This window comes from Chaetodon trifascialis, chromosome 5, assembly GCF_039877785.1.
Source record: "Chaetodon trifascialis isolate fChaTrf1 chromosome 5, fChaTrf1.hap1, whole genome shotgun sequence".
Lineage (NCBI taxonomy): Eukaryota > Metazoa > Chordata > Actinopteri > Chaetodontiformes > Chaetodontidae > Chaetodon > Chaetodon trifascialis.
Window position 1 is genome coordinate 28637303 of NC_092060.1, and position 138943 is coordinate 28776245.

The 138943-nt window shown below is 44.1% G+C and overlaps 2 protein-coding genes across 2 annotated transcripts in view; both read left to right on the plus strand.

Annotated features, from left to right (window-relative positions):
- The first annotated feature begins 21265 nt into the window (after positions 1-21265).
- On the plus strand, positions 21266-116374 carry fat2 (FAT atypical cadherin 2). The gene is made up of 29 exons (XM_070962546.1): positions 21266-21508; positions 32951-36217; positions 37614-37925; positions 46594-46652; positions 47506-47817; positions 48613-48823; positions 57135-57274; positions 57954-58016; positions 58629-58841; positions 59000-59210; positions 60128-63795; positions 64367-64763; positions 66628-66827; positions 67916-68069; positions 69118-69351; positions 72266-72655; positions 79933-80144; positions 82115-82252; positions 82371-82514; positions 85118-85315; positions 87687-88287; positions 88716-88916; positions 91703-91860; positions 96318-96768; positions 99562-99715; positions 102065-102164; positions 102314-102462; positions 103181-103461; positions 111126-116374. The coding sequence occupies exons 2-29, from the start codon at positions 32965-32967 to the stop codon at positions 111620-111622; spliced, it is 13101 nt and encodes a 4366-aa protein (XP_070818647.1). The 5' UTR covers positions 21266-21508; positions 32951-32964; the 3' UTR covers positions 111623-116374.
- Positions 116375-133942: 17568 nt separating this feature from the next.
- Positions 133943-138943, plus strand: part of mtnr1al (melatonin receptor type 1A like) — an 18570-nt gene continuing 13569 nt past the window's right edge. The window contains exon 1 of the mRNA XM_070962540.1: positions 133943-134500. Coding sequence (XP_070818641.1) covers positions 134206-134500 — 295 coding nt within the window. The 5' untranslated portion in view covers positions 133943-134205. The remainder of the gene's footprint in view (positions 134501-138943) is intronic.

A 138943-nucleotide genomic window follows, 5' to 3' on the forward strand; every position in this document is an offset into this window, starting at 1 on the left:
AGCTCTCCCTTTAACATCGTCCACTGTGGCAGTGAACAGGTTTTCTTAGTGGCTTAATTGGATTCGTATTATTTTTGGATATAATGAAGTACTTTGGCCAATCCAACAGGATGAATCATGTCTCTTCCTTTTTTCCTTCAACAGATTCTCAGCTGAATTTCCAGAAAATGTATGTTATCACTATATATATATATATTGATTTTAAAATATTAAATTGCATCCACATGCTGTGATGGATTTTCTTCATATCAGCCATTCTGTGCTAAAATGTGATTAAATCATTATATTTCTACTATCAAATAAATGAAAACCGGGTAGACTAAAGGAAATGCAGCCTCCCATTGAGAGACCAATCCCAGCATGATTAAAAAACAAAGAAAAAGTGCAGAAACAAGTAAACTGAGCACAGGGAGGAGACGACACGAACACAGCAAAATGCAGAAATAACGAGACCACACTGAAAACAAGTGAAGCAATTTTAAATGCATCTTCTTTTAAAACGATCAGCGTAACTTTTGGAGTACTGGACCATGGTGAGAGGATGCATCCTGTAGGGGGCTGCTGAATGATGGAGTATGAATGTATTCTTCCTGCTACACCCCAAAAGAGGAGTGCCATCAAAGACACTCAACAAGCCAGAAGAAGGAAGTGCAGGTAGAGGGGTGAGAGACAGATTAAGCGGGTGAGTGTGTTGAATGAAAAGTAATTAAAAAGTTGAGGCTTGTCTGGTCCTGAGGCCTGTGTAGTCTGCAGCTGAAATTGTAATAATGTGGTAATCATCAAGTCAGACTTCTTGAGACTTCACAATAGCTCCATTGTAAGGAGAAACCATGAAAGTGTGCATGTTTATCTTGTGAAAATAATGCAGATTTCCTCCTCCACCTCCTTTTTGAAGGCTGAAGCCTGAAAAGACTGCTTACCTGAGACATTTCTGAAGTCTGTCTTCTTTGAAAGCTTGTGTATGAACTGAAAAAAAAAGTATAGGCCACCCTGTTTCTCGTCATATCTCTAAAGCGCTCCTCCAAAGGATAAGGCGTGATTGTTGTTCCCATTTTGTAAAAAGAAAGAGAGCCATTTTCACCAAACAAAACCCCTCTGAAAACACGGGAGGAGGGATGAAATTGGTTTTCTGTGAGGAAAATTTCTATTTTTCGCTTTCAGAGGAGAGTCGGGACCACGTGTTGTGGGAGCACGAGGAGCTGACTGACACCGCTGAAAAACACTCGACCAATCACGTGTCGTGCTGCTTGACCACAGCGACCTTCAGAGACTGTAGTTCACTGCTTTCGTCTGCTCTGGCATGACGAGTGTCAGATATTTACATTTATCATATTATGCACTTTAGGCTTTTTATCTCCCCCACCTCCTCCACAGAATCTCTCGAGTGCTCCCACTTTCTCGTCCTGTTATCTAGCTGCAGCGCTAATGGGAGCGACGTACATGCAGATTGAGAAGCAAAGCGGGTGACGGCAGTGATAACCTCCTGCACTGATGTTTGGAGTTTAAAATCAGGATCCTATTATCCTGGGTGTGACAAGGAGCGAACAAAGAAGTGCAGTACAGACAGGCTGCACCATGTCTAACATAATTACAGCAGAACAGCCTGCAGAGTTAAAGCGTTGTCGACGTGCCTTACCTTTTTGCGTATGGTTTACCTGTGGCCCGGTGCCAAATGTCACACGGCTGCAGGGGTGGGTTTCATTACGCAGCTTCTCATTTTTAGCCGTCGCTTTCTCCAGTTAACATGAGTTAAACGACAGCGGCCGCAGGTCAAATCAGCTGTCACCAATTAACTTTAATTCCATGAGTAACTTGATCATGGGCTGAAATTAAACGAAATCATCACTCTGAAATCAACTCAGAGTGATGCGTCTCCTCTAGAGGATCAGGTGGCATTGATTTCTGGAGTCACCTTCTCCAAGTTCATCTTTCATTCATATCATATCAACGATTTAAGCTTTGTAGCTTTGAACCAGGACCTTTGTAGCTAATGAAAAATAAGGTGTCAAATCTACAACCCCATTCCTAAAAAGTTGGGACGCTGTGTGAAACAAATAAAACAGAACGTGATCAGTCGTTAATGCTTTTTTGACAGTTGATGTAAGCTGCTGTTTGTTTGTTTGTTTCTTTGCAAACGACGTTTGTGTTTTTATTTTACACAGTGTCTCCGCTTCCTTGAGGTCAGGTTATAGAGGGCGATGATTTTTTTTTTAACAGTGTGTCAGATACATATTTAATCAACATGTAATTGAATATGAATATCATGTCAGACTCTGAGAGGACTCAGATCAGAGCCAGTATAAACCTGGTCAGGACATGGTTACGTGATTATTTTCCATAATTATTTTTAAGATACTGTAAATATTGTTTTCAGGGTTTTTCTATGTGGTTAGAGAATGAACGGGGAGGAAGGATAACAGCGAGTACCTGCAGCTGCATTAACATATCAAACCTTATCAGCTCAAATATCAGCAGCTGGAGCTTTAATCAAAACAGATTTTACGCATCAGTGTTGTGTTGGTCGTGCTCATCAATGTTCTAATCCCGCGCAAACAAAATAATGACTTTTTATAGTCACTTCTGCCTCTGCAGGCCCCCCAGCAATAAGCAACAAGTTATGCAGGTTTGTTCTCGCCGAGCATGTTGAGAACCAGATACCCGGCCATCATAAATGTAATTTAAGGCATTAAGGAGAACACCATCCACAGTTCTTTTACAGGAGGGACTTTCCAGATCTCCGCACCACATTTCTGGATAGTTCCAATAAAACCCACTGACAGTTGTGTTGTGGATTATCCAGAGTAACAGGGATACAGTCCCTGGAAACACATATCACCGACAGGTTTTTTACTTATACGTTTTTAATGCTGTGAGCATCAAGGCGGAACGAACGCTGCGAGAGTGAGAAAGATTATGAAGAGCTCTCCAAGGAAAACATAAAAATAAAAGATTGTGTGGATACGCACAGAAAGAAACACGAGGAAGAGTACTCAGAGAAGATGAAGGGAGCGCTGAATCGCTTTCTTTCATCGTGTCAAACAGCTCCCATAACTTAACAGGTTTGAACAAACCCGTCTCGTCTGCGAAAGCTAAGTTGCCAAAATACTTGCTGGCGATATTGTCTCTGAGCTCTGGGGATCAGAACCAACTTGTCGACATGTAAGCTTTTCTCCACAGAGCATCAACAAAGAACAATGAGGCTCATTTCACGGAGAAAAGATGGTTATTCTTCTTCGGGAAAGGCTGTAATTAGGAATTGCTTGTTGCAATCCAGAAATGTAGCTCTAAAATGAAAGTTTCAATCTTTCTGCCTGGCAGGAATGTCAACGTGAAAGTTTGGCACTTGAGTGTCAGAGGTTGGGTTCAAACTGCCGACCTTCTGGTTGCTTTTATAAGCCTCCCTCCGTAATGTAATTTACAAGACTTTAATAATATAATTGGAGCAGGGAAATTACAGTCTGCAACATCAGAGTCATTGTTGTTAGGAACTAGAAGATCTGAGCTGGTGCATGCAGCACCCTGTACTCTGTATTTATTGTGCACTTTGGTTGCCATGTGACTGTTGGCTAACCTGAAGTAAATGCAGGAGATATTTAAGTTGAAAATGCACAGGATTAAGATATAGAAAATTGTTTGTCCTTGAATGTGAAGAGTTGACTGCACACAGAGATAACATTAAAGCTTTTTAGTGACATTAAACCATTTTCTGCTGCTAAAGGTGAATCGTCAACTTGGTATGCAGGAAATGGCCCACGGCACCCTAACAACACGTCCGAAACAGGATCTGTGCAGCTCGTGCCACCAGTCAACAGACACAATGGTTAAAAATGTGCCCCATAAAACCACAACCTTATCTTGTAGTTAGAATCTGGATTAAATATTAACGGGCAGAAAGTGGACAGATGTACCTCCACTTGTTCAGTCAGTGAAGTCACAGCACACTGGCTGCTCATTTATTTCAGATAGGAACATTTACAGGCCTGCGTACCTAACTGTCCATAACTCACCTGATAGACCTTTGACCTGCTGGTGGTGCTAGAGAAGTCACACACTAAGTACACATTTTCATGGCAGTGCAGCAACGTTTAGTTTTCCGGCCTTTGAGCAGGAACAGTGTGAACATGGTGGATCGTCTGCAGTGGATCTCTTTGACAGCAGACTTGAGTATGCTGGTTATGTGTGGTGACTTACCATGTGTGCAATGGTTTAATAATCTTCCCTGCCTTCTTGAATGACAGAGAAATCACAGTGTTCTTGTGACTGGAGGATGAATGAAACCCACATGTAGGAATATAAGCGAATGGATTTTTCTCCTGTTCGTGACCTCGTGACAGGACTGAGGAAAAGACAGTGTGGATGAGGTGGGCGCAGAAGATTTCTGTGCTTCAACAAAGGACCTTATTAAAACAAGAAAAATAAGAAGACAGCTTTTGATGTGAGAGCGGAGTGGGTTGCAAAGAGTTTCTGAAAAGTGGAAGCTTCAGGCAGACCCATTGTACTGTCTACAGTTTCACACTTCACAGATTTCATTGATTGTTGATGAAGTCTAAACAGAATTTTACATTTCACTTCAATGCTGCATGCATTGTGCTGTGTGATGTTTTTTCATGTTTTCCCTGATGAAAAAAATAATAGGATCAATGAAGTACACAATGTGTGAGCTGTAGTGATGTAGTGTACTGTATATAAAAGCTTCTGATCCTTTGTTGCTGTTTACGCTTTCATAAACCTTCTCCAATCAATTACTCCTTTTTTCTTTCATTTCATGTTTTCAAGTATTGTCTTTTATTTATTTTTTATATATATATATACATATTGCTCCCACAACCAGGGAGACAGAACAATCAGTTCAGCCGGAGTTAAAACTGAAAGCTGAACCTGAACTTAATGGAAAAAAAAATCTGTCATTGCAAAAGGAAACCACAACCCTGATTCCAAAACAGCTGGGACGCTTTGTAGAACATAAAAACAGATTCTGATCATTTGCTAATCCTTTCTGACGTGTCGGGGCTCTCTGACACACAGCTCCAGTAAGTTCAAGGAGGTCTGTCTTTAAACTCTAATGGATGTTTAAACAGGTAATAATTATACCATAAAATTCTCTACTACTCATGTTTCTTACCTGTTTGCGCCTCTCTCCTGGAATGTGCTCCCACATTCCTGCTATTAATTGTGAATTCATTGTCAGTATACCAGTTGTACAGAAATGATTTCCAAAATTATTTGTTTCTGTAAGAATTCTTCTTTTAAAATGGAAAAAATATGAACAAACATCTGCGTGGTTTGGCTGCACTGCAGCTGCGCCACATCATGTCACCCCAAACTGTGCAGCGTGAGGGCGAGTCTGAATTGGATACTGTCAAATAGTGTTGTTTTTGGCAGCCTGTTTTAATTTTTGTCTTAGTCTAGTCTTACTCTTACTCATACTCTTTTTAGTCTAGTCAAGTTTCAGTCGACTGAAAATCTGAGCATGTTAGTCTTATTTTAGTCAGAATTATCTGTGACTGTTTTCGTCTAGTTTTAGTCGACAAAAACTAATGACATTTTAGTTTTAGTCAATGGAAATTGTGTTTTAGTCTGTTTTTAGTAATGCAATTCTATTTAACCCAGTCAATATAGTACAAGTACCTCGTAGTATAGATGAAACCAAAACTTTCTTTTAGCCAAACCAAAGACGAACCTCGGCTGGCTCTCTGTCAGCTGTCTGTCGTTAACGCTAACCTGCTGCAGCTGCAGCTTCTAAAGAACGCTGCGAGTGAGGATTGAGGAAGTGACGTCGCTGCGACTGCGCAGTGCGACCTGATGCAGCTCCTGAAGTGAGACACAGGAAACAGAAATACTGCAAAATAATAAGAACGATGCGACTAAATGAGACGAAATAATTTTTTAACATCTCATCCCGTCTCGTTTTAGTCAAGGAAAATGAAGAGACGTTTTAGCAGAGTTTTTATTTTGTAAACCACATTTAGTCTCGTTTTTATTTTATTCGCAGGCTGTCGTACTTCCACTTTAATGTTCCTGCTGTTTATCCTGATGTCTCCCTCCAGAAATCACCACTCCAAAGGTGAAAATAACCTGTTCCTGTTACGTTCTGTTTGTGGCCTCCAGCATCACCAATGTCTAGATGTAGATGATATTATTGTCTCTCCTTCTTCACAGCGTCCCTTTCTTCTCCTCTTCCTCTTGTCCTGTGCACGAGCGTGAGCGCCACCTGTTGCTGATTTTTTTTTAGTGCATACCCAGAACAGACTAGCTAGCAAACTGTGAGGAGTTCGCTCAGAGGATATCAGCAATCATTCTCCATACTCACCCCTTAAACACATTTAACTCCCTTTATTCCAAATATATTGAATGATTAACTTGAGCTAGGGTCTTCCAGTTGCTCGTTTGATTCAATACTGTGAGTGCAAGGATATTAAACGAAGAAAAACAGCCTCATATTTACGAAGCTGGATTCAGAAAATAATATTTTCAAATCATTTAATCAACAAAACACCTCTGCGGTGTAGTTTAGTTTTTCTCTTTGTGGTGTTTGGAAGAGAAAAAAGGGGGAAGTAATGACTTTTCACCTGCAGTGAACTGAAGAGGAGCATGTTTGTGGAGAGCAGGGAGTTCAGGAGTCTCATAAAAGGCTCATTTGCATGGAGGAACCTGTTTGCTCGCAGACGCTCTGCCAGGTATTTAAGCTTCGATGTAATGGGGAGTTCAAAATATGAGCCAGTATCCTCATTGAAATGACAGAGCTGCCAATAAAACTGTCAAAAGATATTTCTGTGTCTGCAGCACAGGTGTGCGCGTGAGAGATGTGTGTGAGAGTGTGCAGGTGGCAGTATGGGGTGTGTGTTGTGTGTAGCGTACATGTGTGGTCAGGAGGGACGGTCACGCTTCACCAATATTACGTCAACGCTAAATCCCCTGATCGTCCTCCGGCCAGCTGATGCCTGGTCAGCGTTCAGTGACATGCTGTGTGTGCGTATGTGTGAAAGGGAGAGGAATGATAATGATGAAGAGATTACAGAGATAGACGTGATTTCCCTTTGGACTGTGAAGCAAATCTGAAGCAAATATTTGAAGTGTTGCCAAAAAACCAAAGACGCGAACATGTTCTCTTCCATTAATGATGCAGGCGGCTTTTCAGCCAAGCACTTCAGAGACGCTTCATTTCTCCAGGTATCGTTTCCATCAGACGAGTGCGTCAGAGATAATGCACAGTTTCAGTGTGAAACCTAATGGTGTCAGGGTTGATGCTTCTTACTTTTAATCTTTTGTGAATGGAAAAATTTGTCTCAATCAAACTGTGTCTCTCTTTAAATGGGACAGTACCTGTCTGGGCCCTCGATTCATGGCAGCTAACACGGCTGCATGTCATTATACAGCCGTTTGCTCAACCTTGAAATGTGCTTTTCACACTCATTTTGAGCAGTTTGACAGCAGTGATGCTGCGGCTCTGTGAGGCAGCGCTAACATGCTCACAGTGATGACGCTAACGTATTGATGTCACAGTGGTGTATCGATGGCAGTCCATTTGAATATACCGTTCATATACCACTTTTCTGCAGTTGAACTAGTGGAAATTTCTGGATGTGATGATACATCTTCTACTTTCAGCCAGCAGCCAGTTGGAAGATCAGCAATACACCAAACGACCAACCAGAGCCAGAGTCATCACTGAGGCCCTGTTAAACAGCGTTCATGTGCAGGAGGAAGGATTTATGACCCGCACTGAAGTTTAAAATAGAAATCAGGTTCACCTTAAGTGAAGAATAAGGGGATTAATGTGGTTAATGATGGTCCACACAAGAACAGGCGTACAAATGTGTGCTGGGGGGTGGGGGGTGGGGGGCAGGGGGCAGGGGGCGGGGCTGGTACGCTCATATATCAAGAAGGCAGATGGTGCCGAAGCAGGAGGTACAAGACCGCCCAAAAGTCCTGTATGTATGCGCGTGTGCAAGTGTGTGCACGAGTGTATGCTTTATGTTTAAACTCTGTGTGTGTGTGTGTGTGTGTGTGTGTGTGTGTGTGTGTGTGTGTGTGTGTGTGTGTGTGTGTGTGTGTGTGTGTGTGTGTGTGTGTGTGTGTGTGTGTACCCAGCAGGTTCCAGGAAACAGGAGCATATTCCCAGCAGATCTGCTGGTTCAGACACAGTTATGCTCCATTAATATATGCAGCACACTGTCTCACTGTCCGCTCGTCCATCTGTCCCTCTCTCTGTCCTGTGTGTCTCTATCTGCTCGTCATCTACCTAACTGTGTCTTTCTTCTGTCCTATTTTTCTTAGTCTCTCTGTCTCTGATCCGCTGGTCCTTCTGGTTTTTAATCAGTTCTCATTAATTTGTTGTTGGATATTTTTGTGACTCGCTGCTGCTGCTGTCGCCCTCACAGCCTGCAAAGAATTAAATCTTATAATATCTAATGAGTGTTGGATGAAACAAACAAAATATTCATGATTTTCCATATTTTTTACAATCTGGTGCACCAGCGAGGATGAAAACATGGCTTATTGAACCCATAAGAACTTATTTTGATATCCCCACTCTGTGCTGTCTACCAAACACCAAATTGCAGACAGAGTTAGCGACTTGGTGGCAAAGACAGAGGAACGTTACGCTGCTGCAGAGCTCCATATTTTTCTCAGGAGGTGGTGGAGAGGAAAACCGAGCTAAAAGGAGAGTTAATGTTGGAGTTACATTCGTCAGATGGAGGCGGAGTTACTGCGTCTTGGGTTTAGTCCACCATAAGGCTTAAACTGTGAAAACTGGCCTTCAGCCGTTGGGATCCTGTAACTTTCCTGCTCAAAACTGACAGCAGAGTTAAAACTATTCAAACTTTTCTCTTTTGGTTTTAAGCCCAGATTTGGAGGTATTGTTCCTGAGAGACAATAATGGTGAAGTTGCTGAAAGGATCTGAAAGACACAAATTTGAGCGTATACATACAGCGGCAGCATGTGCGGACTGCGTCACACGCGAGGGGGAATAAGCAGCTTTGCTAAAGGGAGAATAATAGTGGTGTTTGTTGTGTTTGAACTGTTTAAACTGCCAGTGTGCTTAATTTTACCAGTGCAGAGTCTGCATTGTGACAGTAAAGCAAACGCAGAGAAAAGATCAGAAACGTGTACTTTGTTTTATTTTGCTCTGCTGAGTTCTTATCATTCGGGGAAATGTGGAAAGCTCTGCTATCTTGTGCCACAGTGGATGTGTTGTTCTGGATAAACAATGCTTTTGTTCATATCGCAGACAGTCAGAGTTTGGCTTTAAAGCCTTGAAGCAGTCCTGCAGAGTTTCACTCCAGCGTACTCTCTCCTCACTGTCAACAGCTTTAATGCAAACTCCAACAAGATGTGAACCCTTGCAAAGCCAAAGCCATCAGTATGATGCTTCTCTCACAGCAAGATTAAAATGTGTTTGTTTAACATAAAAGCTGCATGATGCCCGACATTAGGGCTCTGCCTCCTGCAGGGGCCAGCCTCTTGTTAAATAAATTCATTTAAGCTTCTCCATTAGTCGCAAAACTTAATATATTCACACACCGTTAGTCAGACTTTGATGAAACTTGCAGTGATTATGCATTTGGTGTCATGTTGTCGTGTTTGAAAATGGTCTCAATCCTGTTTCAGAGGCTTCTCTACCCTGAAATTTTCTGAGAACGCTGAAAACTTGTGGTCAAATGATTCTACAAGAAAATAAACTGGGTATCATGCTATGGTGCTCTGCAGTATTATCCTCCTTCAAACTTTAGCCCTTTAGAGCGAGAGGGGGGTGTTTTGCAGACTTTGCATACCAATATATCAAATGAAGGTTTTATATCTTTGTGCAAATTTAACAGTGTGTGTCCACGTGGCTGAAGTGTGGGCTGGTGATCGGTTTAAAAGAAAAAAACAGTGACTAGTAATTCTTATCTTACGTAGGAGCACAAGGCCTTGGCAAGGACATGATAACAAGGATTCAGTTTATCAAGTGGAAGAGCGTCTTAGCAGGGAGGACAGAGATGAACCTGCAGAGACACAAGACTTCTGTCTGCCGTGGCCTTGATGCTATGACACAGGCATGAAACACACACACACACACACACACACACACACACACACACACACACACACACACACACACACACACACACACGTACACACGTACACACACAATACCTGGAACTGAACATGAAACCATTCAACTGCCACAGATGTCAAATGCATGTTTCCAAAATGATCATCTGCTGTAACTCGCTGTATATTTTCTGTTCGGCTCTGCCAAGGTGCTGCTCATTTGTTTGTTTGGTTGTTAGCTGGCAGGATATCTCAATTTCTAACAGACTTCAAAAGCCGTTGCTCACGGAATAACTAATTAGCTGTTGGTCGAGATCTGAAAGCATCAGAATCAGAAAAAGCTTTATTGCCAAGTACGATTTTACACATACGAGGAATTTGCTTTGGTGAAGTTGGCGCATGACAAATCTACTAAAAAAAAACTATTAACAAGTAAAAAAATGTAACAATAACAATATAAATATATATACACAAGTCTGTTTTACCAGAAACACAGTCTGTTTTTTCAGAAACACAGTCTGTTTTTTCAGAAACACAGTCAGTTTTTTTCAGAAAGAAATCCAAGCTGAGCGTTAATGTAATGCATAGAGTTATGGCAGTGTTGGTGTGACAAGATGAGGTAGAGGTGGAGTGTGAGGAGTGTCAGGGGGGTTCCGGGCCTTGTTGATAAGGCTGACAGCCGACGGGGAAAAACAGTTCTTGTGGTGTGTTTGGTCCTGATGGACCGCAGCCTCCTGCCAGAGGGGAGTGCCTCATCATCATTTATGAAGCACTTTGTGAGGTGGGTGGTCTGCACACAGCAAAAATCCATGGATCCCCTGATCCAACACATGTGATTCATGAAGACCGTACCTGCTTTTATTTTACACTATTTCAATTCAATCAGTTATTGATTTGTTCTTTAATATGCTCTATTTTCCTGCTTGCTGTAACGACTACATTTCTCTGGTGTGGGATCAATAAATTCCTATCTTATCTTAATTATTTGTGAAATTCTTATAGACTTCCACACTTTGTGCATTTACAAACATCAAAAAAAACAGCATGACCTCCATTAAGTTTTCCTGACAGTGACCTCTAGTAGCAGAATGAATTATGACTTGTCAGGAGCAAAGGTGGCGGTAATGTGACCGTAGAGCTTTTAGGCAGAAGTTTGCAGATGTAAAAGCACAAATAATTCATTCACAGTCATGTAAAACATAATGAGGTGTCACACTGACACACACAGTTCTTTTCAAACTGATTCATTCGCAAGTTTGATTCGCATCGTGTCTGCACTGACCCATACTGCCTCCAGGAAATAGCCATGTGCTCAGCTTCCTCTCCACCTGCTCGACTTTTATACGTTACCAAACAAAGTGCCAGCGATCAAAATGTGAGTGCTGCAGCTGTAAACAGTGGCTGACTGATGCATGATGTCCTCTCTGGCTGTGTGCTGCGAATGTTAAGTGCGGTGCTCAGTGATTTTTTTTTTTTTTTTTTTTCTGTATGAAAGAACCATGAAACACAATCATGTCGCATGTCCCCGAGCAGGCAAACCTAAATCCCAGAGATGATGACGTGTAAATATTCATGACTGAGGATCTGGTTCACAGCGTTGTCATCAGACAACATCTCTTCAGTCTGCAGATTATTACGGCTGCATGTCACACTGACATGTTCCACAGCCTCCGAGACACTAAATGCTGCTTTCCTGTATAATATGAAAGAGTCAAACACCCACATGCAGAGGCTCAACACAAACAATCAGTCAGTCACTCAAATGCAGTACAAATAAACTCTTGATAAAAGGGACATGGAAACAATATGTATGCAAATACTATGAGAAAATCAGTTTTATGAGAGCATGTGGCAGCATTGGTGCATTGTCTCTGCTGTTTGTGTTCATATCTAAACGTATTTGCACAGTTTCGTCTGTCCTCAGTTGATAACCTTTCCCCCACTGAACGGTGACAGTTTTTCTGTTGGAGAAAGCAGCTCGCGACCTGTCCCAGCATGCCTCTGTCTGTTCTCCAGTCACATCTCCACCTTTCTCTTACTCCTCATTCATCAGTATTCATGTTTCAGGTGGATGAAAGAGTGGATTGATGGATGGACGTACAGGACTATAGCTGATGCTTGATAATGTTGATATGCTGTCCAGAGATGATCCCTGTTGGTGTGAACTTAGCCAATAAATGTAAGAAATTAACCAGCAGCATGGGATATGGTGACACTTCAGGACACATGTAAGTCAGTCAAACATCAGGAAGTGGTTTCTCCTGTTTCCTTTAATGAGGCTATCATCTGCTAACTGAATGCCACCTCAGCCCCGGGGACACCCTGCTCACCCACACAAACATGCATGATAGCGGGAGAAATAAATCCATGTGGAGTTATTGAAGTGAGGCATTGGCTGATGCTCTGCCAGGCTTTGAGCCCCCCTGTGGTGATGGAGGTGGTTGTTGTGAAGGTGGTGTCCAAAACAGTCTGTGATGTTGCAGGTTTGAGGACAGAGACATTCAGGGTCTTTTGAACAGTGGAAACGATACCCGGAGCAGTTGGTTGGTCTCAGTCTGGAGGGTGTAAGGGAGAAGCTGTGTTGGTCTCAGTGGACATCTGTTCTAAAGAGCCTTTGCCAAATCAATGCTGGCTTGGGCGTCCCCCCCAATGGGGAGCAGCTGAAATAATTTTAAGGATCAATGTCGGTCACAAACCTTCTCTCTGCTAAAGACATATCATGATGTTTTAGCTTCTCCTGTCAAGCTAAATCCAGACAGAGAACGGTATTTATGTGAACAAGTGAGTGAACCGCTGTTCTGCAGTGCAGAGCACAGGTAGCTATGCTAATGCTAACGCTAACGATAGGTGAGCAGGAGAGAGAGCAGTTCTATTCATACAGGCAGCGTTTGGAGAGCTTATCTGGATTTACTGAGTCAGCCTGCTGTGTTACAGCAGAGCACAGTGACATGGACACTGGCATATCCACTGACAGTTAAATGGGGAAAATATTAGCACAAGTGCTTTCTATTTGTTTTATATGAAGCCACAGTTTGTGCAGAAGTTGACTCATTCTTGGAAGTTTTCCATGACGGGCCAGAGAGCCTCCTCTTCATGTTGGGAGAGCACTTCAACCTGCTGCTGCCTGTATGATCCTTATCAACAGCCGGGGCAGGCGTTAACTGAGGTGGGGGCAAACACTGTAAATCAAAGCTACCCCAATGGGGGTTACTACTTCACGACCTGCAGGAAATCTGAGATACTGCAGAGAGATTTCATTCACTGTGTAAAGGGTTGATTTTCTAATTCTGCCGCAACTTTTTTTTTTTTTTTTTTTTTTTCCTTGCTTTTGACATTCAGGCTGCTGACGTGTTTTTGGAAGCTCTTAAATAAACATAGTTTTGTATTTAAAACGGGCTCCTCAGATGAGTCAGTCGCTTGCCCTTTTCTGTTTTCTTATACTTGCATTTTATCTTAGTTTATTTGCCCAATGAAAAATCTAGGAGGGGGATTGTAAAGGCACTCAGCTCACATACTATGACTATCATGATATGCCTTTGTTTGGAGGAATTCAGGTTACCGTCGCTCTGATGTTTATCACTCTGTATCTCATGGGAGTTTACAGTTGAATTGTCACAGGGACGATAGTACGCTGCACAGGGAGACTTCTCCTCGAGCAAGACTTGGTTGGACACGATAACAAACAGGCCAGATCAAGCGAAAAGTAAAGCAAAGCACTTTATTTCCCTGTAGGGATCCTCTCCATAATGTTGTCAGACGCTGTCAGTGGCAAAAACAAACACTTTTAGTGGACGCACATCGACGCTGCACAATTGCCCGGAAGGATTGCATTGCAGCCCATTTCGCGGCTGCAGCTCGCCCGCTCGCTCAATACTGGACCAATTTCAGAAATTGTTGGCCCCATTAGTCACTTACACACAGAAACATGGGAAAACAAGGTCCTGGTTGAAAAATAAGTTTCCCCTTTAAGTTCTGGGAGAAAGTGGAGCAATGTGGCCAAACGATCATTCTGTCAGTGTAATTAAATAATGTTTAAAGAGAAAACATCCTCCAGACTTTTAAGCTGAACTTTCATCCATTCATTGTCTTTTTTGTCAGTTCAGACTGTTTACTTATTGTCTCCCTCGGCCCTCGTCCTCGTCCTGACCCCAGTTCCCCCTAAGAGAGAGGGCAAAGAAGTGAATTTGCTGACAGACAAATTGACAGTTTTTGAAAAAAGGGCAGCTGAGGACTACTGAAGGCCCTGCAGCCTCAGTCCACGGTGACAAACTGGATTGGTCGACAGGCGACGACAGTTTTCCTTTCACTATCTGTTGATCTGGAGGCGCAGGGTGGAACATGAACAGGACGTAGCTGAACCTGGAGCTGACCCTGCACACTGAGGACAGCTCGGATGATGGGTCGCTCTGTGGACAAGGACAGGAGTTTAATTTTACGTCACTCAGGCGTTCAAAAGTTGTGTATTTTCTTTCTTTTCAGTCAGCTGTCATAATATTTCAATTTAACAAAATAGCGTGGGTTATTAAGTACTAATTGCCCAACCTTGAGTTTAAACGTGCAGGATCTCACTTCTGCCACTAGGGGTCACTCAATTAAAACAAACCCATGGTTTGACGACAATGTAAAGTAATATGGGATCATGGGAGCTGCTGTCATTGTTAAACATCCACCATTGCTAATGAAAATGTATGACGTAATGACGTGACTGAGGCAGAATTGTTCACTTTGTACATTGATGGTCACCAGAGGCTAAATCCTAAAGAAAAACGTTCTGTCGTCCTCGACTCTGTTTGAGATCAGTGTTAAAATGCCATGCTAGCTTGCTAACGGACTACCTGCACATGTTACAGTAAATATTAGCATGTTAGCATGCTAACTGTAGCCTGATAATCGGACCAAAATCCCATTTTGTGTCTCTTCATTCACTCAGCCTGACGTTGCCTTCATGTGTTTTGGTTTCTGTTTGGGAGTGCTGTTGTTTTTGTTTTGTTTATAATTAGCAAACAATGAATCCGTCATTTTTAGGCGACGCAGATGCACAAAGTCGAACAAACTGAAGATGTGGGCAGTGGTTCAGAAGTCTGGAACCAGGCCGTGCTAGCTGTATGATGTAATCCTTAAATGAACATGCTAACGTGTTACATGGTAATGTGAAAAGGCTCTCTGTGCTCGAGTATCAGACGTTTTGTCCTCTGCATTGTTGAGTGTTGTCACCATTTCCCAGCTTAGCGTCTCACACACAATACAAATGATTTCAATACAAATTGGGATATTACTGTCATTTTGGAAAATGTAGGTCCTCCCATGCTATTTTCTGATATTATTGAACAATTTAGTTAATAATTTAAGACATTACCAGGTCAGCTAAGGACGTTTTCTTTCAGTCAGATTATGTAGCCTGTCCGACAAAACAACATGAGATCTTTTTTGTTGTCTGAGCCTCATTTCAGTCACCAACAAACAAAACTTATGGATTTGTGGTTAAATATACATTTTAACAACACACAATAAACTGACTGCTGTATGTGAGCATGCTGAGAAGCAGAAGTCACTACATGTAAAAGTTATAAATACTTCAGTGCAATTCCAAACAATGTTTTTTTTACAGTACTTGCTTTTCCCGTCATCATGGCTGTGCATGGCTTCAAATGCACTTCTGACATTACAATAATAATTGTAAGTGGCAGATTTCCTCCTCTGCATCTCATTCAGACATGACCCTCATTTTCATCTCGTCACCTTTTCTCTCTCACCTTGTAAATCAAAATAAACAGATGCTGGAAGCAGAAAACACAAACGGGAACAGTACATTTTTAACGTGCACGGCTATGACTGTGCTGGAAAGGCGATACGGAGAATCTCAGTAGATCACGCACGTCAATGCGTGGTTTCAATCCCTCATCTGCTTCTAAATGAGGAGATTTTATCTGGAAGGAGGTTGAGAAATGCACCCAGTGGGCCACGCTGTTAAACAATGATTGACATGACCATTGTTCGACAGAATTACAGCACTTTCATAGGCTCGATCCTTTACATTTTAAATACAGTGAATGGATTTAAGGCTATGAATTTTTCCTTTAATTAGAGCTGTGGGATGAGCTGATATTCGAGTGTGAGAGTCAAGCCTAGACCTGAAGTGAGATTTAACCTGCAGCACTGCACCAGCAGCCTTTTGTCTTTGTGTGTACAGTAGGAGTTTTGTTTTGTGAAGTGCATTACAGTTTAGTTTGCAGAGGCCTCAGGTGTCTTCTAACCTGCCGGTTAAAATAGTGATAAAGTAACGCAACAACAACACGCCCGTCGTCCGTCACGTTGCCTTGCAGGGTTACGTGGTACATGATGAAGTGACTCTTACGACGCACACTTTACAGCACTGAGTGTCAGAAATGATAAAAATCCACACTGTCCTTTTCGAAATGTCACAGACAGAGTGTAAAAAGTGCTGCCCTCCACCTCACAACTGTACACTTACATGACAACTGTGTAACAGTGACAGAAATAAGATAAAAGCATCTTTTGGGTTGAATTAACTTCCTAAGTTTCAGTCTGTCAGAGTTTGTTTTCAAAAACAAATCTGCTGTCTGGAAAGCAAGAAATCATTCAAAATGGTGGATGTTAGCAGTGAAAGTATCCATAAATTTGTATAGAAACTTGTATTTATGTACAGTATAATGAGTTTCTTTAACCCCAGCACAGTATGAGCATTTAGCCAATGATTTATAGAATGTAGCTGGAAGCAGATGTAAGTGTTTATTCATGTATTTGCCAGCAGCTATAACTCCTTCTGTGGGCACCATGAGGCAGAGGCTGCAGCGTTAAACAGAAAATGACTGATAATGCAGTGAAACTCAGTCATAATGATGTAAAATACTATAAAACTTATATGCTAAGTTACAGATGTGGACAAATACTGCGCATGAATAAACACTTAATGTGTCGTAAACTATTAGTAGTTCGTATAAATGCTAAATCAGGGGTTAAAGTGTCATTAATGTGTTGACATTGCGGTTAAATGCACAGTCATAATGCAGACGCTGCCTTCCATCCAGACGTACTCGATAAATGGGACCAGTTACGCAGCAGTGAGACTTTCAGCCAGTTAGGAGCAAATTTCCTCTGATGTGTTTGATAACCACGAGCCGCAGTCCATTTCCTACGCCGGTGTGTGTGTGTGTATAGAAATCGGTGTGTTTGCTCTTCGCTGATGGATTCGTCCGGATGTGACTGTTGAACGTTGAAAAAAACAAAATGAGTCGGAGCTCTTTGATTCTGAGGGACAAATAGCAGGATGTGACATTTCCTGGCTCATGTTTTAAATCGCTGAGACATTTTGTTCCGCCGTGGGACAGTCAGGACGGACGCGTCGGCAGAGTGACCCCCGGTGTAAAGTAAATGTTGAGCGGTATGGATCGAGCAGCGTGAGCCGACAGCAGCGGCTTACATAAGGTGGATTTTAGCTTTCATTTCCTCCAGGCTCTCCTGCTCCACGCTCAGGTTCACCTGCTGCTGGTGGCTTCATGCCCACCTTCTGTTGGTGTTTATTTCTAGAGCAGACCTCCTCCCTCCTCCCTCCTTCCCTCCTCTCTCTCTGTTCGTCAGGCCCCCTCTCCTTTACGCCCCTTTATCACCTCCACCTCGCCGTCCGTCTCTTTGTAATGTTTTTGATTAATTTCACTGCTCCCTTTTCCATTTCGTCCATCCCCCACCTCCTCTCATCTACCCTTGCACCTCTCTGTCTTCCTGTTTTTTTCTTCACTCCCTCCATCGACCTCCTCACATTTCTCGGTCGCTCTTCCTTCATTAGCATTTGTTTCACACGTTGTTTACCTTCTTACCTTCTACCTTTTCTCGCCTCTTTTCTTTTATCGCCCTCCCACCACATGTTTCTTTTTCTCTCCACCTCTTTACCTTTCCTTTTGTTCCATTGATCTCCCTCTTTTTCTCTCCTTGCTTTTTTTTTGTCCCTCTCTCCTCCTCCACCCCTCCTCTTCTCTCCACAGGTCCATGTGTTCTCTCTCTCTCCTCTGTGTCATCAGGTCTCTCTGGCTTGGCCTGGAAATGCTGGACATGGAGCCTCGGGCAGCTTCTGCTCTCCTTCTGTCTCAGCTTTAAAGGGATAGTGTTCAATACTCGCATTTTTAAGCCGCATAGGTGATCATCGCTTATATTTCCCAGAATGCCAGAGGAGTGTAAACATGATGCTGTTACATGAAGCAGAGAGGATGTTAATTCTTTCTTATTCTGACCGAGTTGCCCCAAAGACATACCCGAGCATCCGTAGTCCCCCTCTGGGCCTCAAAGGTGACCTGGCTGGGTCCACCTGTAGACACTGAGCATGACTCGGTGCAGACGAAGGTTGAGATCTAGCGAACGAGTTCTTTTGGCACCTTGATGGTGGTGGGTGTTTCGAGGGGGTGGGTGCTGTGTTTCTGCTCAGTTGGGCACCTTTGTACCAGCACAGTTACAGAAAAATGGCTGGGGTTGTGTTGGGATGATTTGGGTGGCTTTGTTCCAGTAAATGAATCTCTACTCTCCAGCCAAATGAACAGTTATGGAACGTTATAGTCATTATATTTAAGACTTAGTTCAATGAGGAGCGTAAAGGACTGTAGAAACGTGTGGGCTGACAGTCTTTGGATGAATTTTGGACATTGTTCGTCGTCAGGGGAGGTTTAGTCAACTGTGGCTTCATCTGAAAATAAGTTGCCTGTTAAAGTTACCTGAATGTCCCCTCGTGAACTTCTTACGTGGGCGTACGGTTTAGGAAACACTGAGCCTGTTTTATGGTGTCTGAGGCCTCCAGAGGATGAAGAAATCTGTTCTTCTGTCAAAGGACATCTGGTAGAAACATAAAAGTGATATTAAAGTAGATTTTCTATGCCTCGCTGCACAAACGGCTCTAATACTCAGCATCTGCAGCAGGTTTGTTTGGCTGTTGATCAGACTCCGACACAACAATCCCCCCTTTGTGAGTCTCCCTCAGCTCAGTGATGGAAGGCAGCGCCACAAACAAATGACAAATCCTTATTGTTCCAGTCTTTATCATGATGATGAATTACCTCTTTATTGCACCTTTCAGCTCGATCCGTGCTTTAATCTCATGTATTAGTTATCAGCTGACGTTTAGAGTTTGGTACTTGCAGGCCACTGAAAACTGCTCCTTTAGCTCCTGATAAGACAGAAATTACTTAATGGCTCTTAATTCGGTCACATACTATAGATTACATACCAGCACCCCACATTATTCCCCCTCTCGTTTCTAACCACATTCATGGCCTCGGGCCAGGAGTTAGAGAGCTGTATGCAGTGAGTTCATCTGTGCTGTTTACACAACAGCAACACAAAGGCTGATAAGTTTCTGCTGCAACTACAGAAGCATAACAGCTAATTACCTCTCTCCATTAGGCTGATATGGTTTGAGACTGGCTGCTGTTAGTTACTGGTGAGCTGCATGGTTCCACCCAGGCCGTCAGTGAAGCCATAAGCAAGCTGCAAAGAGTTACTATCACTCAAGCGTGCAGTTAATTAATCAACTAATTAAGAGCCCAAATATGTTTCGTTGAATGTCTACATACTGTAAGTGTGTTGGTGATAAACAAGCAGAAACAATTCGCTGCTTTTCTTTTTTTATATGATTTTTAAATGTAATATTGGTGGTTTTTGGACCATTGGCTGGACAAAGCAAGCAAACTGAGGATGTCCCCTCGAGCTGAAGTGATGGGCTTTTTTTTAATACATCTAAAAAATAGTCATTTTCAGCCATATTGGAGAGCAGTCTGCTGACAGACGATGCTTCCTGGTGAATGGATGAATGTGGAGTATCTACAGTCGCTGGGACATTATCTGTGGCAGTGGAGCAGCTGCAGCCGGGCCTTTAAAGCTGCCTAACGGTCATAAAAAGAAGCTCAGATTTTATTTCCATTTAGCAAAGGGATGGTGTTGTCAGACAGTTTCAGCCTGGCTGTCATGAACGGAGATGACGTTTGATCAGTTTTCAGTCACTGCTCTGCAGCCTGTTGAACTCAATCACGATAACAGAAGACGAAGGAGGGACAATTTCTTAGACAATATGTAACATTTCCTCGGGGGAAGCAGCACAAATGGTGGAAATAATGTCCCTGATTATCACAAAAACTATTTTTACCCAGTCAAATAAAAAGTAGCCCAGGTGGAAAAGTGTTCTTGGAGCATAAGAGAATAATAAATGCACTCGTGCACCTTTGTCAAGGACACTTTGATGCTGCCATATTTTGTGTTTCGGTATTTATGTGTTTGTATTTTATGTAAATGAGTACTTTCTGTTTATTTTTGTGTTTTGCAGTCAGTTTGCATCACTAAGCTCCTTGAGGGACACTTCATGTGGCCAGATAGCACTCAGGGTAAGTGGGATTTTCTCCTCTGTGGTTTGGTTGGAGTGACCTGTTTGAAGTGTGTTCTGCTGCTGCAGCTCCTCACAGGAGGCATAAGCTCCTCCAAGGTTTCTTTGTTTTGGTCAGCAAATGTTGATGTGGGCTTTCGGCTGTACTGCCAAAAGAGTTTCGCTCCACACCGTGGTGATAATTCACTGTCTAATTATTTGTTTGAATGTTACGTTGCTAATTTGAGACCTTTGGTTAGCACTTAAGGGATTTTCTTTGCACACAAATATACTGTACAGACAACACAAGCGTTTCATTTGGCTTCCCGAACAGGAAGAATGAAGCCGCGAACTTACGTGCTGTAATCAACGGATGTGTGTGTGTGTGTGTGTGTGTGTGTGTGTGTAAAAGAGACACTTGTTGTTCTTAAATCCACTTGTTGCATTTATTATTTTTTTAATTATTGCTTTGAGAAAAAAGAAAGTTCTGAATGGAATCCAACTGAATCCAAACATATTGCAGAGACATTTAAAGTATCAACAGACAACACACACACACACGCACACACACACACACACATGCACACACCCTAGTCCTGGCCAAGGCCCAAAGGCTTGAGCCCACAGGCAGCAGTGGGGGGAGCACAGCCCACAATCTGGGCACATGGAAGGTGTGTGTGTGTGTGTGTGTGTGTGTGTGTGTGTGTGTGTGTGTGTGTGTGTGTGTGTGTGTGTGTGTGTGTGTGTGTGTGTGTGTGTGTGTGTGTGTGTGTGTGTGTGTGTGTGTGTGTCTCTCTCGAGGAGGAGGAGGGACAGTGTGAGAAGTGGGTGGAGATGGGACTCCTGAGGGAGTGTTGAGGTGTCTCAGCAGCACTTGGGTTCAGAGCCTTTGAAGGCGCTGAAGTTGAAGTTTGCGCAGCTGAAACACACTCTGACTCTGCATGTGTGTGTTTTGCTGCATCTCCTCTCCTTGTTTTCACGGACTTCTCCACCACACCGCTATGGGAGTACGCCGCTCGTTGCCGGCCCGTCGAAGGATTTTTAAAGTCCCTGCAGTGTGAGGGGAGGAAAGAGACCGATATTCCTGGAAGAGTCGCCTAACTGGACCTGAGGTAAGTTTTCCCTGTCGTTCGCCGTGCACGCGGCTTCACTCCACTTCACACTGCTGTTTATTGTGAAGAACAACACCACTGTTTAGTATTACACCATTCATAAACACCGCCCAGGAGTATGTATAAACAGAGAGGAAATGCCTCAGAAGAACTTTTTTGCCAATGCATAAATCACACCAGTGCTGCATATTATGCTCCTTGGGTCATCCTCTAGTTAAAACTGTGCACTAACAATGTGCACATGAGTTTCTCATGGTGCTTTATAATGTGTGTTTGAGTCCTGACTGTCACCAAAGAGAGAACTGACATTTAATCAATCAGTTTATTTACTTTATTTCAGAAAAAAAGGGAGTGAGTGTGTGAGCTGATGTTACATAAAGGAGCTGTGAGCTTTCATTTCTGACACTTTCAGCTGCGAGCTTCAGCATGTGAGCGGAGGTGAAGAGTAGTGGTGGAGGCGCATGTCAACGCATGCAGCTGAGCTTTGACGTTCGAAGCTTTGGCCAGAGTCCCTCCCTCCTCATTTTTTTCTTCTGGAGCTAATTGCTCAATCATGTTTCTTTGCAATGATGGTGCATGTATGAAAGCAATGCCGTGACAGGAAAATGACGAGGGTCTGCCTCTCTTTCAAATGCCTGACGAGTGAGGGCCTGGTTTTTCTCTGCTGCTGAAGGTGTGTCCATCCAGTCCAGTCACTTCTCAATGAGGCCGGCTTGCATGGCGCGTTCTATGAAATAGAGGATGGCATTTGTGATGGATGGCCACCAAGATAACCTTAAACGACTGACCATTTCATTTCTCTGAAGGTGACTTTCCACAGTGGAAAGCGACACACAGGTAGATGTTTTGTGAAAAGAAAGCCGCTCACTCATTTCTCTGAACCTCATCCGACCTAAAAGCTGCTCGAGGCTGTGTCGTGTTTAGATGTTACTTTCAGTTGATGCTTTCACTCTGTGGCAGGTAGACACTTAATTGGTTTTTATGTCCCTGGAAAATGCCAAAGCTCTGATAGGGAAGTTTAATTTTGTTAAAGTTGGATTAAGTGAGTTTACTTTTCCCATCAGGTAAAGTTTTGTGAAGCACAGGGTTTCGACAGAAATGCGGAAATTTTAGTCAAGCACATGCAGCCATTAAGGCTGGACTGAGACTCATCTGATGGGCAATTTGGCAAAAGCTGAGCCTCATTAATGGCAGCGTAGATAACACAGCTGTTTGGAGTAGTTGAGATAAAATCAGCTGGAAGGACGGCTGAAGCGGCCCACCATAAAGCATGGATGGATATTACCCTCAAGCAATTAGGCTGTTGGCCTCTTCAACTGTTTTATTACCTGAGCTCCTGCCTGACTCAGGGTGAGCTGCAGAAGAATCACCAAGGGCAGTGATGAAATTAGCCAAAGAGAGATTGAAAACTAAAAGAGTGTGATATGAGGGGAAAATGAGATGAAATCCACCCTAATCCAAACAACATCTGCCTGCTCCACCCGTCCCATCCCACAGAGTCGGGCGCAAACGAACCGTCAGACCGTCGGAGTGACTGACAGCCTGAGCTAACAGGGAATGCTGCCGAGACATTTCTGACCCTCCCTGTAATTATGGTATTTGCTGTGAGGCCTGAGTGACCCTTTGGGTGTAGGAGTGGGTGGGGTGTGTGTGCAGAGGGGCAGTTTAGCTTGAAAGGACACCCCCGACCCCTCCACTCAACCTTCCACCCATGACATGACCTGAACCCTGCAGGCTGCGGCTCTGAGAGGAGAGGACCAGCAAAACACAGCAGACAGGCTGCAGTACTGCACAGAATGGTCTCACAGAGAAGAGCACATACTATAAATAATACTATATCAGTGTAAGAGAGTAGTACGGTTTAGTATTTTATTGCAGTTGTTCAGACTGCAATAACATTTTTTGCTCCACTTTTATAACCTAAATATAAAGCGGTTAAACAAACTCCGTCAAGTCCAAGTGCAGTTTATGCTCCCAGAGTTTCACAGTGTTTCCACTCTTTCTTTAAGTCTCATCCCAGAACATTTCCATGACTTCACACTGAATTTTTATGACTGCCCACAGTGGAGCACCATCACAGCTTTTACAGATGCTGTGACAATAAAGTGTACTGCTATTGTCGACCAGAGCTTGAGGAATCACCCACAGTCTTTGTTTAGCAGTCTTTGCGGTATCGGGTGAGAGGCAGGAGGACGAGAAGCTCCACTCTGCAAAGGCCACTTAATATTTTTATCACTGGTGACCTTTGACATTCACAGTCTTTCACCTGGTGAATTCGGCAGCATGCACTAATCTCCTGTCAAGGATTTGTCATAAGACTTTTTAATATCTTTGCTTGCATGAGGACATTCTGACCAATGTTGTATTCAGTTTTATTGTCTGGATTCAACAAAAACAAACGCCCTCGTCTGGTTCATTTATACGCACGGAGGACATTGAATGATTTTCCAGAAAACAATCCTTAATCATAATATAAAATTACATGTGCTGTGATAGAGGTTTTCTATGGATTTTGCCTTTCCACAGATATTACCCATTTACTTATGCATGCTGCGGTTCACTGTGCAGTTTTGGGCCATATATCATACAAAACGTATAGCAGCAATGTGGAGCATCTAAAATGAGCTGACAGGAAGAAATAAGTTCACTGTCAGACCTCAAACATCACTTATTTAGAATATTTTTGCACATTTTGTCCTAAGTTCCTTCCACAATCCTTTTAATTTGTATTTATTTAAGACAGACTCTCGCCCTGTTCTCATGGTTTCATCAGACTGCATGTAGTCCTGACAGGGTTAAGCACCTCCAGACCAGAGCAGCTCAGGGCTGTTAGCTCGTCCCAATATAACCACTCCGCTCCAGTTAAAGGCCTCCGTGTCCTGGCTTCATGGCTGTGGGTGTGAGAGAGGTTAGGTTGGAGGCCGCACCCTTCCCAACCCCCGAACCCTTCCAGACGGAGGTTACTATCGTAACCCCACCCTTACAAGATCCAGGAGGTCTGATCTTAAATTCCAGTCCTGCAAAGGCGTTAGCTGTGAGAGTTTCTGCTGATCAGAGTTTTCAGTAATTTCACTGACGCTTTAATGCAATCTTCAATCTCCAGATTAGATTAGATTTAGAGGAGGTTTGAACACAGTTAGTGACTGCTGCTGAGTGCTACTGTGTGCATTGACATTGTTTATTCATTTTTTATTTAAGTCAACAAATTTACATGCACTCTCAGAAACGAGGAGATGCTGCGATCTGCTGATAAATTCGAATGTTCAGTGCAGTAAAACTTGAGTTTTTTTATCCGTTTTTTGTGCGAAGTTCAGGGTTTTGATTACCTGCAGGAAATTAGTTAGGTGATGCATTTTTTAATTTAAGATAAGTGCACTGCTGACAGAGTGCACATCTACTTAAGTAAATGGAGACAGTGCAGAGAAGAACATTAGCGAAGGTAAAGTGAGCTTTTGCAGATCACATCAAAAACCAGCTCTGTGCCATAAAAGTCAGACCTGAAATTCTGATACTAATGTTGTATGAACTGTAGGAATAATGTTCCATGAATAATGTAGGCAAACGCTAATACGTTGAGTCAAAAGACAAGAAAGGATTGCACTGCTGAGTGGAGGCTGGTGTGCAGAGGTCAGCCATCATGGAGCGCTGATAACAGTCCTGCAGGAGGAAGTCATAAAGTGTGAGGAGAGTGGAGGATTGAGGCGCATCCAGTCTTACCTCTGGACCTGAGACGGGGTCAGGGAGAGTTGTGAATGTTTCCTGTTCTTATTTGAATGTCAGCCCCCGCCCACAGTTTTAGGAATCAGTCAGTAGAAACAGCTGTTTAGAGCAGGCTGGAAAAAGTGATTGACAGCTCCCTTCATGTGTACATCAACACATCCCGCAGCGTTTTACGGTGAAGGCCTGGCCTGAGTGAAGCCGCTGACAGGAATCACTGTGAAGCTTCTGCAAGCCCGTCGTTTGCTGATTGGTCGACATGAATCCATAAGGCTCAGTGAATTCTCGGGGAATGTGGGTCTCTGTGTTGTCTGGTATCATATAACATAAAATTGACTTTAATCCCACAAGGGATGCGTATGGGAAAACACGGGCAGGCCGGGATGACACAAGATGTTTTACAGGCCGCAAGCAAATCAAATAACTGCTGACAATTTACAGAAACCTTCAGGTCCAGAGGCATTAGCAGGGACTGTAAGCTATTGTTGTTACGGATGAGGTCAGTTTTTACTCCATTTGATGGATTCATAGAAACCTCGAGGCCTGTTCTTACAAACTGTATGTCCCATCAAACTTACTGAAGCTGTGGATCTTTAACTGAAGCCTGAAGATCAGTCCTTGACTGTAAAGAGAGTTGTGATGATTTATGTTTATATTTAGATAAATACAAGGTGACATTATACCTCCATAATCTTATTTATCTTCCACTTTACCAGTTTTCTACGACATGCTGTGGATCTTTGATTGTTGTTGCTCATCACTTCTACAAAACACTTTCTCAGACCCCAGAGAACTTTATCAGGCTTGAAATGCTAAAGACCTGCACGTCTCGCAGGGCGCCTTTGGAAACAACCTTTTATCTGAATGGAACCAGCTGCTGTAGCACCTTGTTGTAGCACCTGATTGTCAAATTTGACATTTTCGGGTTGCCTCACTCTGCGAATCTTGAAGGAGGAGCGAAACATTGCCCGTGCTTTGTAGTCAGCAAATTTGGAGCGTTTTTTCCACCAGGATACAAGAGTGAGCACTTAATAGACTGACATTGGGTAAAGCCTCCCCATCCATCACGGCTTAATGTGCAGCACAGACTCATTACTGTGTTAGATTGTGCCAAAGTACAGACTATGGATGTTGTTTTTTATAGATGGGGAGGAAATTGAACTCTGCAATTATGTAAATGAAGGATGTCTGGAAGTAAGTTTAGTTTCATGTGGAGGAAAACGTGTCGGCCCAGCCATGATGATACAAGGATGTTAAAGGGCCAGACTTTATTCTGAAGCCCTCTATTTAGGATTCACATGCATGATTAAACTTGATTCATTGCATGTAATGTGCTACAAGCTGCTGTTGGGACGTTTTTCAGCGTGTTGTGGAAGATTATTGTAGAAAACTTAAACGACTAACTGAAACGGCCACTTCCAAAACACAACCTTAGATGCCTTCTGACCCATAAGGTAAGGAAAGAAGGTTCACAGGAACGTTCTCTCCTTTCTTTCGGAGTGAGGGATGTAATCACTTCACAAAACCCAGGAAACGGGTTGAAGGGATGAATACAGTCGGAGGCGGAGCAGGAGGAAGAATAATGCTGTATAGTTTTCAGAGGAGAAAGAGAAAACCCTGAAATCTTTTAAGTCCCTTACAAGACCACTTTCCACCATTACCATTCACCACAATTTACTGGTGAAAAACCATTGTACACACATATGGAGATAATTACCTGTGTGCCAGTGGGCCTGACGGGGCCTGCTGTTGGCTCTGTGCGCTGCTGGCTCCCTCGGATCAAACCACATTCCCCGCTCTCCCATTGTAAAACACCCCGGAGCATTGACAAAGCCAGATTGGCAGCTATATGGATCCATGATTCAACTTGTCTGTGTCGCAATAGTCATCACACAGGAAATGAGTGACTACTTGTACACTGAGTCAAGTGCAGCTTGTGTAATTTGTACGTTGGACTGATGAGTAAGTGGACAGTGACTGTAAACTAAGAGCCAACAGCAGATAGACAAAGAGCTGCAAGTAAATGTGATTCTACCAGAAATGCTATCACTAATACATCTGTTCAATCAGCTTTAAATATTCACCCCAGATTCTGTGTTTTGAGAAGAAAACCTGGCGTAGTTTTAAAAAGTAGTGGAGCATTTCACCAATACTGGACTTGTTGGGCCAATACTGATATTAATATATTAGATCTATTTTTACAGACTTTAAAATTGGTTATTAAAGTTCAGTTCCAAAGATGCAGCATGTTCTGTATAGACACATAGCTGTGATTAATCAGCCAGAGCTGCTTGTGTTTCCTCCTGCACGTTTCTGGTGAAGCCAGCTGAAAACAGCCTTTGAAGTCTTCTCATGAACACACAGTCAGCCTCCAGCACTGTGGAAGGATAACGACAGCATACAACGCTATTCAGTACTGGGATGAGGCAAAATAGAAGTGACCCGAATGTAACTCGGGTTCTCTGAGTGTGTGCATAGCCCACCGTTACCCTGTATCGCAAAGTGAATGACAGGATGTAATCAGGGGATGATTGACAGTCGTGATTGTGCTGTCAATGGGTAAAATCCATCACTGAAGTATAAGTAAAACCTACTGTGGCAGGACTGCTATTATCAGTTGTAAATCCATCTTAACAGTAAAGATACAATGAACAGTTAATTTTTATGAATAATGAATAAAGATAAAGGCAAAGATCCAAAATATTTTGAATGTTGGAAGTGATTTTCTGCATAGGAAGCACTATAACACACACTCAAAATGCTGATTTTTTGCGTCTTTTACGGTTGCTCAGATGGATCAAACCGACAAACCAAAAATGCAGGAAGCAATGTAAGCAGGAAAAAATGGCTTGTTAACCGTCTGTGGATTATGGTAAAAACGGTGTAACATTAGCTGTATATTAAACAACCGATAAGAGAAGCACGTTTGGAAGATGTAAAAAAGCAACATACAGTGATAAACCTGTGATTAACCTTTATTTGGTCGATAAAATCAGCAGATGTGCTTGTATGTGGATACACTCTACTAGAAACACCTCTCGGAGAAGTGACGAGCAGCAACGATCACGTGGCCTGCAGCAGAGAGCCGACAAACATGAAACAGTAAATTTTCCCAGAATTGTGTTTAAAACTGTGGATCTGCAGTCGATTTGCACATTGTTGAGCTTCCAGCAGTGAATGACAGGCAGAGGCAGTGCAGACGAGGAATGAAAAACGCTGCTGATACTCTCCTCTGTCGGTGCTGGGAGCCATACGGGCGTTGAAATGTGATCCGGGAAGCTGGAGCTGAACATGTGGCTGCAGGTCGCTACCTGGAACACACACCGGGAGGGAGCGGAGAGTGTGTTTGATGATGCGAGTGGAAGTGGGATGGTGTGTATCTGCATGTGTGAGCTGACCTGAGTGGCCTCGGTGACGGCCGGGGTTTCTGCCCTGCAGCGCTGGGTGTTTGGATGAAGAAATGAATGTTACCTCTCAGCCTGTTTCAGGTTCAGTCGAGTTTATGGAGAAGCTGAATTTTACGAAGCTGAAGCTGCAGGAATGACTGACTCGGTAGAAACTTTCCAGTCGACCCTGAACAGATTACTTTAGGTAGTTTTACTGTTCACTTTCCGTATGGAGCAAATAAAGCCCAGCATGCGACACGGAGGAGCACTTCGAATAAATAACCACCTCTGCATGCAGTGTATGATCGGAGTGTGACTGTAAGCGTGCGTTGATGAGGCAGGTAATGCTGATTTGTGGGATTCATTACGTTTGCTGCCACGTTCATTAGATTCAAATGAATTTCATTATATTTCTGTGTTTACAATCAAAGCGTAATCCATCCTCATCTCCCTCTTAAACCACCCTCCTCTGCCTGCTCACTGAAGGCTCTAGCTGCTGATTTGCCTTTATTTCAGAAACACTACATGAGCAAATATTTGTGGAAGTATTTTCTCTTATGAGTTATGTTGTTGCCAAAACAGCGTTCGCTGTTTTCTTCCCTAAACCGGAGCAAATTACACAGAACAACTGGCTCATCTGTAATTTCTTTCAATAAGACAAATGTTTTCAGGTTTTCTTTCTCCATTTTCTGATGGCTGATCCATTTTGATACATGAGTTAATACTTTTATTACCATCAGTGTTTTCTCATGGTTTATGGAAGACTGGGTGAAAGTCCTTTGTTTTTTTTAATAGAAATATACAATATTGCATCATTTTGGACCATTATTAATATCATATAGCATCTGCGTGTAAAAATTAGGGTATTTAAGAACAGCCAAAATGCTTCAAGACAGAACCCTCTAAACTATAGCCATTAGATCTGGTAAAGTTGTTTAGTTCATTTTGATGCTCTACACAGTGATTTTTCATTGATTCGGCTGAAGTGATGCTGCCTAAAACAGCTTGGATGTAGATATTTGGATGGAAAATCCTATCAAAGTCAAATCATACTGGGGACACACAAACCCGCTGGCCAAATTAGAGGTCTGCTGTTCAACAGTGTCCAAGAGCAACTTCAGCCGATCAATGTGCATTTCCTTCATCGTATTTATCGGAAACCAAATGATCTGTTGTCAGGCGCAGTTTATGATGTGAGGCTGGCAGCTCGCTTATTAGCTCTGTCGACATCCTCCACCTTTGCTGTAAGTCTTATCCATTTTCTGCGAAGATGAGTTTAGGTGACTGACTGTTGGAGCTCCTCGAGGCTCGGATGGACTGAGCGAATCGATGAAACAGATAAACATCTGTGTGAGGAAATATGTGATTCTCTGGTGGAAAAGTCAAAAATACAAACCTGCGTGCGTGAAGAGCAAAAGTGAAGAAGCCGTCTATGACTTCCACTGCGTTCCAGTAAGAAACATCTGATCACAGAGCTTAAAATTCATTTACACGCTCCGCTAATGACAAGCCGAAGCTTAAGATTTCACTTTTTAGAAAACCGATCAAACATTCGGCAGTTTAATGGTTCACTCGCTGACTCAGTGTTTTCGTGCTATCGTGAGGTCTCCTTTCACCCAAACCACAAACACAGATTTTCCCACTTGCACTGAGTGATGGCCTCATTATGCAGACAGCCCCGTTCTGTTTACTGATGTGCGAATCAAAGTATGTGTTTTTGCGATTTGGATGAACTGACTCTTTAAGAAGAACCTGGATTGTTTGCTAAATCCCTGCTTGAGACATTTGAATTTAGACAGATTTGTTCTGTCCACAGGGATTAGCATATTAAAGTGTTTTCAAAGACGGAGTCCGTCTTAGACCTGTAATTATTACACTGAGGATTACTTTCTACCTCATTATGCCAATCCTGTAGATCCATATCTTTGAGGCTGAGATCAATGTGAAATTTGATGTATGTGCACGTCTTCTAATCTAGGTACCAGACACACTGTCACACAAAATAAACAGTGCAATTCTGCATGCATTCATGCAGTGAGACCTGCGATCTATGAAGGATCTCTATTGATATTTTAGACTGGAGAGAAAAACCCTCAGGTGCCACATGTGAAGCGTCCCTGGCTTGAAATAGGACCCAGCCCCTAGACTAAATTATGCTGAAACTACTTAAATCCAGCCTCACAGATGAATAAAGTACCAACCCTGACCCTCGTAATCTGATTATTTGTCACCAAGTGCCCTGACTGGAGGTAAAACCCCACATACCTGTCACCCTCCACTGAAACCCCCAGCGCCAGTCTACCTGGAGGCACAGACCTGAACCTTCAGTACATCATATACCCGGGGAGAGCTGTTTTCATAAACCCATATGACTTCTGAGATAATGTACGACACTGGCATTCATAACTTTGTGGCGCAATATGAAGGCATCTTTTTTCTCTCCCTGTTGCATGTCCACATTTATTCAGACACCAGAGCTTCTGTGGCTTAACAAAAGGGTCAAATGATTTAGATTTTTTTTGACCTGAACAAGCTTATTTTTGCAGAGGAGTGAAAGAGGAAAAAGCGTGACGGAGATCTTTTCATCTCTGATCTCAGGGAACGACATCTCTGCCCTCCAGATTGTTCTGTGCAGATTGCTTGTAGCTCTGGATGGGCTGTCAGAGTGGCAGTGAAGGGCAAAGTGTTCTGCCCTCCAGTTCTTCTGCTGTCAGTTCTGGGTGTTGTGAAAGTGGAGCTGGCATGGCGTGGCTGAGCATCAGCTCGGCTCACGTTACTTTGTGTATTTCCATGTTTCTTGTGCACATTTGGGCTTTTGGTCTTCATTAAAAAACATGGAATCCACATGCAAAGGGTGCTCCCTCAAGCATGTGTCTAAGCTGAATTAAGGCCTTTTAACAGTTCATACTGTAAATGCAGTCGTATCCGTTCAAATGGGCTTGACTCATTGCTTGTTAATGGTTTTTAATGGAGACAGTGATGATACAGACTCACCTGTACTGTGTGAATGGTGTTAAGAGTGGTGCCAAAACTTGTCAACACGGATCAATAAATCAGCTACACAGTTATCTTAGCCAGGGAATGCTAAATCCTGATTTAAAACTTAAGTAATGATTCCAAGGATTTGATAGCATCAGCTATGTCTTCAGCGCCGCAACACTGAAGTATGAATAACGCTGATTAAGATATACAGTAGATGAGGTTAAAAGGAGGCTTGTTGGAATATGACGACAGTTTTCTCATCATTGAATCTGCTCTGAGGGAAACTGAAGCAGAAAATTAATTTTAGTGTCGCTTGGCAGACATTTGCTGTGAACAGATAAATAGATTTTAATCTAATGTGCGAGTCTATAGCATGTATTAATTCATCCATCCATTCAAAACTTATTTCGTGCAGCCTTATTTAACACGTGCTTGAGATAAACTATTAGAAACACTCTAAACTAATTAGGTATTTAAATGCTGCATGTAATGTGTTTTATGGACAAATGTAAAGGTTTTTAAATTATCAAGGCTGTGTTTGTCATCTTTAGTGCACACTCAGTGAAATCTGTCTCACTACATCTATATTTAATATTTCATGCTGCCATCTCGGCCTCCTTTGTAAAACAGATATTGTAATGTAACAGTGTGGGATCCTGATCCTTCGTTGATTATGAAAGCAGCAATTTGGCGGCTCATGCCTCCAGGGACGTCTAATGCACATACAGCAATCACCAGCACAGACCTACAGTACACATGCAGCCGTTTGCACTCGGATCAGGACTGAACCACCCACTGTCATCTGCATGATACCGAGTCATCACACAGCAAATCCCCCTCATAGCTCTGTGATGACAAAGGCTTAGAAGTAATGATTTCAATGAGTACTTTTTGCTAGTATTTGGCCACTATAGTAATAATTACGGGGAAGGTTTTTTTGCTGCCACCTTTCTGAAAAGGCTTGGGGGCAAATTTCTTATCCCGAAACAAAGCGTTGTTTTACTTTTTTTACTTTTTTTTCTTTTTTTTCATCAAGGCAAGTTGGAACAGGAGACAGATACCTCATCACAGGCCTCCCCGCTGCTGTTGTGTCATTGTGTATTCTGTGTCCATTTTGTATTCTTTGTGGAGCTTAGGGAAATGATTGGTCTATTTACAAAATAGCGGAGGTACAACAGTTATCTGTATTATGTGTTTTTCCGCAGATAAAAAAGGCGATGCAGACGAGACTATTATTCAAAGAAACTAGGCTTTTTTTTTTTTTTTTTTTTTTTTTTACATAAAGGCTCTCTTATCCCTGACTTACATCATATGTGCTACCTGAGATTTATTTGTCTTTTTTTCTTTTCCTTTTCAGGTCTGAGGACCTTCATGGCGGTGCTAAAGATGGCAGCTTTCAGAAAAACTCTCCTTACTTTAGTAGCAGTCCTTCAGCATGTGCAGAGGTGTCAAGGAGGTATGGGAAAAGGAAAAGACAGCTCGCCTCTGAGGTTCACGCACCATCTCTACAACGCCACCATCAACGAGAACTCTGCCCCACGGACATACATTGAGACGCCAGTGAAGATGGGCATTGAAGTGACCGATATGGTCTTGGACATCAAATATAACATTGTGTCAGGTGATGACGACGACCTTTTCCAAGCAGAAGCCATTGAAGTTGGGGACTTCTGCTTCTTGAGGATCAAAACACGCAGCAGTAACTCAGCACTCCTCAACAGGGAGGTCAGAGACACTTATACTCTAACTGTGGAGGCAACTGAAAGCACTTTTCACTTCCAGGCAAAGACAAAGGTGTTCATCCAGGTGCTTGACATGAACGACCTAAAGCCCCTTTTCTATCCTGCCTCGTACAACGTGGCCATCAGGGAGGACACTCAACTTAAGTCAAGTGTGGTCAGGGTTAGTGCTACAGACGCCGACATTGGGAGCAACGCTGAGTTTTACTACTCTTTCACCAGCAGAGCTCATCCTTTCATCGTCGACCCTTTTACAGGCACAGTCAGCCTCGTCAAGAAGCTCAATCACACCCGCACAGAGAGATACGACCTAACTGTTTTAGCTGAGGACAGGACAAAGAAGATGTCTGGCATTCAAAAATTTGGTAATGTTGCCAGAGTTACAGTAAACGTACAAAAGACGTCCATGGGGTCTCCAGTCATCGCACCTACCCCCACACCCACTTTCTCGACAGACGGTAAAATCACTATCAATGTCCACGTGGAGGCAGGAGTTAAGCCCGTGGAATCCCTTAATATTGTTGGAGGGGATCCTCACAAGTGTTTTGAGATAATCCCCTTCGGGGCACAGGGCAGTGACTTCCAAGTGATCTCTACAAAGAGGATTATCTGGTCTCGAACTCCTTTTGGACTGAATCTCTCCCTCCAGGCTAAAGACAGGAGCATCCCAAGTTTATTCTCTCCAATTACACAAATCCATGTTCCGGCGTATCATTACACCCCTCTGGCCTTTTTTGAAGACACCTACATTGTCACAGTGAGTGAGTTTTCACCACCTAAAACTCATGTAGTGAAGGTTTCTGTCACCTCCGTACCTTATAATGTTACCTTTAGCATCAAAAACAATGAGGACAGCACTAAATTCAAGATAAATCCAAAGACGGGAATAATCGTAACAACAGAGAAATTTGACTATGAGATAAAGAATCGTTACGAGTTTGATGTAGTGGCCAATCATGGTGAAGTTGAGACTCACATTGTGGTTGAGGTAACGGATGAAAACGACAACAGCCCACAGTTCACTCGCACCACCTATCAGGCCACACTGGATGAAAACACTCCTGTTGGCAGCAGTGTCTTGAAAGTGGACGCCACAGACAAAGATAAAGGCAAAAACGGCTTTGTGACTTACGCTATTGCCAACCCAGGCCCCCTACCTTTCACAATAGACCCGTTTACAGGTGTCATCTCCACCTCCGAACACTTGGACTACGAGCTGATGAAACGGCGTTATCACCTGAGAGTTTGGGCCTCAGACAGCGGCAGCCCCTTCAGTCAGGTCAGCGAATGCCCCGTGACTATAACCCTGAACAATGTCAATGATAATACCCCTCTGTTTGAGAGGGTGGGCTGCAACACCACTGTGCCTCTAGATTTACCTGTGGGACACACAATCGCGGAGCTGTCAGCAATTGATTTAGATGAGCTGCAGCAGCTGAGGTATGTCATCGAGTCAGGAAATGAGCTCCAAGTATTTGGTATTGATCCTGTGTCAGGAGCCATCACCCTTAAGCAACCGATTCCCCTGCGAGAAGGTTCGTTCACTTTGAGAGTTGTAGCCACTGACGGCAGACATCACTCTGAAGCTTCAGTTGTCAGGGTAACCGTTACAAACAGAGGTGATGAAGCAACGGTCCACTGCCACGAAACGGGCATTTTCAAGCAGCTGACTGATAAACTGATAGAGTCCATTAAACCCATTTTAACCAACCAAGAAGAAGACACATTCTCTGATATTCACATCACTAACAGACATTCTCCCAAGTTTGACACGAGCCTCCCGAGTTCAGTTGACCTCACTGAGGACCATCCACTGAATTCCACCATCATTCAGTTTAAGGCAACAGATGCTGACACCGGGTTTAACAGTAAGCTGGTGTACACTATAACAACTGGGAATGAGGATGGCTGTTTCTCCATCGATACCTTCTCTGGTGACCTTCAGTTAGTTTGCCCATTAGACAGAGAAAGTAAAGAGTTCTACATTTTGAACATCACTGTTTATGATTTGGGAACTCCGCAAACATCTGCGTGGAAATTTGTTGCAGTGAATGTCTTAGACGTCAACGACAATCCTCCTGTTTTTGATCAGCCCAGATACGTGATACATGTGCCTGAAAACGCAGAGGTGGACTCCATTATTTTTACAGCTCATGCAGTAGACCTTGACACAGATGCGAGTGGTAATGTCCAATACTCCCTGCTGACGTCCACTGACCTGTTCAGAATTGATGAAGTGAGTGGTGAGGTGACGGTGACGGGCCGTTTGGATCGAGAAACCTCACCCAGGCATGACCTCTGGATTGAAGCGAGAGACCAAGCCAGACTTGGCCCTCAGTTGTTCTCCACGATTGACCTTGTGGTGGTTTTACAAGACATAAATGACAACCCACCCAAGTTTGTACCCAAAGTCTACAAAATTAAAGTTCCAGAGGATGTACCCGTGGGTACCCTGCTCGTCTGGGTTGAAAGTGTTGACTTGGATCTGGGCAGCGGAGGCCTCGTCACCTACAACCTCAAGAATACAGAGGGCGGGATCTTCCATCTGGACGCCTCCACGGGTGGCTTGACCCTCGAGAGGGAGCTTGACTTTGAGAGGCGACCAATTTACAACCTCACGGTCCGGGCCGTCGATCACGGCCTCCCTCGCTCCCTCTCCTCCTCCTGTTTTGTGGAGATTCAGGTTCTGGATGTCAATGAGAACCTCCACAGGCCAGTGTTCTCAGAGTTTGTGTATGAAGCCGGGGTGATGGAGGATGCACCAGTGGGGACATCAGTGGTCACGCTTACAGCGTCAGACAAGGACCTGGGAAGAGATGGAGTTGTCAGGTACCACATCCACGAAGGCTCTGGTCTGGGAGTGTTCACCATTGATGAGGAAACAGGTAAAAACACGGAGGTTTTGCTTGTTGTAGTTTGGTGGTTGTATTATTGGTAATAAGGGGTAAAAGGGTTTTTTTTCTTGTGCTACTCGAGGGCTCTTCAGTAACAAAAAAAATCTAGCATGAACACAGTGATCCTAACTGTATTATAGCATTGATTAAATCTGGTTCAGCTGTGGTGCCCCCTTTGGCCCGGCAGCATTGACTAATAGAGATAATAGAAGTAGAAATAGAGACTCAGATGTGTTGCTCTGCTGCTGTGTTGACGTTGAACTTTTAAAAACAGCCTTCACTTTCTTCATAATTCATTGCCCAGCGACCAGTGGAGAGTTCAGGAAGGTACTTGTGTGAACCAAGAAATAATGCTGTTTGTAAGCTGTTTCCCTGTTTCCAGTCTCTGTGCTAAACTGAGTTAGCTGGCTGCTGGCTGGAACTTCACATTTTGCATACAGACGTTTGTGCTATCAAACCTTTCATCTAACTCAAATAAGGGAATATGCATATTTCTCAAAATGTCCAACTTTTCCTTCAGAGAGAGCAGCAGTAGCTTATTTTGCTCACGATCAACACATCCGTGTGATCTTTTAGCATGCAGCTAAAAGGCAGTGTCTTTTGTGCTTATTGACTGAATTTAAGCAACTCATTAGTGATCATATCTTTTATTGGCAAAACACTTTCACCATACGTGTGTTAATGGCTGTTCTGGAGCTGTTGCTCGTATAACACAGTCTTCCTCTGCAGTTGTTCAGATTTCAGTAATGCAGTTCCTCATGTAGTTTCCTCTAGCTTACGAAAAGATGAGGCTTGCATGGTTGTACGTGACGCTTACTCTGGGCTAGTTAGGCCTTTTTCCGTCAGCATATCCTTTACAGAGAACACTCTGCGACCTCTCAGCATATCGTAGTACATCCCATTAGCCTGCTGTTGCTCTCAGATAAAATCAGGCCAAATAGAGTTTGCTGTCCTAACGGAGTCGTGCTGGAATGCATCTCTCTCTCTGCGTTGATGGTTCTTTAGCTCTCCCTCAGGGTATTCAAATTTAAATTGCTTGTGGAGGCAACTATGTGCACAAACGTTGTTTTTTAGGAACCTGGCATTCCATAACCATCCTGTGGTATCCATCTTTGACGCCATAAGAATTTGAGACATTTTTGAGAACACATTTTTGAGAAATGTGTCACCAGTGCTGCTGAGCCTCTGGGTATCAATCTAGATTCATCTTGAGCTATATGAACAACATAGTGATTGATGTTTCCTCCAGGGTAGTTATAGTGATGAAATGCAAAGTTGATTGCACTAATAAGTGTATAATTCACACAGCAGGTTTGAAACATGTACATACTGGAGAAAACCATGTGGTATCTGAACAGTTATTTCCCCACCCTTTCATGTGCCTCAGGTGTGATTCGTACAACAGAGACGTTGGACCGCGAGATGAGGCCTCACTACTGGCTTTCTGTCTACGTCACTGATCTGGGCACAGAGCCTCTGATCTCCTGGACTCATGTCTTCCTGGACGTCCTGGACGTGAACGATAACGCTCCAGAACTTTCTCAGCCAGTGTATTTCGCTTCCGTCCAGGAGAACATGGACAAGGTCAAGTCCGTCGTCCAGGTGTCAGCCACAGACATGGACACTTCCTCTGTGGGGAAGCTGTCCTACCAGATGCTGGAGTCTCATCGCACATACTTCGATGTGGATCCCACAACAGGTAATTAAGAGTGAATGAACATGAGCATCTTTGTTCGCTATAAAGCAGTGCATTTCCATTGAACAGGCAAAACAATTACCAGTAATAATTAAACTTTTTCCATTAGTGTTGGAGCTCACCTCATTTAAACGGTCTTTGTAATTTATGAAAAAATATTCTGCTGACAATCAGCATTATTTGGCATGTTGTTGTTACAGCAATTAGTTTTTAGTCATTTAAATCAGCCTGTTGTCCCATGAAGAACCCAAACGGCTTCGTGTCTCTAAAGGGGAAAACTCTCTCTGTTATGATCAGAAGATTGAGGAACGGGCCTCATCGTGTCTTTGGTGTTGGACATCATGAAGGCAGGTGGGGTCTAACAGGTTTAAATGACCTAAAAATCTTATGTTCATAAGTCATTTCATATTTCCCTCACTTTATTCTCAAGATGGTCAGAGATAGTACATGAGAAAAATGGTACATAATGCGAGCATTCCTCCAGTTTTCTACCTTTGACATAAAACAGCATCATTTAGATCACGTGTTGAAAATAAATCCTCTGAACAGCTTCAGCTTCCAGCTGTGTGACAGCAAGTACAGACATTTGAATATTCAACAGGGCCCTGAAACATGAACTGAAGCTTTCAGTCATCTGACATATGGGCAGGTGCTTATAGAGTAAGTCTGGATGGGATGTTGGATGTAAATGGATCAGCTTGTGTCAGATATACAGGCTACTCGCGTCTTGTGATTGATCTGCTTTTTGATTCAGACCTCCCTTGTGAATATAAGACATCTGGAGGGCCACTTTTCTTTTTCTCTTACAAATTGTTTCGATTTATCTGGATATGTTGCCATGTCCCCACAGCAGCTCTGCATTTCCATTCTGGCCATTACTGCAGCTGTAAAACCTAACAGCGAGTCATTTCCCACAAGGGTGGGTTGAAAAATTGTTGATATCTGCTAATGCACTGTTGCAAGTCTGAGCAGAGCAAGTCATGCAGAACCTGGGTGTGTCACGCAGAGGGTAGAGCTGAAAATTAAACTTCATAATGAGAGAGTCCGTCACAGGTCACTCACAAACTCATACACGCGTGTCCTAAAAGGTTGTGCAGTGGTGGAGAAAAAAACTCAAATATTAGGGGGAGAAGGCCTGTAAACCCACTCAAGTGTGTGAGTGTTCATGTTTGACAGTTGCACCTGAGTCACCTGGTGCAGGCTTTGATGTTCAGGCAAATTAGCGTAGCATTAGCTCCTGCGCTGCAAGCTGCTACAGGCCCAGTCCTCTTCACATAATCTCCAGGTAGCTCTGGTGTTTGTCCACACCCGAAGGCCGGTATACCAAAGGATTACAGACAGGGAGGGTGAGTTGTGTTAGCAGAGAGATGCCACACAAAGGCAGGGAGCACAGGAGGTGTTGAAACAGCCGAAACAGTGTCACAGTGAAACAAGGAGCAGGTGTATTTGATATTCATTTATCACGCATATGTATCACGAGCACGGGGTTGAATATGTTTTGGTTGAAAAGGGTTATTGATGTCTTTGTGGACTTTTTACACTGAGGATTAAGACTGAGGTGTTCTGAATGTAGATGTCCTAATTCATGTAGAGTCTACTGAACTTTATTCTTTATTGTCACATTGGATCTCCATAAGAATTAAAACGTCTTCCAAGAGTCCACGTATAATAATAATAATAACGCAGAATCAGTGTTAAGAGACATCAGAAACGTCAGAAAATAGGCCAACAGATTCTGCAAATTAAAATATTAAGTATTGATTGAGTTTATACAATAAAGAAATATCTCGTAAAATGATTACGAGGCTCCTTTAACCTAAGTATGTGGACAACCCTGTACGCATTCCTGCATCCTTTTCTTCTCAGGCTTGTCTCTAAATGGGATGTGGCCATTTAGAAACGGTGAAGTCAAGTCTTAATGTTTCTGCAAACGATGATATCTTCAACAGAAGCGTTCTTCCATCTTTGTGTCAGTAGTTTGTGTCTTTCCTGTGTCAACATGACGGCGTCCCCATGCACAAAGCCAGCTCCATAAAAGTGCTTTTCTCAGGTTGATGTTGAGTGATGAGGTCTGTCCCAAAAGTGTTGGGTGCAGTTCAGTTCACGGCTCTGTGCAGACTGCTCAGGTACTTCCACGCCGTGTTGGGCATCACTGGTGCTTTTGTGGCTGAATGGGAGCAAATCACTGCAGCCAGGTAGAGTGGAGGCTGTTGTAGCAGCAGATCAATGAAGTGAGATGTAATCAAATGAGTGTAATGTCAAGTGTCCGATTACTTTAGGCCACGCAGCTTAAATCAAAGAGGAATTTGCATCTGAGGTGCACACTTTATTGAGAGGACATGTTGACATTCACGCAGATAATCTGACCTTTTACATGAAGGTGGCGACGTTCCTTCTCAAGTAAATGTCGTGAAAAATCGTCGACTACGAGAAAAAGCTGATATTGCCATTCACTGATCGGGCAAATCCATGAAAACGAGGGGGACTGTGTTATGTTTGGTAACATAAACATGCTGCTGAAAGCTGATCTTTAGAACATGATCCACCTTGTTTTATTTTCACAAATGAACCCACTGTTACTAATGCACAGGCTGGCTGGTGGAGAAACCTCTCGTGCCCGGGCAGGATGGAAATGACTCATGGCTCTACGCAGGTTTCACACTGAGCTTTTATTCTCCTGAAGCGTGTAAATACTTCAAACTGCAGCAGCCTGTCTGATTCAACCTTGAAGAATTAGTTGATAAAGTTTCAGCAGAGAAAGATCTAGTCCCATCGAGCCTTTTGTCGAGCCGTTGAAGTCCCTCTAGGGAACGAGAGAGTGCCAGATACACCAAACTGACCGAAAATCAGCATCAGTGTAGGTTTAATTATGTGTTTCACAAAAGAAGTTGTTTGTTTGTGAGGCAGGGCATGTCAGGAATCTGCTCGGTTCATCAGCATTTCTAACAGCAAACTCCTCAAATTATTGCCGAGCCTCTAAGATCCTTTAACTGATGTGAAGGATTCTGTTGTCTCATGCTCGTAAGCCACAAAATGAGATGTGGTTATCTTTAAATCATAAGTCTGGAGGTATTCTATATTCTTCTCATTTCCAGCAAATCCTCTCAAAATACCCAAACAGCAATAAATTGATCTGCTGGTGCTGTGAGCTTATCCCCGTCTGATTCATCAGAATCCAAACAGAAACTGTTAAACAGTGAGCCTCTCTCTGCTCTGGCTGACATGCTCTATAACCCCAGCCTTAACCTTCACTCCTCTTCCTCCAGGCTGCTTCGCGTCCGTCTCTGTTAAGTCAAAGGGTTTGGGATGACGGAAGACGTTTCACTTCTTTTGAAACATTTTCAGCTCAAACTCACGTCTTCCCCTTAATTTGCTCCACAAAGAGCGAATCTGTTTCACAATAACTTTCACGTTTTGCATCTGAGCTCGCCCTGAGAGAGTTTGTCCACACGTAACGGTTGCAGTGATCGGATATCATTGTTGGTAAGTCGGCAAATGAGGCAGAGTTTTCCATCTCAGACCAGACACTGATCCGATAATGGGCAGCGCTTTAAGGCCCAGGGGTGCCAGCTTGGTGGATTTGCTCTCGCAGTTTGGGAGGAAATGGGCTGTTTGCTGCTCTTTCCAGGGTTTGTTTATGCAAACAACTTAATTTGCATACATTTGTTATTGAAGAGGTAAGTTCTTAAAAGAAATCCCTGTCTAAACCAGCCCGGGTGAATCTGGACTGCTGCCTTTCAATCTCGATATGTTTGACTGACTCTCTCACTTTCATGTGAGCCTGAGACTCTTCCTCCCTCTCACTCATTGATATTGCTGAAGTGTTGCTCAGAAGCTCCACTTATTATGAGACGCCTCCCTTGAAAATATGATTTTTGACAGGGCTCAGCGAGTGAAATAAAGGCTACGTTAAAGAACAAAAAGCAGGTGGAGGAGCAGCGAATCTAGAGCGAAGGAGGTGGAAAGAAACAGACCCGACAACACTGTTTATCTTCACGTGGCTTTGACAGCACGGCTGAGTGAAAACAGGCGACGAAGAGGGACGAGGCTTTACGCCTGATTCCCACGTCTGCACTAATGACGAAAACACACTTTCTAACGTGCCCCACCTGTCCTAATGATGTCCTCCCAGCAGGGCTCGTTTGCACTGTCGTAACAGGACTGAACGACCCTCATCAGGCTCTTTTCCTTCACTCGGGTCCCCCGGCTCCCACACCTCCCCCTGTCTGCCTCTCACACTCAGCCCTCACAGATAAACACTGGCAGATTTTCTACCTAAACAACACAAACATGCGTTGACTCCAGCGGGGAACATAGATGAACGTCAGTGGTTTACCCCTCGCCTGCTGATCCGTCCAGCAGTGGGAGCGCTGTCTAACTTTTCCTTCATGCTTTGAATGATGCTCGGTTTACCGCTGATACCGATGCTGCTGCTCACACCACTAGTGTTAAAACAAACAAGCTAAAGCAATGTGAAACTGTAATCATGCTTTCCATTTCTGCATATCCACCAGGGTCCATGTTATATAAACACTGATGTAATATGAATAAGGCCGCTCGCATTTGCATCAGTTTTAGAGAAAATCAGGCCCTAAATCTGCTGCTGGTTTCCTGCTCCTCACTGCAGGTGAGCATGGCAGCGCTGATGTTAAAACCACAAAGCAATGCAAAGGTGAAGTGGAGGAAGAGGTTCTTAATCCCATAATTAAGTACAATTAGTGATTGAACAGCAGAGGGATACTCTGTGACAAGTGAATGTCCAGAGTACAGAAGTACTGTCAGCAGAAATCAAAGTAAAAGTACTCACTATGCAGAGAGGCCCCAGACAGTGTTTTATTATAAATTTTATCACATAATTGGCAGAATTTTTATATTGTCGATGGTTTAACTTATACTAAATACTTCATGTATCTGTTACCTTTTGAAGGTCTAATGTTTTTATTTAACATTTTCTTTTTGTTTACCATCAAATAATTGAGCAACTTTCGTCTTTAATTCAATATTCCTTTATTCGTCCCTCGAGGGGAAATTCCGATTTTACAAGCTGATTGTATGTTAATATATTTCAGAAACAAAATATTAAACTGCAAAGTAACAAGTGACAATAACTATGAATACTGTTTCCCTCTGAGATAGAAGCACACTGGAAGGAGCCTTGCCCGGTGTGCTGAATGGCGTCTGTGCGAGTTAAAATGAAAGCGTGCAGTGGAGGCTGTCGGCTCGTATCTGCCCTCGCTGTTAGTCACACTTTCATCCAAACCTTTGTCCTTTTGTGTCTTTGAAGCTCAGCGCCTCCTTCGCTGCCGACACAGAGCAGATCTGTGTACTGAAGCAGCGAGAATGAACAGTGGAGCAAAGAATCTGCATCGTACTTTGAGTTTTCCACACCTGTGCACACCTGGCCTTCAGCCTGCTGAAACAATGACACATGTGCCACTGTTACAGTGAAACACGGGTCAGCTGAACGCCTCTGAGCAGGCTGCTGTTTGTCAGCGGCTGACATTTTGATGCTCCTCTTGACAGATTTATTACCTTTGCAATTGAATTTTCTTAAGTTCTTCCCAGATCTCTCACAATAAACCCATCTCGCCCAGATGTTCTCACACAGCCCCTTCTCAATACACCCCCACCTCCACAGTCACAGCTTCTGGAAACCTGCAATCCTTCAGACTAAGTGTCGGGTTATGCTGGAACAGAAGTAGTTCTGATAGCTCCAATATGGGACTAACAGCAAACCTTCATTCATCGTGTTGCACTCAGCCGTTTATATCAAAGTGGCGGAAATATTTGTGTTGAGAGAGAAGTTCAGAGAATTCCCAGAAGCAGCCCACACTGTGATCAGAAAGGTGTCGGGGGAGGTGCTTTCTGAAGCTGATCGGCCATCTGACAAGCTCTTCTATCAGCAAACCCCTCCCCCACACCTTTCCACTGCTGTTGAATTGTCTCTACCTCTCCCAAACCGAGAAATAGACGGTCACACCCATTTTACACAGTGATTGGCCGGATTTTCTGTCCAGCTGCTCCTGTCAGTTTCCAGGTGCAACAGCACGAATGCCTTTGAGGAGAGACTGTGTGAAAACATGCGGCTTCTCTCCGACGGCGAGCTTTTCACACCGTGTTCAAGAGCGGCTTTTCAGAGCAGCTATTAGCACTTTTGTCTCCAGACGTGGTCAGACGGCACTTCGTACAGGTGATTGTTTTTCAAGCTCTTATCAGCCTTAAGTCAGTCTGAGCCTCCAAAATAATTCATCCACTGACCTTGGCTGTCTGAGTGGATTGATGCACTGCAACACAATCAAATGGTTTCACAAGGCGATAATTGAACAGTACCAGTACAAGCATTAAAGCAGCAGTTTTTACGCCGATGATCTGATCTTATACAATTTTTAATCACCCCTTTAAAAATGTACTTTATTTTATCTCCTTATGAGAAGTAAAACAGCTTCGTTTTAATCATCTTCATGAGCGATTGATGCAGATTTGAGTTGTGATCCTGCTTTTACTCTAAAACCTGACGTTCATCTGCAGCCGCAGAGCTGAGGAGCATCACATTCAGCATCCATTACAATAAACGAGGGCTTTTCCTTGGTCTTCACTTTGGTGTGAAAGGGAATGAGCGCGCGCGCGCACACACACACACACACACACACACACACACACACACACACACACACACACACACACACACACACACACACACACGCACACACACGCATCTCCACCTGACCCCTGTTATTATGCTGCCAGCAGCATTAGCAGCCCTCCCCTGCCAGTGTGCCTCTGATGTCCCTATTAGAGCTAATAGCTGTCCTAAAACACTTAATTTATTTGGATTAGATGAGGCGAGGTCAAAAGCCCAACTGGGAAACTGACTCTCAGTTGTAGAAAACAGCGATAGGACGGAGCAAAGTTAAACAAAATACATAAAAAACTCTCGTCTTAATTAGAGAAAATGATGAATGAGGATAAAAATAACACAAATTCGTAGTAGATGTCCTTGATGGAAACACTTCTTTGACTAATGAATGAGAAACATGAGATTGTTTCTGTAGTTTTATTTCTTCAGTAGATTTGGTGCAAAACTTATTTGTGAGTATTATGATGCCAGACGTGACTTTTGCAGTAAACACCAGATGATGATATATAATACACCAACAGCTCAACCTCCATTAAAAGAGCTCATTGAGTGCATACATATGTAAGGTCCTTTGAATTTGATTGGTGCTGATTGTCCCCAGCAGGTCTTGATGTGAAAAAGTTGAGATTTCACAACAGCTTCAGACAAACAGACTCCCGGCAAACAGCTGTGCAGCAGCCAAATGTCTGAACAACCTGTTTAGCCACATAGAAACAAACACAGTTAGATTCAGACAGAAAGGCTGATTCACCGAAATGTCTGACGATGGCTGCCTGCCTGCGATTGGCTGCTCAGCCTGATGAATAATTTAACCCAGTTTTTTTCCTCAGACTTGTCCCCTCCAGCTCACAACAGTTTCCCACATCCAAGCTACCACTCTGGTTATTTAATTAGCTTCAGACGAGGTTTAACGTTCACAGTTTTCTCGACTGTTGCTGTCAAATGCTCAACTCTGCTCCGGCCTGTGGAGCAGTAGATGCTAGTAGCCACATTAGCTGCACAACGTGCTAATGCCAAAGTCAACAGGCTAACTATAAAAATGGCAAAACATAACAGGTTCTAAGTTTGATGATGGTATTGATCCATTGTTGAGCTTCAGTTTTGAGGTGAATGCTGCTTCCCATTGGCCCTCAAAGCTGAATGAGTTAATCCACTTCCTCAGATGGAAGGAGTTTGCGTTGGTTCTTGCAGCCAACAGCAGAGAAACTGGTGTGTGTTTCTCCTAATGTCACCTTCACATCTTCATTTTATGGGAATCAGCATTATAGTATTGAAAATAGTAGTTACTGTATGTAACTCCAGTTCTATGAGTACGGCCCAGCACTCCACCTGCATCTTATCAAAGTCACCGTAAAGCGCATTATTTTTAATAAGCTAAAACTTTTATCACAGTAATGAAGGTCTTCCAAAGTCCATGTTGTTGACACCGGTGATGGTGATGAAACCTGACTAATTTACAAACAAACTGTATTTCCCAACAAAGGTTTTACGAAGCGTTCCCGAGCCCGTTCAGCGCCTCTGTGAAGCAAAACTTGACGATGACAGTTTGAGATAAAATACCCTGAAAAGATAAATGTGGATGAAATTAATCGCAAAGTTTTAGTGTTTGGCAGCAGAAAACTGGTGTACTTCTCTTAACAACGTGGACATACACACTCATACTGCGACCACAGGAGGTTATACTTTAGCAAACACACACAGACACACTGCAGCAACAACAACAACAGCCAAAACAACATCCATAAACCAGAATGTGTTTGCTTAGGTGCAATCAGCACTGTTACTGCTCTGAGTGCGAGACACACACACACACACACACACACACACACACACACACACACACACACACACACACACACACAGCTACAATAACAGAAGTGGTAGCACTCCTAACAATTTGTGTTTGTTTGTTTAGGTGTAATTAGCTTTCTCACTTCCCGAGACTGAGACACACTAACGGCATTGATTGTTTCTGTGTGTGTGTGTGTGTGTGTGTGTGTGTGTGTGTGTGTGTGTGTGTGTGTGTGCATGCAGGTGTTATCAGCACTCTCTCAGCCTTGGATCGGGAGGATAAACCGGAGCACAGTGTCGAGGTGAGACTCTTAAAAACAACATTTTGGCTTCCCTTCGGGCTGATACAGAAACAGGGAGAAACAAATCTGTTTTGTTGTGCATCTGAGGTTCAGAGTATCAATAAATCCATAACAATATATGTTCTACAGGCTGCTCGTGGTATACACACTGTTTTTTATAGCACAGGTAATTCAACAACATCAGCGGCAGAGTTAAAACCGATCTCTTACAGGCACTTAAAGGGAGCACACACTGATGTCTTCAGTTTATCCAACCAGCAGCTTTTCTAATTCACTGTCACATATGACAAAGAAAACCAAGTCACCGCACTTCAGAGGCTGAAAACAGAGAATACTTCTTTTTTTTTTTTTTTACACGAACTCTTTCACTTGTAGTTTTCCAATCGCGGAGTATTTTTCCTCCACAGGCACAATTTCTGTGTAAGTCACAAAAGTTCATGTCTGTCGATGAAATGTTTTACGGCCGACAGAGCAGAGCAAAGAGAGAAGAGCCAGTGGATTTAAAGAGTTATACCTTCCCTTCTAATATTTTTATGAGGTGGTTAACATGTCATAATTCAGCCTTGACGATAAGCAGTCATTCAAATGCAAAATACGCTTTTCACTCCATCGTTCAGGGAGTTTCACCAGACTTTAGTGCAGCCTTCTGCAGGTTGAACTCCACACAGAGTCTGATTTGTCGATGCATCCTGCCACAAACTTTTTCAGGCACAAGTTAATGAGGCAGGTTTGGGAAGTCTGAAAGAGTCTCTGATGAGAGTTGATTACAGTTGGCAGCAGAAGATCAGAAGTGTTTTTTGCTGCATGCACTGTTTCATGGCTGGATATTAAGCCTCTTTCTTCTTACTCTCAGGTAATCGTCTCAGATAACGGATCTCCCGCTTTGCGTTCCACCGCCACCGTCGTGATCCGAGTTCTAGATGCCAACGACAACCGACCGAAGTTCACCGATAAACTTTTCCACGTCAAGCTGCCTGAACAGCGCCACCAGGCAGGTAAACAGGAAGTCTGCCGGATGGTCGCCCGTGATGACGATGAAGGGCCAAACGCCGTGGTGACCTACAAGCTCCAAGACAACCAGGATGAGCGTTTTGAGATCGACTCGGTGACGGGCGTGGTGACATCGCTCGGCGATTTCTGGCCTGGAAACTACAGCATTCTCACGGTAGGTGTCCAGACGTCACCATTGTCGGTATGAAACGCTCACATGGAGTCTGAAACAAAAACGTGCCTCCTGTCTTTCAGCGAAGGCGATAATGAGTTTGTGTTTCAACAAGCTCAAGGTAAACACTGTTTCTACCAAGTTATGCTTCATTTGCGTCTCTCTGTAGAAGGTGTGGAGACTTTAAAGTCTCGGCCGAACCAGCTCTGCTGAGGAGGCTAAATTACCCGTGCTTAATACTCTGAAAGGCACTCGACTCACACCTGCTCTGAAGCCAATGAGCGTTTTCAGTCCTTGTCATCACTCTGCACTGTGGAAGCCGGAGAGGTTAATCAGCGGCAGAAAAGCTCTGCAGGATTCCAAAAGCATCAAAAAGCTTTTACTGTGGCCATAAAGAGTTTGTTTCTGTTGACATTAAGCAGCTTTACAGATAATTAAATGATGAATCGGGTGCTATTCTGATTCAATCTATACTGGATGGACATATATATTTATAGAAACATTGTAAAAAAAAAAATACCTTAAAGCTGCATTTAAAGCCACTTTGTGTCAGAACATCTACCACAACCTCCGCGCACAAAAATCTGGGTAGAAAATGAATTTTGCAGATATTTGCACCCACAATCTGCTTTTATTTGCTTTTTTTAATCACTGTTTTGTGGCCCCAAACAACAAACATTTATTCGACTGAGGTAGACAGAGTGTGATCACTCCCTTAAGATCTCCGGCGTTGTCTCGCTGTTCTATTAGTAAAACCTCATTATAAAATGTTAATTTCATTTCTATGTTAATTTCCAGATTAAAGCTACAGACCAGGGCAGCCCGTCACGCTCGTCCACGGCGAGACTAGACATCGAGTGGATCGCCCGCCCGCCGCCCTCCGCCGAGCCAATCACGTTTGACGAGCCCCACTTCACCTTTGCCGTCATGGAAACGGAGCCCGTCACTCACATGGTGGGCATCATCATGACGGAGACGCATCTGAGGCTGAGGTGGTTCGATATCACAGGTGAGGGGAAATGACCACACGCGCCGCCCAGACACACACACACACACACACACACACACACACACACACACACACACACACACACACACACACACACACACACACACGCTCTGACGTCCACAGTCTGGTATTGAGCGGAGTATTGATCGCAGGCTGTTTGCCGGGCAGGTGAGGTCAGGAAAACAGAACGAACTTCCAGCTCTGATGAAAAACAAGCATCACACAAATGAGGGTAACGACCTCCAAAGAAAAGACTAAACGATAGATATTAACTATTAATATTTATTTCCACAATATGCCGGATTTTAACAAGAAAGGATCAGACCTCAGTGACCTCTGCGCAGCGGCTGCTCATAGATCGGAGAGTCTTTGCCTCCGTCTGACGTTAAGCTCCCGCGGCCGAGGGAAAAGAACAACATATTAGGAAATGATATCTGACATTCGCCATATTGCCACTTAAACCAAAGTGCTGACTTGTAGAGCGCCGGCTCGCACGGAGAAAACAAACAGGTTACGACCATCATCCATCCATATGAGCCTCCATATAAACAGGAGACAGTTATTTTCTAAAGGTCAGCAAAGTCCTGCAGAGGCGAATGATACCGGAGCGTCGCTCGGTGGGGACAAACAAAATGAGTGTGAAATAAAGGAAGGAAATGAACACTCTGCGCCGTGAGTTTCACCTGTTTCAGGACTTTGAGATGAAGTGCTGTGATTTATATCTTTGATCAAGGCCACTTTTTCTAAATCAGTCTCTAAAACTTCAGTCAGAGCTGCTTCGACTTTCAGCTGCCGGGCTGTGAGGGGGCTGCTATGTGGAGGTGCAGAGAGTGAGGACGTCTGCAGAGCAGCAGTCCTTTTCGCTCCTGTGGGTGCACGTAGAAGGTCTCCATGCACGTCTCCCACTGGACCGCCCCCTGAAAGCTCTCACTCACATGTTTGGCATTGATTGAACATGGTGGTGTAACTGGATGTGACACAAGTGAAAGTCATTTCAAAGAGCCGCTTCAGTGTTTTGGTCCAAGTCGAATGAGCTTTTCAACATGACAGGCATTCAGCTAACGTGACGGGCGGCATGTTGATGTTTCTGTTTGTAATCCTGCCTTTTCTGCTTAAATCTGCTGTTCCCTGAAAACAGCAAGCCCACTCCTCAAGGCTATGTGCTGTGTCAGCTGCCTTGCAATTTAATCATTTTCCCTTTGAAACAACAGGAAAGACTTGGTGTCTAAAACAGAGTCAGAGCATCGCGGTGGTCCCGCGGTTAAAACACGTTTCTCTCGCTCAGCGTCGGGTTCGGTCTGGGCACCTCTCATATCCTGTTGCTGAAGCTGAAAACAAACAAACAAAAAAAGGCATTAAAGAACAAGCAAGCAGTGGCAGGAAATAAAAGCGCTGTGGAAAGTCCTGAAGGTGGACAAAAGGCTTTGAAGTGATGGTGGAGCTGCATGTTTTCTGTGAGGTGAGGTGACGGAGGTGACGGAGGCGGTCGTTCACTCCATAGAAAAGACACTTTGTGCTGATTGGAAAAAAAATCACAGGCATGTGAGTTTTGACTTCCCTCTGAATGAGGATGTAGGACTCGACTGACCTCGTTCACCTTGGATGTACAAGTGTTCCTTCACCTTCAGCTGATGCACTTCACACACACACACACACACACACACACACACACACACACAGACAAAGCTATAAGCAGTCATATAACCAGCTTCCTGAAGATTATTCATCCAATCTGTACAATTTACTTAAGATTTTGATAAAACAGGATTAACAAATGATCACAGTGTGTTTGGAATCAGGGTTTCTGTGGATCATATTTAACAACCAGCTCATTCATCGACATTTGCTAGTAGTAATTCTGCAATATTAGCAGGAATTTTACATTTTAGAGATGAAATAAGCAGGCAGAAGATAAATAAGTGCAAACAAAAGATAAATAATACAACCTTGCCACCACAGAAGTGTTGAGTGATGGATGAATGGAGAGAGAAAGGGGACGAGGAGAGGAAGAAAAGGTCTTGGTGTCAGCGGTATCCACAGGACGTTTTCTCTCTGTGAGGATAAATCAGCAGCGTTCCTCCTCTCATCAGCTGCCAGATCCCCACAGGAGGGACGGCTGGCCGTGCCTGCTCTTCCTGCTCTCCGCTTCTCATCCTCCTTTCTCCTTTTCCCTCACATTATGCGACAGACCATCAGAGAGCTGCTTAATGGAAAATAAAAAGCATCGCGGCATTTTCAGTCGAAGGGGGAATCAGCCCTTTGAGTCCGGAGGTGACGGTGTCTCGCTCCCTTTGAGAGCCTCCCAGGAAAACACATCGGGGTTTGCCAGGCCGTTTCCTGCCAGGCGGGGCGGCGTGTGCCGAGAAAGGCCGAGGTTCCTCCTGTTCAGTTCGCTGTGCCAAGTTTGGTCCGTGCCAGCGCTCGACAGAACACAGCAGACACTCAGCGTCCCCAAGGAGACGTTCAGTTGTCTCATAGCTGCTGATGCCGAGTGTTTCGTCTTCTGCGAGCGTTGTGTTTTGTCACGAAGCAGAGGAGTCCTGACCGTCCCGGAGTCTGGCTGCATGCTTTCACGTAAAGGCACAGTCACTGCACGCCACTCACGTAAAAACTAGATACTTATCACATCGTGCATCTGTTTCTTTAATTTATCCACGTTTAACTTCTCCAAACGCAGATGACTTCTCATGCTTTTACTCAGTATCAGTATAATTTTGTTTCTCCAGACAGGACTAACAATTGGACATATGTTTCTCACCTTAACCCAACACTGAAAACAGGTATTAATTTAATAAGAGAGGAGAAACTGCTCCAGGGCGTAAATATTTTCACCTCATTCTCTCATAAATTTGCAGCTTTTGAATGTGTTCAACACAGAGCGTGTACGTGACATAGTCAGCTCTGATTGGCCAAGTACCAAAGTGATCTATCCCCCAGTTTCATTGGTACCTTGTAATATTGCAGTATATTTGCTTTGCAGTGCAGTATGTGTTGTAAAACGTTATGATACAAGTGTATACTGCTGGACGTCTTTAAAGTTTCTGGGTCTCTGCTGCCGGATGCAAGAATCCATAAATGTGTGCTTAGATCACCTGCAGTGGATGAAAGTATGCATAGCTTTAATTGTTTTGTATAATTAGATATTTATCTAAAGATAATGCCTCAATGGAATTTGCATTCAAAAAGTATTTCCTACAAAACTCAAAGTAAAAGCAGTCAGTAAAAGTTAATGACAGCCCCCCCACAGATCAGTGGTTACTACTTTAATTATCCATAAATCAAAATGAGCTGTACGACAAATTAGCTGGAGGAAAGTGCATGTAAGTGTAATATTTCCCGCTGAGTGTAAGTGAGCGTAAAATTCAAAGTAAAAATTGTGCACTGGTGTGCGGCACTTGAGTGAATGTATTAGGTGTGCCGTGGCTTCGACAGCTCTGTGTTTCATCAAGCAGAGTGAAGTGTTTTTGTTGTGTTCAGTAATTGTGCAGCGTTTTTCTCCTCGTGTGGTCTGTGAGCCTCTCACTAACTATCGCAGATCAGCCGTCGACTGTCACGTCAATCTTCTTCTCCTCTAATCGTATTTTTAATTCTGTGAGACGCGAGGCTTCACCCCCGCGTTGATTCTCATTCTGCTTTGATGACTGCATGACTGGAGGCTGTATTTCAATTCTCCACCGTTCCTCCCCCGTCTGCCCCGCCGCCGTGTATCGCTGACCCTCATCTCCGTGTTGGCAGAGGACGGAATGTTGTTGTGTCACAGGAATCCTCTCTCATGCAGATATGATCAGGTATTTATCGCCCCGCTTTACCTTCCACCTCTCCAGCAGCAGAACCCAGATGCCTATCGAGCCTCGTGGGCCGTGAGATAACTCAGAGAGACAAATGAAGACTTCCACGGCTGTCAAAATAACTCAAATGGCTCCTGTGAATCTACACCAAAACAACACACCGCGTTTAGAGCGAAGAGGAAACACAAAGTCAGGGACAGGATATGAAAGGGCAGGCGAGGGCTGCGTCTCCGCTGCTTTCAGAGGGATGGACGCAGCGTCCCTCTGGCTTCACTGGACTGTGATCAGGACCGGGTCCCAGCTGGATGTGATGTGGTCGGGATGAGGGTCAGCACCTGCAGGTCGGAGGCCCGGCTCTCTGCTCGTGGACGAGGTTCATCTCCTGCAGGGGAGGGCTGAGGTCAGGCTTCTCTGGGTCTGAATCCAGCCGTGTTTCCTGATTCTGATTGGATCACGACGACAACGAAAAACTCAACGCATCACTTCTCTTCATTAAAGGATTGGATTGCAGTTTAATGGAAAGGTCAATTTTGGGAAATTTGCATATTTGCTTTCTTGTGGAGGATCAGATGATGATGGTAAACAACCAGCTATGGCCAGCAGATGCTTGGTGAAAAGAATGGAAGCAGGGACAGACAGTTGGCCTGGTTTTATCCAAAGGTGTCAGAGACGTTTACGTCTTCTTACATTGATCATGCAGCTGTGTTGATGTGAGACTGTCAAGCGGAAGTTTGGCCTAACTTTCTGAGTTTGTGTGCATTGATGCACTTTGGTAGAAATTCTTGTGACTGCAGCACAGCAGCGGTGATGAGAGAGCGTCAGAGGAAAGAACCAATCGATCTTAATTTCTGACCCTGAGCTGTTGTCACAACCTCTGAGCAGTGACTCAAAGATTACAGCCGCAGATCAAATCAGAGGAAATGATGCTCTCTGCAGGAATGTTGACCCAGTGCTCCTGCTCAGGCTGGGACGACATGCTGTCCTGTCCTGAGCGGAGCTGTCGAGGCAGGCGAGGTACCTGGAGGAGACCTCGAGGCAGGACGTGATGAGAAATGAAACCACCCTGTGTTAAACCTCGGAGCAGTTAGTGGAGGAGGTTACGGTAGAAAAGAACATCTGTTTGGTGGTCATTTCAACTTCACCTCCTCAACTCGCCCTGAAGGGAATGTCTGCAAAGTTTGACTCTTTGTGGATCAAGACTCAGCAGTGGTAATCAGCTGAGGAGAATATCTCATTCAGAATACGCTGTGTTCCAATCATTTCATGATCTTCTGTGGCGGGAAAAGGACTGAGGATGTTTGATACATGTCAAGTTTATTTGTATCATCCAGTATAATATAGGATGCCTCAGTGGGCCACCCAGCCTGAGCTCTCTGAGGAAACGGCAAAATTCCTCAACAAAAAGCAATAAAGCAATACTTGCATCCCCAGAGGCTGTCGTGCTTATTATAGCCTGCAATAGAAAGGTGACAGATAAAACAAATAACTCACTCTTTGTTCTTCCAGGAGCCCCAAAATATTAAACCTGTCCTGAGGGCAGCGTGTGGCATATCATTATTCAAACCTACCGAAAGAAAATAAACTGATAATTTGATGACCTGTAGTTTTTTTGTAGGCAGGTGTGTTTTATAATCAGCACACCTTGTCCTCCTGATGAATTAACGTTTCATATTCACACTCCTTTTAGCTCTGGTTTGGTCTCCACCCTCTAGATGTTTCATTTTCTTGCTGGAGTTTAACTGTCAGCACCGAGCAGGTCGCATACAGCAGGTCTGTCACAGCTGCCTGCTGCTGCTGCTGGAAACAAAAGACAGAATGAGTGCTGTTTGTTAAAGAGCTGAATTCTTTTAGTCCACCTTAACATGGCTTCCTCCTGCTCTGCATGTGATGTGCACTTATCTGATGTGTTAAGTTACATGTAAGTGAAGAATGGCCTCTGAAATGACTGATGGGGCTCCAGCTCGCTCAGCTTGCCTCGTTGCCACCATGACCCTGACCCACATAAACATCCAGGAGATGGATGGAAGGAAGGAGGGACGGATGGATCCTTTTCCCAGCGTAACGCTTCTTTTCCTCCAAGTGCCATGAGTGAAAGGTCCTTTGCATGGCTGGCCCCAGAGGGAATGGAACCTCCAGCCTTGGCGGGGGCATCATATCTTCCTGGAGATGATCAGTAAAGTGAAAAATTGCTTTTGCGGTGCGTCCTCTTCACTCTGTGCTGAGACGACAGCCGGCAATGTGCTGCATCTGTTTCAGCTGGTGCTCGTGTGCGGCGCTGGAAGTCAGTCCAGGAATTTGGGAGTCTGAATGAGTTAAACAGACCTGTCAATGTGACTGGTTAGCCTGCAGCGTGTCAGTTCAGTCATTAGGGCGCAACTGACAGAAGCAGACCTTTGGATGACCCAATTATCTATCGATCAAGGACAAACAGAGTGATCGGGCTGAGTGAGACTGTGTGTGTTCGTGTAGCAGAGGAAGAAAGAATGAGAGGTAGAAAATGTGTCAGTGCTTTTTTCCACTTCTCTTTCCACATAAACGCAAGAGTGGCTGAAATTATTTAGATGAAAATGAAGTGGCAGCAGAGCACAACCTCAACCATCACTTACAGTAACAGAAACATATGTGGAGGTGCGTGTGTTTGTGTGTGTGTGTTTGTGTGTGTGTGTGTGTGTGTGTGTGTGTGTGTGTGTGTGTGTGTGTGTGTTTAGCCCTTTGCAAGGTGGATATCTTAATAATAAACACCATCTGGCTGAGCAGGCATGAGGTTTACCTTTCTCACATACATGCACACAACCTGCTGAGAAAGAGCGAGAGAGAGAAGAAAGCCACGAGGCAAGAAATATCAAGGGGGTGCAGCAAAAAGAGGGACGAGCGGAGAGAAAGAGGGAAGGAAAGACAGATAAGGAAGAGAGGACAGAGAGAAACAGATGGACGGAGTGCGTCAGTGTTACTGCAGGTTTGAAACACAGGATGTCCTTTGGTCATGAAGGAAAGAAGACAAACAGTCAGTAAATAATAAGGAAAAGCAGGATAAATAACCCAATGTGCAGTTTTAATTTAAGCTTTTTGCTCAGACATCAGTTTCCAATTCGACATTTTCATTGTGAGCAAACCAATTTGTTGCCGGATGTATAAAGACAACATTAGCATGTAAATCAGAGTCGGCCGATAGCAAACAGGAAAGTGTAGTGGAGGTGGATTAAAAACCGTGTGTCTGTTCCGTAGTTTGTCCACTAGAGAGCACTGATGAGGTTATTGTTCAGCTTAAAGTTCCTACTCTCTTCATCGAAAATACTTATTTACGTTATGTGTATATGCTGAGGAAAAAGAAGAAATATCGGCTGATACATTGTCATCAGATTAATGAACTCTCAAATACAAACGTCAGCATCGGCCTCAAACGTCTTGCATCGGTCGCCGCCGTTTTGAATTCAGGGTTTTTTCATGCTTTAAAAGTGCAGCGTTTATTCTGACAATATGAAGACCAGCTCATCAAAATATCGCACCGCAGGTGTTCCTTTAACTCCACCAGTCCCCGGAAAGTCTGGATGACTCACACTGTGCGTGATGTGTCAGACCAATCAGCTGAGAGCCCTGAGATGACAGTTTAAGTCAGTTTAAGATCAGACAGCCTGCAGTCCTGACGTCAGTCCCATCTAAATACCCATTGAGCCTCGCCACAGCGTGTCATATTCATATTTACATTTATTCATAAACTCATTTATTTATTCCTACAGCAGCGACTGTCATGGCAGCAGGACAAGAAGGGGAACCAGTCAAGGTTAAACAGAAATTCAGAATGTGCTTTTAAATTCAGGTAGTGAGACAGACAGGTGTGCAGACAGGTGATCAGGCACACAGGACTGCTGCTGTTGGTGTGGGTGTCTCAGTTGGTTTCTCAGCTCTGTCTCTAAATAAGAGGCCATCAAAATGTCCTGCTGTGATGGATGGATTCATATGAGGGAAAGAAAAATCTATTTTTCTCTCTGCTTTTTCTTTTTTTTTTTGCCCGATTTTAATTCAGTAATTTCAGGATGAGTTTATCAGAAACACCCAACAAACTTTCCCATAAAAGTCACGTTGTCAAAAGTCAGTTTGGACGTTAAAGCCAGGATGCGTTGTTTGGTCCTGCACACTGGTTCATAATGTGTGACAGCACAATTAACTGAGTCTAAAATAGTTACATTTCGAGCTAATATCATGTTAATAGTTCCTCAGACTTTCTTCTGGCGCCAAAGGAGCTTGTGCCTTTCAAAGTTATAAAGTGGTTAATTTATTGCAGCGCCCCCCACAGGGAAATCACTGCAGTTCTTCAGGGGCTGGAGGTCGATGCCAAGATGCATCATTCCTGCAAGCAGTCAAAACCAGACCTGCAGAGTCTGACACATCATCTACGATATTACACCTGACAGCTGGACACGGCCTGATTCATAACCCCACGTAGTGTTGCATCAACACCCGATGGAATAAACTTTCTCCTCGTTCGTCTGTCTGTGTCTGTCCCTCATCTGTCTCTCTCTCAGGCGGTGATGAGGAAAAGGACTTTGACATCCAGAGAAATACAGGAACCATCTCCATCGCCCGCCGGCTCGATGCGGCTCGACGCTCCAACTACAACATGACGGTGCGGGTCACCGATGGCCACCACAGCGCCACCACTCAGGTTAGAAACGTCAACCAAAGCATGGACAAAAACATGCCTCAGGTCTGGAAGAAGGAAAACTGGTTTATCTGGTCCAGGAATTGAAGGAAGGACAGGCTGAAAATCCTTCATATGAAAATATGCACGATGTACCAAATGAGAATTTTGGAGTTGGCTGATTTGAGTAGGATCTCGATCCTTCCAGGGATCAGCAAATCCTAACCTCTGACTTACTGCATAACCAAACGCAGCATGAATTCAGACTCCACCCTGTTTACTACAACTTATTGTCCAATTTTCACTATATTTAGATTTAGAATGATCCAACAATCACCAGCTCTCAACTACTGGGCATTAAACGAGTTATGTTACTTTGAAATCCGTCAGCCAAAGCTGTGTTTTAATTAACCAGAGTTAGTTCAAAAATGCTATAAAATAAACTTTTCCACCACAGTTCCATGAAGTCATCATGCAGATCAACCCACTGACCTGCACAAGCCTCTTTAAACCAACACTTCCAGCCACCCTACGCTTGTCCTCATTTGAGTTTCTCTGGTTTAGAGTCTAATCTTAAATCCTGCAGGCAGCAGCGGCTCAGGTGCTGCACGTGAAGCAGCTTTGACTTCTGACTTCTGTGTTTGATGTCGTTTGTGCTGAGCATCCGTTTTCTTAAACCCTGTGTCCCATCTCCGAACTGCAGGCCTACATCCGTGTGCTGGACATGAATGAGCATCGTCCGGTCTTCCTGAAGCAGCTGTACAAGGTGAGAGTGAAGGAAGATGCAGAGGGTTGTCTTTGGAGTGCAGGAGCTCACAGATGTGTTCTTTGCAGATGATTATGGGTTTGTCAGATGTACGACCAGGTGTGAAAAGCAGCCCTCTTGTCGGGTTTCTATAGTCACAATAATGGGTTTTATAAGACAGAACTGTCTAAGTTAAGAACAAAGACTATGCCACTCATTGTACTGATTTCTGTTCTGGGTTTTGTGAGTGTTTGTGGTAATCAGGATGCTAGTTAGAGATGTGTTCCACATACTGTTAACATTTAAATTTCAGCATGTGTTGAGATTTATTCTAAACCTCTGCAGGCGTCCTCTTACTGTGATTATCAGGACAGCCAGGAGACAGTAGAGCTGCTGCATCACTTATGTTTTCTGAATCACAGTAATCAACGCCTCTCTGGCCACTCACAGAACATTTTCTTGTCCTCAAAACGTCTTCTGTCCTGAGCCTGACCACCTTTATGAATAGAAATTGTGTTTAAATTGAAACGTCAAAATCCAGGAATTCAGTTTTCAATCCGTTTTTTTCAATCCTGTTGTTTCCTGTGTTTTGTCTTTCCCTCCCATGTCGTCCTCTGGTGCTGTGGGACTCAGGTGAGGGTTCCTGAGGATACCTCCCCTTGGAAGGACATCCTGCAGATCAGCGCGCAGGACATCGACACCAACAGTAAACTGGTGTACTCCATCCACAGCAGCCTGCATCCAGACAGCACCAAGTTCTTCCATCTGGACCCAAAGAGTGGAGTCCTGGTGATGACGGAGGAGCTCGACTACGAGATGATCTCTGTCCATACGCTCATTGTTATGGTAATGACACACTTATCTCGGAAGAACACAGTAGAGTAGAATCTTATGATGGTGTCTGTAAAGTATATTGATCACACACGAGACAGGATTTGAAAGAATAGACCCAAAAAGACTTCAGGTGTCAATAAACACTTCAACACTTCTGTGCTGCTCCTCAGGTGCGTGACCAGGAGATCCCAGTGAAGAGGAACTTTGCGAAGGTGGTGGTTCAAGTGGAGGACTGTAACGACCACTCGCCGGCTTTCCTCAGCCCCCGCTACGAGGCCAGCATCTCCAACCAGGCCCCCACAGGCTCCGAGGTCATCCAGGTCAAGGCCCTGGACAAGGACATGGGCAGCAATGCTGATATCAGCTACTCTCTTCACTCAGGTGAGCAGCAGGAGGCCGTCTGTTATCTTTTATTTATGCTTGACCCCTTTTAGCTTCACTCTGATTTACATTCATTCAGTTACAAATATTCACACACGGGAGCTGCCACCCCAGCCGGAAGTCGACCTCTTTGCTCCACTGAGGCAGGGTTCAAGGACACAACGATGATACCTGAGGGCTGAATGTGTTGTTGTCTCCATGTTTGCTTCTCACCTCACACTGAAACACCTTCATCCTCTGAAAGATTTGTCTAACAGCTGAGCCCTACAACGTCTTATTATCCAGGGGGTGTTGCTGATCGTGTATGATCAAAGCAGCAGAATCTCCTCTGTGTATGTTCTATAATTGAAGAAGATCAATCCTTCCAGCTAACACTGTCTCTGATTCAGCCTTTAAGACTGTTCTTTTTTAAACTGGAGAAAAACAGTCGTCCAGTTGAGTGAGATAAATGAAACTGACTTCAGACCAGTTTCTCTCAATTGTGATAAATACTTTCAAACCAGAAAGATGCAACTTTAAAGCTCACTGTTAACACCTTATATGCTGTTTGTTGAATCCTTACCAGCACTGAAGTGTAAAAAGGACAAATTGCAGTTTTTTTCAGGTGTTTCTAGGCCAGGAGTGGTGACTTGAAACTCTCAGCAACAAGTATTCCTCAGGTTTATTCCTTTTAAGAAAATATATTTTTCAACTGAATAATACATAAATTACCAGTAAAATGTTAAAAAACAATAACAAGTATATTGTTATTAAAAATTGTATGTAATCCAATGCGGACCTGGACCACAGGTTCGTAGGAGATGAAATCAGTAAAGTGGTGGATTCAGAAATGCATTAAAGAAGCAGCAACACTTCAGCTACAGACCTTTAAAAATTAGTTCCAGGACCTGTGTAACACATTATTTCCTGTCTTGCAGGGAATATCGACAACATCTTTTCCATTGATCCAGAGCTGGGCTCCATCAGTGTGACAAAACCTTTGGACCTTCAGCCTCAGGACCAGTTCCACCTAACAGTAAAGGCCACTGACCAGGGCTTTCCTCAGCGCACTGACCTCTGCTCCGTCCACATCCACATCCGCATCTCCGAAAAAACCCCACCCGCCTTCGCCTTGGATGAATACCTAACAGAGATCAGTGAATTGAGCGCCCTTGGAACAGCAGTGGTCACCATCTCAGCCTCCAGCCCCGCTGCAGTGCTTTATGGGATAGAAAGTGGCAATCCAGATGGGATATTTCATATCAACCCCTACAGTGGGTTGATTTCAGTCCAAAAGCACCTTGATTTTGAGAACTGTGCCTCCTACAAGCTCAAAGTTACAGCTTCCACCACGGCCGGAGCTTCGTCCAAGACTCTCGTTTACATCTACGTGATTGACGAGAATGACAACGCTCCTGTTTTTCAGCAGAGGGAGTACGTGGGACAAATAAGTGAGTCAGCTCACATCAACAGTATGATCATGGGAGAAAGAAACACCCCTTTGGTCGTTCAGGCTTCAGATGCTGACCGAGATGCAAATTCTCTGCTGGTGTATCAGATCCTCGAACCAGAGGCCCTGAACATCTTCAAGATAGACTCAAGTATGGGCACCATCTCTTTAGTTTCACCAGTTGACTTTGAAGCCAAGGCAGAATATCACTTCAGTGTGCAGGTAAAGGACTCGGGGGAGCCATCACTGTATGCAGCAGAGCCTGCCAAGGTCACTGTTCGCGTCCTGGACCTGAATGACTGCCCGCCACAATTCACCTCCCCAGTGTATGAGCCATCCATCATCTTCCCAGCTGTCAGAGATACAGAGGTTGTGCGCATCACGGCCCATGACGCCGACTCTGCGGTCTCATACAGCATCACTGAGGGGAATCTTCACAATGTCTTTTCCATTCACCCCAATACTGGAGTCATCACCACGAGCAATGTGTCTGAATTTAGGCCCTTTTACCAACTGGTTGTCAAAGCTTCTGACGGCCTCTACAAAGACTTGGCCACCGTCAAGGTAAGCTTAACAAACCTGACAGCCAGTGATCTGGAATTTGAGCAGAAAGTGTATTCAGCTAGCGTAACAGAAAACCTAAAGACGGTCAAAACTCTGGCAGCACTCAAAGCCACAGGCTGTTTTTTAAATGAGCCTGTTTCATATTCTGTGGTAAACCCAATGGGAAGGTTTGCAATTTCCCAGACATCAGGTGTACTTGAGACAACAGGTATCCCTTTTGACAGAGAGGAACAAGATGTTTATGATGTGGTGGTGAAGGTAGAAGACATGAGAACGCCGCCAAGGACAGCCACAACCCAGGTCAAGGTTTTTATAGATGATGTCAATGATAACTCTCCGCAGTTTCTAAACTTGCCTTTTTCAATGATGATATCCGAAAACTCTGAACCAGGAGATGTTTTGTATCAAGCAACCGCCATCGACAGAGATCTGGGAGAGAATGGGTCCATAATGTACTCGCTGGAGGACCACTTTGACCTCTTCAGGATAGATCCTGACGTAGGCGATGTATCCCTTCAAAGGCCGCTTGACTTTGAAGCTCTCAATAAGTATGTGTTGACAGTGTTGGCTATCGATGAGGGTGAGCCCAGTCGCAGCACATTGGCACAGCTCAGTATCCAAGTGAGGAATCAAACCAACCCAGTTTTCCAGACTCTTCTGTATCCACTGAAAGTACCTGAAAATGTGCCCCCATTCACCACCATCTTACACGTCCAGGCCAGAAATCCAGAGGGCTATCGGCTTATCTACAACCTTGAGGAGGAAAATGCCTCAAAACACTTCCACATCGATTTCAAAACTGGCGTACTGACGGTCACCAACCCCCTCGACTACGAGAGCCAAACCATGCACGTGTTGACAGTCAGAGCTTCTGACTCTGTGACTGGAGCTTTCTCAGAGGCTTCCATTGAAATAGAAGTGGAAGATGTGAACGATAATGCGCCGGTTTTCTCACAGCTGACGTACTCTGCGGTCATTGATGAGGGGCTCCCTATTGGCACCTCTGTGATACAACTTTCTGCGTCCGATAAAGACTCAGGCAGAAATAAAGATCTGACCTTCCAGATGGTGAAAACGGAGGGGAACGACACTGATTTCTTCGAGGTAGACCCTCATAGCGGGTTGATTGTCACAAAACAGGTGCTGGACCATGAAAAAATGAAGCACTTTAATTTGAAAATCAGAGCCACTGACAATGGAACTGCTCCTTTTAGTAGTGAAGCCTATGTCTTCATAAATGTCACTGACGTCAATGACAATCCACCAGACTTTGTCACCTCCCAGTATGAAGCTAAACTGGATGAAATGGCAAAGTGCGGCCACGTAGTTATCAAAATCCAAGCTTCAGACCCCGACTCCAGGGACCTGAATAACCTCAGGTACAAAATCCTCTCAGGGAACGAAGGCCGGTACTTCAACATCAACGAATCCTCAGGAATCATCTCCTTTTCTAATGTCTGTAAGAGGAATCTGGATCCGTACTATAACCTGACAGTGGCGGTTTCTGACGGAGTGTTTCAGAAAACAGCACCAGTTAATATTGACATGATGAACAGCAACAGGCACAGTCCGTACTTCAAGCAGAGCATCTACGAAGCAGAGCTGGCAGAAAACGCGGAGGCGGGAACTCGTGTGATCCGATTAGCGGCTATTGATCCTGATGATGGGCCATACGGCAGCGTGGACTACACGATCATAAATAAACTTGCTGATGATAAATTTGCCATCGACGATGACGGGCAGATTATTACGACACAGCCACTGGACAGAGAGAACCCCGCCCAGAGAGTCATAGCTATCAAAGTGATGGCAAAAGACGGCGGTGGAAAAGTGGCCTTCTGCACCGTCAAGATTATTCTCACAGATGAGAATGACAATATTCCTCAGTTCAAAGCATCAGAATACCAGGTTTCAATTCAGTCCACTGTAAATAAAGGCTCCCCTGTCATTCAGATTATGGCTTATGATGCAGACGATGGCAAAAACGCGGACGTCACCTACACGGTAGATGAAGCCGAAGAGGTGACCGAAGACATCATTGAGATCAACCCTTTCACTGGAATTGTGAGCGTCAAAGAGAGCCTCGTTGGCATGGAGAACAAGATCTTCAACTTCAAAGTCAAAGCTCGTGACGGCAGCCTTCCTTTCTATAATTCCTCAGTCCCCGTTCAGATCAAAGTGGTCCCTCCTGAGGTCCCTCTTCCAAAGTTCTCCGAGCCTCTCTACACCTTCTCAGCCGCAGAGGACATCCCCATCGGGACGGAGATAGGCTCTGTGAAGGCGGACTCTGACATGCCCCTCATTTATAGCCTGGTGGACGGGAACACTGTGGAAAGCAACAAAGACAAAGTGTTCACTTTGGACAAAGAAAGTGGAACCTTGCTGTTGCAGAAAACCATCGATCATGAAAAGACAAAATGGTATCAGATAGATGTGATCGCTCAGGGGAGCCACAACGGGACTGACGTCGCATCCCTGGTGTCAGTCAGCATCCAGGTCCAAGATGTGAACGATAACCAGCCCATGTTTGATGCAAACCCATACAGGGCCGTCCTGGCGGAGAACATGCCCGTTGGAACCACCGTTATTCAGGTAAGATCAAGAAAATCTGGATTCTTTCTTGGGAATGAGCTCATACTCAGTGTGGACAGAAGGAGTGTGATGTCTGCTCTTTCTGGTTCTTGTTAAAGGCATTTGAAATTTGCTCTCTTGTTCACTAACTTTGAACTGCTTTTACCCGGCGTGTACTGGAAAAGGTCAAGATAATCAATTCAAAGTTTTCTTACGGTAAATGTTAGCAAAAAAACTGCAGAGAGTTGATAAACCAGAGGCAGATTGGCTGCAAATCCACCATTGCTGGAACTTATTTAACTTGTTTAATTTCACTTGTTAACAGCTGTTACTGCAGATATGTAGCGCAATGAAAGTTAGCTGTTTATAGGATAACAATAGGGTTATACGTTTTGGAATAATGCGTGAAAAGAAGTGGCAGAATGGCACATTTTGCTGATGTTGTATGAAATCTAACTTAGACAAGAAGCTTAAAACAGACCAATATTTCTCTTGAAAGCACAGAGGTGAAAGTGATATAAATCTACTCTGACTCCCAGCAAGAACAGCAGCAAATAAGTTATTTCCACCACATGCTCATCATGACCCACAGGTGACGGCCAACGACCCGGACACGGACACCAACGGTCTCGTGACCTACAGCTTGGAGCCTCTACCTGAAGACACCATGGCGGACATCACTGAGGTTTTCTCCATTGATGGAGAGAGTGGCTGGATCACCACCGTGCGTCAGACGGACTGCGAGGCAACCAGGATCTACAGGTTCAACGTGGTCGCCACAGACCACGGCGGGGACATGAAGCTGTCGTCCAGCGTGCTGGTTGAGGTGACGGTGATGGACGAGAACGACAACCCGCCTAAGTTCTCCGAGGAGGTTTACCGCGCCTCGGTGGTGGAGAACAGCAGTCCCGGTGAAGTCATTGTCTCCATGACGACCACAGACACTGACGTGTCACTGGAGAACCGCCTCGTGACGTGTTACATCACAGGTCTGTATTTACAAGTGTGTGCTCATGGATTTGAGTCTCTGAAGTGACTTTGTGTTGCTTCCTGTCCATATTTTTAAGTTCCCTTGTGTGTGTGTGCACAAAAGTCATTTTGTGTGGCTCATATACTCACTCGTGATGAAGTATTTGTATCTTTCTTCGTGTGAGTGTGTGGTTATCAGCCAAATCACTGTCCCAGTGAAGATTTGCAGCATTGTGGGCTTTATCAAGACATTAATGAGGTAAAATGAAATTTCTGTTATTGCCCTCAGCTGAGTCACGATATTACGTTATCCAACCACAGATTAATCACAAAAAAAAGCAGTTTGACAAGCCGACAGAGCAGGAATACCAACGAGATGCCCTGCAGCTAGCAACAAAAACAAAACCTCATATTAATGCAAATCTTCCATTTTCCTGCAGACAGTTAGAGCCGGACCGTTGGAGGAGCTCGCTGTCACAACGTGGTTGTTGTTGGAAAGTGCGACAGAGGAATATTTGCATTGGGATTATTTATAAATGGTCGGGTTTGGCTGAATGTTGTCATTATCTTATCAAAAGTAAACAAAAACAGAAGCAAACACTGGACATGAAAGTTGCCCACCATCAGTATGATTGATGTGAGGATTTCACTTATTCAGGAGTCGAATTCAGTACTGTGATGTTCAGCAGCTCTTCATCAGGGCCGTTGAGGTGTGGAGAAACCCTTCAGAGATGTGTTTCCCAAGTCCTGTTAGTGTTTTGTGATTATCTTTTTTTTTTTCTTTTTTTTTTTTGAGCAAATAACATGCCTTATATAAAAAAACAGCAGACTCCAATAAGGCAGCATACTGCAGCGTGCAGATGCTGTTTTCATTTTAATTATCTAAATGTGGTTTCAGAGGCTTTTTTTTGAAAATCATATCAACATAAATATCAAGTATGAACAGGCCTCAGGCAAATCCTACTGTACATGCCATCCTCCTGCACTGTGGTAGCCTTTAAAAACATTTGCCTGTGTGTATTTCAGTCATATCACAAAATCCCTCATAGCGCTGCGGGCTGTTTGTGTACAGTAGCACTCAATTAGCACTTAAATCACTTCCAAAGCCAACCACACAAGACCTGTATGGCAACTTTTGACAGCTGGGAAGGATTGAAACGGTTCCCTTGTTGGGGCTGAAGTGTTCAGTGAGCAGGCCAGACTACCTCAACAGCTCCACCAGCGTGTGACACCTGTCAAACAGGTGGTTGACTGACTGCGAGGCTGTAACATACAGACTAATGGCCACACTCAGCAGCCAGCGTCAGAGGAAAAACTGTTTTCATCTCAAAGATAAAAGTGTGTGAGAGACATATGAAAACAGTAAAATGCAAAGTACCCAGGTGAGTCAGCCTAATGTTAAAACATTTCCCTATATTATAAAAAATGAGGAAAAACAAGGTGGCAAGCAGAAATGATTGAATTATTCATTAGGAACAACATGCCATCAGAACTCAGTATCAAAGACGCTGCTGTTTAGAAGAAGAAAACTATGAATTTAAAAAATGTCATGCTACTCAGAAGGTAATAGAAAGTTAGAAAGACACTATAATGAAAGAAAAGCAGACAACAAACAAACAATAAGAAACTCAGACACGACCTTGTTCTCTCTGATGTGAACGACAGACATTACAGCATAGAGAAAACATCATTTACATAAACTGAAACAACTCAGGTGATACTTGATATTTTATAGACCATTAATCAATTTATGCAGATTAACCAATAATGGAAAGATCATTTGTTGCCTCTAAAACTGTTTCATGGCCCCGCCGTCTCCCACTCAAAGCCATTTCTCACATCTAAACGGTGTCTCTAGTGACTCAGTCTTCATCACGCCTGCAGATGGGGACCCTCTGGGCCAGTTTGCCATCATCCAGGAGGACGAGGGCGAGTGGGGTTTGATCGTGAAGGAACGTCTGGACAGAGAGACCAAAGACAGATACACACTCAGAGTCACGGCCACTGATGGGAAGTTTGAGGCTCCGGTGGTGGTGGACGTCCACGTGCTGGACATCAATGACAACAGTCCACTGTGTGAACAGGTGAGGAGGGACGTGACGAAGCGTCACATCGTCCTTATTTATCCATCAGCAGCTAACAGCAGCTTGTCAGACACAGTCCCATCTGGGAGATGCTTCATATGAGACAATAGTCCTCTCACCTGCTGGGAGCCGTTAACGCAAATTACGTTTTATTTTCGTTGCACATTTTCTTCATACCAGTGATTGTGCCAACAGTGTTTCGCAGTAAATTAAGTCTTCATTTACACGTAATAAAACACGCCGCCTGCCTCGTAGTGCCTCCTGAAACCTCCACCAATAACCAGTCTCATTAGTCTGTCTTTCACTGGTGAAGAACAAATGAAAGACACTGAATATTTGTGGTTTTTGGTTTAAATTTAAGACTGTTTAAAGTGAGGGTCAGCCTCACCAACATGAAAACTTCACTGTCTTCATGAGATAATTTGCTGTCAGGAGAGAATTCCTTCCAGACTGTAAACCCCCTCACACATCGAGCATCGCAGCTGCAGCAACAGAGCTGAACACGGTCCATCCAAGCCGTTCACATTTTATTCTTAACGTCAGTGTCAGCTCTGAGGGGAAAGTCTCTGCAGTCCAAATAAGAAATGGAGCAAGTAGAAAGAGAATGTTTGGAGCTCTGAGCTGTGGTTGGAGGAAGATACCTGATTATTGTTACCTCATTGGTCTCTGATTTCTTGCATACGCTGCAACCTAAAGGAAATGTTCAAGTAATTTTCACCCAAAATGCTGTCCATCATTTTAAGACTTGGTCGAGTCATTATTTGGTTTGAGAATTGATCAGAATTTAATTTGATTGGTGAAGTGACCACAACAAGCACAGTAAACATTTTACTTTCTGGTTAAAGTGACTGGGAGATATTCGGGGGTCACTGTCCTGGTCAGGGACACTTTGTCCCACTCTGCTTGCTGTGCTCCTCCTGATAAACTGGAATAATGAATTCTGAACGGTGCTAAAATGTTTAAATCAGCCTTCTTCTTGTCGTTGCTGGAGCCCAGTCACTGTGTCAGTTTGTTTATCCGGCTCTCAGTGGCTCGACTGAGGAAAGAGCTATGCAAATGCAGGCCTGATTATTGTTATTATCCTCCAGCTGGTGTACACGGAGGCGGTGATGGAGAACTCGCCCTCCAGCATGTTTGTGCTGAAGGTTTCAGCTTCAGATCCAGACGTGGGAGCTAATGGCCAGATCTCGTACACCCTCCACGGCCCTGACGCAGACAAGTTCCATCTCGACCACAGGACAGGTATGACGGCGTCTGTTTGGGGTCAAAACACGAGAGCTCCCTCTAAGTGAGCTGTGCTGAGTGTTTGAGTTGGCGATAGCATCAACACTGCAGCTGCTCAGAGAGGCTCTGCGCTGAAAAGAGCCAAAACCAATTCTGACTTCTTTTTTTTTTCCCATTTTCAGCGAGTGCCCCACTGACATCCATCACACTTCATTTCTGTCATAACATTTCTCTCATGTCTTCAGTGCCACCTGATTTCCTGTAAGATATCACACAGCTTTTAGCCGTGATAGCAGAGAGATTCAGCAGCACAGGTCAACTGGTGCAATTTAAAAATACGTTGACAGCCATACTTACAAAATGCTAAATTTAGCTTTTAGCCTACTTTGAAGGTAATGCTAAGATAGCAAGGGAGCATGCTAAATATAATGAGTGATGGCAGTTTACGGTTGATTAAGTGTGTTTACACAGTTTACACAGTTGGCAAACTGCTGTCGCTAATGAGCTAACCGCTAACACGTGAGCCAGCTGGGGCTATGCTAGCACTAGTCAGTCAGGATAGCTGTGGTGCAGGTGTGCTAAGCAGACAATTAACTACCACAGAGTTTATTTAAGATGTTTTTGTACCTTCTGCTCTTGTCTGCACTCGTCTCTGCAAACAATGCCTTTTTTTGGAGTTATTCTCTGGGAGAGCTGGTTACATATTTGTCAGACTAATCGCCGGCTTTACAAACTGTAGTGCAAAGGACTTGTCCTTTTCTTTCATCTGTAGAATCATATTTAAAGTTATTTAGAGGGTTTACCTCATTCCTAACATGGAAAACATGGGACACATGTTGACTTGTAACATGCTAACAAGCTAATATATGAAACATTTCATGGTAAAGATAAGATGCCATGCAAACATCATCATTTTAAGATCCAGTAGTTAACATGTCAAAATCTGCACGTAAGGATGCTAGCACGTTAGCATTAGCATATTAGAGGGAAAGAAAAGTCTCTTGTGGACACTTTGACATAAAAAACATGAAATCTGGCTTCACTGATCGTTTCCATCTTTCCTCAGGGGAGCTCTTTACTCTGGCTGTGCTGGACCGGGAGCGGGAGGTTGAGTACAACCTGGTGGCGAAGGCGACGGACGGTGGGGGGCGCTCATGCCAGGCCGACATCCTGCTGATGATCCAGGACATGAACGACAACCCGCCTCGCTTCTCCTCCAGCCACTACGAGGTCACCGTGTTCGACAACACAACGGTCCGAACTCCCATCGCAGTCATATACGCCAAGGACCCCGACACGGGTAGGCTGAGTTTTTACGGCGTGATACAATGTGATTTGACAGGAAGTACTTTGTTAGTGCCACCATACACACAGGGCAGACAACAGGAAGAGGAATACACGTCTCAAGGTACTTCAAAATAAGAACACCATAATAAATGGTGTAAAAATTAGAGTGACTACTAGCATGACCGCAGTCCTCAGTGCAGCCACCATCCTCGTCATCAACATCAGATCACCATCGTCATCGTCAGCATGTTCCCAATGTCATAATGGCTGCTGCGAACGTGCAACTTAGAGTTTCAACACAATAAGACCACAGAGAGCTTCGCATTGTTTCTCTCAGGTCAGGACGTGTCGTGACAACCCCGCAGTCCTGATGTCAGCGATGCTTAATGCTGTTAAAGCCCGATGCACCGGCTGGCCTTTGTGTGCGTGCAGTACGTGTGTGTATAAATGTGGTACGACTAATTCTAGACATAATAAAGGACTAAGCCATTCCCAACAGAGTTCTGCTTTCTGAAACGCCCACCTGATACTTCTCCACTGTCATTCCCGCTGAGCTGGTAATAATCTGCTGCTCAGGGATTTTAACCCTTAACCCCGGCAGCATCAGCACTTTGTTCCACTCATTAGGTCACAGTAATTTCACGTTTCAGCTAGCTGACGGTCGCTGTGTACAGAAGGAGTGTTCCTAAGATGGTCAGCCAGTCTGTCCGCCACTTCGATCCAGACTGAAATATCTCAACAACTGCTGGATGAACTGTCACGAGAGTCAGCTCAGACGATCCTCTGTTCATCTAGAGCTGTCATCAGCTCACGAGTCTCACGAGTCACAAGTTTCCCAATAACTGGTTCATGACCAAATACCTGCAAGACTAATTGCAGTCTCAGCTTTTTCTATCTAGAGCTAATTAATTAGCATGCTAACATGGTGAGCTAGGATGGTGAACATGGTATTATATTGTGTCATTTTATCTGTGGGCATGTCGCTGTCGTCATTGTTAGCATGCTGAAGTGCAGCTTCACGGAGCTGCTGTGGCTGTAAACTCTGAGTCTGGTTTCAAACTTGCAAGTAAAGTGCAAAATTAGTTTTAATCATGGTCCAAGACGAGAGGCTGTGTGGTTGATAAATCAACAGCGTTCATCCACGATCACCTTCATCTCCGTGTTTTATCGCTGCCACGAGCGATACGTTTATATTACCGCCCTCTGCTGGCTGTGTGAATGTGTCACATCATGTTCATGTGTGAGGCCAGAGCGCCATTACGGTCTGAAAAAAAGTCTGTAAATGTGAGCATTTAGTGACTGTTGACTGTCATTGAATGTAGAGATTATTGCTGTTAATTAAGCACTCATGTTTGTGAGATCCTGGGACGCTAAATCCAGACTGTTGGTGCCAAGATGACAAAGTTTAAGCAGAAAACACTCAGTCATTAATGAAAATGATCATTGTCAGTCTGGAAGTCTCTCAGCAAGAGTTAATGGAAATTTAGGGTTAAGTTTCAAGAGACTTTAAGTGCAGAGAAATGCAGAGTGATTCTGAGCCGATGTCCTCTGGTTTGATGCAGTTCGATACAAGTTTCCGCTGCGCTGGTCCAACGTTTCAGTCATTTGTTTCCTTTGATGGTTGGCTGGTTTTTAGGTGTTGGACCAGTGAAGTCAGATAACAGTTAAACAGACTATTTCCTCATCTGAAACCAGCTGTAGAGCTCAGTCAGTGTGGTGTTTCATGTTTCTTTCTCACACACACACACACACACACACACACACACACACACACACACACACACACAGAAATATCCTCATTTACACACAAACACACAAATTCACACTTGAATAGTCACAGTTCACACGAGGATCGATAAAAATGCACAAAGACACCCACAAATACAGATTTTCTGCCTGTACAAAGACTTCTGTACAAACACACACACATGCTTTTGTATACACAGATGGACACACACACACACACACACACACACACACACACACACACGCACGCACAGAGCTGGGTGGGGAAGCAGGAGCCACTCCTTCAGATGTGCAGCAGCTTGTTCTCTTTCTCCACACTCTCCAGCTTTCTCACAGACAGCAGTGACTAATGGATGCTGTTTTTATTGGATGTTTCATCTGCCAGAGAAATGTCAAAGAAAAGCATCCAAAACATTTCAAAGACACATTAAGACAAAAGACAGAAGACAAACTGTGGGTGCCACCGAGGGCAAAGGCAGAAATGAAGACGCCGTTGGTTCAGTGGATCGGTTTAGAAATGGATCAGTAGACACAGATATAGAACATTTTGTGCATTTCACAGAGAGCATCAGGAAACACGAGGACAGAGAAAACAGTCAAACCGCTCGTCTCTGTAATGCAGGCTTTGAAATCATTGTTATTAACTGCAGCTCCATCTGTAGTCGGCTGAAACCTTCGTCTTCTCCCGTCCAGGACTCGTCAAACCACCTGTTTGCTGAAGCTTTGCTTAAGTTAAACGTGTTGACCTTTAATCATGGCGCTCCCATGATATTCTGTGTAATTATCCCAGAGAGCCGTTGTCAAGCCTTTTAGCTCGTGACCTCTTCAAACAAAACTTTCTGCTTACGATTCAGCCTCACAGGTTTCGTGTTTAAAGTAGCTGCAGGATCATTTTTAATGAGGCAGAAGACTGAGTGACCTGAGCAGTGTGCGTCGGTATCACGTCCCTCCTCGCTGATCATTCAGGAGGCAGGCAGAGTCTGTCCTACCTCAGCAGTCATTTTCCTTCTGGTAAAACTGTCCAGCTTTCAGGTTTCTTCTCAGGCAGGTGATTCTCATGAACAGCTGTGAGCCCTAAAAGCTGGGACGAGTCATGAAGCAGCGCGTCTGAAACTAAAGAAATGCTGTATTAGAGGTGTTTCAGTGTTTGATACACTGCTGTCCCTGTGCGTCTCCTCCAGGCATAAACTCCGAGGTGAAGTACTCCCTCCTGGCAGGCGACAGCGGCTACTTCTCTCTGGACGAGTTTTCGGGGATCCTGCGGCTGGAGCGACCCCTGACCTCCGACACCCCGCCCACCTTTGAGCTGAAGGTGAAGGCCACAGATCGCGGCCTGCCTCGCCACCTGTACTCCGTTGCCACCATGACTGTGGACGTGGTCTCCCTGGACGACTACCAGCCCGTCTTCCTGAGCTCAGAGTACACCGCTCAGCTCCCAGAATCCCTGGCGGTGGGGTCGGAGGTGGTGAGCGTCTCGGCCCTGACCAGAGACGGCGGAGGACCTGATCCCGTCTCTTACCGCATCGTGTCTGGCAACGAGGACGGACGCTTCCTGCTGGACTCACAGACAGGTTAGAAAAGTTTTTGTCCATCTCGCTCACACACTGTTTCCACGGCCATGTTTCAGGTGGAGACTTTATTAGTTTCCAAAGATTCATCACTGTATGTCTCTAAAGGGGCCCTGCTGTGACTGTACACACACAGCAAAGGTCAGTTTATTCATCATGAGCAATGCTCCGTCCTCTTCCTCTGAAAACTGTCCACATAATGTCTTCTGAACTCCACCAGGAGTCAGAAACTAGAGTCCGAGCTCCATGTTTTAATTAGGTTGAAGTGGTGGAAAATCGATGCCTTCTAAGGGCTCAAACGAGAGGACTGCAGTGGATTAGCTGCCCCCTACTCTGCCAAGAGGTCAACGATTGGCCAGTCGCTAACTGTGTCTGTATGCTGCCTGGTGCTGAACGAATAGCCAACAGTCAGTTTACTGCTGCCGTGTCTGTGCTTTTCAGCTGTGAAACTCTGAAAACGTGTCAGTCATTCTTTACTGACTTTGCTTTGTGCCATAAAGCAACAAAAATCCAATTTGATTTCTTGTCAAATGAGAGGACAGTTCTTCTTCTCTTCAACAGTAAACTCAACCGCAGCTTTGATGCTGTCATTTACTTTCCGTCCAAGCTGACAGGAGGCTGGCGGTCCACCAGCGTTTGTGTCTCAGCTGTACAGTAATTAAAACTGTCTTTGACACCTTTAACAGATGAAGGCCAGTTACACCCTCCTGTCTGTTTCCCTCTTTAGAGATGATCATAATTCAGGATTAGGATTTGTGTCTTGTCCTGAGCGAATCATCCATCCCTCCTTTTGTTTTGAAAAATAAAAGTTTAATCACAGTTGCTAAAAGTTAGAGAGCTGGAAGTGAAGTGAAGTACCTGAGTTTTCAGGAGCTCCATCCCCGGCTGGATTGAAAAACTTGCAGAGTTTGGGAGTTAACTGCGGTCTGCCCTTTGGATTACGAGGGACCGTCTCACAGCTCGCTGCCAATAAATCGTTAAAGGGCAGCTGGTCAGAAGAAGCGCACTCATTGATCACTGTCCACTGCATTAGGTTTCATTATTTGTGGAGAGCAGGGATTTTAAAAGTTTAAAAAGCCGAGACGTGGCGATGAATCTGCGACTGCGTCGTGCAGTTAAAGAAAACTACGTTGAGCCAATAAACAGGCGTTGACAGGAACAGATCAGACCTGGCGAGGCCGTTGAGATTATTCGAACATGGAAAATTCATATTTATTCATGTGTTGTTGAACTCGAAGGATAAAGTGATATCTGAAGGTGCTGTCTGACGGCATGAAGAGCCAGACCTCAGGCAGAGACCAACCAAAGCAGAAGTAATCACAGCAGGCTCAGTCTGCTGTTAACGGGGTTTCGGGGTTGAATCAGGAGGACGTATTAAAAGTGAAAGAGACTTCGTTTGCTTTGGAAAGCTGCACCGAACCCTTTAAACATGTAGTCAAGTGATCGTAAGCTGAGGAGGACGGCGACTTGACAATGTCCTCCTCCTGTGTGGTCTCGCTCAGTGTGGATCAATCAATCCCCCAGTCAGCCCTGCACACATCACACACTGTTTGAATGGGACATGAACTGCATTGCACTTCACCCATTCTCACACACGCACACACACACACACACACACACACACACACACACACACACACACACACACACACACACACACACACACACACACACAGCTGCTTCAGTACGTCACCCAAGAACACTTTGACTGCAGGAGCCGGGATTCGACCTCTGGAGACACAGTGACAGAGTTCACTCTCTCAGTACGTAGTTATACAACAACCTCGACCACCGACCGACGTGTGCAGGGCTTCAAATGCATTCCACTAGCTTAGCATAAAGACAGGACACAGAGGCAAACAGCTAGCCTGCCGCTAATCTGGACTCCTGCAAATAGCTGCAAAGCAAATAAGCAAATTTCCCAAAATGTTGAACTTTTGCTTTATGTGAGTTGTTCAGAGATGGTTTTGACTTGAATTTACAAAGTTTTCTGTCAAGTTATGAGAAGAAAGTTGGGACATTTTTAGGAATTCTTCAGAAATTATGAATTTTAAACTCTCACAAACTGCTGAACAATGTTAACGACCTGTTTTTATTTCTGTCCACTGCATGAGATTGACTCTGGCTTGTTGATAATTTATGAGTTTGGTTTTACGATTTCCACAGAATTATTCAAAATCACATAAATAAATGACGGACACTCTGAGTCAAGGATGGCGTGAAGGACACAGTTGTAAACAGTAAATCCCACACTGGCCCTGGATCAGAAGGTGTTTTGTTCAAACACTTGGCGTGCCGCAGTTTGTCATATCGTACTGCAGGAGCCAGATGGACGGCGGTTTACCCAACGTGACGGCGTAATGTGTCGGTGAATCACAGGAAGTGTTTGCCGGTCCTCATATTTCTGTGGTTTAAAATTTAGAGTCAGCTACGAAAATACACATCTGACACGCAGAATGACTTTTGCTTCAGCTGGCGAAGAGCTGCAGCCAAATGCAGCCACACGCAGGTTCCTCGTATGTTATTCTGTGAAGAATGAAATCTTCAGTTTGACTTTGTGTTTGTTTTGTGTGTGTGTGTACACAATGAGACATGTGGGATGCAGAGTCATTGAGGCTGACAATGACAAATGACCTTCACCCAGTTTCTCCTTTCTGAGAAGTTGCATCACGCTGTGTAGAACAAGTGCGATCGGCTTTGAGCAAAACACAAAACACAGATCCGAACCCTTATTGACAGAAAGCTGGCAGCCGCCGTGCAGGAGCTGCTGCACATAAACCATGTCGTCATTTATATTTAAGACACCATAAATCTCAGACATTAGCATAATAACCTGACTGTTTCAAAGAGGAATGTCTGCCTCCGGTGCTTTCTGCACCAAATCTGATGGATTGTGGGAATTATTTACACTTAATAGTCAGATTTTGTGTTTTATAGAACAAAAGGAGCTTTCTGAGGTGGCAGGTGGTGGAAGGAGTTAAAGCTTGATGGAAAGACTTCATTCAGGGAGGAAAACGAGGAGCAGCTCATTCCTGCCCGAAGTTAACCTCATGCTCGAGCTCAGCAGCTTCAGTGGGCGTTCTGCACTTCTGTGAGGTTCACAGCTGAGGTTAAACAGGAAGGACCTTTATTTAAACTCAGCGTTAATGACATGATCATAAGTCAAAGTACAATGAAGCTAAGAGTTTTAAAAAGGCAGCTGGACTGAGAGGCGAAACGTTATCTAGAACCTCAAACATGAGGCTTCTTCAGTTCTGACTGAGGGGTGAGTTCCAGGCGTTGATCCTGCTGCAGGATCGTTGACCCGCCGGCCGTCACCAGAGTCATGGCGTCTGGATATCGCTCCACTCGTTCCTGGTGCCTCCGCCGCTGCGTTTGGGCGCAGTTAGCAGGTGAATCCTCAGATTTGTTGTGGTCCTACAATAACGACAACTCAGAACGCTTCCACTGCTTCAGTGCCGCAGTCATCCAATCAGCACGCTCCATTAGTTTACTTATAGGGCTGAGTTTGCTGGAGTGGTCTGGACTCAGAATATTATTTCACCCCTCTGAACAAAAGTTTGAATGTGGACTGAAAAGCCGCAGCCGTCGTGTAAATGCTGCTCGTCTGTCCAAGACACGCACAGAAGCTCCAGTCCTCGTGTGACCGAGACGTTGGTGAGCAGTCTGTCCCCTGTGATGATGCCAGCTCAAGTCACGCTGTAATTATCTGCTGCTCTTCCTGCATTGTTAAAGCGACAGAGAGGAGGCAGCTCTGCTGGTTTCAACACAGACGACCTCACAGAGGGAACGCTGAGGTGTGTAATCCAGGCGAGCTGAGACGGACTGCAATCAGATGACACATGACATAAAACCTGGAAATGGGGCCGTTGATAGATGATAAATCACAAATATGACTCAGATTGGATCAATTGGAAAAAAACGGCTGTTCTCTTCCTCTCAGCCACCGACTGAAATCCCCTGAGCAAGGCGCTTGATCCCTGGTTAGAGCCTGAATGAGCCGCAGAGCTTCGAGCAGCAGAGAAACGACTGGATGCATGAAGGAGATGTGCAGCATTGATGGAAAGAGAAAAGCTGGAGCTCAGCCAGCTCTCTCCCTGTAGAAAAACAGTTAAATAAATTCTGACTGAGGCCGCCTGTGCGAATCTCCTTGATCTTCAAGAAATCAATAAAGTGAGATCTGTGTGAGAGGTACAAATAATTTACCTGCTGAAACCTGGAGGTGTTTAGTTCGAGGGGAGCGCTGCATGTTTATTTTTGATGGCTCCCGTTTTGTTCTTTCTTAATAAAGTGTGGTTCAGCAGACTGGCTGCCAGCCCAACACAATATGTTGTGTGTGTGTGTGTGTGTGCGCGCGAGCCACACACTCTGCTGGATAAGACACGCTGCTGTCCACAGATGCTTTGTGTAGCATAATAAGCTGTCCCGTCTCCTCAGACCTGCTCAGCGTAACAAACAGAAAGTTGGAACAATTTGGAGTCTCTTGTCTCCAAACAAGCATGTCTGTTAAAACTGGCAGCAGCTGATCAGAACACAGATTACATGTTTAGATTTGGTTTGTTGGCAACTGAGAGAAATGTGATTTGGACGGAGCTGACGCACAAATCGGGACTTTACCAGGAAACTAACAGAAGAAGACGAGCAGAGTACAGTATGAGCAGACTTTCTCTTAAAGAGGAAGAACGAGCGGCAGATCCAGCGGTGGTCCAGCTTAAAGGACCACCGGTAAAGAGTCAGTGGCCATCTAGTGGTGAACTTGCAGACTGCAACCAACTGAATACCAGATTCAGAAAACCTTTACTGAAACCTGCAGGGAAAGTTTCTCAACACACAGTTAGAAAGAAGGAAGAAATACGACCAACTACTGTCAAGATGACAGAAACCTGAGTCACTAATTGACTCATAGTTTCTAAAAGAAACAAACCGTATCTTAAATTTTGGCAGAACAGTTTGTAGCCATGCTAAAACTAACTGTTTTTAATCAGTTTGGTCAGAAAATAGTTAAAATATCCTTAAAGCTGAAGGTGACCTCTTCAAATTCCTTGTTTCGTCTGAACTTCAAACATTTTCAATGAACAGTCACCAGAAACAAAGAAAAGCACCAAAGCGTTGGTGCTTTGAAGCGTTGCTGTAACTAATTTTCTAACATTTGTGCTTCAAACTTTAATGAAACAATTCAAAATATTAAACAGTGAACGGTTTACTGTGTAATTTCCTCAGTCAATTGGTTGAGTAACTCATCTTTTCAGATTGGTCCACTGCTGCCGATCTTTTCTTCTCAGATGTCTTCGTCAGTCCTCCAGCTCGGCAGCAAATCATTTACTTCCACTTAAAAACCACACGCCAACATTCAATAACAGCGTTCTGCTGATAGAGTGACCAGAGGATGAGAGAGCGGGAGGTGAAAAGGTCCATCAGTTAGCCGAGCAGGTCGTGGCAGGTCAGATAGATGAGGACATCAAGCCAAACGGAAAGGAGCGGCTCAATAACAGACAGGGAAGTGGACAGGACGCGTACGTCCCCTGAAGGAATGTGACGCCTCGTTTATCGCCGCCATAAATTGAGGTTAAACTTCACATGTGCATGATAGCTAACACATGAAGACAGCAGCCAGCTGTGGAGAGATTTATAGTTCCTGAAAGGTTAAACTCACAGCTTCACTGAGCTGACAAGAGCGAGAGTTGACGAGATATGTCACATGACACACACACACACACACACACACACACACACACACACACACACACACACAGCCACAGCGTCTGACTTACGGTGGGTATTATCATCCAGAGCGCTCTGCTCGTACCACGCAAACATCCATTTTAAATGTATATTATGTCTGTCAGTCCACATAATAAACGCTCTGCATTTCAATACGAGGCGCAGTCGAGCAGAGCGGCGTCCCGGTAGTTTACACAGAGACAGGACGAGGACAGTTGAGACGTGCAGCAGAGGATGCGAGGACGGACGTGCATGAATAAGATCTGAGTCACTGTCCTGGACCTGGTTTTCTTAAAACCTGGTCCTGCACAGACTTTAAAGAGGCTTTTCATGAGGATCAGTGTGTCCTTCTTTTCGTCTGTCATTGATTTTTCCTGCAGCTCAACAAACCGGACGCAGTTGTCACTTATCAACACCTCAGCTGATAGAAACAATGAACGTCTTTCAGTCTGGAGCGTGATGCTAATGCAGCATTTGCACATCATCCATTTTAATACTGTGCCCTCATAACGCTCCAGCAGTCACTCCGTATTCCACTATATTATTACACCACGGTGCTAAACACTAGCATGTTAACACACCGTACACACATAAAAGGCTAATACTAGCATGTTCACAGCTCAGGGACTCACGCTAAATGTTCATATGCTAACTAGTGCTGAAATTAACGGACAGCTCCTGAGATGCTTTTTTAAATGAGGAAGCAGTTTGAAACCAACTTTACCAACGAGTCAAAAATAATAATTAGCAGGTCGGTCAATAACGAGCAGGCGCTGCACATTAACACATCACCGTGTTAACGTGCTTCTAATTAGCATGAGCCACAAACCGCAGCGTAGACTGTAACAGCGCAGCGCCTCCTTCAGGCCAAACGTAACATCGTTTGCTGCGCTGATTGATCTCAGGCTGGTGAGGAGATGGTGTTGTTAATCATTTGTCATCCGTCCAGCTCTTTGTTCCTCTGGTGCATAACGAACATCACAGTCAAACCCAGGAGGCCACGTTTTCTTCGGCTCCACCGTGACTCTGGATGTGCTTTGAATCTGTTTACTGCAGCCATATTTCCCCACGCTTCAGGATGATGTATGTGGTCGTCTTGAAAAACACGGAAGTCTTGACTTGAATTTAAAACCAAGTTCTTTGACTTTGAAGAGTGTTCAGCAGTGCCACATGTATTTGTAATGACGGAGCCACCGGTGAGTCGAACAGAAGCTGCTCTGAACAAAGCCAAGACAGGTGTTTTGCCCATCAGGTGAGCTGGGCAGCTCTGTCCAGTTAGTGCACTTTGTACTTGTGTATCAGAGGAAACTCGTCACCCCCAACAATCCTGTAACACTACATCAGAGCGCTGCACGCGGCGGTGTTCAGCAGCCTGCTCTGATGTTTCACACTAGTAAACCAAAGAGAGGTGGGAAAGATCTGAAGTTCAGTCCGGCGAGTCTGGTTCTTTATTCTCGTGCAGGATCGATGGTTTTTGGTTTGTGTTTTTGAGTCAAATCTATACTGCATCGTCTCACTGATCAAGAGGAATAATTCAGGCCTCGCTCTGTGCTTTGCAGGCCTTCTGACCCTGACCGCACCGCTGGACTTTGAAGTTTCCCGGGAGTACTACCTCTCTGTGGAGGGAAGCCGCGGCAAGTCGTCCCTCAGCGACATCACCACGGTGATCGTCAACGTGACGGACGTGAACGACAACGCGCCAGTGTTCGGACGAGGCGACTACACCGCAGAGATATCGGAGGACCTGACGCCTGGACGGCCGGTCATGACGGTAAGCTGTGTTCTGAAGTGAAGGTTTTATTACATACGGTACGTTATGATGAATTCTTCATGCATAGAACACAGGACGCGGCCATACATCATAGACACAAAAACATCACCAATCTTTAATTGAATCACTGAATTCAGTTGGACTTTAAATTATTTCAGACATTCAATTTAACTCAAGGACGTTTCTCTGATATCTGTAACTCCAGAACAATTACCTGTGCTGTGCTGCTCACACACACACACACACACGCACACACGTGTAATATGACATCACCTGACAGCTGGCTGATGGTACAGGTAATGAAAAAACTACATCACATACAAACACAGAGATTTCAGCTCATGGGTCATCACACATATTTAATATCGTTGTGAACAGTGATTCCAGGTTTGAGGCCCTCTGTGCTCAGCAGAGCGACGGCTCAGAATTACAGCAGCGAGCAGCGGCAAGAAGCTTTCGGGCCTCACAGAGGTGAACCAAGTCACCTCAGATATTTTAAGTCAGTTGAAACGGGGAGCAAGACCAATCACACGCTGGTTTCATCATCACAGAGCCTGCAGCATTTCAGTTATGGCCATTTTCCTGCTAAGCCCCGCCCCTTGTAAAACTCTTTTGGTTGATGGCGGCCATGTTTTTCCATCCATCTCGCTCATTTTTAACGTGTATGCGCATCTCAGTCCCCCAGTCTTGTCTGTCAGTTTTGGTGTTGATCTATTCAGCGTTTCCAAAAAATTAAACACAGCAGAAAATCCATCATGGAGGACTTTAATGGACCATTGAGCTGGATACGTGTGTCCTCTCTCAAGTCAATTGGACGTATTGTGTGAGGAGTGCGGCCGCCGTCTGGTTGACTGGGTTTATATTTCGATGGAAACCATTTCCAGTTATTAGACAGAGTTTCATGTTTCAAGCTCATTCAAACCTTGATAATAATCCCATACACACAGTAACAACATGGCAGCATGAGATTATCTGGCAGCTCGTCGATGATGTACATGTGCGCGCACACACACACACACACACACACACACACACACACACACACACACACACACACAGTTATATGACATGTCAACCGTCATCTGTCAGGCCAGCAGCAGAGATAACGCAGCAATAACACAGCTCAGCGCTTCGCTGATGGTTGGATGATGAGTCTGTAATCATACGGTTTCATATTTGACATTTTTCTTCTCTCGCCCTGTTCCCATCTCTCAGTTTTCAACATTTCGCTGCATCGTGCTGCTGTTTTAAAATGTTTTAACTGTTATCACTTATCACATAATTGGGGGAGAGTGTCCTCCGTCAGCAGAGAAAATAATAGGATCCATTGTTAGGATGAGCTAAAGCGGCGGCAATAAAGAGGAAGACAAATACGGGTGAGCTCATGGTTTTATTGCGAGACATCTACATCTTAATGAGTCGTCTTCGTCTATTATTGAGCCCAAAAGTCACTTCTTAAAACAGATTGAACAATGTGCCATTAAAGATTATTGTGGTACATTCTGTCTCAGTTGTCTCATTAATTTTTACTGCTTTTTTTCATCTATAATAATATGAAAGTTAATTCTACCGACTTCTTAAAACAATGTGAATCTCACCACAAATTTTATCACTTTAACACAACTGAAAACCAAAGCAGAGTAACGTCAACATCAAGGCTGAAACAAGCTAATGCATGATGCTAATTTACTTGTTTCCGTGTTAAACTAAGCTCACAGTCCAGATAAAAGCTAAGCTAGATCATGCTAATTTTGTTGTAAAGTTAAAACCAAACTGAGGCTAAAAGAAAATAATATTGCAGTCAGGTTGAGAAAATCCTTCAACCCAACAATCGACATTCATTCATTCAGTCGACAGTCAAGACATTCCTCTGATTTCTGCCTGAACGTTAACATCCCTCGTAAGAGAACGTCTTAACATGGACTGAAGCATTACTCCTCTCCTCACCCTCCCTCCATCTTTACCTCCAGGTAACGGCCACAGACCTGGACGGTCCAATCAACAACCTGCTGCGTTACTCCATAGTGAGCGGAGACCCTCTGCAGCAGTTCTCCATTGACTCTCGCAGTGGAGAAATCACAGTTCGCACTGCGCTGGACAGAGAAGAGGTCAGTGTGTTTCTGTGTGTTCAGTCCTGAAAAATGATGAGCAAAAATTTCATGTTCGCACAGAAAGAGTCAAACAAAAAGACATGAAACCGAATACTGACTCTCATCTCGTCTCCAGGTCCCTCATTACTCTCTGACGGTGCAGGCGGCAGACGAAGGCGACCCTCCGCTGTCCTCGGCCGTTCTCATCACCATCACGGTCACCGACGTCAACGACAACCCGCCCGTCTTCTCGCAGGTCAACCACAATCTGCTGCTGCAGGTACGACCACCACAACATCCCACACGGCATGTTTGTCCACAGTGGGACAGCTCATACCTGCACGGTCACATGGTGTTGAGGAAGTGATGCAGGCAGGTGAATTGTGTCTGCTGGTGCTCCAGTGATTAGAAAATCTGAACATGCATCCTTTCTCTCATCTTTTCCCTCATTTACAAAAACAAATGGGCCCTCCAATAATGAGGAGTGCTCTTTTTAACTTTAACCCTGTATTTTTAATTGATCTGACCCCCGGGGGACACCGTACCCAGTCTAAGAGCTTCTTCGTTCCACTTTGGAAACACAGCTTTGGTTTTGTGTTCACAAACCAAACACGTCTGCAGCCCGAAGCAGCTGAAGACATGTTGGCACGGCGCCGCCTGCAGAAGACTACGCATCGACAGAAAGTCAACAAGCAGGACATAAAACGCACCCGGAAAGCTCCGGAAAGACCCATCTGCTCATCAGCCTCCGCAAATAACCTCTGGTGTCCTGTGGGGGGGCTGCAGTCGCATTCATGCGTGAAATTTGATAACTCAATGAAAAAATATGAACGGGGGACTCGCGTTCATGTAAATATGAGCAGAACATGCAGCTCCTCGTCTGTTATCTGTTCATGATGCATCAGGAAAGTGAAAACGCTTGTTAGTTTTTGAAGATCTTCCCAAAAAACCAGCCATTAGTGGAGCCAAATGTTCCTGAGGCAACGCTGCAAACCAGCTCTGCTCCTGACCGCCGAACACGCTCATAATGAAGACAGATGAACTAATGACTGACGGTAATTAAAGAGAAATCACTAAAGGTCCTTCATCCTCTATCAGTCAGCCCTTCTGTATCATTAGAACTCTCTTTCTCAAACGCTCTCCAGTGAAAATGTGCTGCTCCATCATAACTGCGGCACCCAGAGCTCATTAAAACTGTGTGCTGAGAGTTCAAGAGTGAAACTCTTCAGAGAGCCCAAAGCAGAGCGAGGTTTCTCAACTCTGAGGGATCAAAGAGGCGGGAACATCAGCTGTCATGATCTGTCAGAGCTGGTGCGCGAGCAGGACATCAGCGCCGCCCTTTCACCTACAACCTCTAATTACAGGACGAAGTGTGCCGCTTTGGAGAAACTTTGAACAGCCACTTTTACCGTATCGCCGCGTGCCTCAGTGCTGCCAGCGTACCTGTGGATACAGACGTCTGCAGGTGTGTGTTCATGGCTCTAGCAGTGCTGTCACACACTGTTTCAGCCACGCTGGCTGCTGCTCACTGACGCTCTCAGCTCTCTCTGCCAGCTCTCTATCACTCTACCTGCTGCAGCTCTGCCAGCTCGGAAGCTCCCATCCAATCACAGAATAGCTGCTTCACGAGCCAAAACGTCCGCACTGATGAATCCAAACTCTGCGATATCATCCCATCTGCTGACGTCTCCACGGCCAGCTCATGAAGAAAGCCCTGATTGCATTAAGCAGATGGATGCTGAAAGAGGAGAAAGGAGTTGTCATTGTTTTCAGGCCGGTGCGGCGGCGGCATCCTCTCTGCTGTTTCGCTGTTTCCACGTTTACGAGCGGCACAGGTGTCGTCGTCAGGTGTGTTAGGCTGCAGATGAACAGGCAGCTCTGTGTCTTTGTGGAACACCTCAAAGGATGCTGAGCGCTACAACACGTTGCATCTGTGTTGGTTTACTGGAAAGTTCATCATGGTAGCAGACAGGTGAACGCCACGACCAGGATCTGTGACACGTTTCTGTGGAGGAAAGAGACTCACAAAGCAGAGGTTTAGCGCTGATCAGGTGACGTCTGTCAGGGGCTTTAGATGCTGTTGAACCAGCGACCCTTTATGAAGCAACATACAAAGAAAAAATGCTTTACAGGCTTCATTCACACGTCCATCACTGGTGTCAGTGTCGAGCCTGGTCTCAGTTTCCGCCGGTGCCCCTTTATGTTTCTGTTGTTCCTGTTTTGCTGTTGATAGACTTTCACATCACTCGCTGCAGCAGCCTCCGTGTTGTTCTGTGCTCGTGTGAAGTCGACTTCCTGGACATTCCCTCACACTCACTGTGATGAAGCCAAAACAGGATGGTGATTTGTGCTCTAATTGAAATTTGAAAGATCACACTGGAGCTGTTGCATGTTTTAGCCCATTAACTCCAAATTGTTTTTATTTCACCGCTGCCCTCCTCCTAAAGTATGCCTTTAGATTGATAACCCACCTCCCAGGGAACCACTGGCTTCTATTAATTTCACTACGCTACGAAAACCAGCAGACAGTCTCTCAAGATGCTGTGAAGAGGTGATCAGTAACGGTGAACAATTTAAGGATTTTAATATTTTGTAGTCACTGTCCTGTGCTGCTTAAGTTTTCCTGGTTGCTCAGTACTTACTAAAGTATTGGACATGCATATTTTATCAACAGCTTCCTGGAAGTTGATCTAAGAAGTTGCTATAAATGCGAAAGTAATATGGCTAAATTACTACTAAAGGCCAAACTAAAGGTTCCAAAATGACCATAAAGTTCAATGAACACCTCCTGAAAACCCTCATTTCCTAAAAGTAGGATTTATTGACGAGTTGTTGTATTAAACTGGAAGTAAAGGCTGAATTAATAAACCTCGTCTCCCGCAGGAGGGCGAGTCCGTCGGCAGCAGCGTCCTCCAGCTCGTCGTGACGGACAAAGACACGCCCAGGAACGGACCGCCTTTCTCCTTCCACATCGTCAGCGGCAACGAGGCTCGTCGCTTCCACGTCGACCAGGGCGGCCTGCTGTCGCTCTCCGCTCCGCTCAGAAAGAAGGTCAAACCCCATCACCAGCTCAAGATTCAGGTAAAAGAACAGGCTGTGCTTGGAGGCAGTTGGTGGTTTGTTCATTTTTAAACTGGTCCAGTGGGAGTGGAGTACACACAGTAGGCTAGCATGTAGTACAGAAGCATTCATAGTACGTAGTTTAGAGAATATTCCAGATCCAGGGGGACAGACAGAAAAAAGCGCAATTACAAATCCGCCTGCTGCTTCAGCACCACGGACAGCAGCATGGATTTATCAATACGCTGCTCAGACTGCTGATGTTTCAGTCACAGCCGGGGACGCAGACTGGAACCTGCACAAACCTCAGTCAGATGAAGGATCGATGAGTCAGGCCAACGAGGCTAACAGACCCTCTGCTGCCAGGAGATGGAGGCGGTTGATGGCGGGTTAGCGGGGGGGACGTGTCCTCCGTCATCCCCCATCACATCGCCTCCCGATCACCTCAGAGGTCGATTCACATACGAGCTCCAGGCTCCTGAGTCCCTGCTCGCTCACCTGCCCTCCACTCATTTTAACTCTCATTTAAAGCTTTTCTTTTCATTCTTCCTCTGCTGGTTTCGTCCAGTGGGAGGATAAAAATCTATTGTCATGTCCGTCACATCTCACGTTCCGACATCTTCAACTTTGTGCAGCAATCGCAGGACCATAAAATGAAAATCTGACAAATTGTCACACGAGGAAAGACGCTCCGAAGTGTTTCACGTCGTCCTGGTTCGGGGCTGAAATGCTGATGCGCCGCAGCGTCCCTCGCGGCCTCGGCCGCTGCGTTGCTGACTGCGCTGTCAGGAGAGGTGGAAGTGGTAACTGAATAACTGTCACCATCTGCTGAGCTTCAGGAGTGACCTCACGCTGAGAGCTCGTGATGCTTTAGGGAGCTAAAAAGTGCCGATTTGACTTGAAATGAGGCCAGACATTAACAAACAGTACCTCTGGAATCCATGAGTTTAGTCTGAACAAAGTTTACCCTGTTATGTCTTTCCAAGAGAAATAAAAGGTCACTGCTCACAGCTTTCAAAGCAGCTCAGGATTACGAGCTGAAAGCATTCAGCTGAATATGCATATCAGCAGATCACAGTGCATGGCTTTTTGTTGGCTGGCACAAATGTTTTTTGTGTGTTTGGAACTGCTGATAGATGATATTTTCATCCAATAACTGCATTTTTTTCACTAAAGATGTTTTTACCCAGTTTCTGTGGTCGTTGTAAAAATCCACACACAGCATTCAGAGTGTCGTGGGACAGAAATGTTCATCAAGGACAGAAATATTAATAATTCAGCAAGAACAGTAGAACGAGCGCATTCATTCGTTATGTCGTTGTCAACATGTCGGGAGCATGTCTGCAAGCTCAGAGCTGATTTTTCTGTTTCTGATGTCCGATTTTAATCATTTTCAGGAGGTAAAAACTACACAGCATAGCACAACAGAAGCAAAGACGGCTGTGATGTTTGAAAAGTAGACAGAATTTTCACGTGAATAAATACTCGATGCCGAGCTTCGCTTCAACGGCACCGGAAACGGCTGATGTGTCCGAAGGTTAAAGACTGAAAATCAGAAGGATCATGTTCACATGAACAGATCAATGATGTTCTAGGACGTCGTTCTGAGCTGAAGCATATCAAGTTCCAGAGAGTCTCATCGTGACATTGGGATGGTTTTTATTCGCTACAGAACGAACCAGAATCAGGAGCAAAAGAGCTGAGCACGTCTTCCTGAGCGATACATGAAATACACATTCTGATACATCGACTTGTAAGCGAACCCGCACAATTCACTCTTCTTCTTCTTCTTCTTCTTCTTCTTCTTTGAACACTCAACCTGCAGGTGAGCCGTGGAGGGTTAGGTGGAGGTAGAGACGGGGACTATTTATATATTCATATATGTGTGCAGATTAAATTAAGAAAAAGGTGTAGAGTTACATTTAAGCCACGGAGGGATTGTTTTTCACTTCAAAATTCTTCTAAATATATGATGTTGATAAACGGAGATTTCAGGGTTTAATCTGTGTCAGCAGAAGAAGTTCGACCCAACCAGCACCTCTAAAGCTCAGTAACTAACAAGTCATATCTCATTTGTTTGATTCCGCACAAAGACTGAAAAAAACTCTTTGCGCTTTTATGGAGATTGTGTGCAGGACTTTTTCTTAGCAGACCAGTGAGTTCAGGTGTTTCCCTGTTTGCAGTCTTCATGCTAAGCTAAGCTAAGATAAGCTGCTGCAGCATTGTCTTCTCGTCTTATTCTCAATACAAAAGCAAACAAGCATCAAATCTTTCCTGTAAATCGGTTTTATGAGTCCTGCGGTTGTACAGGTACAAAATTCATTGTGTTTCTCAAAAAAGAAAAAGTATATATCAGTCTGTTCATGTCATGTGCTATCGATGTACCAATCAGGTGACGGACAGCGGACACCCTCCCCTCTCCTCCATCTGTGTGGTCAACATCAATGTCACCGAGCAGAGCAAGCATCCTCCCTCTGTAGTGCCTCTGGAAGTCTTCATCACGACCTCCGGCGGGCTCTTTGCCAACCGGGTCATCGGCAGGCTGCACGCCTCAGACCAGGACCTGCAGGACGTCCTGTCCTACAGGCTGGTGTCAGAGAAGCCAGACAGCGGGAGGTTCTCCGTCGACCTGACTGATGGCAAAATCTGGGCGGATGAAAACCTGGAGGAGGGCTCCTACGCCCTCAACGTGAGCGTGACCGACGGGAAGTTCAGCGTCTGGACTGGGGTCAGAATTCACGTGTGGGCGGCCGACCAGAGGGCGCTGGACTCCGGACTCACGCTGCAGCTGGTGGGGTTGTCCCCGGAGGAGTTTCTGGGCGACCACTGGAGAGGCCTCCAGCGCAGCTTAGGACAGGCTCTGGGTTTACCCAGACAAGAGCTTCACCTGGCCAGCCTCCAGCAGCTACCTGACAACAAGGTCCTGGAGGCCCTGCTGGTCTGGAGGCCTCAGAATGGACTCGTCCAGCCTCTGCCAACCAGCAGACTTGCAGGTGATCAGTCAAGATTCACATTGAGCCATTTAATGTAGCTGTCACAGTGAGGGCGTCCAGTCTGTTCCATAAGATAAAAGACTTCATTGATTCAGGGATTAATGTTTTAGCACCATGTGATATGCAGGATCTGTGATATATGAGGCAGTTTGAAGAAAAAAAAACACCCCAAAAGGTACAAATCCAGATTAATTTCTTCATATTCATGTTCTGAAGTTCAGGATTTAAAACGATGACTCTGCAGTTTAAAGCATAAATTAGCTTTTAATGGAAAATAATTGAAGAAATGAATATCAGACAACATTTCTTCAATAGCTCTTGAACTCTTTTTAAAAAATGTTGGCAGCCACTGATTCAGACACAGAGTCCGTCAGGTGACGTGAGATGAAGAGTCTGTTCCAATGTGAACGCTCAGCTCTTTCGTGTAGGTATCATTTCCGACATCGAGGACTCTCTGGGCCTCAGCATCCTCAGGATGAGCCACAACGGGTGTCTCGGTGCCAACTGTCCGCCGCGAGGCTGCAGGAACGCCGTCCAGCTGACAGGAGAAAGAATGAGCCATTTCACCACCGCCAGAGCCGGTTACATCACCCCACAGCACACCTGGGAGAGCGTCTGCCCCTGTAACGGTACGTCTGTCCGTCTGTCCGTCCGTCCGTCTGCATGTACCTGCACTGTGCAGAGCTGCTAATGAGTGAGCGTGTATGCGGGTATTGATGCATGTGTGAACCAGGGGGAGGCGGCTGCCTTTTATCAGCGGGAACAACGATTTGGAGTTAGAGAGTCGACAGCCCACCACTCAGCTCATCGTCCTCGTCTCCTCTAATGAGTGGGATGCGTCTGCAGCGGCGGCGTCCTGCTGCTTTGACAATTGATCCGACACAAAACCACAGCGGCGAATGAGAAAAGGCGCTGGAGGTGGAGGTGCGCTCCAGCAGTCATTTCAGTCAACATCCACAGAGCGGAGAGCGGACGGCTGACATGTCGTCCAGATGTGAACGCAGCTGTGCGGCGCAGACACGTTTACCTCCACCGACATTTCTTCTTTCTTCTGTCGTAATGGAAAAACAGACATTTTCATCTTTTAGGTTTTTTATTTAGTCTTTATTTCCACATAAAAGTACAAGAATTATAAAAGACATTCGGCAAATGAAAAGAAAAAGCTCACGCAGGAGCAGCGGAGGCCCGCTGAAAGGCTCAAAGCAAGATAAACTAATTATTTAAATTATTTAAAAAAAAAGGACAGAAAAGCAATTAGGGTGCAAAATATTAATAGAAATGGAGAAAAAGACGACTGTTTCCTGTCATGCTGTAAAGTAACTGCACTGCACAGCGACACACAAAGCACGGACGCTGCTTCAGTAACACGGATGATCACGTCAATCAGCTGAACCCAAAAACCTTCAAATCAAGTCCTCTTGCTTTCAGAGACTTTGCGTAACCTTTCATGGCGCCGCGCTGAGATTTCAGCTGCGGGTTCGAGGACAAGTCTCACATTGATGAAGACAGAGATGAACCTGTCTCTGGTCTGTGGTTTCCCCTCAGTTCTGCTGGACTTTCCCAGCACACAGATCCACCTCAGCTGTTCAGGTTCGTTTTTTAGGAGAGGACAGAGACTCGATGAAGGTTCTTCGCCTCACTTGTTAAACCCACATAATTTCCTATAAATCAGTCAGAGCATGAATGTGGGCCCTCACTTAGCTTCTGTTACAGCTGACAGAACGTCTGTATCATGGAGCAGCGGCGCCTCCTCGTCCCGTCGTCCTCGGTGAATTGTGTCGGCATTCCTGTGAGGATTAGTGGTGTGAGGACAGAATAAAAGTCAGCTAGGTGCTTTGCAGGATATGTCCTCATTATCAGCTTGTTTAGAGTCTTCTTCCTTCGGGAACATCTTTGAATATGTTATCGCCACCGTATTTTGACTATATCGGATACCTCTGTGCTCTTAAGAGACTCTGGGGCTCGGTGATAAGGAGGAGTCGTGTGAGGACGGAGAACAGGCAGGAAAACAGAAGAGTCTTAAAAGCAGGTGGACTCATGGCGTTAAAATAAAGTTTGTTCTCTCGTGCTTGAGATCAGAGAAACATCATGCATGAAAAGGCGACAGAAGTTCGGCTTCGACACAGCTCACACAACACACATCAGTCCATTGACAGATTTTATCACCCTCAGTTTTCTGATTTTGCAGATTTTCTGGTTGTAGCTTCTCAAACATGAGCACTTGCTGTCTTTCTCTGTTAATGTCACTGCAGTCTGAAGGTTGTTGGATCCGTCGAGACGTCTGAAGGCGCCGCTTCAGCTCTGGAATACCAATTGACATTTTACGAACTAAAACTATTAATTTTAAAAACAATAAACTAGAAAACTCACAATGATGAGTCGCTGTGAAGAAATAATAATACACAGAAACACACACTGAAAAGGTTTTATTGGTCAGAGATGAACAACTGGCCAAAATCACTGTACAGGTGTGTTTTACCTTGTTAATGAGTTTGACTAAACTTTCATTTTCTGTGTCATTAAACTGTTTATTGGCTGTTTTTAAGGTCTTTTTTGAACTTTCGTCCTCTGAGAGTTTAACCTGTTTTTTAAACTTCAAGCAGCAGCTGATGAAGGATTTCCCTCCATGCGAGGCCGCTTTGGGTTTCAAACCGGTGACACAAACAAACAGTTTTAGATTTCCTTCAAGGTCAAAATCTGAAGAAAAGTTTCTGGCTTCAAATCCCACCTCAGGAAAAGTTTTTTTGGGGGGAACGTGTTGTTTCTGAACTTGCCCAGAGGCGTCATTAAAGTTTCATCTGAGAACGAGTAAAAAGCTGAAGTTTTGTCTGCAGACCGATGCGCTCCTCACAGATCCTGCATCCGTTCATGAATCCGCTCCTCCCTCATTCGCTCCGGCCTCCTCCTTTTGGCTTTGGGCCGTTTTGGTTTTTCGGCTTTTGGCGATTTTGCAGAAGAGATCAAACAAATGTTGGAAGAACATGCTTTCTTCTCTCTTTCTTTGCGGTCTCGTCTGTCAGATCTGAGATCACACATTACATTCAGTTTACACCACGCTTCAGACTCGCTGCCACACTGAGAGCAGAGTGAAGGCAGAAGAACAGCGCTGCCCGAGGACTGATGAAGATCAGCTGAAGGCGCTTTTTGCTGTTTTCTCTGTTTGACTTGAGTTGGGATGTGAAAAGGGATCATTTAGTTATACAAATAAACGCCTGCACACGCTTTGTTAACGAGAAGATGCTAAAGAGTGTGAAGAGTTAAGACTTAAATGGAAAATACTAAGAAATAAGTTTTCTTAGTAAAATAAGTTTTTCCCAGAAGACAGTAATCCAGAGCTTTCCAAACATGGAAAAACATCAAACTTGTAACATTCTGCTCCAAATTGAACTCGCTGTCGGCTGTTTTTGTGTTTCAGAGTCGGCGGTGAGGTTCGACGGTAACTCCTACCTGAAGTACCTTCACCTGATGGACGAAGACAACCAGGACTTCAAAGTGTCACTGAGGTTCAAGACCTCCCAGCAGCAGGGCCTGCTCATGTCCACCAACGGCACCCAGGACTGGGGAACCTTACAGGTATTTGCCTTCAAAGTGTTTCACATTGGTTATATTTTTGATGGTGTCGAATTCAGATCAGTCAGTGATGCTGGAGGAAGTCAAACTCCAGATCAGACCGAATTTATATGTTTAAACTCTCAAGTTTGGCTCTTTCTGTTGGTGTGTTTGCATTAGTTTGTGCTGGCGGCGGCGGTCCAAGGACGAACCAGGAATGACTGGTGTGTCAGCGTTTGTTCTCCTCGTTCTTTTGGTTGGAAACGTCAGAACAGCTCAGGATGATAAAAAACACACGAGGCAATTCAATTAGAAGAAAGCCATCGTGTTCATTCATTTGAAGGGAGAGTAAATCGTGGATTCTCCCCTAAGCTGGCAGGTCATTTATTTTGTATTGCTGCGGTGGAGAGATTAAATCTCTTCCTAATTTTCAGGTGCTGTTAGTATGATGTTGTTTGACACTAATTTGCTATGAGAATGATGAAATCTGAGAGGCTGATTTCATCTCGCTGGAGAACGTTGAAGTGTTGAGACGCTGCCGGACGCTCTGCTCCGACTGATCTTAAATGTCAATGTTTTCTGTGCTGCTTTGTGCCAGCAGTCATGTTATCGGCTCACGTGTCACAGAATGTTTGATAACTGGTGAGCGTTTTGTGTCTAATCTGTTTGTCCTTTTCCGTGTTAACCGCGAACGCAGAGCTCTGCCGTATGTGGGTCAGCGGCGTCAGCGTCACTCAGACCTGCTGACCCCCTCAAACTCGCCAATTTAAACTTGTTCTATTGTGGCAACGCTGACATTTCAGACAGCATGCCCTTCTTCGCCGTGAAATACCAGCTGGGCCTTTTCTCGTCCTCGTCCTGGTCATCAAGTTACTGTCCAAACCCTGCTGGTTCTATCTCTCCAAACCCTGCAGCTGATCACATTGCTGGAGCGCTTAATCTCCGTGTGGCGTGTTTCATGTGTTTGTGTGCGCTGAGGCGGCGGCGGTGGACTCCCACCCAGCCCACATTTACAGTTCCACGTCAGATCACGGAGCCGGGGACATGCGTCTGCCGTCATTAGTCCCTGTTTTTCCGGTGTAATCAGCTCATCTGTGCCCTTTTAACTCGAGTTGTGACGAATGCTGCACGTGAGACATTCGTTGCCCTTTTCCCTCAAAATGCTTCTGCAGGCGTCCTGATGAAACGCCGCCGTCAGGATGTATCGGACCTGTCGAGGGAGAGGAAGCTTCATCTCTACAATACAAGGTCTACTGTACCGTATTAAAGGGCCGCGTTGAAAGAGAATAATGAATTGTTGTATTCTTTGAAAGACATGAATAATTCTCTAAACAGATAACCAAAAAAAAAGGTCTTTCTATGGGCTTGAAATGCAGCGTGATGCTTCCCCTCGTGGGCTCTTCTCATTTGTGTGACATCCGTGTGCACCCAGGCGGAATATTCAATCATTTTGATTCTGTGAAAACTTCAAAAGCAGCATTCAGTCTTTCCCAAGGTTCCACCTCCTGGGTTTTGGTTCTCGCCTCGCACATGAAGAATGGGTCCCCGCCTGATTCACTGTGAGCACAAATGGCTTCAAAAGGAATTTGTGAACATGGTCATCTGAGAAGCCCCTCGCCTGGTTTTTGTGATGACTTCAGAGAAACTTCCTGGAGACACAAGGCGCTATTTGTGCGCTTGGTTCCCCCTCGGGACGCGAGCTGCTGCAGCGTCTTATGAAACACAGAATCTCATCAGCACGCCGCCCGTCGAGAGAGAAAAAACAAATTAAAGTTCAGACTTATTTGCTGCTGCTAATTCTCTTTTATGCTCACACACATCCTCCTCTCAGTCGTCACCTTTGAAATGGAAATGGCAGCGGCTTGAACGAAACGCCGCTGTGGGAAGCTGAAGACGTAAAGGTGACTCGGAGCTGACAGCAGAGCAGTTTACAGACTCCATGCTGAACCAAGATTTGCATGCACACTGATGCGGGATCAGCGGACCGGCACTCCCTCATGCAGTCACACAAACCGACTGTCTTTGGTGCCACTTCAGTCCTCTTATCTTCCATCATCTTTCTTCAGAGTCTTTCTCAAGGACACAGTAATAAAACATGTGACCTTTCACTTCCTGGATGAAACTGTTCCCACGTTACCAAATTATCATGCACCACGACAAACAAGTGAGCTTTTCAGAGAAGCCTTTATCGCCGCTGTGCTTCCTACTGCATGCTCTCAGTGTAATACGTGTGTCTGCGTGTACAAATACATGACATGCAAGCAGAGTACATGAGTGCAGCAGCCTTGTTCTGCCCTGCAGGAAGCTTGCAGCGTTGGCGCTCAGGGTCGTTGATTTATGGAGTCACAATGCACCGAGCGCACTCGAGCGTCGATCCCTGTGGAGGCAGACTTGACGCTGCGCCCGCGCTACGTTGACTGTGCTGATACTGTAAAATCCTGAGTGCGTCAAACTGAGCTATCTCTCCTCAGATATCCACCATAAACCTCACCAGAAGTCACACCGAGTCATGTAAAATAGATTAAAAGATAAGCGACAGGCGCCTCAGATGTCTCCAGGTTTTTACTTGCTCCTCTGCCAGCGCTTCAGCATCTGTCCATGATAAGCCAAAGCAAGACCCCCCCGCCCCCACCCCTTCGTGTGTGCTGTCATTGATCCATGTGAGGATTTCCACAGGTCCATCCCTCCAAAATTAATTATTTCTGTTCATATTTTTCATCATTCCAGCCACAGGGAATTACACAAAAAGCAGCCCAGCGTCACCTCGCAGAGCCCCAGTGCTGAGCAATGCAGCCGAGCTGTGCTGAGATTTATAGAAAGCAGAGAAATAAAAGCACCGAGACAGAAAACAGATCTGCAAAGTAGAGAGAAAAGCGCATCCTGCTGCAGCAGTTAAACAAGTAGGCGCAAAGCAGATCGGTATCAATAATGCATCGCGGCTTTCAGCCTCCAGTGGGGTGATGCTTGGCAATTTGCAAAATACACACTTCATCTGTATATTTAATAGGGAAGATATGAGGAGCTTCCGTGACATAAAGAAAACATGAATAAAAAAAGCTGCTGGCTTGTTGGTTTGTGGGAACGCTGAGCGTGCAGAAGCGTTACGAGGCTCCCGCTGATATTGATGAAATGCTGAATAAATGTGTGACCGTGCCCTGCGAGGTGTTGTACAGGGAGAACACGAGAGGCTCATTTTATTTGTACCACAGAAGACTTGTCAACAAACACACAGCCGTGTTTATCTTCTTCTTCCAGTCTCCACTGGCCCAGTGTGAAAAAAGTACATCCTGTGTGCTTGTGCTGCTTCTTGCTTCAAGCTTAAACCAAGACCTTCGATCAGCTCTGCTGGTGGTCACAGCCCTCTTTTAATTAATGAGGAAGGAGTCGAGCTGGTGATAACACACAAGTACTTTGGTATTCATAGTAGTGTGTTTCTGAATTAGTCAGCGACCACCATTTGTGCGAAGGCCCAGGGTTCGTGTGTGTGCTGTAGTTTGATAGTACAGGTGTGACGCTACGTCAGCTGTGTCTCAGGAAAGCCCAAGAAAATGTCTAATCTGCTCTGAAGCTTGTGTCGTGTTTACAGCGCATGCAAGATTTTGTTGTCTCTATATTAATGAGCAGTCTTCTGACAGTGATTGTTAATGTTTGCACCAGTCCAAACACAAAGCCAGAAGCACGGAATCGGTAGTTTACGGGTTTAAAACATGGCTCCATCTAAACGTTGGCAGCATTTAAAGAAGAAAGAAAGAAGGTCCTGACTAAATGCTGGATTTCAGCCATTCAACAATGATTATATGGAACCTAAAGATCTGAGTGTCCTCCACCGTCAGTCCAGTTTTTACCAAGACGTCTAGACATCTTCTGACCTTCAAAGCACCAAATCGATGCTTCCGGGGGACTAATAACACCAACAGAAATTGCCTTAATTGAACAAGGAAATCAATGTAACAATAAAACAACAAAGTCTAAAATGCACGTTAAATGCCAACTGAATATAAATAGATGATGACACGTAAGAGTATGTTCAGCACACCCAGACGTACGCTGGTTTTAGCATTTGTACAGTTTCCCACTCGAAGGCGTCGCCTCTGTTTAACTCAATGAATTGAGGAGAAAAGTTCGTTAACTACCCTGAAGGTAGAATACAGGTTAGATATTAGGTAAAACTCCTCTGAGTGTATTAAGAATGCTGAATATAAAGTGTAATAAAGCCACATTATGGTTTTCTAATAAGAAAAATAATCTAAAATTGAAACTCAACAGTTCTTTGTCCTTATCTTCCCCCCAACTCTCCTCCTCCTCCTCCTCCTCCTCCTCCTCCTCCTCCTCCTCCTATCCTCCACTCTGCAGACGAAGCTGTTACATAATGTGTGTTTTATCTAGATTTAGATTAAGTCCTGACTTGGATGAGTGTGTGTTTCTTTGAGTAAATGAAAGGTCTTTGGTTTCATCTTGTTTCTTGTTTTCTCATTCCTCAGCTGACGGATGGCGAGCTGCGGTTCAGCTACAGCTGTGGAAACGCCTCCCCCGGCTCCTTGCTGATCACATCTGATCGGGTGTCAGACGGCCAGTGGCACAGTGTCCTGCTGGAGGTCAACTCCACTGCCCTGAGACTGACCCTGGACCAGCAGCATCCCGCCTTCACCACCCTCAGCGAGCCGTGCCGGATGATGCGCTCCCATGGTGCTTTGCTCTTTGCTTCTTTCGCTCAAGTCGCTGCTCCGGAGGTCCATCGGCATCCTCACCATTTCATTGGCTGCCTAGAGGGCCTGGAGCTCAACGGGGAGCCAATCAGAGCTGGCGACACGGCGGAGTGGGCCGGGCCCGGGAGCAGGAGGGTGTTTGGGGTGTACCAGTGCTGCAGCAGGGCAGGAGCCTGCGACAGTAACCCCTGTCAGAACGGGGGGGTCTGCGAGGACGCTGGTGGAGGTGAGGAGGTCACCTGACTCAAGTTTAAAGCCTGAAAACTTTGTTCACGTGAGAGCTCACTGATCATAGAAAGAAGCTGATGGTGTCTTTAGACTGGAAATACACAAGTTTTTATCGCTATGGAGTAAATGTTTACTGCCCAGTGTAATGGCTATAGAATAACGACACCATCAGCGTTTAGATGGTCCCTATAAGCTTCCCTCTCACCCTGCAGTTCTGCTAATGGCTACGATCTCTCAGGAAAACAAAGGTTTGATTTACTTGACTGGACCCACTTGTTCACACGAGAATCAACAGAAATGTGTTTTCACCGTCTCTGTTGTGCTGTTTTTGCCGTTTTGTAGAAACATAAAATAACATGATACCGAGCCAGTTTGCTTCTCTCAGCACATACAGAAGAATTATCCTCTGCTTTCATGCCTCCATTAACGACTTCTGCTCCTCCTCCACCAGCCCCTGCTGTAGTCCAACTCTTATTACTCCATTCATTCCTTACCTCTTCAGTGAGCGTGCTTCCTTCTTCTCTCGTTGCTTTTCTGAAACAAATGCAGTTTGTCTGTTGGTTTCTGAGCTCTGAGGAAAACAGAACGTTACATTGAGGTGTGAACCTGCCAGAAAACAGCGTAAATAAACAGAAGAAACCTTGCAGAAATGAAGAAGGATGATAACATTTACTGTAGTTTTTAAAAAAAAACATCCGCTGCACACTACAGAGACTAAAACCAACAAAACAGACTGAAAATCGATGTATTTTAATTACAGCACAGCCAAGCTGAGCAGTTTGATGTAGAATATAACTATCAGATTTTCCACCATGATTTTCCCTTCACCAACGTTTAGTGTGAAGCAGCACAAACGTCTCCAGTGGGATCGCTGTGAACACCAGCAGTGGATTCATCCACTGAAGAGCCTGTGTCAGTAACATCAGCTGAAACTACAGCGGTTTAAGGAAATGTCAGAGCCTTTTTTAAAGAATCACATCTTCATTAGCAACCAGTGAAACCGACAGACAGACGAGGAGTCGGACAGGTAAAACTAACATTTTGATAAGATAAATGTAGAATATCAGCAGCCTGATCCTTCAAACCTGCACGTTCAGGTTCTTTTTATTGTACAAAGAAGACGCAGAGCCGCAGTTTCCAACCGTGAAATGTAAGAAAAGTTCTTAAGGTTGCAGCCCCCCCCCCCAGTCAGGGACGAGCCGTGATCCTTATCAGACTCTTTATGTGGCTGCTGTGTTATTACCGCTTTAGGTTATCACAAATTGGCTGAATGCTTCAGTTCTTAGCATGCAATGTCTGTTTTTCTGAGAGGACATGTGACTGCTTTCCTCCTTCTTTACTGAGAATAGCAGCTGAAAAAAACCCTGCGATATTACAGATAAAAGCCAGGAGCTTTAAAATAATATTCCTCTGGTGAGTCTGCAGCTCAGAGTTCAGGCGACATGTTCTTTTTCAGGGAGGAAGGATATGAAACCAACATAAAGCTGTGAGGATGATACAAATCTGTGTGCCGGGGCTGCAAACAAATAAACCTTAAAGCTCTTATCAAAAACCTGCCACCTGCTGGTTTTTTTGTACCTGTTCGGTCACCCAGCTGCATAATTCTGTGCTATAATAAAATGTCCACTGTGGCCCCTGTGGACACCGGACAGCAGGTTACAGCCAGGTATTACTTTTCTCAGGACGTTATTCATCATCGCGTCAAATCACATTTCAGTTATGCTTCAGGCAAAAGCCCTGGAGGGCGATGCTGGACGAGTTCCAGCTCAGGAAAATGTCTCGAGACAGGCAGGAAAAACAATGAAGGCTGTGGATGTTTGTTTCTTTTTCCTCAGAATATGAAGTCGTTCCCCTGCTGTTTAACCGACGCTTCACTTCGGTTTACTTCCTGCCTCAGAAAGGGTCACGATGTACAAAACAGGCAGAAAGAAAGAAACAAAAGAAACTTTAAAAGATTAAACCAAACCTCGTCACAGCATTGACCTGGAAGAGGTCAAAGGTCAGCGGAGAGGAGAAAAGATCAAGCAGGACATCCTCATCCCAACACCAGAGCTTGTTTGAGGTCACATGATCACAACCGAGCCGATCCATTGGCCGAAAGCGTATGCAAATGACAAGAGAGCAAAGGACCCCACAGGCAGGCGCAGCACCAGTGATGAAACTGTTAATAACTGGTTTCTTTCCGAAGCTCATCCAAAGTGTCTCCTTCTGGGGACGTTTCTGCTGCATTTACGTACATGGACAATTATTTTACAGGCAGAGCCAAAACTACAGAGCGTCTTTGTAAAAGAGCCTCAAACCTGCAATAAAACAATGGTGTTCTTCTTAATTTGACAGATGCTGTCGGCTCGAGGACGTGTCATTTCAAAAACTCTCTGTGGTTCACTTGAACTTTTAAACTGTAATAAAAATCGCAGCTCGGTCACTCGACAGGCAGCAAGTTTTTAAGTGTGAGCGGGTTTCTCCTCGTCTGATTGGTCAGAAGCTCTGACTCAGACATTACTGTTGATGTTCAGACCAGTGAAAGTTTCTGTGGACGGACTCTGTCGCTGCTGGACGTGATGTCACGTCGTCTGTTTTTGACCAGCTATCCATAGCAAGAAGACAAACAGCAACAACAGTACTAAAGTTTTTTAGCTGACTTTTTTTTTTCCTTTAAATGTCAAACACACACACACATGCTCTCTGGTTGACCTTTGCTTTGATTATTTGCTGCCTGTGGGGGAAACTGGCCGCAGCTTTGATCAGCAGCTCTTGTCTCAGACGTCAGTGTGTTTTATTTACTCTGCAGAGCCGCGCTGCAGGTGTGCAGGACTCTTCCACGGCGCCCGCTGCGAGCTGCCCGACAACCCGTGCGCCTCCCAGCCATGTGCCCACGGCAGGGTGTGCATACCCAAGGCTCAAGGCTACATGTGCAACTGCTCGCTGGACAACGCCGAAGCACGGTAAAAACACACACACACTTTATTTCTTAAAATTACTTATTTATTAAGGTACGACGTTTAAGATGTGGGCAGAAATTTAGTTTCAAATGTTGGAAAAAATGAACGAACATCATCAACAAATGTGAAGAAGTTACAGTTTTGTATACTGCGTTGCAGAGATATCTACTGAAGTTAGCACGCTAACCAGCTAGCTATAGCCCATCCTGTCACGTAATACAGGACAATGAATTCATGTTTCTCTCTTTGACTGAACTTAATTGTCAAATTTTCATAAAACAAACTTTATTCTAACTCGACAGGAGGAAAATAAAACTCATTAAAACCGTCTCGTCACACTCGTGCTATGGTTGCATGGATGTCGAAGCTTATTCAGGTTAATCTTGATCACTGTTAGTCCATTTATAGACTGTCCTCATAAAGTGTAATTGCTGGTTTTGGCTGCGATGCTCCAATAAATTATTATTTATCAAAGGCCAAAGTGGTCATGTCTAAAAATGACTTCATCCACGCCTGTGCGCCTCCAGAGGACAAATTTATCATATCTGAGAACTGATGCTGGAGCCACAAAAAAGAAATTCAGGTTGTAATTAACTGGATTCTCCTTTAATATTTGAACACTAAATGATTTATTAAATAATCCAAAACAAAAGATTAAAAAGTAAGGGAGATAAATGACTTGCAGCTGCAACTCTCCCAAATGCATTGTGGTCAAACAGATCACATGTACCCACAGAATCAGAATCAGATGCACAGAGGTGTTATAATGACTCCTGCAAGGCTGACCAGCCCAGCCCTCGTTAATATGCAACATCGTTTACGCTGCAGTACGTTTGCATTTCAGAATCCGTGCACGGCCTCCAATTTGCATGTACATGTGATTAGACACGTACTCTTAACTGTAACACACGCACACGAGCACACTGTCAGATCATCACACACTTTGTTCATCAAGCCAGCAGCTAGCTGTATTCCACTCACACCACCAACGGCTCACAAAGTCACGTTCAAATGAAATCACTGCAGTATTTGCATATTCCTCCTTTCATTAAGGCCGCCGGTGGAATTGCTTCTCTCCTTGCGGGTATTAACAGCGGCCCGTAAGGTCCAGGTAGGGTTTTGATTAATTCAGTGAATGAAAAATGACCACGGCTGGATCGCAGTTGCAGGAAGTGGGAGTTTGCTGTGTGACATGTAAAACGCAGATGTGTGTTTTATCATGCTGTGAGGTTTACCGATGTGGTCTGATAATTATCTGACATGGGCATCACTTGGTGTTCGCTCTGCGCAGTGAACACAAGATCCGTTCAAAGAGTCCAATGCTCGGCGAGTCAGTTCATCAAAAAACTTTTCCCGAATGCTTTGTTCTGTAACTGTTGGAGTACACTTTCAGTGCCATACAGTAAGGGGATTCAACACCAGGGAGAGTGACTGGCTAAAGCTGAACAACAGGCAGTTTTATGTGAAACAAGATGATAGGTTTTGTCAGTGTGGCAGCAGCAGCTCTCAGCAATCAGAGCTCTGCCAGCAGGTCCTCAGGGTTGTGTTTTGTGCCTGGGCCTGGAAGATGGAGGGCCACAGCGAGCCCTCAGTATCATCAGCCAAATTTAACCTTCACTCCGGCGCCAAGGTGGCAGCCTTTGTGCTCTTCACTGTAGCACTCTTGTCCACACTCCATATTCACAATCCACAGCAGTTTGGTCATGAATGCTAACTGTTTGGACAGATTTCTGGCTGCATTTCCACAAGCTGCAAAGTCCAAGTGATGGAAAAACTCACACTCACGTTGCCTCTGTCACGGAAAAAGCTTGAAAGTTTGCGCAGATAACAAGTTTTACATGCTAACTGTATTTGAACTCTAAATGTCATTATGCAAACTGTAGACAGGTTACCATGCTAACAGGCTAACATGTTGACTGTTAGCATGTTAACATGCTAAAGCTTTCATGCCAACATGACAACTGTTACTTTCTAAATGTGAGCATTTTAAGGTAGGTAACATGCACATTAACAAGTGTAGGCATGAGCATGTTAGCGTTAGCACATTAGCATGCTAACATTATCCTTCATCTCAAAGCCAAATCTGACAATTTAGAGCTGAGCCTGACGAGCTGAGTGCGAAGTGCCTCATTCCTAAAACCATTGCAGCGCAGAGGAGGAACCCTTTTGTCTGAGATGACGACACTTCCTTTGATGTCACACTCGGGTTGGATGTTTTTCATAACTGCTGGCTACAGACTTTCAGTCTCTGAGCATCTAGAGCAGAGCGTTCTGCATCCGCCAAAAAACTGTCCACAATATGAAAAATCAATCCTGTCATCAGCAAATGTCCTGAATGCTTTGCTCTTTCAGGTGCCACAATCAGGTAGAAGTGTGTTCGCCCAATCCGTGTCCAGGAGGCTTTGACTGTAAAGTGACTGACGGCTCCATCCACTGCGACCCGCTGCCTCAGGTGAGTCAAGAAGGGCTGAAAAGCAGCAGCAAATGAATTCATGCTGATCTGAAAGTATCACAAACATTAAAGTCTGAGGGGAATGATGTTTAAAATCTAGAGGTACTTAAATGTTCCTTAGTCTGTTATTTGTCTTCTCTGTCCGTCAGGTATCTCCACTGATTGGTTACGTGGAAATCATGGAGATCAGCGCCAGTGTGCTGGGATTACTCTTCCTGGTTGGCATCTTTGTTTGCGTCAGGAAACGTTACGTTCAGCAGAAGAAGAAAAAGCCCGTCTGTGTCCAGGACTCCAACGGGTAACAGCTCTTTTTCTATCTAAAATGAAGTTCAGGTCTCCCCAACATATTCCACGAGTCCAGTTTGTGTGTTTGAAGAGAAAAACCTAAACACCTCAGTGCTCGCGTTCTGTTTCATAGTTAAAGTTTTGAGTTTTTAAACTTATCAGGAGATTTTGAACTACAACTCTTATCCAAAGCACAAATAGCAGAACTTGCAGCCCTCTTGACTTTCTGCTCTGTGTATTGTTCTAAGTCTTTGTGTATTCGGTGGACGTCCGAGGGGGAGGTCATTGGCTCAGAAGTGGAAGAAACTTGAGCAGAATTTCTTCAGTTAACAACTGGGAAGCTGTGCAGGGACATCAGAAGAAACTCTCGGAAACATGTTTTACTTGCAGCGCAGCATGCAAAGAATTGATCTGCTCCTCTATGTTTAAAACAGTGTTTCTCTTTTCCCCTCCAACGTCCCAAACACCGAGAGCTGGGCTAATCAACTGTTAATGACTAGAGGGCAAAGGATGTACCAACCTGGCAGACAGGCACACACTGACAAACCGGATTAGTGTTAACAAACAACTGTCGTCCGACCGTCACTGAGCAGCATGATCCTTCGTTTGGACTCTTCTTTCTGTCCAGCTCCTATGAAGGCGGCAGGGATGTGGGCATCTGTAATTAGTCCACCGAGATTCGGATTTAACTGAATCAAACACTCAGCTTTCATGTTCTTTCACACCCACAGCTACTTCCAGCCCAGTCTGGCCAAGAGCCTCAAAGCCGACAACCAGGAAGTCAACCCCATCGAGATGAGCTCATTGGTCGGTCCCATCAACGACCTCGACAACACGCCATTCAGGTCGCTTCGCCCGCGAAGCCAGATCAGCTCATCAGGAGGCGGGGTTTCCTCTCAGAAGACACAGGGGCCGGTTGTGTGCAGCGTGGCCCCCAACCTCCCTGCCAGGCCTCCGTCCAGCTCTGACAATGACTCCATCAGGAAGAACCACTGGGACATGGACTACGAAGGTGAGTCTTTGTGTGCGTTCGTATCATTTTAAGATGATGAACGTGAGGACGCTACAACTTCAACATCTGGTTTCTTTATCTACTTTTCCATAAATACAATCCTGATTCCAGAACAGCTGGGACACCACGCAAAACACAAATAAAACAGAATGTGATAGCTTGCCAATCCTTTTCTACCCACCTGAAAACAGCACAAAAACCAACAACATGTCCAAAAACACCTGTTTGGAACGTTCCACAGGTGAACAGGCTCATTGGTAACAGGTGAGAGCGTCATGATTGGGTCTGAAAGGGGCATCCTGGAAAGGCTCAGTCACTCACGAGCGAGGATGGAGTGAGGGTCACCACTTTGTGAACACATGATTGGATAAAGGAGATTAACACATGAGCTCAGAGACACTTCAGAAAACTGCTGTCGATGAAAACTGTTTGTTTTAAACAGCTGATTCTGTTTTTATTTATGTTTTAAACAGCGTCACAACTTTTTGGGAATCAGGGTTGTAAATATCTGCCACAGCGTTTCAGCACGAGTCAGCTTACGGTTGATATTTCACTGTTATTCAAGTACAAACAGGAAAATACTTGATTTAACTGATCATTACGACAGCAATCAAACTGAGACGCTGGTTTCAAATTCAAATTTGACAAAATGTTTGAAAATGTAGTAAAATATTGTCACAGTCTCTCCTTTCACTGACAACCAGGCCACTGTACTGTCACGTGACACGAGCATGGCTTCATTCAGGGCATCTTTGTTAGCAGGTAATGTGTTAATGTCAAGTAAAAAATAATTGAATTGCCACACACTTTATAAAATCACTTGTGGAAACGTCAACTGTGCTGAAGGAAAAAAAAACTGTTCACGACCTTCAAACGGACTCACCGACATCGTGTCGTTCTGCAAAGCCACACGGCAACACAAAGGTCACCACACGCTGAATTACTCAGTCATTCAAGGTCATCGTGGACGAGCATTTCATTTTCATGCGGAGTGGCACATCGAGAAACATCGGACCGCCTGCGAGTCGTCTGTCAACACGCGATGCTGATTAAACTCTGGAAGATGAAACATTCGCAGACGAGGCCGATTGGACGTGATAACATCAGGAAATAACAAAGTGATTTCCGTTTCACCTCTCAGCATCTCTTTATTTTCCACTTTGTCTTTCTGCAATTGATTCTCTCTCGTTCCATCTCTCTTCTCCCTGTGTGACATCGTCCATATTTGACTTCTCTCATCCTGTATTCTCTAATCCCCTCCCTCATCCGCTGTCACTCTTTGCTCTCTCCTCCTTTATCTCCCTTCTCTGTTTCTACTTTCTCTTTTGTAGTTCTTGCTCTGAGTCCATCTTTTGTTTTGCAGTCCTTCCTCTCACCCCTTTCCTAAATCTCTCTCAATGGGCCTGAAGTCTCATACGAACAGATCTTTTAAGTGAGATCTACTTGAATTGAAATTTATGCGTCCAGTGTAATCCATTAATATTATTTGCCGTTAACTGACGTTCTCTCAATCACTTTGAAACAATAATGTTTTGATTTCATCAGACATTCAGTGTTCCATCATAATTTGATCTCCCGCATGTTTGTTTGGGGCGCACTCGTTCATAAACACCAGTGTATTAATGGGAAACTTCTCCCTTCTTTTTCACCACAGTGACACAGATAGCTTTGAATATCAATTTGTAGGCACCAATTTTGCTAATGACCCAATCTCTTGAACGTACACCTGTGAAAAGGTGGCATTCATCACACTTTGCTCATCGCGTTTAATTCAGAGGCTTTGCTGAATCTGCCGTGAACCACTCGATGAGCAAACCTCAAAGGGAGAAGACATCCAGTTGTCCTCCCACCCCGTCTCATTCCTGCAGATCTCATATCTGCCATCATTGCTCTGTCCCTTCTTCTCTACCCTTCTCTTCTTATTCAGTCCTCCCTCCATCTCCCTCTGGTCTATTTGTCTTCTTCTCCTTCCTTCTGACATGCTCACTCCATGTCTGTCTCCTCTTTTGTCCGTCTGTCATGCTCTTGTCCGTCCTCCTTGCCTTTCTCACATTCCTCCTCTCTCCTTTTGTGTGCTTTTTTTTCTCATGTAAGAGATCAATACGGACTCGTGCATCCGCTGCTGTGTTGTGGAGACAGATGAAGAGAGGCAGATCAGGCGTTCGTCATGCCATCGCTCCCCAGGCAACGCCCGCCTGGCAGGTCATTCATCTGCTTGACCTTATCACAGAGAATAAAGGACGCGTTCCCGTCGTTCTTCACTTGTTATCCGGGCTTGTTGTTTCGTGGGGACAGCGGATGAATCCTCTCCACTTTGCTTCTGGTTCGCCCTGTGACCCTGGTGCTAGATCAAAATATTTTATGGCTGTTGACTGCAGATCATGTGCTTCCCCTCGGACGCACAAAACGGGTACAAAAAATTTGTCTATTAAAGAGTTGCAGGCTGACAAACATAAATTGGACCTTCGTCTTCTATCACCATCACTATTATTGAATTGGTGTTGAAGCATCCAAGCACAAAGCCCCATCAAACTGTCTGCCATCACGAAATGATTTATGGCGACCAAATGCCAAGAAGGTAAAATTATATGGTGCCGGAGAGAGAAAGAGAAAAGCAACAAGAGAACGCACGAGTGCAAAATAAGATTCGCTTTTGTTCCACAGGAGAATATATTTTTAGAAAGTATTACTTTTTATATCAAGACTGTCAACAATAAAATAGGAACAGCTTCATTGTCACTACATGCAGCATGGCTAAATGTTGGCTCTGTGCTTTGTTCAAAACGGAAGCAAAAGCATGTTACTCTGACGAGAAGAGTGACGGAGGAATGAGGAATAAGATCTGCCAGAAACACATCATGAACATAGCTTCCTGTTTTTAAATACTAAAAATGTCTTAATTTGATATGCAAATAAAACTTGTTCCTCACTTTAAGCATTATGGATTGGACGGTGGACCTGGCCTGTGACCCCAGATATGTCTTCATTTCCTAAATTCACTTTTGATACAGACTAAAAGCTGGAAGCCGCACTCATCTGTAGTTAATACAGAAAATTACAGCAGCCTCAACATCAAATGCATCTTCTTCTCTGCTCTCAAATCAGATTTCAGCCCTTTGTAAGCCCCTCTTGAACTTTTCAGCTTTTGCACACCCCAGCAGCAAGCCTTCATGTTTCATGAAAAAGGAAGTTTCATCAAGAAATCCTGACTTTTAACGTCCTTTTCGCGGCTGTTAAAATACCAGATGTTTGGAAAGGACTACAGGTGTACGTTGTTCTGGGTGAATTTAAATGCACATTAGCTAAATCGTATGTCCCAGTTCTCAAATCTTTAAATCTCTGCAGCCATCAAAACTGAGGTGAACCCCCTGCTGCCGGCATAAATACCTACTGTGGTGAAGTTTGACACTAATTATGATTTTGATTTTCCTTTTTACGCACCGCTTCACTGATTAATTGAAGGGAGAGGCCCAGAGGCTGCAAACATTAATCACTGCACAGGTGCAATGCAAAGACCTTAACAAATACAAATAATACATTTGCATAGTTGACTGTTTTATTCACATTTCTGAGGCCTTGGATTCCTTTTCAGGGCTTTATATTCCCACCTGGAAGCTTCAGGTAAAAAGTTAGCTCTAAGTAAAGCTCAGTTTGGTGTGAAAAGCCTTCAAGTGAACAAAGTAATTCTGCCATTTATCATCAGTCATGCAGCCTGCGGCGCTGATCCCAGACTTAGTCCTGTGTTCTGTGCAGCTTTAGAAAAAGAGCAGCTCTTCTTCTTAACTGTTTACTGAAGTGTGAAAAAAGTCTGAGCTGAATGCCCCCTTTGATGTCTGCAGCTAAGTTTACAGAGGGATGTAGATCTTTGAAGGCTAGGTCTGGATTTTAGTACGAGACCGCTCACTGTAATGATTCCTTCTGTCCACGTTGGCCCTGACACAATAGGGGCACAATGAGGCTCCAGAGCAAGTGTTGCGGAGAAAGCTAATACCATTTAATACATAAAACACAAAGACAGACTATTACCCCTGTCTCCTTATAATTACATTTATGCCGTGCTGGTTTTTCCAATCCAAGAAGTCTGAGGTTGTTATAGCGCACAGCAGTTGCAGGGAGGTGGTCGGGTAGGACTCCAACACTGGAGATTTAAGAGTTAGGGAAAGATTTCTGTCTTTTTTTAGGGTGAAATATGGAAAAAGTTAGCAAATTCTGATTTATGTCACTGAGCAGCAGTAACACACCGAACATGAGGCCACGTGACTCGAAAAGTCTGATCCTGTCCTTTTAGGTTAACAAAGTACTATTTATCAAACCCTGTTTGACATCTGAGACTTCGTCCTCTGTTCTTTCCAGCATGAGAAGAAAAAAAAAACAGCTTTTGTTCGTAACTATTTATTGGAATTGTGCAACATGTGGAAATAACGAGCAGAGGTTTGGAGTCGGGGCTGAATCCCTGATGTCAATGAAGACACAGAGGGAGATTTGAAGATGGTGTCAGTTTTCTATCTCTTCAGCCTGGAAACATCTTCATCACCGTGCGAATACTTTCACTCGGTCTCCGTCTTTTTCATCTTTTTGTCCCTCCTGTTTTCCACCTGTGTCTCCCTCTGACCACTCTCTCACTACACAAGCAGCTGGGAGTCTGTTTAGTATTCTCAGTCACTCGAGTGACAGCGGGACACTGTTTTAATGTCGTTTTGTTTGAACAAACTGTATAATGTGTCTGCCTTGTTGGTTTCAGATTTGGGGGATAAAGGGCAGGAATTTGAAGAGGTAATCCTCGAGAATCCTCAATTTGTGTTCAGAATTTGCCTCCTGTCTTGTCTGCTCAGCGCTGTGGGGGGGCTCCCTGTCAGTCAAACAGTCAGAGCTGAGCCTCCTTTGGATTCTTTTTTGTCGTTGAGAATTATTGATTTGTTACTCATTCATGTTTCCATCAGTAAATGAGTTTCTGTAGCAACACTAAAGGATGCTTTGTTTAATACAAGAACTTAACCTGATTAAAATGAGTTTCAAAATGTGGCTGAGGGTTTAAGTAAATAGTGAAGTAAAGAGATGCTATGGGCACACACCAAAATGTGTTTAGCATTGGACACCGTCGTGACTGAAATACACTGAATCACATCAGTTCAGTTATTGATAAATGCGGATTATTTCTCAAGACTCTAGTTAGTGTTAAATACTGAGGTTTAAGTGATAAACTCTAAAATTAGTCATTGTTGCAGAAATAACAGTATCAACCACAATTCAGCTACAATATTTGATTATCATAAAAACAGAATAAACAAGTGTTATCTGTAAATCTGTGGCATTTATTCACTTCTACTGTGCAAGTGGGTCTAAATAGTTCATTTACGCAGATTTGACTGAATGTCTTTAGTGTAAGCTGTGTGTGTCCTGGGACAGATGTCCTCAAGCTTCTTCAGAGCAGGGACTCCTTCCAGCTGAGACATTAGGCGTGATTACACATAAGCTTACTGCCAATTAGGATTTTTGATGCCACTGGAACTCCTGAGTAATCAGTTCATTGTTTGGTTTGCAAAATGGTGAAAAGTATAATTTTCGGCTGCCAAAGGTTACATCATCAAATTGTTTGACGGCTGACAGTCCAAAACCTTAAAGGTGCAGTTAATGAACTTTATCAACAGAATGTGAAGAATCAACAGTTCTGACATTATGTCAAAACATCTATGTATAGTTGCAAATGCTAACCAGCTAGCTAGTATAGGCGCCACTAGTTCCAGCTGGAACATGTACGTGAGTGCCAAGTTTGCTACATTTCACGTTTAACTTTTTTAGTCTAATAAATAAACAGATTCACAAAATGTTAAGAAACAGTTTCCTTACTGCACAGAAAAATACAAGTTTGTCTCTTACTCAACTGAATTGCCAAGTTAACTCATCAGAAAGCAAACTCACCATAGCTGCCTCGTCTTTCCACCGTTACAACAATCACCAACTTGAGTCAGACTTGAAGATATTTTCGCTCTTGATGCTGCTGCTGATGATCGACCTTCCTGTCGCTGTTCTCCTGCTTCAGGCCTCTCCTGTCCTGTCCTGTCCTGCTGTGTCTTTGTCGTCCCTGGAGTCAAAGTTGTGGTTAGAGCTGCTATAAATCACCTCGACACTGTTTTCCCTGTCGTCAAACTGGCCTCCTTCAGCCTCGGAGGCTGATGCTCTGTCCTGATCTGGTTGTGTTCACAGGGAGGCTGCTGAGCCCGGTTCTGTTGCCCGCAGTGCAAACACAAACAATCCCTGAGTGCTCTGAGTGCTGCTCAGACTCAAATCAGCCAGGGCCACTAGCTGCATGGCTAACTAAGCTAATTAGCTAATGGCAGCTAATAGCTACAGCCAGGAGTACAGAGAGCAGCAGTTACTCTGGTGGTTCGATGCCCCTAATTGTTTGGAGCAACCTTCAGCAGGTGGCCAGTTCTTCCACATTACACCTTTAAAATCATCAGTTTGTAGCTCACCTGGTAAAACATCAGGTCCAGTCCTGAGCAGTGGCTCGGATTCGATGCATGTTGTCTTCTGCCCCCTCCTCTCCTTCGGCTGCACTCTCTTATAATAATAATGACAAAAGATGAAGAAAAGCTTAAGAAAACAGTGTGAAATGTGGACAACAGTGAATAATGATAAAATAACAATTTATCAAGTCAGTGTCTTCAGATTGTTTGTTTTGTACAACCAAAAGCTCAAACCTCGAACAGATTTCATTTACAATGATAAGAAACAAATCCTCACACAGAAGCCGCAATAATTGAGCGTCTGGCATTTTTGCTTGAACATTGGCCACTCTTACTATTAATCAATTATTAAAAAAGCTTCAAATGAGGTTTCTGCCTGTCGGTGTGGTTCAACAAGTTCAAGTGTTTGCTGCTTTTCTCACTGTGTATCGAACATATTGATGTTATTATGTACGAATGAACAGATCACAGGGAAAATAACTGAAGCATGAGTCACTGCGAGGTGACTGAAAAGGCCGATTGGGTGTAAGTTCTTATTCAGGATTAGCACACTTATCGTGAAATAACTGTTTCAAGGTTGGGGAAAATATATAAGTGATTAAGTGTTAAGAGCACACACAGGGATGTACAAAAAGCTAGAGCAGCTTCACGCTGTCCTTGAATCTCCACTGTCAGCTGATTCTGTTGATCCAAGAAGAGATTATTCTGCCTTTGCAGTCAACAGAAGTCTGGATCAGTCATTTGTCTGAAACCAGGACTTTGAGTTTTCTCCAGACATCTCCCCTCCTCCTGTTTCAGTAATCACACCCACACCACTTCAAATCCACAGTGAAGGATTTAATATGCTAATAGTCAAATCTTCCTTAAACCCCCCGACCTGCTCAAATCCATCCCGCACAGCAACAACTGTCCCAGTGTTTATTAGTTTTAATCTATCAGTGACAGTAAGCATTGGAGTTGTTGTGCTTCTAACTCAGATGGGAAGGGGCGCAACACAACATTGTGGACCCTGCACACACAGCAGCTGTTAGTTTTTTGCAGATATCAGAACTGAAAAAAGTTGAGTACAGATGTTAGTTTGAGATAATTTAATGTTGCATCGATTGCCCTCCAGAGAGTCACAGCATTTAATGACAACAGACAGACGAGTAGATCTAAATGACGGATCTCTCTTTCTTATCTGTCCTCTCTCTTCAGTCTACCCGGCAGACCCTGACTACTATGGCCGCCCAGCAGTCCAGGAGTTCCCCCAGTTTGATATCGTGGAGGACACCTACTCCACCTCCACCATGGATTCCCGGCGGAACTCTCGATTTGGTGGCTTTCCATTCCCGCTGGATCGCTGCGACCGCCGCGCTCCCCTACCGCCCTGCTACAGCAACCAGAACCTGGACGACTTCCTGGGTCCCGACGGGCTCCCTCTTCCCAGCTCCCAGTGCCCCAACGAGTACACCGCCATCAGCTACTACCCCACCCAGCACACCCGCAGCCTCGACAACGTCTCGGGAGGTTACAAGAGACTCAGCATGCGTCTGAGCGTCGCTATGCCATCATATGCGGAGCAGGCAAGCCCGCCGCCAGCGCCAAACCCCGCCCAGCCTCAAACGAGACCGACGGGGCAGAACCCACACAGCTACGACGGGTCGAGCATGGTGGAGAGCGATTACGGGAGCTGCGAGGAGGTGATGTTTTAAGACCAAGCTCTGGTTCAAAGCCTACATCCTTTTGTGGTCATTTGCATCCTTTCCAGTGATAATTCACTTCCAGTTTCACAACCCAAACAGTGTGAGTACTGTCCACTACGTCCTACTACTTCATTCCAAGGCAGCTCTGTGTATAAGTACACTTCTCAGAGGAGACTCTTTGAAACTAATGGACAGCAGCTCAGCAGTGTCTCACTGTGAGAACGAGTCTTTTCCCGCTCTGATGGAGATGAAAGCACCATGTGAAACAGCAATTCAAATGTCTTTCATTTGTTTGACTTTTTAAAGTGGTGTAGTCTCGCTGTGCCAGACTAGACGGGGGTAACCGAGGACTCCCCAGTTACCTCTGCGGAAGAAGTTCAGCAGAAGTTCATCCCAGAGCGTTTGTTAGCTTGTTAGGGTTGTGAATCATGAACAGTATTACCGACTTGACTGCTTCAAAATCAAAATGAGGCAAAACTCAAGACTTTCTTTCCAACGGACTCTGCTTTCCAAACATGCCCAGAAAACTGTGGAGCTCGTCTAACAAGCCAAACACTCTAGAAACATCAGTTTCAGCTCTGCCTCACGACGGCTTGTTTACTGTGCACCGTATGATGTGACTGAACATGTGACAGCAGACATGAGGAAGGCACGGTTGCCATGACAGTGGACAGTGTGACATTCAGACAACACCACTCATTCAGAAATGCCTTTCTGATGACGCCCTGATAAACAGCTTTGAGGAGGACTGTTGCATTGTATGAAAGGTAAATCACAGACTGGGTTTATCATGTCCACATTCTGCTGCGTGTTTGTGCTCATGTGGGATTTATTCTGTCCTAAAAGAACTGCAGGAATGTCAGAAAACACAGGTTTAACGTGTCCAACACTGGCCCACTATTTCAAATCTGAAACGTATTTAAAATGACACATTTCATGCAGGATGAACATTTCATTGAACTCTTTAATCTTCTTAATGTCTCTGTTGTTTATGGTTACTGTCTGTTACAAAGAAGGGGGCTGGATCCTCATTAAAAAAAAAATCCATAAACAAGAGGGGCAAAGTGAGGTTAGTAGTGACATAAATGTGTTTTAACTTTCAGTGTTTCAGTGTAAATTCTGTAGATTTTGAATCTGAATGCTTCTCCTTGTGGATTAGAGTAAGCGTGAACTAGATTTCACTGTTTTCTTTGGAGACGCTCGTGTTTGCGATCGAGTGCAGCTCTGCAGTGCTGCTGCCCTCGATGATAAAGGGAACACTTGATGTGGAGTAGTTTTTGCAGCACTGAAGAAATGTCTATGCAGCCATTTTAAATGGTGTAAATATGCAAACCTTAGATAAAAGAAATGCTTGTTTTAGTCAAGAACTTGTACAGAATACAGAATATTAGGAAGTGAATGTGTTATACTGAGTAGAGTCAATGAACAGCGTTTTCTAAAACCAACTGTTTGACAGTGAGGAGCCTTGATATTCAGGCAAATAGTGACAAATACATATATCGCTTCATCAGAAGTTCTTTTATAAAGAATTTAGAGCAGCAGCTAATGATTGTCATTAATCTGCCAATTAGGATGGAACCAGCAATTATTTTGGCTTCAAAAGTGGGATCTTAAGCAATAGTTGTCAAATTTCTTTCTGTTCAACTATTCATTTCAGCTGCCATCCCTGATTAAATTCCAGCCTATAAAAGTGAAAAATGATGAAAAATGGCAACAACAACAATGCGCTCCCAAATTTCTCATTGTCAGATTGAAATGCATGTATGATGTAAATGGAAAAAACAAGCAAATGGTCAAATTTCAGGAGCCATGATCAGCATGTTGGGTAATTTTGGACATTGGACTGTTACATGACTTCAATTTTACTGTTGATCCACAGTTAATTCAATCTACAATCAGCTATTAATATTTCAAGCGTAAAAGCCTTCAGGGAGTGTTTTCTGATTGACTAAACTCAGGGAAGCAGTGAACTGTCCCTTTTAATAAACTGAGCAAACATACAGTATGACCGTCTACACCTTTTGTTTAGCTACAGCACATGTTAGCATACCAGCCAATGTCAGCATGTGATTATACAGGCCAAACAACACAAAGCCTAAATCAGGTGGATTGTGAATTCCAGTGCAGATAGACGGCCTCAAAGATCAGATCTAAAAGACAAATCGGATTTTCCGGCTGTTTGGACAGTTTGTGTTTTGGCAAACGATGGAGTGCAGGCTGAATGTGTGCACAGTGTTTACTGCTGCTGCCTCCGTGGAAACGTGTCGAGGATGCAGATGATGCTTGTGGTATCAAAGCTTGCATCAACTGAGTTTTACCCAGCTCCTGAGGCCGGGGAGATAAACAAGTCATGAGGGCATTGCTTGTACTAGAAAAGGGCATTTTGTTGTAGCGTGGTGTGTTAACGGACATCAGTGTAATTCAGACGGGGGTGGAAAGGTTGTCGCAGAAAAACAAGGTTTCAATGTTAGTCTGTGGTTTGGTTCATTCGTAATGTCCTAAGTGCCAAATCTCTCCCATCTGGCACCATAATGGACTAAATCAAAGCACACATGCTGCAAATATTAACACATAATTAGTCACTGGTGTTTTTACTGCAATCTTGCTGAGCTGCTGCTCAGTTTTGGCACCATTTCCAAAAAAAAAAACGACGGCTGAAAGAAATTGGGGTTCGGACGCAAAAGTCCAGATGGGTTATGAAAGACGTGCATGGCCTCCACTGCACGTGCAGTACCACGAACTTTAACGGAATTCAGTTGTTCATTTAATGCACGCAGGCCAAATCCTTCTCGTCTGAAATGGGAAACTGTCCTGTAGCAAAGCATAAAGTATATTTTACAATCACAACAAACAAGACTTAATCATGTAAGATACAATAAATGCATAATCACCCGACGGGAGTATCCTGAAATGTCTTTAAAGGAATACTAATTATGCAGCAGGAGTTGGAGGAGAAGATCAATATAATTTTCATCTCTTCAAGCTCAATGAAGAAGAACTGCAGCTTTCTGTTCATTAAATTGTGAGTATCCATCAGGATAAAAGAAAATGCCTCCCGGCAACATGTTTATATGGTCTGTGTTAGAGCAAGAAAGCTTTTCACAGATCTATTGAGCTTCTCGCTGAGGACAGAACTTCTGATGTGCTGCTACAGCCTCTGGATCCATCTGTTCTGGGTCAGCTCCAATTCATGAGCGAATTACTTTTTCAACTACAACATCTCACTTTCTATTTCCACACATGCAGCTCGCAACATGCAGAAGGGCCGGGATGATACGCTCAGCTCCCTGTTAGGTATTACCACAGTATGTGGGCGGCGAATCGATATGTATTGCGGTTCTGGAAGTGATTTCTGTTATTGGAACAAAGTTGAATCACATACTCCCCGACACTCAAAATGAACACAGCCTATGAAAACTGCACAAGTGTGAGACTTTAAATTAACATCCCTCATATCTGAAATTGAACTATTCACTTGACTGCATGGTAAATACAATGTACAATAGAATGATTGTATGAATGCTATTTACCATAGAGTGTTCTCACTTTATGTTAGCATCGAGCTAACAGACTATGTGTATTTGACAGAGCTAGCCTAGCCGTTCCCCTCGCTTCCATCCTTTGTGTTAAACTAATCAGGCAACAGAGCTACTTCTGTTTTGACCTGAAGAGACAGATTCGATCCTGATCTTCTCATCCGTCTCTTGCTAAGTGCAAATCAGCAAATTCCCCCAAAATGTCACGAGCATTCCTTTAAATAACCTTCTCTTAAAGTTCACTGCAAATATGAGGAACGTTTTCTTGCTATTGAAGCCCCTGGGGGAAACCAATGCAAGCATGAGGTGAACATACAAACTCCACACAGAGCTCCACTGAGCCACCACGCTGCCCCAAAGCTTGAATAATGGGGAAAAAGCCCAAATCCACAAACTTTAGAAACTCTGAATCACTCTCACAGTGTTAAGCTCACGACACACAGATGGCAACTAATTGTCAAGAAATGCTAATAAGAAAAACTTGCCTTTTAAAGTCAATATCCCAGATGAACAATACCGGCCTTAATGAAAGCCCAATCAAACTTCTGTGCAGTTCCATCATAAATTTAATTTAGTGCATTTCTGCTGCCTTTGTTGTTCCAGTCAAAGAACTGGAAGGCAGTTTTGTTTTGAGGATCATGGAAAGTGAGTTGTATCATAATCAAACGCAGACAGTTTTAATTGCCTACATATACTCGCCAAGCGTTTTCATTTGAGTAACTCCTGCTGTTCTCAAACCAGTCTTTTTTGGTAGCTCAGTGTCACGTCCACTTCAGGTTTTGAACGTATTTTATGAAATCAGAGAATGTGTAACTGAACTGAACTGTAACTGCCATTGTTGTCGTACGCTGTGGGCTAACGCTCAACGTCCGTCGATCACAGATGGTTTCATTGTGACTGCTGTGTTGGAAAGAATATGTTTTCAGTCGTTGGTAGAGACTTTATAATCCACACGTGTTGTGTTGTACATACAGTGTGTATCTGTGTGTTGCTGTTGTAGGCTGTTGTTTGTGCAGAATATGACTTCACTTGAATGTAAGTTACATTTGTTTTCTTTTATTTCATTCATAAAGTTTATTTTTGTATCAATGTGGGCCTCCCCATGTTTTGCTCTGTTGTTTCTCTGTGAGAGATTTTATTAAGATGCCGTCTTTCTGTTTTGTTTTTCGATATTGTAAAGAGAATATGAATAAAGATATTATCTTCTATGAACACCGATTGAAGATATCAGACTTGTTGCTGCTTTGTGTTCTCAGGATCCGTTGAAATGGATGAGGTTTAAAAAACACACATCTGTGAGTTTCGTCACTGTCTGGAAAGACGGAAAGAAACTTAAAGCCTTCTCCAGACAGGATTAGTGTTATCAGAGGAAATCACAGGTAATTTGAATTTGCCCATGCACATCGGTGACGCAAGTCACCCAGACAGTAAAATCATTTTCTGGGTTGGTCTCAAACACATCAACTGACAAATTTACTGGGACAAGCAGCTGGAAGCCTAATCAATCGTAATTGTAAACAGCAAGCAGCAAAAAGACAAAAGCGGTGTGTTTAGATTTGCTCCTATTACTCAAAAAGAAGCAAACTACAAACATTTTAAAGCTTTTTCAGACTACCACCTGATTCTGACAAATGTCACTTTACTTAAGGCATTGGCTATTTAAATTAGGGAGGATTAAGCAACTATGTGAACCAAGCAAGACTGAAAAACCTCACGCCATCAGAATAAAGTGGAAGATGATGATGAAAGATTTCACGCTCATTATGCAGCTCATTTACTGAAAGGATAATTATAGTTAAAGTGACAAGTAAGTATGGTAAGATACACATTTAGCTAACTGGTCGGGGTTTATTATATGTTCTTGGAATGATGACTAACATAACCTCAGGACTCATTTTGTTCAGCTGAAGCGTTAATTCCCAGTTAACTTTAGTGCAGTTTCCAGTTCTAGTGACTCCGTTAGAGAGGTTTCTCTCTGGTTGTTGGTGGGGCTCAGTTTGAAAATATACTACTATCTACTTTGGGTTTAGCAACATTTAAATTCAATGTGACGACACTGTCATCAGTGTCAATCCAATCTAATCAAACATCACCCAACAGTCCTGATATTGCATTTGGTTGATTAATAAAATCATGCCTAAGGGTGTTTTAATCAAAAATGTAAATCACTCTGATTATCTTGTGTCATTGCTGTAGCAGTGACAGTGAAAGCATCACGACAAGGGTAAGATGTTACATGTGCACCAGGACATAAACAGACTGTGTCTTCTCAATGTTATTATATTTACAATAACATTGGCAGGAAGCATAACCACAGGGCCAATTAATTCCCCTCTGGTAACAGGTATCATTTGTTGGTAGTTATAAGAAGTCATTGACTCAAACAGCACACACCAATAACAGGAGAAGAAGAAGATGGATGAAGAAGGGAGGGGTGGTGGACTCGGCAAAATGGCTAAAAAAGTGTCTCACCAAATGGGAGGAGGCTTAACTGTACTTAATGAAAAGCAGCGTCAGTCAAAGTCTGCTTTTTGTAAAATGTGCCACGTGGATTTTAGTGCATCACACTGGTCTAAATGTAAGGAGCACGCGGACAGCAGTAAGGGTGGGGCAATGAAAAATGTCTATAATTTCAAATTCCCCTCGACATGTATGTGCAGGAGTTTCTTTCTGATTATCTAATTTTCAATTTTCTTTCGCCAAGTATCCCATAATGCCCTAAAATGATTACAGTGATGTAAAACAGCGAGCGGATGCAGAAATGAGCAGAAGCTGCAATAATCATCTCATTCCTCCAACACATTTATGAAATAACGAGCGCAGCTAAGGCCACATATTAACAGATGTGTGTGTGTTTGTGTGTGTGTGTGTGTGTGTGTGTGTGTGTGTGTGTGTGTGTGTGTGTGTGTGTGTGTGTGTGTGTGTGTTTGTGTGTGTGAGAGAACAGGATAAAGGGAGGATGACACAGCGAATGGCGCTGTCTGGCTGTCTGAGATTTTGTGAATACTTAAGCGTGACAGGATGAAAGAATGTGTGTTTGTGTGAAACAGAGAGCGATGGAGGCCGGCGATAACGGTGAGACGGTTAGTTGTCTGCGTGTTTCAGACTCTCATTACAACAGAAGCAGCTCTTATCTGACCCAGTCAGCAACTTTTTGCCAGATCCTGACGCTACCTGATAAGCTGTATGAGTGTGTGTTTGCAGGAAGCTATAGCACACTGCATATCAAAGACTACACAAACTTTCCACTGCTCTAATTTCTGCTGCTTAGAGGTCTGAAATACATCATCAGACTGCAATGATATATTTTTCTTCATTTTTATGGGTGAACCTACTTCCCCCAATACTGTTTCTTCCTCGTCCAAACTTCTGTTTTGTGTTTCTCATGTTTTTCCAAAGTCCTTTGAACGACCCAACGCTTCCTGCCCTCAAACTCCTCGATAGCTGCTGCTACACGTCGTCTACCGCGGTATCACAGGTATCATCAGAAGCACTTTTTTGGGTCGCAAGTGTCTGTTTCACATATTTCAGAGGATCAGCGCAATCAGAGCCCCCCTGCTAAGGCGCAAGAAAAACATCAAATCTCCGCACACATAAGTCCATGCAGGTATTTACTCAAAGGCTACTTTCAGTCTAAGATCTTAAACTGATGTCAGCTAACATATGATGTGATTCATCAGTTCATCACCTGCTGAGGTGACATTTCATGCTGTTATCAGTGCAGTCAATTGACGGCTTAAACACCTCTTCACTCATTAAATGCCTGGTCTTTGCGTCGTGATGTAGCTTCACAGCTTCTTTAGCATAAATATGTTATGTTTCATATAAAAATATGATGCTCTCCTGCTGATGTTAGCTGGGAGCTATTTATTTCTGCTGAGGCGGGGTGCCTTCAACATACATAAAGCAGCATGAAACCGTGTCATCTGATGTGCCAACAAATGTTCACGATCAATTAATCGGGGTGTAACGGTACACACAGGTCACAGTTGGGTTCGTACCATGGTTTAATGGTCACGGTTCAGTGGTCAGTACAGCGGGGGGGCGGGCAAACGCATGAGGATACATTTCTTTTGCATTGCAGCATTTCAATCGATCTCCCTTGCCTATATTTAATTATTGGAAGCACCCAGACAATTATTTATGCTGGAACGTCAACACACCGTCCTTGTCTTATCCATCACTCTCTCTGTTGCTGCTGCGGCCGAAGGGGAACAGAACTGTTCCTAAACAGGTGATTCAACGGACGCAGGTGTCCAGCCTCAGTGTGACTGACTCACACGGTTATCGGCTTGTTGTGCTGCCGGACTCTGACCCCCTCTACTGTGATGCTGCAGCATGAATACACAAATCTCTACAGCCACAGCACAATCGTTTTCACCTGTTCCAGGTGCTGGACAAGGCCCTGGAAAGCGGCGTGGGGCACGTATTAGGTGTCCCACCTAGCGGGTCCTGCTGATTCTGGTGGGCACCGATGGTGTTTACAAGGTTTGCTCTGTTCAGTGCACTGGTGTGGTAGAAGGTGCAGAGCCCACCAATGAGGTCATCTACTTTCTGGAACATCATGTTGGACTGCGTGGCATCAGAAAAGGTCAGTTCAAGGTGGTGTACCAATCAGTGGATGCTGATGTTGGCCCTGTCCCCCTGCAGCCAGCTGACCACGCTATTCTTGGCTCCGGTCATCACAGCAGCTCCATCTGTTCCTACAGCCACCACCTTCCTCCCCACCGATCATACACTTGGCCCGGCTTCTCATTTCTACATGTTGAGGTTTTCAGTACTGTATAACGTCTATCAGGCCCGGTGCCCCTCAGTCACTTCATCCTTGTGCCTTACTGTAAAAGGTGGTCATTGTTCATGAAATTCCATATTTATCATTAAATTATGGCTACATGAGAGGAAAATTAAAACGCCATTGTGGGAATGCATTTTCAAATGAATGCTTCCTAACAGGTTACATATGATGACAATGACACTGACTTCAGAAGCAAGATTTTCACTTCACCTTCTCACCAATGGCAGGTACAGTCCTAAACAGTACCTTCATCTTCATGCTGGTCTGCTCTGACATTAACGCCGTCACAGAGGTTGTCGAGAGGAGTCTCTGATTGAGACACGCAGACGATGTGACGCTTGGTGTGTTCGAGGTCAGGAATGTTTTCAGATTCACCATTTCACTGACCAGGGCAGGGCTCAGTGACCACTGCTCTCTATCCTCTACAACTGTTATCAAAGAAATCTAAAAAGTTTTAATGAACGGGCTTTTCTCAGCGACCTTGCTGACGGCGATATACATCACCTCTGAAATATCAGATGTGGAACTGGCTTCGGAATATGTTACAAATTCATCACTTGCGATCATTGCTAGATATGCAGCTTTTAAAAAGCTCAGGGATAAAGAAAGATCAAGCCAGAGACAAAGCCTGGACTCTGACGAGGCGTCCTGGTGAAGAAGCCTACTGGCTGAAGAAAAGCAAAGGCCAATTATCCGAATTATCCAAATTAATCTCTATTAGAAACCTGTCAAAATATGAAGTAATAATGAATCATCTACAGCTTCTTATCTTACGGTTAATGGCTGCTTCACAGTCCATATTTGCCATGTGTTCAACACACATTTTGCTGCTTCTGGAAATCAGTTTGATATGGTGCACTCAGGATCCGCCCTCCTTAAACCAGACCTCTCAGTCTGTGACACCCACAGTTTTTAAAGCTCTGTGTCCAAATCATCGCTGAACACACTACAAACCTATTTAATCTCTATAGATTTCTGCTGGAGCTATGCCTCAGGCCTGGAAATCTGCACATGTAGTCCCACGGCATAAGGGCGGTGACAAAAATGATTTTAACTATGTCTTGCTAAAGGCCATGAGTCATCAGTTAATAATAGGATCAAATCATTCCTCTCAATAAATCTGCAGTAAGTCCAGTGGCTGCAGAGCTAAGCAGAGCGCTGTTACTGTGTTTACTCTGGTTACAAATACTGTTTCTGCTGCTGACAAAGGGAAATACTGCGCCACAAACAAAGGCATTTAATACTGCTGATCTTCTGTTTCTTCCTGCACACATTCGGAACATTTTACATTAAAACTTAACATGGCTGCACCTATAGCTCAGTTTTAAATCACGATTACAAACTGTGCTCTGTTTCGTCGTTCATTATTTCCTGCGTCTTTATTCTGTTTTCACTGGAAACGACGGCATGCGCTCAATGTTTTTTTTTAGAGATTTTAAATTAAAGTCAAACGAATGAATGAATGAGTCCTTTTGTTTCTGATGACAGATGAGTTGTTTCTGTTGTTGTCTTTGGCATACTGGTGACACACAGAACAATTCTTCACCACAGCCTCAGCATCACAGTGCTGCCAGCCTCCCACAACTAATTCATCTCCAAACCTCCATTCCTCACTGGACTTTCTTTGTGCTTCATCTCCTCTTTGTCTGTGGGTTTTCCTTTTAAAGGTTGGATGACTAACAGCAGCTAGCAGCAGACCAGTGGCCAGAGAGTTCAAGACCCTGATAACAGCTCTATCAACTGATCCCTTGATTATTTCTACAGTTACTCATTCACTCTTTTCTTAAATACAGTGTCAGAAAACAGTGAGTGATGTGTGCAAACATATTCAGTTTAAAGTGAGTGATACAAAACAGAGAAAACTGTAAACTCTTCGCATTCAAGAAGCTGGAGCCAGCTACTCTGAGGGCATTTGGATGGATTATCAAAATAGTAACAGATTCATTTTCTGTTGATCAACTAATCACTTAATGGACTAAGTGTTGCAGCTGTGGTTTGATATGATGGAAACGGTAAAGAGCGTAACTTTCAAAGTGCACAGAGCACAAGATTTTCCCCACTTTGTCCTGTCACAGATAAGCATGATATATCGCTCGTTCACACCATGTTTTCCCCCTTTAACACACACACACGCACCAAGTGTGTAATGCCAGTTCCTGTCTTTAGACCCCAGCTGTGGAACTGCCTGTCCTCTACAACCAGCTGTCATTCACTCTTTCCATCCCTGTCATTCATACAGACTCACACACACACACACACACACACACACACACACACACACACACACACACACACACACACACACACACACACACACACACACACACACACACACACACACACACACACACACACACACTGAAAACACAGGAAATCAGTGGTGTCTGACAGCAAGGGTGTTAGGTGATAAGACCACAGAGGAGGATGGAGAGCAGAACCAAGGCTCAAGGCTGCACCCATGACATCCTGGATACCAAACTGCAAATAGTGTGGTTTGTACTACAGTCTGGCAATTATATGTACACACACACACATTTAACCAGCTTGAGTATTGTTATGTCTATCAATTCAAAAGAGCACAACAGCCCATAGCGCACTGGAGGTACGCTTACAAATGCGACCTAGCACAGCATAAAAATGAGGCCGTAAAGAGATTTATACTGTTGGTATTGTTACATGTGCTCTTCATCCCTCTGAATAAATCAGGGCACATTCAGAAGTGCCATTTTTTAATCCCCAAAAAATGGATTAGTCTTGACAGGTTGAAATAAGGATTAGGAAAAAAGAAATATGTGTCACATTTGTCATAACACCAAGGCGCCTCCAACTGTTTTGCTAAAATATTTTCACCAATCTTGAGGATTTTCAGCTATCTTTTCCACACGTTTTTCACAAGCATTGTAACTTTTCTAGGGACCTCGATCCCATTAAATTCAGAAAGATATTTACAAAAAACAATGTGTGTCATGTTTAACATTAATATCTTGTCTGTGCTGCATTCAATTGGATATAGGACGAGAAGGACTTGAAAATCATTGCATTATGTTTTTATTTACCTTTTAAACATTGTCCTGACTTTTCTGAAAACAGGGATGTTACTCTGGAAACAGCTGGAAACACCCTGCCTAAATCCTTAAACACAGAAGAAATCCTACCATAAGCTCCTGAAGTGACCATCATCTGCCCAAAATTTACGTTCAACAGCTTATTCAGCTTATTGATGCTACTGAACCGCCAGACCTGTAGGGCTGAAAAATGACGTTCAATTATTCCTTTTTTAAAAAACACATTGGTTTGAACCATCAAAATATCGATATTTGAGGCAAGAAGCATACTAGATCTAGTATGCTTAGCTTAATCTCCATACTTACACATTACAAAATAAACAAAATAATGTTCTATACCATGTTGATGAATTATTGCCATGTTTCAGTCACATATTATCTGATTACAGAGCCTGTTTTCACATGTTTTCATTTCCATGTCACTTGTAGACAAAATTGTTAAAGCCAGCAGACGTGAAACAAGCTGCAATATAATCCCTCCAGGGGTTAGCGCATCGTCAGAGTACGTCAATTAAAAGTGTTTGTTTTTCCCACTGACAGCCTCAAATTGTTAAGTGTCTGGCAACATCATGGACCGGAAAGCAAATGTTCTCTAGAGTAATATCCTTTTTGTTTAACCAGAAAAAGCCACTATATCGCTCTCACCGAAGCCACCACTTCATCTACAGAGACATGATTTTATTACCACAAAACGGGCTCCATTCAGAAACAAACAACAAGTGGACAGAAACACAAAAACCTCACCAAAACCTTCTTGGTTCATCTTTCCAGTGTTCTTACAATCACCACCAGCTCTGGTTTGGTCAAAATAAACCCTTAATTCACCAAATGGGACAAGGAGCGAGAGAGTGAGGGCGAACATCAGAGAAGCAGCAAAAACAGCAAGAACATTTTCACAGCTAACTCAGGAATCAGTATTATTATTAACTGAATGTAGAAAGCATACGAATGTCCAACAAAAAACACAAACCATCAACAAGGTTTCGCTGGTACATTTTTTCCAAAAAGCAACCATTTGAGCAACAGTTTGTTGGTATCCATAATAGAAGTTCAGCAGCTTTAAAAGACATCTGGACTTCAGAGCCTTCTTACACTCATGTCCAACATATTCCTAAATATGAGGATTCATTTAAAGGGAGAGGGATTAATGTCCTCTTACAGATAAAAATGTCAACTAGTTGTGTGCTCATGCTTCAACGTCCCTGTCTCTTCTTGCACTCTCCACATGTTTACCATAATCAGAACAACAAGAAACTGAAAATGTGCTCCTCTCGTAATGAAGAAGGCAAAGCAGCGCTTCTTCTCACGCCTGACATCCTTTACTGCGAGAGTTAAAGAAAAATCTGTTGTGTACACTAGACCAATCTATGCTGCTGGCATAGTAATTTACTGTATTTTATTTATTTAGCGTTATATTCACATGGCCACAGTAGAGTCTGAGGATGAAATAAGAGTCTCTTGGGAAACATACTGTTGTTTTGGGAAGACTCGATTGGCTCTCACCTCATTGTGTAAGGAAGTGATAAGAGGATGGCCGGCGGCTGATGCCCTGAAGGCGGAGGCGAACACCTGCGCCATGATACCCTCATGAAGATTATGATGTCTTTAGGCGCTATGTTCTCACCAGCTTTAGGAAAAGAAATAGAAAAAACGATTAATGTTTGGGTATCTAAGATATGACTGAATATGTTTCAGAAGTCAAATCTGATTCAGCAGGTTTGACTAAATATTTGAATATTTAGGAATATTTAGGGTAAGACAAAACATCCTAACTATTTAATTTAATTTAATGTGCCATCTGTTCTTGCTGTTCATCATCTATGTTTACACATCTGGACAAAACATTCAGTAATTATTTTTCTGTGAAATAAATCACATAAATCTATATTTAATGATTTAGATTTTGTAACACACAGCTCACTTGGACTTTTAATGCATACACGAGGCTAAGGCCTTGTCGACACGTAGAAAGGTATTTCTTAAAACAGGTTTTTCCACCTTTGTTCTGAAAAAAGTTAAAGATAAAAAAATCCAGTGTTTAAAAAAAAATCTGTCCATCTGAAAATGCAACGACACAACTGAAGTGCTGTCAAGAGCACGCGGCAACATAACCTTTAACCTAAAGCCATGTTGGCCAATCAGAAGCCTGAATAAAATCCATTTCACGTGAGTCACCTGCATCTAGAGGTCTGACCCCTCTCTGCTTGTCTGAATGCAGCTTACCACCCTTCCATTGACCTTGTGGATACATCCAAATACACGTAGTATTGATATCAACACAAAAATGGTCATCATCAACTTTATGGTCATTTTGGAGCGTATGGCAAAAGCTAATTCATAGGAAAACTGAACATTATAACCTACACTAAGATTGACTGAAGCGCGGTTGTGCTAGAGTCTATTGTTTAAGCTAACGTTAGGTGGAATAATCCTTCCTGCACGGCAAAATAAGATCTGTGTTGAAGAAACGTAACTACGCTCCTGACAGCCTGTCATTTCATTCATAAAGTTGTTCCCCATCTTATGAGGATGAATGTAGCGGTTAACTTGTGATCTCTTACCTTGCGGAAGACAGACGTCGTGGTTCACCTGTTAGCTTGCTCAACGGTTGGCTAACATTTCCTTCGCTGTCGTTAGCTCGGCTAGGCTACGAGCTAACGGGCGGCTTGACGGCGACGGAAACGAAGTTTCTAGACTTTTAGCTTAGTTCAAGTAAACTATTGTCTGTAAAACAAAGCAACTTTCGCTTCTTATCTGTACATTAAATCCACATCTCAACTTTTCTTGCTTTTCTTGGCTCCATCTTCCACCGACTCGAACTGTTTATGTCCCGGAAGTGGTCGACAGAGGGCGCATGCTCAAACTAGGAAAAGACAGCTGATTGGCTGACCTCTGAACTTAAAAAGAAAAAAAACAGCAAGATTAAACGTTTTGAAACCATTAAAGAAGAGTAAAAAAAATAAAATTTACATGTACTGGTGATATATTTCCCTCTGTTACACTCAAATAAATAAAATGAAAGAAAGATAAATGATATTTTATTTCAAAACACAAATTTAAACAATACACATTTATTGTAAACCAAGAATGAAGATTTTTAGTAGTTAAATATAATCTATTCAACATCATTTGTCAATTTGTTATTTTGCAGCATTTGTTTGGTGAGAATAATTAAATCCCATTTTGTGGACTCTAATTACTCCAGAGCAACCTCAAAAGTTGTGTATAACCAAGAACCACTGAAAGCTGCCATCATGAATTAGCTGGGAAAAAAGTGTCTAAATTTAGACAAGGTGGATGAAAAGAATGAACAGGGTGGTGTTGGAAATTGTTCTTGACTTCTGACCATCTGACAATACACATCTTCCACTCAGAAAGTCCTTCAGTAGTGAATCGTGAATCAATGTGTTTTTTCTAATATCAAGTAAAGAATGGCTGTTATTTCAAACATCTTCAAACAACCTATGTTTAAATGACAAAGCACGAAGTAGTGTGATAAGTTAATGGTGCAGTGAAAAGTTACAGGGATGAGGAGGAGGAAGACAGGATGTCTGCACATACAAAGCATTTGATGTACGTGTTAATGCATCGCCTACATACTGAGTGGAGACACAAACATTCATACAGGTGAGTCATTTCTTTTGTTCGTCACTGTTCCTCCCACTGTGCTTTGTGCATGTACCCTGTTAACTTCAAGTACCCATCAAATATAGGGTACACAGCAAATGGCAGCTTCTTTACATCAAGCATGCAGCCTCAAAAACATCCAGTACCATCAGCTGTACTTTGCATTTAGTGCTTATTAGAAAGCACTATCATGCTAACATGCTAAATTAAGATGGTGATCGTGATGAGCGTTACATCTGCCTAACACCAGCATGTAAGCACTGTCACTGTGAGCCTGACAGCATGCTGTTGTTCAGCTTGTGCTCAAAGCACCGCTGCACCTCGAGCCGCCAGCATGACTGTAGACTCTTTGTCTTATTTTTCACACTTTCGCTTCATAACTTCTGGCGGAAAGGTGGAAACTAAATATTTAAAATGGAGAACCACACTAATTACATATTTATTTTTCCAAAGCAATGATACCACCTAAATGCCCGTCTATTGGGCTTTCTGGAGCAGCATGAGGAACCAGACAGCATGTTTAAGGTGTGTGTGAGTCTACATTTGCAGTCCTGCTGGTATGTGTGTATTTTACTGTTCGTCATACTAATGAAGAGAGGTTAACGTGTGTGTGTGTGTGTGTGTGTGTGTGTGTGTGTGTGTGTGTGTGTGTGTAAGAGAGCAAGAGAGAGGGAATGTGTGTCAAAGGTGTGTGCATGTGTGGGAATACTATTTGACGAGACATCAAACAGCTTCAATTATTTCGTCACCCCGGGTGTTGTCCTCATTATCCACTTAGAACAAGCAGTGTGTGTGTGTGTGTGTGTGTGTGTGTGTGTGTGTGTGTGTGTGTGTGTGAGTGTGTGTGTGTGTGTGTTTTGTGAGAGGCAAGTTCACACAATCCCACTGCTGTTACACAACCAGCACTGACAGTCCATTTCTGAATTGATATCAGTGATCAATCAAGTATTGACTTGAGCACAAAGCTACATTGAAGATTTACCTAAGAACAAGATTCCTTCTGTCACATGCAATCATGCTTAGTACACACATACATCCATGTTCTCCGTGTTCTAAGCCGTCCCTGAGGAGCAGTGGGCAGCCAGCGTGCAGCGCCCAGGGACCGACTCCAGCTCTAAGCCAGTGCCTCCGTCAAGGCCACTGAGAGGAGAACTGACATGTTTTGATGGAGGGAGAAAATGGAGCCCCCATAAAGATGCAACATGCAAACAGAGAGGCTCGACCCCAGCCGGGATTTGAACCCACAACCTGATGCTGTGAGGCAGCAGTGCTAAACGATAAACCACTGTTTATAATCATTTTTGTATTTTACAGCTGGATGTTCATGCGCAGCGTTCCCAAGATGTTACATTTGTAATTGTTACATTTCCAGAACATTCTGCGAAGGTTGGCTGAACGGTCCAGGAAGGATACTTTAATGTTTCCCATTGGCAGTCAGAAATGTAACACTAAATATAAAACATAATGAGGTTTTCTCTGATGAAGAAACTGACGCCACTCTTCTGAAACGTGTTCCCTCAGCTGATGTTTCTGATGATGTGGCGCAGAGCGCTCTCAAATACGTCGTTCCACACCCTCCCACAGCTGCAGATCCGGTGACCGTGAAGCCATTACATATTACAGACATATGATTCCCGTCATTTTTATACCCATTAAACCTTTCAGGGACCTCTGTAGAAGCATCTACATTTATCATATTTCGTAAGTCATTCATTCAGGGCTTTGCATTAATTTGTCACTGATAATTACATCCATGTGTCTGGTGTGCAGATGTGAGATTTAAAAAACTGCCCACAACTTATTAGGTGGATTCACATACATTATATATGGGTCATAGGCTAAGGAATGTCCATAAATATGCAGAGTTGGACATGTGCATTAATATCTGCTTAAATTAATCAAAAGGTGTGAGTGTGTGTGCCTTTTTGTGTGCATAGCATATATGCTTCGGCATTAGGAACCTCCTTTTCTGACTCTCGCACACACCTGCATTGCACCGACTCCTCGAAATCAATAATCAAACCATTGTGATGTGACTGTACTGTACTGTGTTTGTATGTGTGTTTCCATGTGTCGCTCGTCACGTGAGCCTGAGCGCCGCTGTGGTCCTTTTATAGATGTGTTTTGTGGAAATAGCAGAGCAATTCACACAGAATTCTGCAGTGAGTATGGGCAGTAATGAGCCCAGAGGACAGAAGAAGGGATCAAAGGTCAGAAAAACCCATTTCACAGCCCCACACCAGGCTGCAGATATCTATAAAAAATTGCACATAATTGTTCTGCACCTATGGAACTGCATGGGATGGAAACAACAGGTGATTTACTGCAGCGAAATGGTACTGAATTACACAAATAAATGGAATCAATAAGAGAAGTGGCTCAGTGCCACAGTATTTTAAATATTTATTCATGAGAAACTGAATTGTTTACTTCTTCTATGTAAAAAAAAATTGTCGGTTTTCTGTAGATAAAAGAGCTTGATTTGTACCAGCTCTATATGGAAAGTGTCCTGAGACAACTTCTGTTGTAATTTGGCGCTATACAAATAAAATTGAAAATTGAAATTGAAATTGAAAATAAAAGCTATATATTTATATGTATTCATTCATTTATTGCTTATTATTTTGCTTTATCTACATCAAGCATCTAATCCATAAATTGTACTTCATAAAGAAATATGTTATCACAATATTATTTACTATTATACTGTGTCTGTTACCTGCCAATAAGTTTTTTACCAGTTGCAGAATTGGCCAGTTCCTCATGGTGGTAGTGATTTAGGTGACAAAAATCAATCACAAGGGTGGGAAAATACAGGAAGTAAAGCAAAAGATGACGCATGAGGAAAACTTTCAACATAAAACAGGAAATAACAAAATCAAGCAAACCAATTCCTTAATAATTCAGTTAAAATTTGCTGAACATTTGGATGGAAACTCTGCTATTGTCTATGCAATAGATACAGAGCAAAAGAGAGCGACTAACACCTCTAAACTTCACTTCAGACTTTCTGTTTTTTAATAAAAAGAAAATGACCACAGGGAGTCATTGAGGACTGCACCTCTGCAGGACACCTGATGAGCATATTTAAAAAAAATGTCAAACCATTCTTTCAACCAACCTGTTTTGTTTTTTAACCTAATCCATAAACTTTTATTAACCCTCACCACTTTCCGTAGCCAAACATTAACCAAACCTTAATTACAGAGGTGTCAGATCAGAAAACGCTCATATGAATCACTTCTGTAACAGTCCTTTGACAGTTTCAGAAAGCGCTGCAAGGTCATCCTGCTGACGGATCAGAAAATGCTCATATGTGTCATTTTCAGTAGGCAGTGACAAACAGCTTGTTTTTTGTTTAGTCTGGAGGACTTTTGGGAAACCGCGAAGCTGAGAGCGAGGCGGCTGCTACATTAAAAAAAGAAAAACATGACTGAAATTTGAATCTGTCCTGACTTCCTGTGCTTGATTTGGTTTGGCTTGGATCATCAGACATCCATTCACCATTTTCAGGTGTGTTTTTTTTTCTCGGGGAGTAAATGCCTCCAGGTCTAAATGAACCTCACAGAACACCGTGAGTGTGAACGTGCCCTGAAATTACTGATCGGGTTATTTATGCATGATGCACCGGAGGTGGAATGTGTTAATGAAAAAACAGCCAGTGTATGTTTTTATCTGTTTGTGTGTGTTTTTCTTTACACATGAGGTTTTCTCTGCACATGAGTGTGTTTGCACGTGTCTCGATTTGAGTGTTTGCATATTCACACCGCATCAGCGCTCATAAAGCATGCTTCTCTGCGTTTAGTCAAACATCCCAATGAAGCTTCGGTGTGTTTGTACATGCTGTGTGTGTGTCAAGTGTGTGTGCGTGCTTACATGCAACCAACACACACTGAGTCGCATTATTCACAGAGGACACTCAGATGTCTTAAGCACCAACAAAGTGCATGTCAGATGAAGGAGAGGAGTATTTGCCCTGTTTGGATGAAAATCCAAAGACTTGGCGACGCTGCGTTTGATGTGGAAATGAATGATTCAAAGTCTCTGGGCGCCATCTTGTCTTTTTATACCCCAGCTCCCATGCTTTCCCTCCACTTCTTCTCTTGTTTTGGACGAGCTCCAGTGGTCTAGATCCATCTCTTAGTTCACTCCCTCCATCATGTACCATGTGTTGAATGGTCTTAATCTGAGCTGCTGTGAGGTTATCTATAGGTCTGCCATATTCCTGTGCTGCTTTGTTTTTTTTGCTAAGCTAACATTCGCTTCCTGCTGCACTGATGTCACAGTGTGCAGAGGATCACTGTCTGGTGTGGTTACAGGTGCAAAGGTCGTGAAGACTTTGACGAGAAATGAGCTGTGACGGCTAACATGGCCCCTTCAGACACTTAAACCCAGGGCCGGCCTGTCTTATACGCTGAGTACGCAAACCTCTTTGTGTTAGTCTGTTGTGAAAAAAGAAAGTTGCTGGGAGGCATAAAGCCAATCATTGATTGCCCCCTCCTCAATGTGCTGATCATTCAGTGGATCAGTGGATGGATTTGATGGCACAGATGCACCAACAACGGTCCAATCAATCCTTATGCTGCGTAAGTACAACATGATGGAGCCTCCAAATGCAAGAATTCCTCCACTGCTGCCAAAAGAAAAACAAAGAAAATGAAGGCAGAGAGCAGAAGTTGGGATTCAGAAGTTTGCCGAATTTACAAAAGAGGACAGATGATTAAGAATTTGTCATAGACAGCATCTAATAAACAGGATAAATATTCCCCGAACTCAAAAACTCATAAAACGGCACAATTTTTCAAGGGAATCTGGGGACTATTATGTCTTTCAGAAAAGGGTATAAATGGTGAAAGCAGTGGAAACCTATTTGCTGTTGATCTTGGCAGGAAATGTTAGAACATACTTACGACACAAAGGAGGCGAGGCGCTAAACTAATGCCTCTGCTGATTTCACAACAGGGAACAATCACGAAGAATTTGATGCAGCTTGTTAGCACTGAACAAAGTTTATAACTCACAAAACTACTCATGTGACAAAGGAGCTTCCTCTTTAGTGTGATTAATAACTGTGGACAATGCTCGTCTGTGTGTGTGTGTGTGTGTCTCACACATGTTCATGTTTATGTGTGTTCATTATGAATTGCTTATGAGCCAATGTGTGATTATTGTGCGTCTGCCTGGAGGATGCTGCCGAGACCTCTGATTTAAGGTCTGAGGGCATCATTTTTTAATGAGCATCGACTGAATGAAGGCACGTTTACTACAAATGTGTGTTTAGTATATTAATGACATGCAAACATTATGTCCACTTCATGAATTGCAGGAATGTTTAAGGTTGTTATGATGTCCTCATGAAACACATTATAGTTTTATTAGTTAAACTATATATAATTTAGAGCTCCAGGCAAAGTCAGGAGGGCCCCTAAAGACGTCACACTCTCACCCACACTGATTGAGTGACGGGGGAAATTTTAGGAAGTGATGATGATGTTTCATTAGCAAATGTGGTGGCAGAATCTAATTAAACAATAATTTGAGATGATTTAAAAAGTTAGCTTTTCAGGTGTCTGAGCACAGAGTGTTGAGAACGGAGCTTCCTCGCCCTTTGACTGCTCGTAAAGTAAAATTAAAAAGGTAGTAACTGTGAAGGGGATTTTCAAATTATAGCTTTCGCATTTTTATCTGCCATTAACTGCTGGCTGGCATCCAAGAGGTGAACATCCTCTCTGACATTACTACCTTATATACACCATGCATAATGTGTCCGAGGCACTCAACACGGAGTCAACTGTTGCCTTTTGGTAATTTATTTTAAATGTGATATGATATCACCTGCACTCAGCACCAAAAAAATATCCGTGGTAATCCAACAGTAAATTTAATGTAGGAGATCACACACACGTACAGCTAATTTCTGAGGAGGGTGACATAACAGGTCCTTTAATGGAACCTTTCAGGAAATAAAACGTAGGAGATAGAAGAAAGGTCAAAGTAAGTTCACTATTGAGAATCAGAGTTCTCAAACGACAGAGAAGTATGAACCGTCCGACGGTGCTTCGGGGTGAGGCGCGCACCCGAGGAGGCGAGGGCACGCGCAGCATCATCTGGAAGAGGCGATAAGAAGCTGAGCGTTAGAGCGCATCAGTGTGGATCAAATGAGGCCATTTAGCGCACAGGTGAGAACCCCGGAAGGATGAACAGAGGTGGGATTGAAACAGAGAGAAAATAAAGAAGAAAGGACAGAATGAGAGAGAGAAAGGAAAGTAAAGGAGAGAAAGGAAGGAACAGAGGAAAGGACATAAGGAGAGCGCATCAGTGGTGGATCATATGGCCAGTGTGTGACACAGAAACACACACAATACACAAAACCACAGCGGGGGGGGGGGGGGGGGGGGGGGGGGGGGGCGGAGAGAGAGCATCACTGTCGGATGCTATAAGGCGCCTAAACCTCCCCGACAAGGACTCAGACGCTCAGAGCTGAAGTTGTTCCCGCATGTGAGAGTGTGACTGTCCGTGAAACCGGCAGACTGAGAGACAGAGCGGCATCTGAAGCTGACTGAAGCGGGAACCACGACTGCGCAGCGGATTTGTGAATGAAGTCAGACTGGAAACATCACTCCAGCTGCGCGAAGGGACTCGATTCACAAGCTGAGGCGGCTGACCCGACAAGCTTCAGATCTGCACATTTTTTTAAATGGAAACTGAATGATAGACTGGAAACCGCGTGACCCCTGCTTTCATTTTAAAGACTTTTGCGTCCCACTGAATGTTGATCGCTGAGGATTCCTTGAGCGTAAATGTTCAGATTATTCTCGTTTGCACCAGAGACAAGTGAATTTACGCAGGTAGACAGCAGGAGTACTCAAAGATGAAACTGTCCTAGTTTCACAGAAATGTCCTGTGATGCCAGGTTTGGAGATTTGGGCGCATAAAAGGACGCGTCGCTCCGGTGCCATTGCGCGCAGTGATGCGCACAGCTCCCCGGTGCGCCTAGTCTGACAGCCGCATGGACGCGGGGAGGAGAGATGCTGAGGGGGCTGCAGCATCCCCGAAAACCAGCCGATATACAAACCAGCAAATGATAAAAAAGTTGAAACTTCTGTAATGTTCTAGTGGAATATAGTCTGTAGTGCACAAGTATTTGTAACAGGAAAGATGATTTATTTAACCGTTTATCTTCATTAGATTAGATTAGATTAGATTAGATTAGATTAGATTAGATTAGATTAGGTTTCTTGTGATGCGGACAAACTGAGGTGCTTCAGAGGAAGCGTCCCACTGAGAAACCCGTTGACCTGGTCATGGGTCGGATCTCTGACCGGCTCCAGGCTCCGTCTCCCTCCCTCTCCATCTCCTCTCAGCGCTCGTGAAGTAGCTCAGTGTTGTCTGCGTAGCTGCTGTGGTGTCAAACGCTCTAAACCAGCGATAATCTCTCGTTAATAACTATTAGCCATAAATGATCTCGAGCATTCAAAGTAAAGAAAAAGCTTTTTTGGCATGACGTCATCATAAAGACTGAGTGTCCATCAGTGCCCAAAAACTCGCGTCTCTGGACCGCCGTGCGTTATGCTGAATGGACCGACCCTCCGCGACCACGACCCGATGCGACTCGTCGGTCCGAGGCACCTTCCGCAACTGATGTCCTTGGAGGACCATGAGCCCACCATGGTGGAGGGGACGCTGGTGCCCCGCAACTCCACGCCGGCAGGGGAGGAGGGGGCTCCGGGTCAGCAGCACCAGTCCTTCCCCTGGGTGGTGACCGTGCTGGCCGGCGTCCTGATCACGACCATCGTGGTGGATGTTATCGGGAACCTGCTGGTCATCGTGTCCGTGTTCAGGAACAGGAAACTCAGGAAAGCAGGTAGAAATGTTGACTCAGAAAAACTCAACAAAATGTGTTAAAAGCTGTTGAAATGATCAGACTTTGCTTGACTGTGTAGTTTTCATCTATATGTTCGCTGTGATGACTCCTTAATATCCACGCGGTCACTGAATGATGAAGATTATCAACAGCAAGTTTATCACCCAACTTTGTCCTATTTTCTGGAGGTTGTGTCATTATGAACTGAGGCTATTCTGTGCTTGCAGCTGTATTTTCTTGTATTCATATAATTTTCTTTGTATACTCATAAAAACTTAATTTTTTTTTTTGTTGTTGTTTTTTTAACTTATTGCATACATTTTATTTTAATTCCCTGCCCTCATATTAGAAGAAATTTAGGGCATCTTCAAAGAGAAATCTCATTATCACTGGATTATAGATACTACTGTTCATTATATACCGCTATCCACTGTATCCTAGGAGACAGTGGAGTCCATTGACGGCAGTCAAAGTGAGCCTCTACACTACCTGCTTATTGACATTGTGAAAATGCAAACTGCAGTTTTTATCACTTCATGGCGCTCTCTCCTCTTAACAGGCAGATCTAGTTGGAGAAGTTGTTTCACTCAGTTCTCTCTAACTTTTCCCGCCTTGGCTTTTCTCTGTCACTGCCATGCTGAGCGACTTCAACAGATTAGCGTCTGATGTCTTTCTCGAGGACACTTTGACAGAATGTCTGGCTGCTGCAGACGATCAGACGTCTGACATGTTGTTATAGTTTTAGAAAAATGCAGCACTGACAGAATATTTGTCACTGTCAGCATCTGTAAACAGCAACAATCCCGACTTTTGCAGCAGCTCTGCAGATTCAGGTCAGGAGATTTCCTATATTAGTTCACAGTGAAGGACTTTTGGACGCTGATAGTAGTGAAGCCATACTTGGTGACTCACTGTAATCAATGAGTAAATCTGATAGCAGCGACAGACTCACAGACTGCTGCGAACTACAAGCCTTCAAGAGCAGCGCTGTGCATAAATAACCCGGCCACTTAGGACCCCGCTAACACACGGATGGAGAAAAAAAATCCATCAAGCTCCTAATTGTTATCTCTCAGTCAGCAGCATGCTGCTGCAGAGCCATCTGAAGTAGAAGACATCACATTAAAAGCACTCAGTGACGACAGGAGCCTGCCTTGCTCTCAAACAACAGTATGCGAATATTGATGAGTTGTTTTGCTCTTTATGATCTTCGCGTTCTTGGAGAGGGGAAGCTGAAGTTCCTGTGAAGCTCCAACATTAACAGTCCAGACAGGAAAATCAATTCACAGCTTTCACCTTCCATATTGTTGGTGTTTGTGAAAGGTCAAACGGTTACCAGGTCAAATCTCAAATCAGCTGGGAGAATGATGAAGGAGGAGCCTGAATGGGCTGCAGTTCAGCGAAAGCACTCAGTCCTGTTTCTGAGCTGATGCGCTCAGATCAACAGGAGGTTGTCTCACGCTGGGAAAGTAACGCTGACCACCAAATGCTGATAGATTTAATGCAGTGAAGCTACCAACATCTGGATGCATAAAGTGTTTCCCATCCAACAGTTCACATTTACACCCTCATGGTCAAAAGCTCTGTCTTCAAAGTCTAAAACAAATCAGCAAAGTTCTGATGTTTTCTGCCACAGTGACAGTTTAATAACCATCAGGTCAGGTTTCATGTTTTTGCAGTGGCTGGTTATCGTTACGTGGCTGCGCAGTGGAAGACATGCATTGGTTTGAAAGATGTGCCGCTGTGGTGCGTTCACATGCTGCTGTCGAGTGTACAGAGCTGCTCTCCAAACTCTTTCCTGTTCTACATCAGGATCATTATTGATCACATGAATCACACACGGTCAGACATGTTTGTAGTTCTGAACAGCTCCTCTGGAGGGAACAGCAGGTGAAGAGCATAGAAAGAAAGAGGTTTATTCCTGCACATTTCCTGGAAGACATTCGTGGTGTTGCCCTCATTCATATCTTCTCACCTCTGTGCAGTTGACCAATCACCATGAAGTGGATGTCAATGGCAGATTGTAGCTTTCAGCAAGTGTTGGGATGCAGTCCACACTAATTCGACATTGGAAAGGTGTGGGTGGAGGAGGTTCCTGAAGCTTTTCATCCATCCGACAGGCAGCTCTGGTGGAGTACTGGAGCCTTCGGGGTGGAGAGAGTGTAGGAAAACATCAGTTATTGTTAGCGAGGAAAACGGTTGCATGCTTCCTCAGCAGTTCTGTGAATGTCAAGTCGGCCTCTCTTTGTTTCTGCGGCCTTTCAAGGAACCTTTTCTATATTTCAGTAAAGGTTAGTACCTCATGTACATCTTTAATTTCACAAATATAAGGACAAAAAAGTACTTGCACGCTGCACAAAAACAAAAGGATCAAGAACTAGACGGCCATGAGCGGCAACGTTTTGTCTTTTTGGATGTGAATGTGCCTCCAGAGGACTGGCTCATCTTTAATTTCACACATCTGCTAATTCTAACATTCCCGGAGATATCGGCTAAGCCTGGGCTAACTTTGTCTGAAATCTGTTGTGTCTGTGTATCAGGACCTTTTCACATTGAAATACAGTCACTGAAATGATGTCGAAACATTGTTCATATGTAGTCAAACTGCCTAAAAAGTGCACTTTTCAGTCATTAGACATCCAGGAGTGCGCAAATGTTCATTCATCAAACCAGTGTAATTGTTGCAACAGGACGTGGATGTCTTGATTGTTGGGTGTTAGATTAAAAATGATCCTGGGTCATGACAGCAGCAGCGGCAAAAAGCAAAGAAACAAGAAGACAGAGTGTGGAGCCGGCAAGTTAATTAACTTCATCTCTATCCGAGCTAACTTTCTGACAGTTTGGAGTGTCTAAATGTGCAGCCTGCGATCATCCGGTCACAGCTGTGCTCCCGAGCTCCACACTTGTCACAATGACAAATTAGCATCGTCATGAATCAATACATAAACAGCCATATCGCGTCGTCCCCCTCAGCTCATCAAAGCCGTCCTATACGCATCAGTCAAGGAAGTCACTCGCTTCCAGCTTTTCCATCAATCTGGTAGATCCCTGGAATCCCTGAGTGAAAACGTAACGATTGAAGGTGGAGAACTGGATGAATTGCTCACCGCTCTCATTTATTCTCCTCGCCGCCTCCCCATTCATCCGATCTCCCCTCCTGTCCTCTCTTATCTCCTTTTCTACCCACCTCTCCCTTTTCTTCGGTCACCCCATCTTCTCGACTCTCGTCTCAATTCATCTCCTGCCTTTCTAATTCTCCCCTCTCCGATCCTGCCTTTCCATTTGATTCATTCCTTTAGACTTCTCCTCACCTTTCCTCGGCACCTTCGCCTTTCTCCCGTTTCAAGCACTCTTAATTACTCCTCTCTGCCCTCCTCTCTGCCCTGTCAGGGCTCCCATCTCTCCGATTCCCTTCTCTAAATTCCTGCCCTTTCTCTTCTCTCACCAGTAAAATATTCTCCTCTTTTTGCTTTTTTCTTTCCTTCCTTCCATCGATCACCTCCTCTCTCCATCTGCCCTGTTAGAGACACATTAGCTGATCATTAGCAAAGTCCTGTCACAGTTCATTATGTCAGCAGATCAACACAAAACCGGCAGATTACCTTCATTCATAACCTGCACGGACTCAATACACCTGCTCTGCCTGCAAATATCACCTGTAAATAGAAATGTGTCGGTGCATTTTGAGAGAGCGGTTTTATGGAAATAGCTGTAATTGTTTACATCTAAAAAAGCAATTATCATGTCAATACAGGGCATGTATTTTCCCGTTTGACTGCTTGGTGGAATTGCAGTATTATGTTTTCCCATTGCCGGTTCCTGGCTGATTGCCCAGACTCACGGAAATAAACTAATTTGTTGCTCCTGAAATGACAAAAACTGTGACCAGCTGGAAATCAATTTGCCGAAGCATGAATGAGTCGGTTTTCATTGATCTCAAGGCCGGTAGATCAGCGGTTCTCAACCTTTTCAGAGCCAGACGACAGTCCCACCTGGACAGCCTAATCCACAGCAGACCAGGCTGGTGATGAACTCTAAATGTCACTCAGATCCATTCATGAACTTGCATTTTAAACTCATCTGGTCTTCATTAGTGCTGCTGATTATCCGGTCTTAATTGTTAAAGTTTAGTGGCGTCCAGACTCCTGTGGTAAAAGGCCAAACTGCACGAGATGATCAGGCTGACTGAAGGGCGGCAAAACTCAGAAACTCAAATTCAGTGGAGTTTTCATGTGGCAAAATCACTGGATTTCTACTTTTTAAAGACGAATTATGGGACATTTATTACAGAACACAGTCTCATCTTCAGGAACATCTGTATTGGCATCAAAGCTGAGTCCAGATACACAAAGCAAATACTCTGTCCATGTACAGTCTGACAGTACAGTGAGTATCTGTGATGCAGGCCTGGCTCTAGACAACAGGGGATCCATCTATAGGGGC

Bases quoted from the DNA above. Each gene is read 5' to 3' on its own strand.
- fat2 (XM_070962546.1), top strand. From the start codon at position 32,965: ATGGCGGTGCTAAAGATGGCAGCTTTCAGAAAAACTCTCCTTACTTTA. The intron at 59,211-60,127 runs GTGAGCAGCAGG...CCTGTCTTGCAG, and splicing joins CAGCTACTCTCTTCACTCAG to GGAATATCGACAACATCTTT. The intron at 102,165-102,313 runs GTGAGTCAAGAA...TCTGTCCGTCAG, and splicing joins ACTGCGACCCGCTGCCTCAG to GTATCTCCACTGATTGGTTA.